Raw genomic sequence first — 130,726 nt, forward strand, 5'->3', positions numbered from 1 at the left:
TCAAATGTTGCCAAACTTAAACTCAATTTAAACAAATTTTAACAATCACAAATAACAATTTAAATGGATCATCTGTTACATAAGTCAGTGTGTCATGACGCACGGACTGGTCAGTTTTATTTATGCGCATTGTAGCCCAAATCGACGTCCAGTGGGCTGTAACAATCCTGGAATTCACATTAAAATTTAGTCTCCCAATCCAACCATGGTCTAAAATGTCATGTTCCAAAAACAAATTGTCCATAATTGACCTATTAGGAACACAATATGTTTGATCTTTTTGTACAGTTAAATGTATGTACTTTTTAAGCCTATTAGAAAGCCATTTTGAAAATATTTTGTTTTCTGTGGTCAATAATGCAACTGGCCTCCAGTTCTTTAACAAAGATAAATCTCCCTTTTCAGGTTGTAGAGATAGAACAGAACTTCGACAAGTCCCAGGCAGATATTTTAAATTTACATTTATGCATTTGGCAGATGCTTTTATCACAAAAAAAAAAATAAAAAATAAAAACTCATAAAGGTCAGTATCAATATGGTCCCAAAATTGCTTGTAGAATTCAGACAGCAAATCGTCAATGCCAGGGGAATGGCCTGAACAGAGCCACCTAACTGCAGTAGTAAGTTCATCAAAGGATCTAGGAGCATCAAGAACAGTCTTTGCTTCAGAGTTCAGCTTGGAGAGATCTCCATAAAGTTGTGCAGCACAATCTGAATCACAACCCCCTGCAGTGTAAAGACTTGAATCAAAATATATTGCATAGACACACATCTCTGTGGGACTAGTCACCCTCCCTTCAGGCAGACGAAGGCAGGCATTTGTTTCTGCTACGCAACTGAATGCTCTTGGTTAAAGAAAAATAAACATTGAGATCTTCTTTGATAACTGGTCTTGAGACTTTTTCAAATGAAGACATTCCTTCTGGAGTCATCTTGAATAAAGCAGTCAGATTTGGCAGGCATACAATTGGCAATGGTTCCCAAGGTACAATGTTTAATACAAAGACAGTTGGGATGAGACCCAAGATGAGACTCTAACTTGTGCCTTCTGCTCAGGAGAGGGGCCTCCAGTGCCATTGTCTGAGATGCCAGCCAGTTGTGATTTCTCGGTGAAGCGGGTACGCAGAGATGTCTCATTTGTTGCTCCATACCGTGGCTTTAATGTCCAACAACAGGTGAGTGAGTAGGTGGCTAAGGCACACCATAGCTTGACTCCGACTATGTTTTGCAAATTGGTCTTGCATGAAGTTGTTCTCAAGGACACCTCCCAATCTCTGACAGGGTGTTTGTTCTGCCACTGATTATAATGGGGGCACCAGTGCAGATGTTTTGCCCTGTGTCTCCACCCCTCCCTACAGTTTCTTGCTTTCCCACTGGCATGGTTATCTCTCTTGGCGCAAGGGCAAATACTGTTCAAATTAAAGGTAAGACACTTGGTCCTTGAGTGAGTTCACTGTAGTTTATTAAAGTCCATCGTCAACCTCTTTTTCCACTTTAGTTGATGGATCATGGCAGCCTCTGCTTCTGACATACTCTAAATGTGGGTTCACTTTGGACACTACTGGTGGTGCACTGGTTGTCACCGCACCGTTCACAGGAAGCTGTTGGGAAATTAAGGTACCCTCACTCAATTGAGAGCCCTCTGTCAACATTCCTGAATTCAGTTGCATCATGTAATATTATGCTTTGTTAAGGCTACATTATGCAAGCCTCATTTCAATTTTCATGTCTTCCTCCAGGATGCTGACAGGCACCTCCCTATACGGTATGGTGATGAGGAATCAACTCTTTCTTATCCTATGACATCACCAACAACTGCTCCTACTATTCCTGCACCTCTTCCCACCACAAATGCTGTTGCCCCTTCAGCCCCAGTTACAGTCCAAAACCCAGTTGGCACCCCTGAATCCCCATATTACCCTTTCCCACATGGAAAACCATGGTGGCATTTTCCACCTTACCATCCAGAACCTGCAACTGCTGCCCCTACAGCCCCAGTACCTGTCCAAGATCCAGTTGGCACCCCTGAATCCCCATATTACCCTTTCCCACATGGAAAACCATGGTGGCATTTTCCACCTTACCATCTAGAACCTGCAACTACTGCCCCAGTAACTGTCCAAGACCCAGTTGGCACCCCTGAATCACCATATTACCCTTTCTCACATGGAAAACCATTGTGGCATTTTCCACCTTACCATCCAGAACCTGCAACTGCTGCCCCTACAGCCCCAGTAACTGTCCAAGACCCAATTGGCACCCCTGAATCACCATTTTACCCTTTCCCACATGGAAAACCATAGTGGCATTTCCCACCTTACCATCCAGAATCTGTGTACATAGGTTTACTTCATTGATCCCTGAGGAGAATCTTGTGTAAACCTAATAAAGCTTCATGAAACTTCATTACGGCATTTGTGTCTTCTGTTGACCTGCAATAGCTGAGCACCACTTGACTTGTTTATTGGTAGTCTTAAAGGGGTCATGTCATGCTTTTTTTTTTTTTTTTTTCTAATGCCAATTTCCCTGATGTCTTCTTAAGTCTTTCTTTAAATGTGATTTTTAAACCCTGTGTCTGGCCCTTGAACTATACTAGGGTTTTTGTCTCTTTCCCTTTAAGACCTCAATGTAAAAATCCACTTATGATTGGCCAGCATTGTACAACTCTCTCAAATGCAGCCATCTGTTTTGAAACCCATTCAGAAGAGCATGAACCAGCTCCACAAACTATTTCAGGGTCTGGGCATCCAATATGAAAGAACAATAGCAGCAAATTCAGTGAAATCCACTGTATCAAACAGTCATCAGCTGAAACGTTCATGAATGAAACTGGTTGCTTGTGGTTTTGCGGTTGGGTCAGAACAGTAGTTTTTAACTGCCCTTAATGTTTAAACTGTTCCTTTTGTTCACAAGCAATCCACGCATGCATATAATCCACTTTAAAACGTGCCACACACATTGTATGATACTGCACAAAGGCGATCAGGTCAGGAACTGTCTGAAGAAACTTCAGATGCCCTTTCCTGATGTTTGGGTGCTTCAACAGAGGCTAAAGAAAAGCTGGTCTTCACACCCACAACATCTTATACTTTCCATGTCTGTTTATCCACAGAACGAGACCTGGTTCTCTCCGCCAGCAGTGGAATGGAGCAGAGCAAGATGCGTTTTAAGATGAACTTGCTCCGCTTTTAAAATGTGCCAGACATTGCCGGAAATGCATCAATGATCAAAGACATCCATCTAGTGCATGTTTACAAAGACCATCAATTAAAAATAGCGCAGATGAGCACAAGAACATGTCCAGGATGCGTTTATACTCAGAACAGCAAGATGCAGAACAGCTGAATGAAACCAAATGGGGTCTCCTTTTTAAAAGTTATAACTTGACACAGTCTTTAAAAAGTGGTGCTAGACACATAGCAATGGTCAAAGAGGTCAGTCTAGTGCATTTATATGCAAAAATACTTAGTCCAGACAGGCACAAGAAGGTGTCCTGTGTAAGTCCCATTTGGTGTGCAGGAATAGCAGGCCAATCTGTCCTACTCCCTTCTCTTCAGCCCTCTGAGCTCCAGTGGGTGGGAAAAGGGTGCAATAATATAAAAGTAGGCATTGATTTTGCCATCGCAGCAGTCATGAATTAATGAGCCACAGTGTGATGTAGAAAATTTGCAGAAGTAGAGAACAAGGCATTTTTGCAGCTTGGTTGAATAAATGCTTTGCTTGCAGTGGGGAGGAAGTTTTGAGTTCTAAAACTTACAGTATGTTTTTAAAGTACAATCAAGGCCATAACCATGTCTTGAACATTGGGTGGGACAAAACATTTAGGAGGGTGGGGGGTCATAGGTTTTGAGGTCACAAATATAATGGTCCAATTTGGTTCTTTAAAATAGTTAATTATTCTGTGACAATCTATTCTAAAGAAAAAAATATTGCAAATGTTGCCAATCTTAAACTCAATATTTTATTTTATTTTTTTTAACAATTTAACAATCACAAATAACAATTTAAATGGATCATCCGTTACATAAGTCAGTGTGTCATGATGCACGGACAGGTCAGTTTTATTTATGCACATTGTAGCCCAAATCGACGTCCAGTGGGCTGTAACAATCCTGAAATTCACATTAAAATTTAGTTTCCCAATCCAACCATGGTCTAAAATGTCACATTCCAAAAACAAATTGTCCATAATTGACTTATTAGGAACACAATATGTTTGATCTTTTTGTACAGTTAAATGTATGTACTTTTAAAGCCTATAAGAAAGCCATTTTGAAAATGTTTTGTTTTCTGTGGTCAATAATGCAACTGGCCTCCAGTTCTTTAACAAAGATAAATCTCCCTTTTTAGGTTGTAGAGATAGAACAGCACTTCGACAAGTCCCAGGCAGATATTTTAAATTTACATTTATGCATTTGGCAGACGCTTACAGGGACAATCCCCCTGGAGCAACCTGGAGTTAAGTGCCTTACTCAAGGACACAATGGTGGTGGCAAAGGTGATCGAACCGACAACCTTCTTCTTAAAAATTCTGTGCGTTAGCCGGCAACCTTCTTCTTACCAGTTCTGTGCTTTAGCCCAGTATGCCACACCAACTCACAGATATTAATTTTTCATATTCATAACAATGAAAAAAAAAATGAAAAAAAAAAAAAACTCATAAAGGTCAATACCAATATGGTCCCAAAAGCGCTTGTAGAATTCAGACAGCAAATCGTCAATGCCAGGGGAATGGCCTGAACAGAGCCATCTAACTGCAGTAGTAAGTTCATCAAAGGATCTAGGAGCATCAAGAACAGTCTTTGCTTCAGAGTTCAGCTTGGAGAGATCTCCATAAAGTTGTGCAGCACAATCTGAATCACAACCCTCTGCAGTGTAAAGACTTGAATCAAAATATACTGCATAGACACACATCTCTGTGGGGCTAGTCACCCTCCCTTCAGGCAGATGAAGGCAGGCATTTGTTTCTGCTGTGCAACTGAATGCTCTTGGTTAAAGAAAAATAGACCTGGAGCATCCATTTCATTGATGGAAACAAAACGAGACTTTACTCAAGTATAACAGCATTGTGCCGCCATAAAACAGAGCACATTAGTGATGCTTGCGTGCGATCGATTACAGCCGTGCGAGGGAACAGGAATAAGTCGCATGCGCATTTTAAATCTTTGCACACGTGACATCTTCTGTGTATGCAATACAAGTTCTTGCACACAAGGTAACGTCTCATTGCGTGAGCAAGATCATTTGCTACCTTTGCTCATGCTAACACCTTTTAGTTTTGGCTGTCGTGGGGAGGGCCCTTGCTGTTTTGGTGGTACCTCAATTATCATTTGCTATTCCCTTTTTTCGGAAGTCAGTTGTGATTTGCTGCCTTTTATTTGGAAGAACCATAGCAAACTCATCTGTTCTTCATGAGAGACATAGTTTCATCAATGGAGCTTCTGCATGTGACTTATTATTACTTTACTTGTTGCTAATTCATCATATAACAGGGCAGATTTAATGTTAGGTAACATATGCAAGTACTCTGTATCCTTCCCAGACACTTTATTTGATCTTGTGCAACCCCGCGTCCACATGTGTGGACGTTGTAATTTGGTTCTGCTATACGCTACCCTCTACATTTCCTTCCCAGCAATGGTCCAGACAATAACTTGCATGGTGTCAATAGTCAGTATAGCTATGAAATGACTCATTTTCCTCATTTTTTGAAATAGTTATTATACATTTTAAAGTTGGCAGCAGTACTTTGTAAAAGATGAAAAAAAAAAGTTAAAACATTTTCTTCAAAACTAGGCAGGGATGAGGACATGTAGCCCCAGAGACAAAGCCAAATTAGTGGGGTTTGGGGGATCTTTTTCCAAAAGATTGAAATATTTTAATGAGATCATCAGTTGTGTGTACTTTAATATGAATATTAAAAGATAAAATCAATTGTAGGTTTTGAAGCTGAATGACAACAGTCCAGTATTTGTGTTTAAATATTTTTAGATACCCAAGGGGCATGAGGCCTTGTGACTAAGGAAAGATACTGTATGGGGGTTGAGGAGTATCCCCAAGAGAAAATTTTGAAAATGTAAAAGTCTGAATGAACCATATTTATATTTTCATTAAAGTGAATATCTACCAACAACAAACAATGTAGATCTCAATAGTGAAGCTTAAAAATACTGTTAGCTAAAATAAAGAAGGCCCATAAATAGTCAGACTATTAAATAATGAAAAGTTTTCATTGCCATGTAGATGATGACATATTTGATTAATTTTCACAAAAATAAGTTTAAAAGTTTATGAAAGGCTCGAAACATGCTGATTAATAAAGCTAATTTTAGACGGGAAACAAACGTTACTGGAAGAACGTTGTCTTCTCACAAAACTGGTTTATCTGAATGGTTGGATTCATTTCAGACACATGAAGTTGAATTCACTTTGCATTTTTCTCATTTTCTGTAATGTGTTTTACAAAAGATGCCAGTATCCATCTATATTGCTGCTCACTGTATTTGTCAGCTACATTCTACTGTTGTTAAAATAACCGCATCTGCAACTCTGCGCACAGTGCCACGTGTCTAGCAACACGCGCGGAGCATGAAAGGGTGTAAACGAAGCTTGTTTTGTAATAGAGAAATATATTCATGGATACAGCGCTGAAAGATCAGTTCTATCCACGCCAGAACGGTTGCACTGTACACAGCTCTGTTTTTTTGTTGCGCTGATCACTTGAAGTGTAGAAATGGTGAGATGGGGCACCCAATGTCATGATGTCTCGCGGTCTGGATGGAACCAAGCCAGGGTCCGGACCCGGGCCGCTAATTGGTGACTGCTGCTCTAGACTGTCATTTAAGTGTTAAACTTCTGGCGTCTCTAGTTTCGTTTGATATGCAGATTTAAAAAATCCATTCATTTTTCGTGCATCAGCACGCTGATAAACATGAAGTCCAAATATGTGGAAAATAATAATAATAATAATTCCTTACATTTATATAGCACTTTTCTAGGCACTCAAAGCACTTTACATAGTATAGGGGGACTCTCCTCAACCACCACCAGTGTGCAGCATCCACCTGGATGATGCAACAGGAGCCATAGTGCACTAGTACGCTCACCACACACCAGCTATTGGTGGAGAGGAGAGAGTAGAATGATACAGCCAATTAATGGATAGGGATTATTAGGAGGCCATGATTGAGGCCAGGACACCAGGGTTACACCCCTACTCTTTACAAGAAGTGTCCTGGGATTTTTAATGACCACAGACAGTCAGGACCTCAGTTTAATGTCTCATCCGAAAGACAGTGTCTTTTTACAGTATTGTGTCCCCATCACTATACTGGGGCATTAGGACCACACAGACCACAGGGTGCTACCTCTTCCAGCAGCAACCTTAGTTTTCCCCAGGAGGTCTCCCATCCAGGTACTGGCCAGGCTCAACCCTGCTTAGCTTAGCTATAGTGGGCAACCAGGCAAGAGCTGCAGGGTGATATGGCTGCTGCACATGGGACCTTATTCCCTCAAAAGTTGAAAAAACATGTTAGTTATTTTTTAATAATTCTCAACATTAACACATCTGTGGGTCATTTAGCTTCATTTTAATATACATTTTATCACTGTACAATACAGTTCTATTCATTAACATTAGTAAATGCATTCCTATATATTTACTGTGCGTTTTCACATTGAGAATAAATGTATACATCCAAAAGCAGACGTTTGTTTTTTTGCATTCAGAGTCTTTATATGGAGTTGGGATGAAAATAAGGTGCACTTCGAACAGTTCTGAGACCAGTGCAGACAGACAGCACACTAGAGGTTAAGTCATTCACTAAATAGGGAGCAAGGGTGCATCCTATAACTTTCTATGCAGCTAAGTGCATTCCCTCCTAAAATCCGACCAAAGATTTAGTTTCAGGCTGCAGATGATGTTTGGACCACTCAACATGTTTGGCAGACATGGGACAATGATAATCAGTACATAGATTCAGAATGCAAAATTTTATTTTAACATGGTTGGCAGTGTTATTTATTCAGCTTTATAGAAAATCAGCTGTAATGTCTATAATGTCTCAAAAACATGAAAAATCAACACTCCTGGAAACATAAACAATTTGATGAAGAAAAAAAAAATCTGACTCTCTATAGCTTTCTATAGGTATTATTAAAAATGTCACAACATATGTGGACATACATTTTTTTAGGAAAATTATTTGCTCTAGAAAAAAACAAATTGCTTGTTTATTAGGTGCTACTAGTTACAAATCAAAAAGGGAAATGGAAAATACACACAGCAGTCACACTCTGGTTTCAGGAGGTTACTAGATAGCTGTTATATATATATATATATATATATATATATATATATATATATATATATATATATACACACACACACACACACACACACACACAGTATATATATACACTGATCAGCCACAACTTTAAAACCACCTGCCTAATACTGTGTAGGTCCCCCTCGTGCCGCCAAAACAGCGCCAGCCTGCATCTCAGAATAGCAGATGAGTAAATTCTAGAGACTGTTGTGTGTGAAAATCCCTGGAGATCAGCAGTTACAGAAATACTAAAATCAGCCTGTCTGGCACCAACAATCATGCCATGGTTGAAATCACTAAGATCACATTTTTCCCCCATTCTGATGGTTGATGTGAACATTAACTGAAGCTCCTGACCCGTATCTGCATGATTTTATACACTGCACTGCTGCCACATGATTGGCTGATTAGCGCTGTTTTGGCGGCACAAGGGGGAACTACACAATATTAGCAGGTAGTTTTATTTTTGAGGCAAGACAAAAAAAAAAAAAAAAAAAAAAAAAGTGATTCCTTTTGACCAAAATTTCGTAATATTTTGTGCATGTTCTACTGCCAAAAAAACTTAGGCTACTGAGGGATCACACTTAAGTCCTCATAAGATGAACCAAACTGAGAACTTTTTCACTTCAGCCACAAACAAACAAATAAATAAAACAGTGAAAATAAAAATGAAATAAAAAAACTGTACCTATACCTGTCCACTGTGTACCTGTTTTTGTACACTTTGTGAGTGTCTCAGCCCACTTTTTATCATTATGTTTTGGAACCCATTCAACTTGAATATTAGGGATGCTCTGATTAGGATTTTAACAGCTGATTGCAATCACCAATCGTCTTTTCATCTGATCGGCCAATGCAGATCATTTAACTTTTTATCAGCAGCTCTGTCAAAACTGGTTATACTCATTTTTTAACCACTCCAAGATCATCATCATATTAGTAAACTATAGTATAGTTTCTGCATGACATAAGTAATTTTTCCAACAATTGTTTACAGACAAATTGTTTAACTTTAAATTGACTATATCAAAATTCCAGTGGGTCAGAAGTTACATACACTAAGTTAACTGTGCCTTTAAGCAGCTTGGAAAATTACAGAAAATGATGTCAAGCCTTTAGGCAATTAGCTTCTGATAGGCTAATTGGCTAACTGTAGTCAATTGGAGGTGTATCTGTGGATGTATTTTAAGGCCTACCTTCAAACTCAGTGCCTCTTTGCTTGACATCATGGGAAAATCAAAAGAAATCAGCCAAGACCTCCTTCATCCTTGGGAACAATTTCAAAATGCCTGAAGTTACTACGTTCATCTGTACAAACAATAGTATGCAAGTAAAAACACCATGGGACCATGCAGCCATCATACCGCTCAGGAAGTAGACGCATTCTGTCCCCTAGAAATAAACGTAGTTTGGTGCGAAAAGTGCAAATCAATCCCAGAACAACAGCAAAGGACCTTGTGAAGATGCTGGAGGAAACAGGTAGACAAGTATCTATATCCATAGCAAAACGAGTCCTATATCGACATAACCTGAAAGGCTGCTCGGCAAGGAAGAAGCCACTGCTCCAAAACTGCCATAAAAAGTCAGACTACAGTTTGCAAGTGCACTTGGGGACAAAGATCTTTCTTTTTGTAGAAATATCCTCTGGTCAGATGAAACAAAAATTGAACTGTTTGGCCATAATGACCATCATTATGTTTGGTGGAAAAAGGGTGAGGCTTGCAAGCCAAAGAACACTATCCCAACCATGAAGTATGGGGGTGGCAGCATCATGTTGTGGGGGTGCTTTGCTGGAGGAGGGACTGGTGCACTTCACAAAATAGATGGCATCATGAGGAAGGAAAATTATGTGGCTATATTGACGCAACATCTTAAGACAGCAGCAAGGAAGTTAAAGCTTGGTCATAAATGGGCCTTCTAAATGGACAATGACTCCAAGCATACCTCCAAAGTTGTGGCAAAATGGCTTAAGGACAACAAAGTTAAGGTATCGGAGTGGCCATCACTAAGCTCTGACCTCAAACCGATTGAAAATTTGTGGGCAGAACTGATATAGGTGTGCGAGCAAGGAGGCCTACAAACCAGTTCTGTCTGGAGGAATGGGCCAAAATTACAGCAACTTATTGTGAGAAGCTTGTGGAAGGCTACCCATAAAGTTTGACCCAAATTAAACAATTTAAAGGCAATGCTACCAAATACTAACAAGGTGTATGTAAACACTGGGAATGTGATGAAAGAAATAAAAGCTGAAATAAATCATTCTCTCTACTGTTATTCTGACATTTCACATTCTTAAAATAAAGTAGTGATCCTAACTGACTTAAGACAGGGAATGTTTTCTATGATTATATGTCAGGAATTGTGAAAAACAAAAAAGAAGAGTTTAAATGTATTTAGCTAAGGTGCATGTAAACTTCTGACTTCAACTCTGTGTAGCTTTCTGCTCAATGTCACTGTTAACTGAATTTCCCTGTTGGTAATATCATAGTTGTTGCCTAGTTTTTGCTGATACTGTAAATTGGTTAAATAATAATCAAATAAACACACACAAAAATATTCATTAACTATTCCCAGAGAGGAAATATGATTCTGCAGTCCCGTGGGACGGCGACCGACATGAGTATGCCGCAAGTGAATGACCCTCATGCTGAGCCAGGAGGGGAACACTCAGAATATATATATATGAGCTATGGTCATATAGTATGAATTAACCCCTTCATGAACCCAGTCGGGAGGGAAGTTTATTTGCAATAAAATTGCCTGTGACTTTTGGGAAATACAACAGCCTGAATGCAGGTGGTTGTGTAAAATGGGAGCCTGCACTTAAAAAGAGGGGCATAAGTATATGTTTAGCCAATGAAATAGCAAGCACTCTAGACAGAGAGGACTTGCTATGAGAGAGACATTACGTCTACGTTGTAAAACCTTGCAAATGTGTTTTGAGAAGACCATCCTGCTGCAAAACATATGTTTTGTAAGGACACACCATTTGTCCATGCCCATGAAGAGGCCACACCTCTAGTTGTGTGTATTTTAACACCAACTGGGCAATTCGCACCCTGCAACTCGTAAGCCAGGGCGATCGCATCAGTAATCCAGTAAGAAAGTATTTGCTAGGACATTCCTTTCGTGCATCCTCTATAGCACACAAAGAGCTGGTCAGACAGTCTGAATTGGCGGGTTTACACAACGCATGTGTGTAGCACTCGCAAAGGGCATAACAAATGCAAGGAATGTTCCACATCCCAATAAAATGGAGGAGGGAAAAAGGCTTGAAGGTGAACCACCTGTGCATTGAAGGGTGTGGTTAGAACCTAAGGCACATAGACTTTTCTGGGTTTGACAGTGGTTTTTGAAAGACCCTGACCAAACCCCAGACATGAATTGTCAACTGATAGTGCTTGCAAATTACCGACCTATTTTTACTGAGGCCAAAGTCAGCAGTAATGCAGTTTTAAGAGAAAGCACACACAATTCAACATAGACCAGAGGCTCGAAGGGAGGCCCCACAAGCACTTTTAGGACCAAAGTTAGGTCCCAAGTCGAGATTGTAGCTGGGCGAGGGGGATTTAGCCACCCTGCCCCCTTGAGGTATTTTATAATTAAATCCTGTTTGCCTATTCAGGTGTGTGATACGTAGATATAATCGCCACATAAACTTGAGCCCTGCGTCCAATCACTCTTGTGTACGAATGTACAAATTTCAGGTATGGGGCAGTTTACTGGGTCTTTGCTGTGTGAAAAGCACCAATTAGTGAAGACATTCCATTTCAGTGCGTAAAGGTGTCTCGTGGATGGTGCTCTAGCCGTTAAAATGGTGTTCATAACCAACTGAGCCAATTCTGTTTCGTTCACTCTGCTCCGTTCAAAGGCCACACATGTAGGCTTTACAGCTCTGACTAGGTATGCCAAATCATGCTTTGTGTTTGAGAGAGAAGGTCTCTCCTCAGCGGTATTTTCCATGGAGGCCCATCCAGTATTTCTACCATCTCCAGAAACCAGGACTGATTGAGCCATTTTGGCGCAATTAACAGTACTGTTTCTATGTCCACTCAGACTTTGCTGATGACAGAAGGAGGAGGCGCACCGGGGGAAATGTATAATTGTATTTTGCCGGCCATACGTGGGCCAGCACATAAGCCACAACTGTTGTGTTGTCCAAACAAATCAGAATGTGGTGATTCACGATGTCGGAATGAAAAGCTGTCAAAGCTAAAAACACAGCCAGTAGCTATAGGCGGTTGACATGCCACGCCCATTTTGCACCTGTCCAGGTGTCGAAAGTTGGGCATCCAACACACAATGCACCCCAACCTGTGTTGGATGCATCTGTGGTCAGCACTTTGCTTATGTAAATTTGACCCATCATAACACCCTGTTGGTAGAGGGCCGACGCTGTCCATGGTGCTAGAGCAGCCAGACAGCGGCAAGTCACTGCGATGCGCCCTAGGCTCCAGGCGTAATGTGGAACATCGCTTGAGCCAGTACTGGAGAGGTCTCATGTGTAACAGACCTAACGGTATGACGGCAGATGCTGCCGCCATAAACCCAGCATTCTCTAAAATGACTTTAGTGGTATTTTTTTTTCCAGTTTGAACTGAGACGGACACCGAAGAATGGTCTGTACGTGCTCGTTCATGAGGTGAATGGCACAATGCTCACGGAGTCAAAATGAACTCCTAAAAATGAGATTTACTGGGTGGGGAAAAGTGTGTTTTTCGCCCAGTTGACATTAGAACAGATTTTCCATATGGCAAAGCAGCAAGTCTCTGTGTTCGCTCAGTAGTGCGTCTGATTGGTCAGTAATAACCGATCACCGAGGTAATTCAAAACATGCACATTGTTCATTTTCAATGTGGCGAGCAGCATTTCATTGAAATTAAGGACTTTAAATTGAAATGCAGTTCCCTTGAACGCGAATCTAAAAAGCCACCTGTAACGCGGTGCAATTGGTACATGAAGTACGCGTCATTCAGATCTATTGACGCAAACCAGTGCTGAGGACCGATGTGCGATGTTTCTGAGTTAACATTTTGAATGAGCGCGTCGCAAGTGCACGATTCAAGCGTCTCAGAACTAGAATGGGCTGAAGCCTGCCGTTCTTCTCCAGAACAAGGAAATAATGGCTGTAAATCCCACTGTGTGTCGCAGTCTGGGGCAGTCTCTATTGTGTTTTTTGCAAGGAGACTGTGAATCTCTGTGCACAACACTGACACATCGTGTGGTCGGACCACAGATTGCAAAGTGCCGGTGAAGCGAGGTGGCTGGCGTACAAATTGAATCGTATGATCGTGCTCGATCATTTTAAACACCCAGTCTGACATGCCCGTGAGGGCTTGCCACGCATTTGAACAGTGGGACAGCAGGCTTATTAATTAATCTGAAACAACCTCTATCGCGTTCTTTGCAAGAAGATTGTGTATTTTGGCTCGTAATAATGTCGCGTCTTTGGACGGAACCATGGAAGACAGAACACAGTTGAAACGGGGCGGCCGACATGCAAATTGTATTATATAACCATGATTGACTGTTTTTTTGTACCCAGTCGAAAATGCCCTTAAGGGCTCACCATGTGTCTGCGTAACAGAGGGCAATTTGGTTTGTTCATTGTATGATATAATGCACTGCTCACCATTGGGAAGTGGTTGTACATAATGTGTGGGCTTTGAAGTGGGAAGAGTTTTTTATTGAAAAAGTGTGAGAGTCTCGTGCATGTGCAACTAGTGCCATACACTTTTTTGCATTCTTTATTGCATGTGACTGAATGTGAGACACGGAAACAACATATTGAACAACATTTTGAACAACAATATTCCTTTCCCAACAAACAGCAGTGGGGAAGAGGGGAACAGCATTGTGTGTCTCCGATCGAGCCATCTTCAGGAATGTCGAGCTTTGCATTCCATTTCATAGGGCTGTACCCATCATGTGCCCACTTGCGCTCACTTGCGCTGAGTGCTTTCATTTGGGCCACGGCTTGCATGGCTTTACCGGCGGCGACATTTGGTGGTGCTGAGGCAGCAGGCAAGGGGGTTTTAGCCGGCCGCTAACCCGAGACCAGAGCGGGAGCGAGCCGGTTGTGATTAAGTACTGCTCTGTTTTGGCATAAATGTCTCATAGCCTGTGAGTGTTGCTAAGTCGTGATGCAGCGCTCAGCAAATCTATCCACAGAGCCACCGAAAAGGCTGGCTGGAGACACTGGAGCATCAAATAAAGCGGATTTTTCTGCATCGTGCATTTCCGTGAGGGTCAGCCAGATGTGACAATACAAAACCACCAGGTTGCCCATTGACTTGCCAGTGGCCTGTGCAGTGACTTTCATGGTTCGCATGCTAAGTCCGTAGTGGTGCAGAGCTCTTTGAATGTCTCTGGATCGTAGCCTTGCTCGTCAGTTTGCTTGAGGAGCTTAGCTTGAAAAACTTGGAGCACCGCCATCGCGTGGAGTGCTGAGCCAGCTTGCCCTGCCACTGAGTATGCTATTCCAGCCAGTGCGGACGTCAGTCGGCACTGCTTGGAAGGATTATCGGGATGTGATTTCCACGCCCTGCTACTCGCCGGGCAGAGATGTGCCGCTACCACCTCTTCCACAGGGGGTTGTTGGGCATAACCTTTGTCTTCCCCATGGTCCACTTTAGTGAGGAGAGTAGAATCACTGTGGGAGCGAGCTGAACAGGATTTTGTCAGTTCATTATGAATTTCCGGGAAGAAAGTGGCAGATCGCTTAACGGCGTCCGGACTGCAAGAACCATTCATCAAGGCGAGATTTTTCAGGTTCCTCTGGAGGACACAAATAGAGGCCGACCTCGACCTCGCTGCCCCGCTGTGCCTCCTCATGTGATCCCTTGGGAGTCACAGAAGAGGCGGCCGGGAGGTTGCAGGAGGCTGAATCTTCCCTCAGAACGAGGGTGATTCGTGAGCGAAGCGTCTTGAGACTCATGCCCTCACAGTGAGGTCAGTCTGTCTCTATGAGAGCTGTTTCTGCGTGGGCGTGGCCCAGACAGTGAATGCATGCTTATCTGACAGTGGCATGTGTCTCTCGCTCAATGAACACTTACGGTACGACATCTTTAAAAAGATGCAAACAAGCGGCTCTTTTAGTTATATATATATATATATATATATATATATATATATATATATATATATTCATGGTAAACAACTACAATACCCATGGTACAGCAGAGAAAGTTCCACCAATCAGAGAACCGTGTCCAATGAAACCCATGAACCGTGGCTTGGAGCAGCCGCACTCCCACGATGCACTGTGAATGACATAATCAAGTTTATCCCTTCACCCTTAAACTACTTTTTATATATTTGTACATATTGGGATATTTTGCAATACACATAAAATATATTGTTTCTGTACTTATAGTCAACAACCTTTAATCAATAGTTTTATATATTCCCATTGTTTTTTACTCAATGACAATTCACAATGATTCATGGGATTGTAGTCCATGCTCTCATGAAACACGATAAGTACACATCCTTGTACCTTTGTCTTTATGTCCGATTTTCAAATACTTTTTTGTCTCAAAACAAAGTTTGTGATGTTGTGATTCACCTCTGAGCTGGTTGGTTTGGTTCATGGCTCAACTCTTTTATGAAGGATTTTATTAAAAGTCTATGGATGAAATGAATGGGGAAAATACTTCCAGAACCCAGATGGCTGAAAAATTGGGCGGTCACTGTTGCGCTCTATAAATAATTAGGCTTTATGTCAATCTGAAGTTAAACTGATAACCCATTTGTGTATTTAAATAGTTGTTATTCATTCATTTTTATAATTCTATTTTATCAATGCATAATTTTATTTTATCTAAATATTGAATATCACTTCTTTTTTTTTTTTATCTACATTTCTTGCCTTTTCATTTTGTTGGATGAGATAATATTAGTTCCACTTTCACTTGTTCCCGCTCGAGTCTGAATGAGGGGAAAACACTCTCTCTCTTGTCAACGAAAGAAAATGGAGGAAAAGTGCATGTTTTTGAATTATACCTCATCTTTTATCCCGCGTTAATATTATGATAGCCTACCTGTGCCCGCGTAGACTGAGATGCTGCTGCCGCAGAGTTTAATAAAAACCACTTCACCCGGAATGCGCCCGTTTCACTGCTTTGCCTAAAAATAACACGCCTATCGTATTTTAATCCCATTCTAGCGCACCTAAGCAAAGAGATCCGAACTCGGAGATCATCTGTTACTCTGAGCACTAGATGGAGTTGTGGAGTTCAGAACGGCTCTGAAAAAAACTGTAATGATGCTCTAACGCAACACAGACAGGATAGATCAGCGCACATAAACTCTGAAGCGAGCAGACTATTTATTTAATTGAATCGCAGCCCTATGCGGTTTAATAATTATACAAGGCCATATCGCGATTTCGATTTTTATTTTGATTAATCAAAATTGTGTTACGTTTTGGAATGGAGCAGACTGAGAGTATGTTAGTTTGACAGAAAATGCTGAGAGCTGTTGTGAAACCAATAAATAATCCAAATATATTTTCTCACCTTCAGGTTCATTGAACCTCATAGTTTAATATTTTTTGTTTGTCATGACGCTCATACAAACTCATTGCATTAAGTGCAATGAAAATTAGGTTTCTCACCTTCTGTGTTTTTTTTTAATCTGAAAAAATAAAATAAAATAAATTAATAATAATAAAAAAAAAAATCTTTGTGTCCACTAAGAAGGCAATAGGCAGGTCTTCAAACTGTATTGTCAACATCAGTTTTATGCTTGGATCGATGGTTAGTTGTTACAGTTGGGCAGCTTTATTGTTTCCCTCCTCATCCTATGCATGGGCCTGTGGCGGTGACAACTATGGGCCCAGGGGTTTTGTCGTCATCGGCCCTGAGGGTAATGGCTCCTATTTGCAAAGTCCCTTGCCCAATGGCCCTTTTCACCACACACATAGCATTCATCTGAGCCATCTTGTCTCCCACAGGGTCCTCGAGCTCGGCCTCGCCCCCAGCTAGTCTCTTGCTGCCGTCCACGGCCTCTACTTCGAGCCATTGACTTGGTTCCAGACTTCTAAAACATATACTGAGCATTCCCTAGTTTCTGCTGTTTTTCAGTGGCTTTCTATTTAGTATTTTATTCGGCGTGCTTGGCATGCTGGAGTTCTACTCCTATAGCCTGCGCTTCCCATCCGATACTGGGCAACTTTACGGCCTTTTACAATTCTGGAAGTAGGCCAAATTAACAAAATTATGTTTCAAGACCCCTGTATTGTCTGCGCCAGCCAGAAGGCACACTCATCGACAACAGTCTTTAGATATGCATGGATTTCGTCTCCAGTCTCACCTTTCAGTTGCTTTGTGTTGGTAATGGCTTTCCAGTCTGTGCGTAAAGGGTAAGCCAGTTTCACCCTCCCACTCATAGTGTCATATTTTATTAGTGCTTTCACGTCTATGTCCATAATTTCTGGTGGTGAATGGAGTGCAGGGGCAGTTGCACAACCATAACTACTGACTTCCTCCTCCTTTTGGAGTGGAGCCAAGGACTCAAGTGCTTCCTCAAATGCTCCTGCTGCTCTGTCCGTAGGTGGGCTTCCTCTTTTGTGTTTTCACAGCAACAAGGGCAAGAGTCTCTTGTTCACCATCTCTTTGTTTCTTCACCCTCTGCTCTGCTTCTCTTTCCCATTTGTTACACAGCATCCAATCGATCCATCTCTGTTTCTTCGGAGGCAGGAAATCCAGTATCTGCCTGTTTGTTTCTAGGGTTAAAACACTGAGAACTGCATGAGTCAAAGTGCACTTTGTAAACTTAGACCATAAGTGAACTTGCATAATCTGTTCTGGACTCAGCTTCCATTTTCTAACCACATCTTTCAAAGGCCCCTGAATCTCAGGGTCTTTGACAGTTTTGTAACAACAGTTCCCCATTTTAGTATAGCAAGTTCATCGCTGCAGAAATAATTACAGCTGTCCAATTTAATGTGCTGGATAAACTTCTGTCGAATATCTCACAAGCATGTAATAGTTTAATATCTTGAGTTGTAAAAACAGATTTTAACCCCAATTCCTTGGTTTTCCTAATTACATAGGGTCTCCAAGTCAATCTAGTAATAAAAAAATATCTGCCCTATCAAATCACCTATGGGATTGCTGAGGTAATAATCACTGGAGCTCAACCTGCTGTATCCTATCCCTAATAATGCTGGGTCAACAAATAATATTTGTTAAACCTGGTCACCCGTACGGACACTTTATGTAAATTAACCTTGTTATTAAGCTCCGGTCCTGCTATATGTCCAACTCCCACCACTATTTTGCTAAGTGATGACTACTAACTGTAGATTGTGCCAGCCAGACATCACTTCAGTCTACAATGATGAACTTCAGAGTACTAACTGCTGCCAAGCCAAACTGTTAGAGATGGGATACTTCACTGGCCACTGCCAGAATATCACTTAGGTTGGACTTGACCAAAATGAACTGCCACAAGCTTCCAGCCAGACTGCGATGCACCTCATTGACCTATGAAGTGAAATTTTGGTCATAGGATAACTACACTATCTTAAAATGGAATACATAGACAATAAATGAATGCCATCTAAGGCCTTCATCAGCAAAATAACAAAGGACAACACATCTACATGCACTTCCGCAGTCAATTCAGGATGGACTTCAAAGATACCTAGTTATCTTACATTTCATTAAAAATCTTTTTTAGTCTAAACACTGGCCACCCACATCAACTCAATTTAATAATTTAAGCCATGACTTGTATTACACATAGATAACTAATAACTGCCCTGGTGAGCCTGGCTTCCCCCAAGGCAATTTTCTCCATAAACTAACATCTTATGAAGTTTTGTGTTCATTGCCACAGTCACCTCTGGCTTGCTCACTGGGGGCCAAACTATAATTTTTAAGGCATGCTTTTTCAATCTCGTAATTCATTTGAACCACACAATGATGACTTTCAGACATAACAGCTTAATTTTCTGTTACAGCATTATTTTCTATAAAGCTGCTTTGAAACTGTGTGTGTTATGGAAAGCACTATTCAAATAAAAATGACCTGAAAATGAAAAGACAGACAATACACTGTATGCGACGAGAATTCTTTTTTTAAACTGCTAACTGAAACTTGCCTGACTGCATTTTAATGTTAAATGACTGCAGATGGTTACCTCAATTACAAAATGTAATCTTGGGTAAAAACCTTAGTCATGTGACAGCTATGAAACTTGAGCCTACAAAACTGAGGCAGCGCACATTAAAAATTACCATGTGCATTGCAACTTTTATTTGCCATATCAGATAAACACAACATTTATAAGTGAAAATGAAAACAATTGTCATTATTTTAAACAATTTCAAAAACAGAATGTTTGTGTCAAAATGTCCTAGACCAAGTTACCAAATTAACTTTGCATTGGAAGTAAAGACTGTATTTGTTTATAATTTCAAAATTTTTACTTTTAATATGGCCAAACAGTAGCTTGAGGTCTTTTTCCACATTTAAAAGTAAAAAAAAAATAAAATAAAAGGAAACCTATCAAAACTCATCTTCTATAAAGTATAACCCAAGAGTCTGAGGAAAAATTCTTCAAGCCAATAGTTCTTAGAAATCCTGTTTGTTTAGCTTCAAATGAATTTCTTGTTGTAAATTAATTTAGCTTTAATTTCAAGTTATCTTCATCCTCTTCATCACTGAGCACTCTTTTATATCTGCGTTTGGCTGGAGCAGCATGAGTCTTGCTGTCTGAATGGACACCACTTTCAGAGTTAATCCTGGATGAAGAGTTTCCATCTGTAATATCTGTGAAAAAAACATATTGTGTAGTGTCAAAAAAATAACACCTTAAAATACTGATTGAAGAATTTTTTGTACTTTACCCTTGTGTATCTCTACTTACATTTGTATTTGCACAAATTCATTACAAAACTATGTTAAGAGTAATTTTGTTTGGGTCATGTAGAGTTTAAGCTTTTTGGTGATTTAAAAAATAAATACATTTAATAACAATGAACAGGTTAAATGATTGGATAAAACAACTATTAATTACCACACATCTTCACAGATTAACTGAATTCCTCATGTGGCCAATTAAAGGTGTGGATTCCAATGCTACAGCAAAACAGATTTTATTTAGAAATTGTAAGAACCATCATCTTGTTCATCTACAGTTTGATATAAATTCAGACCATGGTTTTGAAATAAGTTGCATTCAGAAAGAAAATAAATAAAATGCACCACTCATTTGAATGACGAGAAGCGCAACACTGTGTCGCGGCTAGGACATCGCACAGGTATCAGTCACAGGGCACGTCGATATGGTTCAGGTGTCAGACGGTTCACACTGAAGTTACCAAAGTTTTTCTCCTCTTCAAGAATGAACAATGCTAGAGTCAATAATCTATGTCCTTTGATAATGATTTGGGTCGAATTTAATGGAAAACATGCAAATTGCGCTTCATGGCATGGCAGAAATTTGAGCAGCCTCCGGAGTCGTAGCTGGGAGTCACCGGCAGACTGAGCAGTGGCGGTGTGCATACCTTCATTGAAAACAGTTGTTTTGAATTTTAGAATGAGCTATGTCGTCTGCCAGATGCATCCGGTGTGCGACCCACTTAAACCTGCTAATCATCCTCTCTAACAGATCAAAACAACACTGAAATAACAACTGATCCTAAGGTTTCTTTATTGCTCTTGAAGTGCATTTCAGAAAAGAGCTTTGAATAGTATTTCAATTAATCATACACTAATGAGGAATAAAATAAATCTAATTTACCCAAATGTTTTTAATGTAGTTACACTACTGGAGACAAAAACCTTAAAAAAATGTATGAAGACATTCATTGCAACAGAAAAAAAATGTCTTGAGAAACTCAATTAGCTTTTGTGATGTTGTTCATTACCTCTGTGATCATCATCATCATCATCACTGTCCAATACTCTGCTTCTCTTCTTAGAGCTCTTGCCCTCAATATGATCACTACCAAACAAAATCACATTCAGTGTAAGAAACTCTTTACAAACATGAATAAAGCACCAAAGTGTTCAATCAGTGCCGTCACTAACCTTTGCTCCACAGTATCAGAACTGCCCTCAAAGGATGAAGAACCTTATGAAAAGACACAATCATTCAATCACTTTCATGAGAAATAAATAACTCACAATGGCTATTACAGTAAACCACAAGATCAATTGCAACTGCAAAATAGTAACAAAGGGGGTATTTACATTTGGACACTTAATAAAACTCTCCTCGAAGCAAGGTCATTCAGCTGCTCCATCATGACAAGACTGCTACCTCAAGATAATGCGCATGACATAGTGGATGTAAACGTGCACCGATTCGTATTTCCTTTAGTTGAATTTTTAGAAATGTGCTTAAAAATGTGAAACATTTAGATGAAAACCCAGCTAATGTGTCTCTGTCAAACTGAGCTAATTTTATAGCTAATGCCATTTTTGACGGGATTCAGAGATTTCGTCCGTACTTTCCGCATCCCGGTAATTATAGGGCCCTGCATGTGGTAACCGCAGTAAAAGTAAACTGCGATCGTTGAATTATTGAAAATTGCATCCCAAAGTGAAAAGGCCGCACCACAACACTACCATCTTCATTATAAACCGTCGTCATTAAAGTTTAGAACTTAAATGTTTAAGTGTTTAATGTCATATATAAATACTTAAACTATTTTGTCGGAGCAGAGATAACAGCATGGGCTGGTCATTACCAGCCATGCGTAAGTTACAACTTAGAGTAAATGGGCACGAAGTAAAATGTACACACTGCTAAATATTTTGAACATTGCACCATTAAACTAGGGTGAAACCTAACCTAACGTATAAACTAAATATTTACTGAAGCCTCCGACCTGGAGTAAAGGCTGGAATAAAAACCAAAAACCTGATTGAATGGCAATGAGCTAATTTTTTGCACAACAGACTTCAATTCTTTAGATATATGCGATGTCAACATTTACACTTGTTTACATTTACAAGAGAACGTTGTGTTAAAAATGACTTCTTAGCAGTTCTTCAGAAGGAAACATATCTAAGCGGTGCATTTCCCGGTGTGCGTCGCCCAGTGTCACTGCATGCAAAGTTTCAACACATAAAAAATAAATAGGTTTTAAAATAAATAAATCCTGTCCATTGTATTAAAATGAATTTATTCTTACTAATTTTAGAGAGAGTTTTTATTATTAGAATATTATTATTTAGCATACATATTTAAGTGTAATCTCTAGGCTTTTTATTTTTTACGGATTGTAATTCGGTGGAAATGTAATTTATTATAAATTATATTTACGTGAGACAAAAGAGGTTTCAACGTCAACCGTAACAGAACACTGAAATTCATAGCTTTTCAACACTTAATATAATGCGACTACACATTACTTTATGGAGAGCTTAAGACCTACATGCTAATTATGTAAGGATCTGGTGGTGTAACTAAATTAAGCACTGACTTAGTCTGCAAACTTGCAAGTAGTTACTAAGCCCTTAGTTTGAACATTAAGAGAGACCTTACGCACAGCTGGTGCAACCCTACCCAGATGAGCAGGAGCTTCGTTCGTGACAGTCAACCGTTGTTGTTCCACAATGCGCATTCACCAGCAGTGACAAAACCATACAAATCAGTGTATTTGACAACCATCCCAATCGCTAGCATGTTTTTGTACATGTAAAGCCCGGTTCACTTTGTACTATTTTCGTTATGAGACAAATTTCGGAAATCCTACGGGATTCCTGTTGTCACAGGTCAAAATTGGCTAATTTGAATTGAGGTAGTAAAAAGGATGTAGAATTGCAATTTGAATTTAAGTAGAATTAAATTGGAATGAAATTCCTTTATCAATACATATGTTTTTCAGAGTAACATGAAACATGTTATCACATGCATAATAAACGGGGTATTTCCAGAAACAAAAAAGTTCTGATACATTGAAAGATTTACTTGATTATTTGTTTTTGGGCTTAGCACCTTTCAGGAACGCAAGTAATGCATCTCAATGCAGCTTTTCTATTACAACATACGTAGTCGAACCAACAAACACAACAGCGAGTTGGATTAATGTCTTTATTTCAGTTCAAATTGGCCTAAACAAAATGTTTATATGGTTCAGTCCCACTTAGCCTCTTCCCAGCATGCACTGGGGCATAAATAATATGGTTGCATTGTTTGCCAATTTGAATAGTTTTTACATTGCTGTTGTTGATTTTGTTGTCATGGTGGGTCATTTGTTTTGCAATGTCAGGAAGAGTTTATTTCTCTAATAAAATTATCAATTTACTGATTGTTGACCTTGTCGTATTTTATGTACCAAGTGTTGAGGTCTGTGTGCGCCATTTTAAAATACTTTGTTTTTTTTTCCCCCCTCATAAGTGTTCATGTGATGAGTAAAAATTTGATATTACTGGATTAAGACAGCAAGCACATTGCTCTCTATGAAATACATGTTCATAGAAATGTGCATGAGATGCAAAATGTTTTTTCTACAAGTTAAAATCTTTTTTTTTTTTTTTTTTTACCAATTAGGGACTAAATAGGCATTCTTGGTAAAAATAATAATGAAATTATTTGTCACAAAAGGTGTCTTGGACTAATGAAATTGTGTAGTGTAACTGTTGAATTTCTTTGAATATCAATTCAGTGAATTCCAATTCCTATCATTCCACTTCAACTTCCCGTGGGGCGTGGCCAATTCAATTGAAATTCAAACTCGCAAATGGAAAGGGAGTTCCTTCTGAAATTTGCACAACCCTGATACATATATGCAGCACTGCAAGTATGTCTTTCATGATGACTAATGCTAGGCAGTAAAATGCCTAAGATGTGGTTCATTATTTGATTCTAAATTACTTTGCCGTACGTGTGTGCGCACTGTTTTTTCCTCCTCTGGGCTTGTCGCAGGCAAGATATGTCGGTGCATATCAGGTGCGTTCAGTGTTTAGGCTATATCCACATTAATCTGGATATATTTGAAAACTGCGTTTTTGTTTTCGAAACGCTCTCCATCCACACTGCCATTTTCAAGCGTTTTCCAAAAGAAACGTATGAAAATGCTTAAATCCTCTTATAACGCATGCGAAAAATCACCATTGCATATACGGTCTAAAACGCAATTGTCCTCGTGTTCCGTTGCTGGACATCAATGGCGATTAAACTTCCCGTCACCTTTAAAGGAATACAATGTGAATGTTGTACAAAGTAATATTTATATTTAATAACACTATCAAAGTGAATATCAGGCACAACAGCGCCGCTATAACAAGGGCCGCCATCTTGTGTTGGTTGAATAGATCACATGACTGGGTCACATGACAACAAATACGTCATAGTTTTCAGATATATCCGTATTCCCAGTCCACACTACAACGTGAAGACGCCTTTTCAAATTTATCCACTTGGGAGAGCGTTTTCAAAAAGCTCAGTTTTCATGGACAAAAACGGCGTCTCAGTGAGGACGGAAGGCCAAAATCGCAGAGAAAAAGATGCATTATCAAACGAAAACGTATTAGTGTGGACGTGGCCTAAAATGCCTCTTTCTAAAAATAAATAAATACATTCATACATTAATAATAAAAAAAGTTTTAGATGGTACATAGCAGCTTCTCCTGGTTTCTCTGTCATTACATTTCAGTAATTTGATCACACAAAGAAATTGTTAAAACCTATTAATACAAAATTAATTACAATTTCTAACAAAGAAATATTAAAACAGTACACAGTAATCTAGTAACCACGGGTAAGTGCGTACAGTCAATGTGACATTAATTGCGGCCACTTGCATTTAGAGCACTTGAAGCGCTTTGAATTTAAAGTTGCTCCCTTGTGCAGATTTAGTGAGAGCAGCGATCTCCTGACTGCTTCCAGTTTACACGGTCGTGATTCTTTGATTGTCACAGACTGACCGTGAGTCAGAAGAACAGTTTTGATTGAGGATAATATAATACACACACCACAGGAATACTTCACAAGAAGAAATCGCTGGATTTGCACAAGTTTTGTGAAGTTTGTGAATTAAATCTTTGGAAAAATAAATAAATAAATAAAAATATATTATATTTTTTATAATATATATAATATTAATATAATATATATATTATTTTTTCAAACTAAATACTGTATACCGTATGCATATTTGCAGATGGTATATGAAGTTATATTGCTATCTTAAGACAAGACATTTCAAATTTACAGGGAACGGTTAATTCATGCTGTTTAGCCAGATGGGTACTGGCCCCGAAAGAGAGCCTTGATTCTCCCAGGGTTGTTTTTCTCAATTAACCAACATCTTATGGAAATGTTCCTTGCCGCGGTCGCCTCTGGCTTGCTCACTTGGGGATCTAAAAACAAATATTATTAACTAATTAAAGCACAATCTACAATCAGATATTTATCATTTATGACTAAGCTATTTTTCTGATAAAGCATAATTTCTTTTACAGCTGCTTTGAAAATACATCTGTAGTGAAAAGCGCTACACAAATAAAAATGACTTGACTTGATAGTGGGAGAATGAAATGCGTAAGCATCATGAGCTCATGGCTGTATGCTCAATTATTATTATTTACTGCTTAAGACTTTGTTGCATATAATTGTGGTAACAAGATAAGTCGTTCACAAATCTCAGATTGCTCCTACACATGTAAGCAGGCGATTCTCGGCACCATGGCTTGCGAAAATTTTTCGGCCGTTGCCAACATTTTTTAAAACTACTTTAAATTTAGATTTATTGGTCGACCACTAGTGTAAATTCCCCTTAACTAAACTGTGTGGTGCTCACGGTTTGCATTAGCAGGGGTGTGTTTCCTGTGTCGTGAGAGCAGCAGGGCTCTCAGTGCTTGAGCTCTCAGCTCTTGATTATCTTCATCCTCCAGCATCTCTACAGCTCCACTGTTCTCCTTATCACACTCAGCTGCTGTCTGCTCGACCAGGTCTAGAGACGCTGCTAGAGTCCTCAGCTGAGACACACTGAGACCAGACGGAATCCTCCAGAAAGACTCCTGATGAAGAGAAGATGCATCAGAACACAACTTGACAACACTACAGATCATGCATCTTCAAACTCTTAACTTTGAATTCAGTATAAAAGCTTCTGATAGATAAGAAAATTGATAATATCAGAAAAGTGGCTGAGAATAAGAGGCCCAAACAAACCTGCTCATCTGCTGGTGCTCGGACACCAACTTTGCATAGAAGTTTTTGGAACATCTTGTTTTCCATAGCTTCCTCGTTCTCCTCTGTCAGAGGAACCAGTGCCACAGGATGAGAAACACCTGGAGAAAGATATATTTTAAATTATATTATTAATTAATTAACTGTTTTATTATTATTTTTTGGGATCTACAAGATAATGTAAGTTGTGCTTTCCAGTGCAAAACTCTGTGTGGTTGCCAGGGCATTGTGATTAAGGCAGTCACTATGGATTCTTTTTGTAATCAAGTAATCTGATGATTATTTTGATGATTAATCGAGTAAACTCTGCTTGCATCATGTTTTCAACGTGTAGTCACGTTTGGCCAAGATGCATTTATTAGCATAAATTTTGATTGTACTCTTCATTTGAATGATAAAAACAATACGAACTTGCATATAATATCTAAAGTCAACAGGCACCCAAAGCAGATATGTGTAATATAAAACAAATCCAGCTGACAATCACTGGCTACTCCATCCATTTTATAGCGCATATTTGTGACTTTAATGGCAGGCTCACGTCGAGTTCTGTATGCTTTCACTGACAAAATCACAGAGCTGTGGTTCGTTATTTCTGGGTTCCCACATTGAGTTTTTCCTGTGATACAGACCATAAATTATAAAACAGTAATCAGCGTGTGAACAAGGGTGGTTAACAGATTAATCAGTTAACCGACATTAACAATTTGATCGATTAATGCTACCGGTTAAAAAATACAATGTCACATATGCCAAGTTAAATACACCGGAGGGCACTATTTACCACATAAACCCATTGTGCACTGTGTTCTGCTCAGTCTAAAAGATCGGGAACCATGAAGCATTCAAAGAGTGCCGTGTAGGACCATTTTGTCTGAAGTCAACAATGTCCGATGCAAATTATGTTGTGTAACACTGAAATTTTGTATTAGCACGAGTACAAAGCAGTACCATCTGAACAACATACATCTGCACGCGTTCACTTCTACGAGGATGTGTGTACAACCGCGCATTTCATCTATGTTGCAAGGGAGACGATGTGATGTGTGTAAAACGATCACTAAGGATAAGTTGCCCATTAGTGCGGTGGAAGGCAATGGCTTCCAAGAACTGCTTAAGTACAATGAACCGAATGATCAAATTCCATCTAGGGGAACAATCACTAATCGCACTGAAGCATTTCAAAATTTCAAAATAGAAATCTGAAGAACTTGTAACCAGCACGGCTGGCTACTGCTGTAAGTGTTGCTATAAAAACAGATTACTGGACAACTCTTACTACAGAGAGCTATATAACGGTTAAGTCTTATTATATTGATGAAGAATGGCAGGTAAAATCAGCGGTTCTACTCAGAGCTTGTCTTGCAGACACACTGCTGACAATCTCTCAGATAAACTATTCAATGCAGTAGAGACTTGAGGACTGACTGTAAAAGTGATTGAATGTGTCCATGATAATGCAAAAATTATTGTGTCTGCTAATGTGTCTAGTGCCATCTCTGCTGGTATGCTTGTCCAGCACTTTAACAATAGCAATCCCGCAAGCAAGGCATTGGAGGCCAAACAAGATCAATTGCAGCTGCCCAAGCACCACCTCATTCAATCATGCAAAACTAGATGAAATTCAGTAGGTGACATGTTTTGAGAGACTTTTGGAACAATGGTGGGAAGTCACAGCTGTATTGTCTGATCGAAAAGTAACAAAACAAGATGCAATGACTCTTGAGATCCCAGATGAGTTTTGGCAAATTATGGAAGAAATCGTGCTTATGCTCAATACTCTGAAATGTGCAACAACAGTCATGTCCACTAAAACGGAGGTGTCAATCTCAAATGTCTATCCAATCACATTCTGCCTTCTTCAGAGAAACCTCGTCAGTGCAGAGGATGACAACAGACAAGTGGCAGAGTTTAAAACAAGGTGCGGGAGTCGTTTGCGAAACACATGCAGGTAGGCTGTCTGAATTCTGAACTGTTATGTAAACCCAGAATATGCACTTTATTTGATGGATTGAAGTATATTAGTTACAGCCTAATTTCATTTTGACAGGTTCATTGTGATTACTTGGTGTCCCAACCATCTCTGATAGCCAGCATGCTTGACCCTCGCCACAAACACCTTTGCTTTCTTACTAGGACAAGATGGGCTGCAAGAATGAATCTAGGAGACATTTTAGCTGTGGCAGAGATCAACCCGCCTGCGGTTACTAGTGAGGGCGTCGTTAATATTCTGGGAGAAAACTACACACACTGGGTTGATAATTCAGAGAATGTGACTGACTGCTATTTCAAAAACATTACACCAGAAATGCACACAAATCTCTTTCAGTGGTGGAAAACCAAACGTGCACGATTCCCACATATTGCAACTCTAGCAAGATGCTATTTGTGCATTCCTGGGACCTCCGTGCCTTCGGAACACATATTTTCGGCTGCCGGTCTTACCGTTAACAGGATGTGTACGAGACTGACCCCTGCTCATGTCGATATGTTGATCTTCCTGAACAAGAATAACTAGGATAGCCCAGTGGGATAATTTGAGAGTAGGCAGATTTTATTATGCCACTGTTAAATTGGCTAATGTTGTTATTGCCTCATATTGCCATTTATGCCAAACTTTACTATTTTTTATCAATTGTTAATTTTATGACTACTTTTTCTATATTTACATCTATCATGTAAGCCTGCTTGTCTCAACCAGTAAAGAATTGTTGACAAAACATGTTTAAACATTTGTCACATCTTTTTATGAACGGGTATTATCGGTTAATAATGGTGGTTAATCGGTTAAAAGAATTTGCAAGAAAAGTTATTTACATGGAGGATTGTATTTATATCCAAATGGTAATTATTTGCACAGAACAAAACCCAAACCAAAATTTGCAGAATATGAACTACAACCCCAATTCCAAAAAAGTTGGGACAGTATGCAAAATGCCAATAAAGACAAAAAAGTGATTTGTAAATTCTATTCTCCCTGTGCTATATTGAAAGCACTACAGCAACACATTACTTAATGCTTTGCCTTGTGAATTGATTTTATATATATACACACATACACAGTACTGTGCAAATGTTTTAGGCACTTGTGAAAAATGTTGCATAGTGAGGATGTCTTCAAAAATAATGTCATAAATAGTTTTCATTTATCAATTAACATCATACAAAGTCCAGTAAACATAAAAAAGCTAAATCAATATTTGATGTGGCCACCTTTGCCTTTAAAACAGCCCCAATTCTCCTAGGTACACCTTGACACAGTTTTTCTTGGTTGTTGGCAGATAGGATGTACCAAGCTTCTTGGAGAATTCACCACAGTTCTTCAATCTATTTAGGCTGTCTCAATTGCTTCTGTCTCTTCATGTAATCCCAGACTGACTCGATGTTCAGTGGGGTGCTGTGGGGGTAATGCCATCTCTTGCAGAGCGCCCTGTTCTTCTATTTTAATCTTTTCTATTCACAAAAGTAATGTTTGGGAGTCTAAAATTTATTTTTCCTATGGACACACTAAAGCTGAAGATATAAATAATCATCTTATGACAAATGTTTTTGTGAAACATCTTAAGTGCCTAACTTTTGCACAGTACTGTGTATGTACAGTTGTGCTCAAAAGTTTGCATACCCTGGCAGAAATTGTGAAATTTTGGCATTGATTTTGAAAATATGACTGATCATGCAAAAAAACTATTTTATTTAAGGATAGTGATCATATGAAGCCATTTATCATCACATAGTTGTTTGGCTCCTTTTTAAATCATAATGATAACAGAAATCACCCAAATGGCCCTGATCAAAAGTTTACATACCCTTGAATGTTTGGCCTTGTTACAGACATACAAAGGTTTAAATGGCAATTAAATGTTAATTTTTTAAATTGCAATTAGTGTCTGTGTATAAATAGTTAATGAGTTTGTTAGCTCTCACATGGATGCACTGAGCAGGCTAGATACTGAGCCATGGGGAGCAGAAAAGAACTGTCAAAAGACCTGCGTAACAAGGTAATGGAACTTTATAAAGATGGAAAAGGATATAAAAAGATATCCAAAGCCTTGAAAATGCCAGTCAGTACTGTTCAATCACTTATTAAGAAGTGGAAAATTCAGGGATCTCTTGATACCAAGCCAAGGTCAGGCAGACCAAAAAGATTTCAGCCACAACTGCCAGAAGACTTGTTTGGGATACAAAGAAAAACCCACAGGTAACCTCAGGAGAAATACAGGCTGCTCTGGAAAAGACGGTGTGGTTGTTTCAAGGAGCACAATACGACGATACTTGAACAAAAATGAGCTGCATGGTCGAGTTGCCAGAAAGAAGCCAATGCCACAAAAAAGCCCGGTTACAATATGCTCGACAACACCTTGACATGCCTCACAGCTTCTGGCACGCTGTAATTTAGAGTGACGAGACCAAAATAGAGCTTTATGGTCACAACCATAAGCGCTATGTTTGGAGAGGGGTCAACAAGTATTGTGCTCCTTGAAACAACCACACCGTCTTTTTCCAGAGCAGCCTGTATTTCTCCTGAGGTTACCTGTGGGTTTTTCTTTGTATTCCGAACAATTCTTCTGGCAGTTGTGGCTGAAATCTTTCTTGGTCTACCTGACCTTGTCTTGGTATCAAAAGATCCCTGAATTTTCCACTTCTTAATAAGTGATTGAACAGTACTGACTGGCATTTTCAAGGCTTTGGATATCTTTTTATATCCTTTTCCATCTTTATAAAGTTCCATTACCTTGTTACGCAGGTCTTTTGACAGTTCTTTTCTGTTCCCCATGGCTCAGTATCTAGCCTGCTCAGTGCATCCATGTGAGAGCTAACAAACTCATTGACTACTTATACACACACTAATTGCAATTTAAAAAGCCACAGGTGTGGGAAATTAACCTTTAATTGCCATTTAAACCTGTGTGTGTCACCTTGTGTGTCTGTAACAAGGCCAAACATTCAAGGGTATGTAAACTTTTGATCAGGGCAATTTGGGTGATTTCTGTTATCATTAGGGATGTGCGCTACGACTAATTTGACTGTCGTTTAAACTGAAGTTTTGTAACCGACTAGTCGACTAATCTAAAGAGAAACCAACCTTCAGAAAACAGTAAAAAAAAAAAAAAAAAAAAAAAATTGTATGCGACCCATTTAAAATACTTAATCTATTCCAAATCCAATGCTAAATTCTACTGAAAAGGGGCATTTATCTGTGACGTCCTCGCCTTGAATTATGATTATTGTATGTTAAATATAGAACATGACATGCATTCACTGAATCAACATTAGCGAATATTTAATAGACATATTTATTGAAAACAATTGAATGAATGAATTAATTAATAAGAATGATTAATGGAACACCCCTAAAAGCCTGTTCTAAACGGAAATCACCAAGTAAAAGTTACTTAACATATTAAAACAGTCAGGACGTTGTTGAAAATAATTAACAGGTAGACTAAGCCAAATCTATGAGAGAGAAAAAAAAATGCGCTGAAAAGTTGCGCGTATTTCACGACGTGCAGTCGTGCATTAGCCACTGATCTAATATGACAGCTGTTCGGTAAAGAACGTTAACCAAAAACAGATGTAAAAAAAAAAAAAAAAAAAACAAAAGTAGCTATAGGACAGAAAAAATAGGCCCGTGATGTAGCCTGCAATAAACTTAATGTAATCTAAACATGACGTGCACACAGAATCAAAGATTTTAACACGTTAAGCAGACGGCACCTCATTGAAAATAGCCTTCTTAATCAGCAGATTAAAAAATTGCATACCTAGTCTAAAACAGTTATTTTCTAGGCTACTTAAAAGCATAAATTTTTTGATGAGTAAAATTAACCCGTCGACATGGTCTGGTGAAAGACGGGACTTGACTCACCTGAGGCGTCTATCCTGTGCTTGAAAAAGCCCACTCAGTGGAAAAATAACATATAAGCATGCACAGATTTAAAAAAGACTCAAATGTGAAAACATCCATAGGGACTTTCAAACATTTGGAAAGCCGATTCCCACACCACCAAAGTGATTTCATAACTACTATACTGAGTTTGCTTGTCTAGCGAGAGGACATAAAGCACGCGCAGACTGAGGTGAAATTAAACTCTGTATCTGCTCCAGAAATCCTCTTTTTTTAAAATAATATTTGTATTATTAATTCTATTTAAAATATGTAACATTAATATGACAGTAATTTAAGTGCAGCCTCTGTAAAAATATAAAGCCAAACGTTAATGTGTAAAAATTATTATCAGTTTAATGGGGGGAAATATTAACCGACTAGTAATTCCAGTGTCGACTAGCAGCATCAGAACCGTTTTGCCGACTAGTCGACTAGTCTCGCACATCCCTAGTTATCATTATGATTTAAAAAGGAGCCAAACAACTGTGAGATAATAAATGGCTTCATATGATCACTATCCTTAAATAAAAGACAGTTTTTTTTTGCACGATCAGTCATAATTTCAAAATCATTGCCAAAATTTCACAATTTCTGCCAGGGTATGCAAAGTTGAGCACAACTGTGTGTATGTATATATATATATATATACACACATACATACATACATACATACATACACACACACACACATACACTTGATATTTTTCAGCACATTGACTTTCTGTAGCCTTTCACGACTATCACACAAAGCAAGTTGGCTGTTTCAATTACCTGAGCAGACCACCACATTTAAATTAGATGAGACTCTAGCTACTACCAGCAAAACTACGTCCGGCAGTTGGGAGTAAGACATGACTCACACGGTATTCAAAAACTGTAAAACTAAAGTACTGCCAGTGACATGCTCTACTTTTAGTTTCAACCAGGGTATGGAATTAACCAAAAGGCGAGTACTTTTTGAACAGTGGCAGATAATTTAGCTCATCTTCCAGCCGACCTCATTCACACTTGTATTTAGTGCTGTCCACTTGTGCCTGGATCTCCTGAGATGGATGTTAATACAAAGTCTGAACAGGGCAAGAGTGATATTTGACAAGAGATGCCGTTAATTAGTCACAAAGACCCATGCTTGAAGAACACATCTGCTTATTTTTTTGAAGAACAGATGAAAGAACAATGGCTGGTGCGCGTGTCTGATTCGCTGTTTGTTAAGATGTTCAATGCTGCTCTGCTGCACATGAACGCAGTGCGAACACCTCACAGAATGTGTATATGAAGAGTTTTCTTTCTCCTTTGTCAGTGGCCAGCAAATAGTTTTGTTCTTTATGAGAGCGCAGCAAATTATCTCTGCCTATCTCAGGAGGTTTAAATCACTTTAAACCCAGCAGTTTGCATTTTTTTGTACATGGATTGGGAAAACCATATATTCTGTATATATGAATCAGATAAAGGTGGCTGTAAAAATCAAAGAGGCTGATAAAATAGGGTCAAAAAAAGTTAGTTTTGTACCCTGCTCTAACAAAGGTGCAGAAAATGCCAAAGATCTGCAGTGGAAGCACCGTAGATATAACATGTGAGGATGAGTTAGACTAACTATATTAGGAAAATGCAATTGCAGGATAATACGTCTTTTCATTTTAGCACAGCATATTTTGCACTGCATATAATCTATGACACTTCCTGTGTATTTAAGAACATGGTCTAAAATGTGGGCTATATGAGTTCTATTAAATTAACTTATTACAGTTTCATGTTATGATTATTTTACAACTCTTTTTTTGAATCCAAGAACATGGTGTAGATATTAGTTGTGTTAAGACTCAAGTTGTTTAATACAATAGGCTTTGACTTACATGTTGCATTTACTTTAAAAACAGTTTGATTTTGAGCCAGAATATTTAAAACTAGCACAAAACAATTTAAAAGCAGAATGAAGAAAGGGCCAAATAAAGTAATTTGCTTTATGGTAACAGAATTATTTATTTTGCTTTTCTTATCTTTATGGAACTTTTTGTGTTTTGAATGGTGCAAAATTATTTTTGCCGAAACTGTTATACAGTTTACTATAAACAACTGTTATACTAAATTATGCTCAGGAGAAATTAGGTTAAAAATAAACTTTTATGGGGACACTTATGGCCTCTGTATCGAGACAAATATTGTATCGTTACGTTGTTGGTGATACCCTGCCCTAGTTATCACAAGCAGTCTACCTAGTAAACTAACAGCGCGTTGCATCCGGGGGGTCTGTGAAACCTGGGTGTCATCTTTCAAGTGTGGTTGCATTGCTGAATTACTGCTTTGTTATTTCAGGTAATTTTTTTTCAGTGTCAACAGTCAACTACATTGTTTTTCAAATATAAAGTAGTGCTTCCACTCAAATCAAGTAATCTTGACAGCTCTTATTGCTATGCAGTCGCTAAAGTGTCCTGAGTTATTTTACTGCATTGCTAGGGAGTTCTGGTTAATTGCATACTGGCCCAAGTCAAGAGTCAAAAAGTCTATGGAATTTGTTTAGGGATACTTTACGCAGTAGTTTAATAATTAGTGATTTACTGTATGTTCCAACAAATCATAGATAATAATGATTTTCCCTAGAGCAGTTTTGGAGCTTGTAAAGGATAAATCTTATTTTTGAATGCATCTCTGCTGTGTGTGATGCTCTCATGGTGTTTACTGGATGCCAGTATGTCACAATGATTTTCGATTGTGACAAAAGAACCATTCTTAACAGTTTAATTCAAATGAATGTTATCAATTCACAATTAATGTCAATGGAATATAATTTTACAGTGTGGGGCATAAACATATAACTGCAGAATGTAACATGTAGAGGTATGGCAAGAGGCACTTTAAAAAAAAACAGTGATCGATCGGTATCGCACTCAAATTTCCTGATTGGTGCACCACTACATTTTCTCACCTGTTTTATCATCTGCCAAGTGAAAAGTCCGATCACTTTAAAAAAGTATCAGCACACCTCTCCTCAACAAACTGCATAATATGAGGTATCATTTATGTCATTAGCACAAATGGTGCGGGACGAATTTAAAAGTTAGGGTTAGTGAATTGAACATCTGAATTTAAACCTCTTACACTAAGTATGAGCAATATTAATAGTGACACTTTAATTCCTGATGTTTGAAATGGATGTGCTCACCGTCCTCCTCACGGTCATCAGCTGTTCTATTGAGTGAGTTCTGCAGCCACAGAACAGGTCCAGATAGACCTGTAGAGACACAGTTCATTAATGGTCATCTCAGTCTTTAATCAGAAACAACCTAAAAATCATGCCTGATCTCATACCCTGTTCTCGTAGAGACTGAGCCATGATCCTCAGGTTGTGGTTTCTCTCTGGGTCACCAGCTCCACCTTTGCTCTTCTGTTCTTCTCTAGATAAGCCAGCGTGCTCCTCACTGTCATCATCATCATCCTCATCAGACTCATTGTCCTCTTCCTCATCTCTTTCCATGTCACCATCCTGTGACTTTCTAGTCAGAGCAAAGAACTCATCCTCTGTCTAACATAAAAAAAAGAACAGAGAACTCATTATATGTTGCATTTTATTATCTGCTGAACAAGTTAACATGTTGGTGTTAGGTAGATTCCAGACCAAAAAAAACAAAAACAAAAACCTTGCCACCCGTAAATTCGAGTCACATGTGAGACTCCTAAGTAATGAAGGATTGTGTGTATTTTTAATTGTAAAAGTCAGATGAATTTACATTGCAAATGTGCCTCAGATTCAAATCCATTGCAGCTGTGTTTGTTTAGATGTGACAGATTCATCGAGAATTATCTATTGGTTGGGTTACCCTCAGGAGGTGTCTGTGAGACCCCATTTGCTGAGTTCTTCTCAGGAGCATCATGTGGATGCCACCTGCTGTGTTCCTCTCAGGGGGTCCTGTGAGATATCCTGTATGTTTAGTTAGCACAACTGTTACAGGTATAAAGGTCTGTCACACAGACTCTCCCCTTGGGTTAAGATTCAGAAGAGCTATGCTACACGATCGTCCTTGGTCTGGCTTACTCTTTTTTATGTATTAGAATATGTCTAATACACTGGCAAGCCACCTGATATCTGACCAGCCAAATACAAGATCATCTAATTCTAAGGGATACTTTTTTTGCACCTTTGTTAGGTGTGAAGAAAGTGAGATTTGTTACTATTATAAACAAATAATGCATAGTAGGACTTAAGTTATGGCTCATGAATTTAACACTGGCATAGTATAAAAAAAATGCTAGAATGTCAATTTCAATTGAAACTTTTTGCTTAATGGGAATTGGTGCCAACTTCCTAAAAAACAAAAATACGAAAACAATCATAATTTGATTTATCTCTTCTGAATAAAACAACAACAATGCAGCAAACTAATGGTGACGATATTCCATGTTACAATTGAACCAACAAGTCGGGAGTTGTGGGCTAATGATATAGCGTGGTTCAATTGAAACACCACTCATAAGCATACTTATTTTGTTGTTATTGTGCATTCAAAGCTAGAGTTGTGGCCAGGGCCAACGTAACAGATGAGTTTTTTATGTTGGATAACCACATTTAATCATTTAGCAAACAATTTGAGCCAAAGTGACTTACAAATGAGGAACATAAGCAATTTGTCATAAAAAAAAATAAATACAAAAAAAGTCAGCAATATCTTCAGGATCGAGATATGAGGCCACCAGAGTGGCGTTGCATATTTTGGCCAAATACCTTAAACATTGCTTAGTTTTTCAAAGTTAACAGGCTGTTTGGAACCGAGTCTCTTGAAGACAAAATGCAAGGGGATTAAAAACAGCTGGCAAAAGCTGCAATTCTATCAAATTTGTTTTAATCACTTGACAGTTCCACTGAATAATATGATTACTTATTATCAAGTAGGTAAGACGAGTAAATGCTCTTTGCTTTTACATTTAGGAGATGAACTACAGCTGCGTGAGATCATGTTCTCTGTCATTTTGATGTCCATTGCATATTCAGCCTTTTGAGATCTCTTATTTTTTATTCGTTTTTGATAATTGTGTTCTTGTGCTATGTTGTGTCTTTTTCCCTCTTGAGGACTGATTATGTTCAGCTGATGAACTTTGAACTTCTGTAGCTTGGGTTTGACCTGACATCATTTGGCATTGGGTGCTTTGAGTCCTCTTTTTAGTTGGAATTGAGCTTTTGTTATGAATTTGTTGTGGTTTATCACCATTCACCCAGATGAAATCTGTCTGACAATCAACAGTGTTCATGGTTGCTTTTACCACAGACACATAGGATTTAATCAAATTAAAGAATGGGGATTCTTCAACCACGTTACGTGCTTCTGTGTAGCTCACCCTCTCAGTACATTTCACTCTTTGGATTTATTTATTTAATCCAGACTGGACAGTCTTTTGATGAAGCTGAATGATTGGCTGAGTCTTGTAGAAGCTAATTCATGTTTTTCATCTCCAATTGGAACATTGGCCCACATATCAGCATGCATCAAATTGTCAGCATGAATTTTCTTGGAACACTCCACCAGTATCTGTCCAATCCTTAGCTTTTTCACATCTTTCACTGTGCCTGCTATACCTGAAATGTCTTTCCAAATTGCAAAAGGAGACAGCTTTGTGAGCGGCATGTCAGGTAGTAAAGATTCTAAAAGCTTGAACCTCAGCCAGTTTTCAATTTCTTGGGAGAACACGCAGCCAGTATCTGAATATCATCCAAATTTTGCACTAGCACCCTTTGTTTAGTTTTTAGTTTTTTTGCTAGCCACATTTATATTACTTAGCTTCATCACTCCTGCTCCCCACCCACCTCGGAGTCCAACAAGGGGATGCACAGAGACACAGATATCCTCCAGATAAGCACCAAGGTGATATACTTGCGCAAAGAGAACAACAGCTTCCGTTTACTTAACTGACCCTAAGCCAAGCCCCTCCAGGGCATGTCTTGATTTGGCCCTTCCAACCTCCCGTCTGTGTGAAGTCAGAGCCAAAGCACTGTGTTGGACTTGAGGTAGCTGCAGCAAACCACATTCTTCAAGTACCAGAACCTCTTCCTCCACAGTCGCGGGTTGCAACTTCTGGCAAACAAGTCCCCCATTTGTTGCAGGGGGTGCTGAGGACCTATCTTACCCCGGGTCCCCACGGGGGACCAATACACAATTCACAGATTCACTTGAGCCCCTGCATAAAAGTCACTGCATCTTCTTTTTAGAATTGAAATTTTAGGACCGCCAATGCACTTAAGTACAAATGTAAATGTAATTTGTTAATTTGTGTAAAATTCCAAATTTGTCCTGATCCACAGATCCAATCGAAAGTCTAAATCTCCTACAAACTTTTGGAAATGGGGTGTCACAACCCCCCACACTGCACTTTTTAGTCATTTTCAGCTTGAAGAGCAGCCAATAGGCCAGGACACCAGGCCATCATGCTCCCTGCTCCTGAGATTGCCAAGCAGTGGCCACCACAGTGAAGTGGTCAGCACAGCCCATCCCTTCGCTATACTGCCCGTTCAGCCCCACCACATTTACTTTTACCACACTCCCCTTAGACACTTTATTTCAACCTATTTTCTGTTGATATTTATTAAAATAAAGTGTCTGTCTTCGCTGACGTGAAATGGGGATGGAAAGAATAGTGGAATCGGGGAAAAAAGCTGATTCAAACTCGTGTCGCTCACACTAAAAGGCACATTTATAAATTTACTGCTCAATCATAGAATTTATAAGTTGATAGACACACCATTCCTGCACTCTTGCCAGGAGCGCTACGCCGTCTCTTCTTGTAAAGGTCCTTGCAGTCAGAAACCAGACCCATACTGAGGATCTTGTGTATTATACGAGCTCTTGATCGTTTGGCTGTGGTCCGCTTCAGAATATTCCCCAACACATCTACAGAAAGAACACAGAATCCAAAAATTAAGAATTTCTTTCAATTGTAGTTCACCCAAAAATGAAAATTCAGTCATTGTTTCCTCACCACTGTTTAATTATAACGGCATATTATTTTGTTTTTCTCAACCCAAAGGAAGAACATTTGAAAAAATGTTATGCTCAATGATGTCATACAATGGCAGTTTATGGTGACCACCTCTTCAAGCTTCAAAAGCATGCAAAAGTATTATTCAGAATAGTGTCCGACCGATATTATCGGTCGAAATTAGCCTTTCACCAATATATCAGTATCGGCGTATATATTTTACCGATATGCGCTGATATAAAAACTTTTTTTCAGAACATATAATGCAGAAAACAATGCTTCAGAATTGGTGTCATAGCGTAGTTTGTCCAGCAGGGCACGATCCAACTCCACTGTTTACAGAGCTGACGGTGGCTCTGCAGACAGGGCGGAGTTGAGCAGTGTCTTGGTAAGTTAACTAGTTTGTGAAATACATACTGGAAACTTAAACAATGACCCCATCATTTTCCCTTTCCAATATAACTAAAATAACATTAACCTTGTCCCTGACAACCATGTCACTCATGTCTGTTTGCTTTTAGCCAGCTATAGTTTGTCAGTGCAGTAAGTAATGTAGCAGATTGAAAGGTAAACATCAGAGCATCTTTTTGCAGCTCAACAGACGTCGGTGGTGGATTGTGTCTGATGAGTGTTGATTTCATGCTATGTTGTTACCTTGTTGGTGAGACACAATGCTGGAAAGCAAAATAAACAATGTCCGTCTTTTACTCTCTGTGACAACGAGCTTATAGCTAACTAGCTAATCATGCAGCTACTTTCATTGTTGTCAGCTGAGTGGAAGCTAATGAGTAAACATGTATTCAACAAACTGTTTTGTTCAGGATTCACAGTTTAACACCCCCTTCAACAGAACAATTCCAGTCGTTGCATTTATAAAATATAATATTTAGAAGTCTGGTTTCCCCTGAACATGTATAGCAGAATACGGAGTAACACTGCTGCTTATCTGTTTATCTTGACTCAGCAGTATTAATATAGTCAGCATTTGACTGATACTAAACAGTAATACTGATGTTTATTTAGCTATTTATTTTGTTTTTATTTATTCTTTATTTTAATGGTCAGCATTTGACTGATACTAAACAGTAATACTGATGTTTATTTAGCTAATTATTTTATTTTTATTTATTCTTTATTTTAATGGTCAGCATTTGACTGATACTAAACAGTACTGATGTTTATTTAGCTATTTTATTTTTATTTATTCTTTATTTTAATGGTCAGCATTTGACTGATACTAAACTTACAGTACTGATGTTTATTTAGCCATTTGTTTTATTTTTATTTATTCTTTATTTTATCAGTTTTCATTTCTAGAATTTGTTGACAATGTATAATAATAATAAATGTCAAATATTCTTTGATAAAAATATTTAAGAAAGCAGATTTCTGAGTACCTTTGCATAGTCATATCTGTGCAAAATCGGCGCACACTCCACATAGAAAAGGTCTGTTTTCATTCCAGCTCAAAAATTAACTATATCAGCCACCATATCAGTAATCGGGGAATTTTCTCTCTAAAATCGGTATTGATCTCAAAAATCCCATATCGGTTGGGCTCTAATTCAGAAGTCTAATAAATTATTCCATGAGACTCATGATTGTTCTGAAAGCATATCAGAATCAGCTTTATTGCCAAGTATGCTTATACAAGGAATTTGTCTTGGTGACAGGAGCTTCCAGTGTACAATACAAAAACAGCAGCAAGACATAGATAATAAAAAATAAAAAATTTATACACATACATACATACACACACATACGTAGTGCAATCTAATACAATCTGTTATCTATTATGTACAGTGCAAATACAAATCTGTTATGTATAGTGCAAATGTTTTTTGTTTTTTTTCCCAGAGGAATGAAATAGCAGAAGAGGTTGGATGTGTTGGATAAATATAAAAAAAGACTAAACTGTGTATTGCACATAGTTATTGCTCAATGGGGCAATTTAACTGTTCATGAGATGGATAACTTGAGGGAAAAAACTGTTCCTGTGCCTGACGGTTCTGGTTCTCAGAGCTCTGAAGAGTCGACCAGAAGGCAACAGTTCAAAAAGGTAATGGGCAGGGTGAGTGGGGTCCAGAGTGATTTTTCCAGGCTTTTTCCTCACTCTTGAAGTGTCTAGTTCTTGAAGGGGGGGCAGGGGACAACCAATAATCCTCTCAGCAGTCCGAACTGTCCTTTGTAGTCTTCTGATGTCTGATTTCGTAGCTGAACCAAACCAGACAGTTATTGAAGTGCAGAGGACAGACTCAATGACTGCTCAGTTGAACTGTATCAGCAGCAACTGTGGCAGGTTGAACTTCCTCAACTGGCGAAGGAAGTACAACCTCTGCTGGGCCTTTTTCACAATGGAGTCAGTGTGCGTCTCCCACTGCAGATCCTGTGAGATGGTAGTGCCCAGGAACCTGAATGACTCCACTGCTGCCACAGTGCTGTTTAGAATGGTGAGGGGGGTCAGTGTTGGGGTGTTCCTCCTAAAGTCCACAATCATCTCCACCGTTTTGAGTGTGTTCAGCTCAAGGTTGCTTTGACTGCATCGCCAAGGACCCCTCTGTCAACCTCCCCTCTGTATGCAGACGTGGTGTCGTCTGCAAACTTCAGGAGCTTGACAGAGGGGTCCTTGGCGATGCAGTCATTGGTGTAAAGGGAGAAGAGTAGTGGGGAGAGCACACATCCCTGAGGGGCACCAGTGCTGATTGTACAGATGCTGGAAGTGAGTTTCCCGTCCCACAAGCTGCTGCCTGTCCGTCAGAAAGCTGGTAATCCACTGACAGATAGACATGGGAACAGAGAGTTTGTGTAATTTATTCTGAAGTATAGCTGGGATGATGGTGTTGAAAGCCGAACTGAAGTCCACAAAAAGGATCCTTGCATATGTCCCTGGTCTGTCCAGATGTTGCAGGATATGATGCAATCCCATTTTGACTGCATCATCCACAGACCTGTTTGCTCGATAAGCAAACTGAAGGGGATCTAGAAAGGGTCCAGTGATGTTCTTCAGGTGGGCCAACAACAGTCTCTCAAACGATTTCATGACCACAGACGTCAAGGCAACAGGTCTGTAGTCATTAATTCCTGTGATTTTTGGTTTCTTTCGGACAGGAATAATGATTGAGCGTTTGAAGCAGCATGGGAATTCTCACTGCTCCAGTGATCTATTGAAGATCTGTGTGAAGATGGGGGCCAGCTGGTTAGCACAGGATCGAAGACACGCTGGTGAGACGCCATCTGGGCCTGAAGCTTTCCTCGTCTTTTGTTTCCAAAAGACCCGGCTCACATCATCTTCACAGATCTTAAGTGCAGGTAGAGTAGCAGGAGGGGGGAGGAGGGGGGTTGCAGGAGGTGTTGGTGTTTGTGTGAGGTGAAGGACAGAGTGGGTGTGAGATTGGGCCTTTCAAATCTGCAGTAGAACACATTCAGTTCGTCAGCCAGTTGTTGGTCCACCACAGGGTTGGGGGTAGGAGTCCTGTAATTTGTGATTTGTTTCATGCCACTCCACACTGATGCAGGGTCGATAGCTGAAAACTTGTTTTTCAGCTTCTCAGAGTATCTTCTTTTAGCCACTCTGATTTCCTTGTTCAGTGTGTTCCTGGCCTGATTGAGAAAAAAACTGAAATCTAAATGTATTATTTAGTGAAACTGATGAGACTGCACAAGAGCAACTGTTCACACAGCACCCTTGCGACATGGGCCGTTCAAGTGAAAACCCATTTTATCTAAAAACAGGTCCACCGCAGCAATAGAAACAACAGAACACAACACAGCTGCACACAAACCAGAGAACCAATATGTCTGATGAGTTTGTAGTCTGAGAATAGATGCATTTCTATGCTCAGCCTCATTTGTTTGAAACAGAGTATTCAATCAAACAAAGAGAGAGAGTGGAAGTGGGAATATCGGTCACCTCTTCTCCATTCCGAACTGTTGAGTATTTGTGACAGACCTCCGACTGAAGAGAGCAATACCTCAGTGAAAACTACGGCTGCTAGCAAAACCCGCGACAACAGTGCCACCAGCGGTTATGCATGTGACTTTAACATATCAACTTACATAAAAGACCTAATGAAAACTTGAAATAACTTCCTGAAAATATGTCATTTAACGAGTAAAATAAATTATTTGATCTTTAGTAACTGTGTTGTGGATTATCATGAGGACATATTAATTTTCAGTTTTTTTAGAGACTTCTTGATTTTGCGCTACAGAGCGCATCGTTATGGTAACACTGCATTCATAAGATAGTTGTTTAGCACGCAACGCAAATATTAATATAAGTCATGTAACGATACACAAATTTCACTATATGATACGATGCAAAGCCTCACTATATGATACGGTTTAAAACACAGCGCCTACAAATGTTTCGTTCAAACATATTCAAGGATTCAACATAAATGTCTTTTAAATCAATGACACAGTGTCTGACATTGGAAACAAAAAGTAGAGCTCTATAATAAAGTAACTTAAACAGCACTGCATTAATTTTGTTTGATTGTAATGTGAAAAACTCACATGAACTCACAATTTTCTTGATTTTGTTGAGAAAAATACTCACTGATTCAAAGCAGCTTTATAGAAAATCATGCCTTAATAGCTTAACCTGTTGATGTGCATGCCCCACCCCCCATGTTTTTTTACCCTCTTCTCCCGGTGTCACGTTGCATGTAAACTTTACCGGCATTATTACTGGCTTATGTGCGCAAGTGTTGTACTCATACTTGTTTACATTTCGATGACAAAACCAGAGAATAATAAGTCTCATGTTATCGCAGGTTTCTTCCTCTCATGTACTGTAGCGCCGGGACATGACACCGTTGTTTGGCAAATTCAACAAGCTGTAACACTACAATACTTGCCGTCTGCCATTGATCTTCTCGCCTGTGTACTGTAGATCTATTGTTCTGTTGTCCTGTGAGCATCCAACTCTGCCTCTCCAGGTAGGAGACTGTTACTGCAGTTCTCAATATTGCGCTGCTTGGTTTTAATTATACTATATTGTGTTTATGTATCATACGATACATATGGTATAGTATAGTGGGTGCTGTATTGTACAATACGATATTTTTTACACCCCTAATATAATTATAAATATTATATATATATATATTTATATATATATATAGAGAGAGAGAGAGAGAGAGAGAGAGAGAGAGAGAGAGAGAGAGAGATGAAGTCAGAAATTTACATACACTTTAGCCAAATACATTTAAACTCAGTTTTTCACAAGTCCTGACATTCAACCATAGAAAACATTCCCTGTCTTAGGTCAGTTAGGATCCCTACTTTATTTTAAGAATGTGAAATGGCAGAATAATAGTAGAGAAAATTATTTCAAATTTTTTTTTTTTTATTACATTCCCAATGGGTCAGAACTTTACATACACTTTGTTAGTATTTGGTAGCATTGCCTTTAAATTGGGTCAAACATTTTAGTTAGCCTTCCACAAGCTTCTCACAATCAGTTGCTGAACTGGTGTAACTAAGACAGGTTTGTAGGCCTCCTTGCTCGCACACACTTTTTCAGTTCTGCCCACAAATGTTCTATCAGATTGAGGTCAGAGCATTGTGATGACCACTCCAATACCTTGACTTTGTTGTCTTTAAGCCATTTTGCCACAACTTTGGAGGTACACTTGGGGTAATTTTCCATTTGGAATACCCATTTGCGACCGAGCTTTAAATTCCAGGCTGATGTCTTAAGATGTTGCTTTCAATATATCCATATAATTTTCCTTCCTCATGATGCCATCTATTTTGTGAAGTGCACCAGTCCCTCCTGTAGCAAAACACACCCACATTATGATGCTGCCACCCCCATGCTTCACGGTTGGGATGGTGTTCTTCGGTTTGCAAGCCTCACCCTTTGTCCTCCAACCATAACAATGGTCATTATGGCCAAACAGTTCAATTTTTGTTTCATCTGACCAGAGGACATTTCTCCTAAAAGTAATATCTTTGTCCCTCTGTGCACTTGCAAACTGTAGTCTGTCTTTATGGTGGTTTTGGAACAGAGGCTACTTCCTTGCTGAGCAGCCTTTCAGGTTATGTCAATATAGGTCTCGTTTTACTGTGGATATAGATACTTGTCTACCTGTATTCATCCAGCATCTTCACAAGGTCCTTTGCCTTAGTTCTGGAATCCATTTGCACCAAACTACGTTCATCTCCAGGAGACAGAATGCATCTCCTTCCTGAGCGGTATGATGGCTGCGTGGTCCCATGGTGTTTATACCTGCGTACTATTGTTTGTACAGATGAACTTGGTACCTTCAGGCATTTGGAAATTGCTCCCAAGGATGAACCATACTTGGAGGTCCACAATTTTTTTTTTTCTGAGGTCTTGGCTAATTTCTTTTGATTTTCCCATTATGTCAAGCAAAGAGGCACTGAGTTTGAAAGTAGGCCTTAAAATACATCCACAGGTACACCTCCAATTCAGTACACCTCCTATCAGAAGCTAATTGGCTAATAGCCTAAAGGCTTGACATCATTTTCTGGAATTTTCCAAGCTGCTTAAAGGCACAGTTAATAGTGTATGTAAACTTCTGACCCACTGGAATTGTGCTAGTCAATTAAAAGTGAAAAAATTGTTGGAAAAATTACTTGTGTCATGCACTAATAGATGTCCTAAACGACTTGCCAAAACTATAGTTTGCTATTATTAAATCTGTAGAGTGGTTAAAAAGTGTATGTAAACTTCTGACTTCAACTAATATATATTATATATATATATATATATATATATATATATACACATACATACATACATACACACACACACACACTACATACATACACATCTATGTATATACATATTTATACAGTGTTTCCCCTATTTGCATTTAGTAGCTTGATTATGTTTGATAAAACAATTTCAGTTAACATGTTTTTTGCATCTAGGAGAGAATCATTATGATTTCTGTAAAAGTCCCAGGTAAACAAAAAAAGTCATACTTGGGTCCTGGGCTGAGAAAGTTATGAGAAGGGAGTCTGTGGTACAGTGTAGTGATTAATTAGTGTTGATAGTTGCTATGTGCATGTTCTGTTGTTTATATCTATTTGTCCTTATGATTAACAAAAAGTAATTTTCTACATTTAGGCATTTCATTATTTGACAGTTATTACTACAGCTATCTTCAAGTGTCAAAAGCACCCAGTAAATAATAAACACATTTAAGATAAGGTGAACATGAATAACCCATCTATAATGCTTCAAAGGTCGTTTTAAGCTATTCATCCACCGATGTGCGCAAAAAAGGGTCATCGCACAACAGCACCGCTGCTGGAAAAAAATTCTAGGGGAAACACTGTATGTATGTATGTGTGTGTGTGTGTGTGTGTATATATATATATATATATATATATATATATATATATATATATATATATATATATATATATATATATTTATTATGTATGATGCGATTGAAAATAGGTGATTATAAAAGCGCTTTACCAGGGATCGGCGCTTTCATCTCACGACACTCAGCTCAGATGAAAAAAATCCTCAAAATACTAAGACTGGATAACCTGAATAAACAAGATTTTTCTTTGAACACACTGACAGTGCATTGGTAATATCTTGCAGTGTTTCTTATTTCTCGTCATATTTTTGTCAAGTGAATCTTAACCAGTAAAATTGCTAAAATTATCCTCGTAATCCCATTTTTGTAAACGGAATCAAATAACAACTCAAACATTTTGTGTGTAATTTGTTGATGAGATTAGCACTGCGTTCTGGACGTGTATTCAGTGCGGCTGGAAATATCATAACTCGCAAAAAATTTTAATCTCGCAAAAATAGGATTGAACTGTTTAATTATTGTCCAGCTGTTTAGTGATATTTAGTCATGTTGAATATTACAGTTTATCAATATTAATAAAATCTGGCATCTGAAATATTTTAAGTCCTTGACGTGTACGTCTAAGATTGGCAGTATAGTCCAATAACTAACAGAAATGTAAAATCAATACAAACATTTTTTATTTTATTTTGCAAAATTAAGTAGATTTAACCGGCTAGTGAGATACTGGGATCAATATACTGTTACGAGAAAGATTTTGGACCGGTGCCAGTTCACAGCAGACGGGATTACCCGGTTTGATGCCGAAAATAGAAACCAAGCGATCGACAGAATGTCCTGTCGCTCTTCATGGCTGGATAGGACAAAAACTCTCATTAACATAGAAAATATACACTTTATCCTGTGCATCTGCCATCAGGAAAGGACACAGTGTGACTGTGGCTGCCTTCAGCCTCCTCTATCTATCTCTCTGTTTGATTGAGTACTCCGTTTCAAATAAATAAGGCTGGGAATAGAAATGCATCTCATCTTCGACTACAAACTCTTCAGGCATGTTTACCAAGTTTGGTTCTCTGGTATCTGTACAGCTGTGTTGTGTTCTGTTGTTTCTATCGCTGTGGTGGACCTGCTTGTAGTTAAACAAAACAAGTTTTCGCATTAACGCCCCATTTCACAAGCGGAGGCTGTTTGAACTTGCTCTAGTGCAGTCTCATGAATGAGCAGAGAACAGCAACGCTCAGTCAACAGTTTCAATAATTATACATTCAAGTTTGGTTTGTTTCTTACCAAACCTTACCATATGCTTTCAGAACAACCTCATGGAGATAGTCATTGAGTCTCATGGAATAATTTATTAGACTTCTGAATTATACTTTTGTGTGCTTTTGAAGCGGTGGTCACAACAATTTTTTTCACAATTTCTCCCTTTGTGTTTAGAAAAAGAGAGAAAGTCATACTGGGTTATAACAACAGTGGGGTGAGTAAGCAATGACTGAATTTTAATTTGTGGGTGAACTAAACTTTTAAGTACAGCAACCAAGAGTCAGACAAACACCCTAACTGTTTGTCCCAAGAATTGAAAGATGTGTAGCATATTTTCCAGAAAGTCACACCTGCTCAAAATCGCATTGAAAAAAAAAAAAAAAAAACCCAGATCATTCGCACTGGCAGAGGTTGCATGCGACAGGCATTAGTACCTGTGAGCAGCTGCCCGACTTCCCTTTAGCCTCTCTACAATTCTTTTTGACTGAAGTTTTCATCTGTTTTTGTGTAAGTATGTGTTTTGGGGTGCAGCGTGTTTGACCAGCCGACATCAGTTACGTTTACAATATTTATGCAAGTCACTTCGGACTACAAGTTGCAGGACCTTTCAGATGATGAAAAAATAAACTAAAAAAAAATGTGATTTTTTGTTATAGTAGCAGCATTTTTACTTGACTCGGGGTTGCACACCTTTCGACCAATGAATTTCCATGACTTTTCCATTACGGTTTAGTTTACAACTTCCACAACTTTTGAGTGTTAGGTGGAAAATCCCATGATATTATCAATGGTTCTATGACCATGGGAACCTTGTTGATCAGGATACAATCTTATAAAATATGAATACAAACTAACCATCAGAATGTCTGAACTCCTCAAAGAGCATCTGAAGTTCCTGTTCCTGTTCCTCAGTCCAGAGAACGATCCGAGTGCCTTTTCTGATAACATAACAGACATTAAAAAAAAGGCATGTTGCAAAAAATATGTCCAGTAATGAAATGAGACAAAGACTTAATATCAGTCTCTATTTTCTAATTGATATTACAGTCTACAGTTCATATTATCGATTTAACAGTGCACTCATACCTCTCTTTTTTTAAATCCTTCACACTGTTCACCAAACCCATGGACACCATGTGAGACACGACCTCACGTCTTGTACGACTGTTGCTCAGCAACGGTATCAATGTCTCAACAATATCAGGCACTGAAGAATAAATAATACACAAAGATCTTTATTCAAAACTATAAAAAAAAAAAAATAAAAAAATAAGATGCTGTGAACAAGTGTAGCCTCACCTTCAGAGTCCTTGTGCTCTTCATACAAGCGCTGAAGCTCTTCCTCTTCCTCAGGTGTCCATTTTGCTTTTTTCTTGGCGCCCACACTAAATAAACATGGACACATGAATAAAATTATCATCATTAACTCTGTAATGTTCACTGACCTTAGCTCCGAGTCGATATGAAATGTGTAACAACACTCGTGTGCAGTCAGAGTCTTACCCATCTTTAGTGTACCCCTCCGTCATCTCTCTCACAGCACCCACATTTTTCCAGAACAACAGCTCCACAAATGCTTTGTTGTTTTTAGAAGCGAACACAAAGAACCGATTCAGAACAAACTTTGCAAAAGTAACAAGCTCCTGTCAGGAAAATGAACAAAAGGAGAAATGTGAAGGAGTTAGTAAATATTAACACTTCAAAATAAATAACTGAATAAATTAGTTGTTTAACAGTTCTGGAACCTGCTTTTCTAGACAAAAATAGCAGAAAGTAGTTCATGTTTTTAGTTCATTTAAAATGTGCAGAGCTTTCAGAATCAAAACATCATGGTTCTTGAGGTGCATAAAATTTCAACTACATTACTGAAGTATTCAAGGTGCACTACTACAGAAGAAATAAAGTATAGATAAAAAGTAAAGTTTAAAATCATATACACTCACATGAGGTAAATATTGGACTTGGCTACTGTAAACGGGAGTTGATCAATGACTTGATTTAATTAGTTATTCATTTTGCAAATTCATTTTGGTTTGTTCGTCACACAGTAATTGTATGACTTCCAGTGTTCCCACTCTACTTGACCAATGAAAAATCATTTTGATTTAGACTGATTCACTGACAAATCATTAAAACCGATTTGTGTACCACTTTGACCAATTAACCGAAAAGAACCTATTCAAAGTCAAGGATTCACTCACAAATCTGACATCACTATGGCTTGTGCACAAGTTCTACTCTACGCAAGCTTTAACAAAGAGTAATATTTAAGTAATTAAATATTTAGTTACTATAGAAACTTCCATGTCTTTTAAGATTTTGTTAATTTCCATGACTTCTCCAGGTCTGGAAAAAAACCATTTAAAATTCACTGATATTTACAGGTTTTCCATGACCATGGGAACCCTGGACTTCAGAAGACTTGGAATATAGTGCACAACTGTGCATTGACTACTTTGACTTTGGTTTTATGGTCTGTTTTGTCCTTTTTGGAGCTTGACAGCCCAGAGTAACCATTTACTTTCATTATATTCCCTTAAAAAAAAAAAAAAAAAAAAAAAAAGTTCACGGCAAATATGTCTCAAACTTGCAGTAAATTCGCCACTGATTGTTTTCACATGCAAATGAGCTTTGCGGCAAACTTGCAACAAATTGTCTTGTTGCCAAAGGATTGCTGCAAGTTCACCGCTACTGGTGAAGAGCTGTAAACTTCTGGCAAACATTTGCGGCAAATCTCATTTGCGTGTGAAAATAAAGTGGCAAATTTGCGGCAAGTTTGCAGCTAATTTGCCAGAACTCTAGATTTTCTGTAAGGGTTGTAAAATGCTGTGAAAATTCTTCAAATGTCACCTTTGGTGTTCAACAGAAAAAAAGTGATGTGTTTGGAATGACATTAGGAAGAGTAAATAATGGCATATTTTTTATATTTGGGTGAACGTCTCCTTAAATGGAGTTTATTAAAAGTACTGTAAGCAATACAGTATTTATTTTTTGAATAGTATGCATTATATGTTCCTAATACCAGACATATGCGAGTACAATAGGTGTCGGAAAAAATGACACCCAACTCTGACATCGTCTGTGATTTAAACAATCACAAATTCTCTGCTTGTCAAACTCGTTCAGGTCGACTGACATGTCTTCGAAGGGATGGGCATGTGGTTAAAGTTATCAAAAGCATTGAAATGGCTTACAGCACCTTTAATGTGGAGTATGAATGTGTTGTGTTACCTGATATGTGGCTGCTGCGGGATCTGTCAGGATCTTATTAAATAGACAGAATACAGACAGCTGATACAGTAATGCCTCCATCTTCAGATCCACAGCTATTCTGTGCAGCATGCGTGTGATGCAGTGATTAGTGTGAGCTGAGTTCTGACTGTACGTGCGCAGCAGGATGATGTAAGGACGCACAATGTTTGGGCTGGCAAACCTGTCAATCAAAAATTGGAAATTTTGAATACTGAAACGTTAAACAAAATAAATTCTTTAAACAAATGCTTCTTACAACATAAAATAGTATTATACAACTTTTATATGTCCAAACACAGATAATAGCATGTAGGGGTGTAATGAACTATCTTGCCATGATATCTCGACATACAAATATACAACAATTCGCAATGTGGGTTTGAAAAATAAATCACGATGTAACATATAATTTCTCTAAATTGTAACCAACAAAAAGCTTGAGCAACAGAGGACGTACTCAGCGTAGGCCATTGCATCATGCGATGAATTATTTCTCTAAATAATCATAATGTGTTATGGACGTTACATATTAAATCATTTAGATGTTAACTGAAGAAGCACATTTAATTGTGCAGCATTCATGGATATCATACCGATGTCTCAGGTGTCAATTTATGCAAGTCTTTAAGGGATAGTTCACCCAAAAATGAAAATTCTCTCATCATTTGCTTAACCTCATGCCACCCTGTATGACTTTCTTTTTTCTGCTGAACACAAATTAAGATTTTTAGAATAGTATTTCAGCTCTGTAGGTTCATAAAATGCAAGTGAATGGTGATCAGAACTTCGAAGCTCCAAACATCACATAAAGGCAGCATACCAACAGAGCTGAAATATTCTTCTAAAAATCTTCATTTGTGTTCTGCAGAAGAAAGTCATACACATCTGGGATGGCTTGAGGGTGAATAAATGATGAGAATTTTTTTGGGTGAACTGTTCATTAAAAATGTATTTAAAAAAAAAAAAAAAAATACTATTTTAGATGTAATCAGTGACAATGTGACAGTGTGCAAGAATATTCATCCAACATAATTTTCTGTATTTTCAGTTAAGCAGACCTAACTTCTATTTTGGTGTCACCACTATTTATATTATATAATATTATATTATGCAATGGTAAAATATTTCTGTCCTAATTTCTTCACTTAAAAAGTAATAAATTTCAATCTTAACTTGATTCAGGCATTGTAAAGTATTGTAAGAGTATCAAATCGTAAATTCAGTATTGAAAACACCACCGAATTTTGAGATGAGTGAATCGTTACTCCCCTAATATCAGGTACAGGAAAAGAGCAGGGGAAATGAATCTGCATCAGTACATTATCAGTATTTAAAAGAGCTGGAGGTTAGAAGTTTAGTTAGATGAAGCGTGAACTCTATTGGTGTCAGCTGTGTTGCATTTAAGTGTAAATAATTCTTCTTGTACCTCTTGATGAAGTCGAGGAAGTTGAACTCTGTCTCAGACAGAGCAACAGACTCCAGCTCTTCCTCCTCTTCTAACTCAACTCCATCCTCTTCTTCCACAATAGAATCTATAGGCGCTGACCCTTCACAACACAAAGTCTATAAGACTCCATTCTGCTCCAGGATCAGGTATAGTATAGTGTAGCATTCTCATTAATAGTATGGGATGTAGTGGTATTGTGTTGATAGCACTGATATCAGGCACAGTAGAAGAGTATTGTCAGAGATGGTTTAAGTACAGTAGTGTACTAATGTAGTATTGTGATCTTACTGGGTAGTTTAGAGAACAGTATCTGCTTTAGTAGTTCTAGATCCTCCTCTGGTTCGACCTCCACAGATCCAAATGTGTCTTCTTCAGGCCAAACGGCCCTGATTTAACAACATATCAACAGATAATGAGTACATAACTGTGTCTTCACAATAAAGAAAACACAGTCAGAGCTAAGGATATGGATAATAAATGACTGAAATACATAAATTACTGCTGAACATGATGGTCACTTTTATCAACGCATGACTGTTTAATAATGACAAATGTGATTTTAGTTGGTTGACGAAGCAGAGCAAGTATGCTAAAATGTTTTGGTTAAAAATTTGGCAAGATATGGTTTCCTTTTTAAAATAATGATCACCTCATGCCATTACATTACAACAATGTCAATGATCAAAACAAAATAACTCATATTAAATTAAAGTGAATCCTCATAATGACAAATTATAATGTCTTATGTTTTGCGTTTGCTTTGTTTCGTGCTTTAAATTAGGGCCTGTAATAAAAAATACTGTATGTGAGACACTGAAAAAATAGTAATGTACATAAACCAATAAATAAAATAAAGTGCTGAGTTCTTAAACAGATTCTTAAAAAGTCTTATATAGATTGAAAACTTCCATACAACTACTATTTTACAGAGCAGCAAAAAGTAAACAAATAAGACAAACTCCAGATATAGTGAACAGGTGTGTATGATTTGTTACCGTGCAGCACGCAGTAAACTCAGAGCTTCAGGTGCAGCTCGAGACATCAGGCAGTCCTGAATCCTGATCAGAGCTTCAGTTCTCTGTTTAGTCACCGGAGTATCAGACGCTGCATCAAAAGGCACAGTGCCCTCCCTCAGACTCTCCGATAACTGCAATGAGAAAAAAACATCACACTAGATACAACAAAGAAAACATTTCATCCAGCATATTAGGGATGCACCAAAAGTTAACCAATTAAATTTTTTGGCCATTTTTGGACAAAAAAAGAAACAAAAAGGCCATAAATCTCAGGTGAAAATTTGAACAGAAACCTTTAACATGCAATAACTGAAAAACTGACACTGACAACCATGTGCATTTAATATTAGGAATGTACCGAAATTTCGTCTGCTGAAAATCTGAACGAAAACTGTTACTTTAAAATCAAGAGACACTGACATGAAGAAAATGCAGCGTTTTATGTGAAAAGATGTAAACTGCAGCTTATGTTTAAATATATATTGATGGCAACAAGATGCATAATGCTTATAATTGAGACGCGCATCTGTACAGTATGTGTATGTCCACACGAACGAGCGCAAAAGCACAAAAACACTCGATGGAGTTTATAGAAGCCCACTATGGTGAAATTTAAATTGCAAACTCACATTCTGTTAGTATTTACATTACCTAGTTGCCTATTAAAGTCTACATTCCCAAAAGTAATGAAGCGATCGCTCTTGAATATCAGCACATTAATAAAGAGTGTTTTTCCGTGCGTATCCAGAGGCTGTGAGGCCGTTTAGTTTGACCCACCATCACATATCATATATTGTCGGCCAAGCCGATAATTGGATCCAATATTCATAATTTTTCTAATTATCGGAAACTTTATTTTGTCTGATCTGATCGCTCCATTGCTCTTATGCCACCGCCTCTCTCTGAAAGGTTACTGCTTGTAGTCTGGCTCAATGTCCCACCCACAATATTATCAGACTGGTTATATGTCATATATGTCCATCCGGACCACGAGACATCATGACAATGGTTGCTCCATCTCACAGTTTCAACACTTTAGGTTAGCAGCACGACAAGCCTTGAAAATGCCAGTCAGTACTGTTCAATCACTTATTAAGAAGTGGAAAATTCGGGGATCTCTTGATACCAAGCCAAGGTCAGGTAGACCAAAAAAAGATTTCAGCCACAACTGCCAAACGAATTGTTCGGGATACAAAGAAAAACCCACAGGTAACCTCAGGAGAAATACAGGCTGCTCTGGATAAAGATGGTGTGGTTGTTTCAAGGAGCACAATAAGACGATACTTGAAGCATGATGGTGGCTCACTGATGTTTTGGGGGTGTGTGAGCTCTAAAGGCATGAGGAATCTTGTGAAAATTGATGGCAAGATGAATGCAGCATGTTATCAGAAAATACTGGCAGACAATTTGCATTCTTCTGCACGAAAGCTGCGCATGGGACACTCTTGGACTTTCCAGCACGACAATGAACCTAAGCACAAGGCCAAGTTGACCCTCCAGTGGTTACAGCAGAAAAAGGTGAAGGTTCTGGAGTGGCCATCACAGTCTCCTGACCTTTATATCTTCGAGCCACTCTGGGGAGATCTCAAACGTGCGATTCATGCAAGACGACCAAAGACTTTGCATGACCTGGAGGCATTTTGCCAAGACGAATGGGCAGCTATACCTCCTGCAAGAATTTGGGGCCTCACAGACAACTATTACAAAAGACTGCACGCTGTCATTGATGCTAAAGGGGGCAATACACAGTATTAAGAACTAAGGGTATGCAGACTTTTGAACAGGGGTCATTTCATATTTTTCTTTGTTGCCATGTTTTGTTTTATGATTGTGCCATTCTGTTATAACCTACAGCTGAATATGAAACCCATAAGAAATAAAAGAAATGTGTTTTGCCTGCTCATTCCTGTTTTCTTTAAAAATGGTACATATATTACCAATTCTCCAAGGGTATGCAAACTTTTGAGCACAACTGTGTGTATATATATGTATGTATTTTCAGTTTTCGACCCAGTGTCTCCAGAATGTTCGGTTTTGGCCAAAATATTTCATTTCGGTGCATCACTATTTGATATGTTGGTTGATGTACGGATGGAAAAAAGATGGTGATTACAGATGACACATTCACACATCAAAAAATGCACAACAAACTTGCTCAAGACTATAAAAACATCTTGTGGTCAAACAACATTACCAATTCAAGATTACCAATTCCTAGTTGCCTGCCCAGAGTGGAGTATTTATGTACAAACATTGCAAAAACAGGATTTGTGCAGCTATTCTTTAACTGATGTGTTTATAATATATTTTTATCAAGAGACGTGAGATTTTCGAATGTGTCACCTGAAATCCAGTGGATCTGAGTTCTTCAGAAACGATCTGCCATGTGTTCTCCAGATCTTCAGGAGTGGTCTCTGGATGAGGGGTCTTATGACTGCGTTTCCTTCGTTTTACACGCTTTTTCTAGAGGTTAAAAGACAATTATTTGTTCAGTCATTGCTAGGAAAATGTTTAAACCGTAGTTATAAAACCTAAGTTTTAACATCAGAAAGTATCCCAAAACTAACACCACAAACTTACAGTACATATAAAAAGCTTGAGTTATTCACATACTGACATCTGCCCATCATGCAATGCTCTAGATGCTCAGTGGGGAACAGCATGATTTTAACTGGATAAAGGAGTGAGATTTTTGAAATTCGGAGCGTCATTGCTTTCTCTCGCTCCAAGAACGCGTCATCACGAGCACAACACCTGTTAACGGCCCATAATGCAGCACGAATTGTTCAGCAGCATTAAACCCCATTAGCATAAAGGAAAGATGGAATTTCTGATATTATACTACAGAATGGGATTAAAAAATAATTAATTGCCAGTACTGAGTAGCGGCACTTGGTTATTGGACATCCTACGTGAGTGTTAATTTCACTCTCAGCATTCTGTGTTCACACTCGCTCCCTATTATTGAGTAAAGCTTGCCTTCAACTACATGCTCGTTAGGGCTGTTCAGGTGGCAATATTTTAGGGCCAATCACCGCCGGTGAACAGTGTTATATGGTGGTTGAAGGGCGGAGAGGGAGTACACACCAAATTACGCATTTATTGCGCATCAAACTTTAAAAAGTGCGTCACTGAACACAAAATAAAATATTACTCTTTGTAAAATATCATAAAATAGCCCCCCCACCCCTACCCACCCAAAAGAAACAAAAAACGTTTTGCATCGGTTTTACATTTCTGTCTGTTATTGACATGTACATTTCAAGGATTAAAAAATATTCCAGATGTCAGATTCAGTTAATAGGCCCATTGTTAAAACTCCAATAATCAACATGACTAAATATCACTAAACAGCTGGACAATAATTAAATAGTTCAATTCAAAGCTTTTCAACTGTCAGATGCTTTTACTTGTTTTTGCAAGTTATTATGTTTCCAGTTGCACTGAATACACATCCAGAATGTGATGTTTATCTCGTCAACAAAATAACACACAAAAATGTTTCAGTTGTTATTTGATTCCGTTTACAAATACAGGATTATGAGGATAATTATCAATTTTGCTTCAAACATTGTTGACAAACATATGATGAGTAATAAGCAACACTGCAAGATATAAGCAATGCCCTGACAATGTTTTAGAAGAAAAATCTTGAATAAAACCCGATTCAAATGATCCAGTCTTAGTACTGTGAGGACTTTTTTCGTCTAAGCTGAGTGTCGTGAGGTGAAAGCGCTTATCCCCGGTGAAGCACTTTTATAATCACCTATTTTCATTTTAAACGCATATATACACCGATCAGCCACAACATTAAAACCACCTGCCTATATTGTGTAGGTCCTCCTCCTGCTGCCAAAACAGCGCCAACCCACATCTCACAAAACCATTCTGAGATGCTATTCTTCACACCACAATTGTACAGAGCGGTTATCTGAGTTACCGTAGACTTTATCAGTTCGAACCAGTCTGGCCATTCTCTGTTGACCTCTCTCGTTAACAAGGCATTTCCGTCCACAGAACTGCTGCTGACTGGATGTTTTTTGTTTTTGGCACCATTCTGAGTAAATTCTAGGGACTGTTGTGTGTGAAAATCCCAGGAGTTACAGAAATACTCAAACCAGCCTGTCTGGCACCAACAATCACGCCACGGGATTTTTTCCCCATTCTGATGGTTGATGTGAACATTAACTGAAGCTCCTGACCCGTATCTGCATGATTTTATGCACTGCTGCCACATGATTGGCTGATTAGATAATCACATAGATGATTGTTGGTGCCAGATGTGCTGGTCTGATTATTTCTGTAACTGCTGATCTCCTGGGATTTTCACACACAACAGTCTCTAGACTTTACTCAGAATGGTGCCAAAAACAAAAAACATCCAGTCAGCAGCAGTTCTGTGGACGGAAACACCTTGTTGATGAGAGAGGTCAACAGAGAATGGCCAGACTGGTTTAAACTGACAAAGTCTACAGTATCATCTCAGAATGCTATTCTGAGATGTGGGTTGGTGCTGTTTTAGTGGCAGGAGGGGGACCTACACAATATTAGGCAGGTGGTTTTAATGTTGTGGCTGATCAGTGTATATATGCGTTTAAAATGAAAATAGGTGATTATAAAAGTGCTTCTCCGAGGATCAGTGCTTTCACCTCATGATGAAAAAAATCCTCACAAAACCTATTTTCAAACATGTCTTTTATATATAGCCTATATATGAGCTTAATCACCTTTATCAACAATATTAATATTATAACCGTAAATCTGTGAAACAATGAAGGCAGCAAATGCACAACGGAGCTTGAGTTCCAGATAGAGTGCACGAGCGGGCACGAGACCTTTCTTTCACATTCTTTGATGATGACATGTTATCATGATTAAATTCCTGTGCGTTAGTTGTGAAGGAATTTAGGAATTGTAACTTCATTCGAGGACAAATGGGCGTGTAGTAGATACACCTAGTCGTGGTGTGCCCTAATGCTGGTAGAGTGCCACCCTGGGGCTGTTGTCACGGTGATGCTACCAGCCCTAATGCTCGTGTCTCGGCTCCTGATTCCTACCTCAAATGGCATCTACTGAAAATTAATGATGGCGAAGGCGAGTGGGGAGGCGATTGCCATGACCAAAGTTTGTTGTAAAATCTTAGAAGGCACGTGTCCACAAAACACGATAATATCCGTTCAGATGTGAAAGAAAATCTAAATGTCAAAAGTGTTAACTTATAAATTAAAGAACTCTCAATAATAGAAAGGGCAATAATACATAGACTTAATATTTGTTTGTTATTTTAGTAATTCATTTAATGTTGCAGTCATGTTTCAAAAGTAAGCTAATACATATAATTTAATACAGACTTGGGCTAATGTGTTCCAGCAAAGACATTTTTTTCCCCCATTTAATAAAAGTTCTGCATAGATGTTTGTGCCATTTAAAAGCATACTGAAATAACTTTACAGTGGAGCAGTAGTTAGGTGCAAATTTTGCCATGGAGTGAACACGAGCGGGGTTTCTCTTATCAGGGAGCGCATACAACTACGCAAATGTTTCAAGTTCTAGGAGCTCTGAATAACAAATGCTGATAACAAATGCTGATGCTCAGACATTTGCAGTCACTGTCCCAGACACGTATAAAGAACACTGATGTCATCAAGCGCATAACCTGACATTAACTGTAGGTGCTTTATCTTCTTTTTAGATATCTAGGTGCTCATCCAGTGATTTAGGCATCAGTTCCCACCTGAACCACCAGATTATTTCGTCCCTTACAGAATCTCTCAAGCATCCGGAGAAACAGATGTGTGGACTCCACCAGATCTCTGAGAAAAGAGCGTGGTTGCATCTGCTCGTCAAATTTACGCAACAGAGTCAGAAAAATCTCCCTGAACTCCATCAGATAGAAGATATTACCTGCACAAAAGACAAACAGGAGCACATCCTTATCAAAGAGAAAAAAACAATTGCGGTAAGGTCAAAGGAAATGTTTAAAACATTGAACTAGACAGACTATCGTTTATCAGGGACAGAAAAAAAAAAAGGCACACACTCTTGATGACACTGGCGCTGTGGCGGATGTTTTCATCTTTTGAGCGGTCCATCTCATTCACTGTCAGCAACAGCTCCTGATATGCCTTCAGAGCCAAGTGCATTCTGGTAAAAAATCAAAAACAGATACCTGATCCAAATTAACTGGGATTTACTTCTCTATACTTACATGTATATATAAGCTTATAATAACCAAAAACTCCATCATGACATAAATGTAGAAATTTCAAATTATAGTTCTACATTTCTGCATAAGTAACTGCTAATTCCAAAAGCAATTTAAATAGATTTTGATATGGTTCACTACAAAATTCTCATATGAAAATACTATGGCTGTGTCCGAAAGCTGATAAATGCTGCCTTCGCAGGCAGTACTCATATGAATTATAAAAATGTATATATTTTTTCCCAAAAAAAAAAAAAAAAAACATGCAGTAAAATTATTTTCATTTATTTTTCAACTTGTGACTTTTCTACCTCATACCTGTAAACTCAGGACTGCTGGGCAGAAAGGGGTTTGAACAGTGCGAAAGCAAGCAACACTATAAATCATTATAATATAATTTTAGTGCTTTTTGTATTATTTTATGTAATACATGTATCTATTAAAATGTTATTCTATGCTATTCCATCATTTCCAAAATATAAGAAAAAATAACTTAGCCCCCAGTCATCCCATCCAATCATTATTATTATATTATTATTATCATTGCTTTTTATGTGTGATGGGATGGGCTGACTGGGGCTGTCACTGTTTCCTTGTTATTTTTGTAATATTTTGCGTTCCCTGGATCAGACCCTAATAACACTGCCGGGATCAATCCCAGAACGTGCCTGTGTGAACAAAGGCAGAGCCGACACAGTGAAGGGTGTGTGTCCCAGTGATGACGTCTTTATCACGTGAAGGAGAAAGTTTGAATGCAGAGTAGAGATGGAACGGTTTCATGGTGTACTGCGTTTTAAAAAACATAGGGCTGTCATACCACTGCCATTTTCTCATTCATGGCATGTAGAGTATGAATATAAAGTCTCACATAAATATAAAGTTTTTACTGATTTTTTTCCCCCTTCAAATCCAAGTAAAGGAATTAACGTTTCCATTGTAAATATCTGTACAATTTAGAAACAACTGGCTACATTTACAGCAGTATCACAATCACACTCCTGACGTGATAAAATAAATTTCTTTTTCATTCAGAGTGCAGCACACCGAATGTCGGAGCCTGAACCTTAATCTCCCATATGGTGCGGTTGATATCCGTGATGTAGGAATACTTTGGGTATTTAAAATGTTGATGATGGTTACCCAGATTGTAAATGGTCTCATTCAGGGAACACTCCAAATATGGAGCCAGAATTATCAAAATATATATTATATATATAAAAATTTTACAATACAATTCAGAAATGCACAGCACAATTCACATTCACAAAACCTGATTCATAAATCAAAAACAATTCATAAATACACAAGTGAGAGCACAAATATTTCCCCAGTTGCCCACACAAATACTTCTCAAATAAATTCAGACTTTTTACAAATATACTTCTATGAAGTTCTTGAATTAATTTGTATCAAAACATTTGTGAATGCTGCTACATTTATTTATGGATTGTTGAATCTGCATTTGTAAATTGTCACGTGTGTGGATCGCTTTGGATTTGTGTGTCTAAAGAAGTCCTCTTTAGCCAATCAGATTCAGCTTTTAATCCACTAATCATAACACACCTCGCTGAACTCTGGTGGATATCGCCTCGGGTGCATTTGATCGTGGTTTAGCGTGGGAGTATTCGATTCCCCATTACCATAGTTACTCATTCCAATGTAAAAAAATATCAGATAGATTTGATCGATTATTTTAACAACGAAAAACATGACGAAAAGCTGTTGTGTAGTTTTTTGCACTTCAGACAAAGCCAAAAAAAAAAAAAAAAAAAAAAAGAAAAACAGCTTCCAACCCCAAAAATATAGAAGCCTAAAGAAGACCACTGCGGATGCAGTCGACCATATGCTGAATACATGATTTAGTGTGATTGTGAAACATCCGAGCAGTTTCAAGCCTAAATCCATCATCATATCACAACAGTGGTTTCAGCAGAGCCATGATAATGATGAGTTAACACAAGAGAACAAGATAAGATACCTGAAAAAACTTGACATGATCAGAGTGGATCGCTGCTTATATTGGTTTTCATGCTTTAATGAATCAAACTTCTAGGGAGATATTGTGCTTACTGTTCAGTTTGGCAAATAGTTAAATAAGGTAAAGTTGCTGCAAAATGTTTAGGTACACAGTACTTGGAAAGAATGTATACTCATCTCCATTAGCGCTGTCTTTACTTCCACACAAATGTATTATTAAAAAGAAACAATGATAAAAACTGCTTATGATTGTATGCTTAATTGTTGTTACATTACTACATCTTTCTTGTTAAATAAAAATGTAATCCCCATCATAATTGAATTCACATTCTTTTTGCTTTTTGTTTATAGTTTAATTGTGTGTACTATTTTAATTTTACCAAAGTTTAAGCCTTCTTCCATTGTCTGCTGAGGCTGTAAATAGTAATAGTAAAAAAATAAAGGTCTTCCATTGAAATCGCATCAGCGATCACAGGTTTCACCTCTTAAATATTTGAATCATTTAAAAATATTATTAGTATTTTGACAAAACACTTTAATAATCATGTTAAAAGGTATAAATAAACGTGTTGATGATGTACACAAAGCAGAGGCCTATACCATGAACCCGGATTCGGTGGCTAGCCAGTTAAGTTTTAGTTTAGTTTGCGTCAACCCTGGGTTTTATGTACCATGAAGGTTGGCCGGCTTTTAACGGTGTTCATCGCCATAGTAACTTGCGCTGCACGGCTAACCTGCTCCGTGGCAAGTTTTGTTCTCGGCAACAGATCCCTAACAGATTCTGAACCAATCAGCTGAGTAAAGTGACATCTCTGACGCAATGAAGTCACTCCCCTGTGTCTTTTAAAGCGCACTTTATGGGAAAAATCATTGGTGCCAGATGGGCTGGATTGATTATTTCTGTAACTGCTGATCTCCTGGGATTTTCACGCACATCAGTCTTTAAAATGTACTCAGAATGGTGCCAAAAACAAAAAACATCCAGTGAGTGGCAGTTCTGTGGACGGAAATGCCTTGTTAATGAGAGAGGTCAACAGAGAATGGCCAGACTGGTTCGAACTGACAAAGTCTACGGTAACTCGGATAACTGCTCTGTACAATTGTGGTGTGAAGAACAGCATCTCAGAATGCTATTATAGATGCGGGTTGGGGCTGTTTTGGTGGCACGAGGGGGACCTACACAAAATTAGGCAGGTGGTATTAATGTTTTGGCTTATCGGAGTATATATGCGATTAATTCGAATAATTTCCTAACCACACCATATCAATTTGGTAATAGCGCCACCTATTGTTCAAGAATTATAAGCAATTTAATTTACATTATGTAATTCTGCTTCTGGCTTTTAAACCACCTTGAATACAACATCTCAGGTGATGTTTTTAGGCAGTCATATTTTATTGCAATTCTTCTTGTTGCTGTGCTAGGCCCCGTAATTGCTGCTAGGGCAGTGGTAGCTCAGCGGTTAAGGCTCAGAAGGTCGGGGGTTCAAGCCCCAGCACCGCCAAGATGCCACTGTTGGGCCCTTGAGCAAGGCCCTTGACCCTATCTGCTCCAGGGGCACTGTATCATGGCTGACCCTGCACTCTGACCCCAGCCTAGCTGGGATATGTGAAAAGAAGAATTTCACTGTATATGTGCAACTGTATAATGTGTGATAAATAAAGAAAATTATTATAATTATTAATTATTATATTATAGTTGCGTCAAAATGTCTTTTGTGGTCTGTTTAGAAAACTTCAAATTATTACAGTGAAAAAAGGACAGCATTGTCTAATATACAAATACAGTACACATCCCATTAACAAAGCTCTGAATTATGAACATAGGATCATTAGCCTGGGCGTTACAGTGTCTGGAAGTCAATCTGAAACCAGTATGTTTATGAGATACCTTTATACACAAAATGCTACCTATGAAGTCATTGACTAATTGGGCACTGAGGCAGCATGGTTTAGGGTTCGGACACAGCCTATTTGAAATGTCTGATAGAAATTAAAAAAAAAAAAAAACAGCAGAAAGTCTTTAAATGTTTGTTCAACTGTTAATATGTCAGAGCCACAATTCAGGATAAATGAAAATTACAATATTTATCCAAAGCTAATTCCAAAAGTACAAGTTACTGCACTTGAACAATTACAACATTATCTTTCACAAATAGCATTCACTAGTAGCAAGATTGTAGTCTGACCTGCGAGACCAGGATGTGGCTTCTTTGCGGTCAGTGAGGATCATTTCATAATAGTTGGTGATATTCTTCTCAATGAAATGAAAGGTGCGGATGGACATGGTCTCAGACACCAGATCTGGTCTGAAGTTCTGACCACGGTTGAAAGCCATGAAGAAGGACAAAGCCCACAGATAATATGTCTCATCGTGCTGCTGAGCCCGCTCACGAACCAAACCCTCCTAAACAGACAACACCCCACGTGAGTGAGAAATACTGACAGGGGGGCTCTTTAAAAAAAACAAAAAAAACAAAAGCCTTGCCAATCGGATCTGTATTGGCTGATTGCAGTGTCAACATTTAGATTTCAGTTTCAGTGATGTGGATGTTGTGTTGCTCACCTTCACCAGATACATGAGTCGATTGTAGCAGTTCTCCAGGAAGTCAATGCAGAATTCACGCAGAAAGAGACGCACGTTTAATGAGGAGCGCCGCTGACTCTCGGAATCCTGCGCAATCTGTTTGCGTTTGGGCACACGTCTCACAGCCTTACCCACGTCATGAGAATAATACTTAAACTTAAAGACAAGACACAAAAGCATTAATTATTTGCCATTTTCTTTTAAATGTAAAAAGGAAATTGTTTACATGATAATTTATGTCATTGAATTGCTGTAAAGTGACATACGTTGTGAAGTCCCTGATGAAAAATCACGTCTTTCTCTCCAATGGCCTTCAGTCCTTGAATGACATACGAGCCACGGAAGCGTGAATGTCTTTAAAAGAAAGAGAAGAGAAATTACTGATTTGTTGTTTTAATTGTTCAGTAGGTTTATGATAGGGATCATATTATCTAGAGATCATATCTACATTGCAAAACTACTTTTTTTTAAAAATCAACTAGTGGGTGGTTTGTCTGAATGACTAGTCAGTCTTTAGGAAGCCCTGTATTATCAGGCTGGTTTAGGTTCTTGTCCACCAGACATTGATCAGACGCGTTTGTTTGTGATAAATAGACACCATGGTCCTTCAGTATACTACAAGCCCTTTCGACATTTAATCACGTACAGGATATGAATCATAAATATCTACAATTCAATGTTCACTAGTTAAAAAGCTTATTCTTGATATCAGCAATGGAATTAGTGAACTAGTACTAGTGAAAGAGCCAGTTCTTGAAATCAGTAGTTACATCTGCAAAAGTAAAAACATTCATCCTTGATAGAGATGCACCGATTGTGAAATTCTGGGCCGATACCAATGTTTAAAATAACAATTTGGCCGATTATTTTTGTTGTTATTTAACAACGGGGTGGTGCCCCATCCTTTCGTGCCCTCTTGCTCTGTGTGTGACCAACTCTCTCTCTACTGTGCATCTCATCTCCAGCACCGGCAGCAGGCCTATCCATCAGATGCGCCTCAATTGCTCGTGCGCGTTGTTTAACATCCTCATCAAAGTAGCGGTCCTTATATTTGGGATCCAGTGATGTTGCACTGCAGAAAATGGGATCAGACTCGATTTGATCAAATCGTTTGTTTACAGTCTCTAATAATGCGGTCTTTGTTGTTTTAACACCATGGTCTGTGTCAGCCTCCTTGCTTAAGACGTCTCAGGACTCTCACCGAGGGGATCACGTCAGCAGCCGATGCCTCTGATGAGCTGACTTCTTTTGTCAGTTGTTCAAACGGAGAGAGAAGTGTGATAAAGTTTTCAACTAATCCCCACTGGTGAGCAGTGTGGGTTGCGGGGAGGTCGTAGTCTGCAGTATATGTTGCAAGTGCGTGCTTTTGTTCCAGAAGGCTTTTCATCATGTAGAATGTACTATTCCACCGAGTGGCAACATGAAGCCTTTTTGGTTTCATCCCCAACTGGATCTGCACAGCCTGCAGGCGTGAGTAGGCAAGGGGTGAGTGTTTAAAGAGTCCCACTATCTTTCAGCCTATTGCCACTACATCCAAGATGCTGCGCTGGCTCAGCACACCATCGTGGACAGCTAGCTGCAAGTTGTGTGCCAAGCAGCCAAAACTTGCCAGACCACTATCCGTCATAGCTTTTGCCATATTTCTGGCGTTATCTCTCACAACAGCATGCACTTTGGATTTGTCTATTTTCCATGTTTCAAACATTTTCTCAAATGCCTTTGAGATAGCAGGTGCAGAGTGGGAGCCCGTGAACTCCTGGGAGTGTAACACTGCTTTTATCAAGTTAAAATCTTTGTCAATCCACTGTGCTGTGAGGCTAAGCATATTCACAGGGCTAGCATCCAAACTCCATATATCAGTTGTAAAACTGATGGCAGGGATGTCACTGGCCAGTATCTCATGAATCTGTGTGGCGACAACATTGTAGAATTCGGGGAGACAGACGTCTGTAAAATGACGATGACTAGGCAGTGTGTAGCGGGGCTCCATATACTCCATCAGGCCTCGAAACCCCACGAAAGGTTGGTCATCTAATGCGATAAACTAAATCACCTTTTTAATGATCCCTTTAGCTTTGGCGCTGTCCATGGGGAATTTTTTCCCTTTCTCAAATGCTGTGGTTATCGACCGAGTCTTGCTGGTGGTGGTTTGTGGTTTCTTGGTGTCCAGTTCATCTCTCCATTTTTTGTCGACTTTCAGGTAATCGTTGTACACTTCATGTCAGCTTTTCAAATGGCCGATGAGATTTGATGTGTTAAAATTCTTGTAGTACCTCCTCTTGGAACATCACTGGAACATGTCTTACAAATTACATATCGCTGATCTTTTTCCGAGACAGTAAAATACTCCCACAACATTTTCTTGCACTTATTTGAAAACAAACTACACGTGCTCACGGCACCCGTTGCCCTCTTACGTCATGCCAGAGTCATGTCCAGCCAGTGGCTGTGGGTGGTATTATACTACCACCTGTTGGATCTTCTCTGAATCTGCAGCTGGGTAGGCTAATGTTGTCCAAGTCAACTGCAAATAACAAATACAAATAAACAGATAAACTTTGGCCACTGCCATCGTATGGCAGTCAACAAGGTGAATATCGACCGATACTGATGTTTGGCCGATAAATCGGTGCATCCCTAATTCTTGATATATATATATATATATATATTACACACACACAGTAATGTGCAAAAGAATTTATCTTAAGATAGTTATTTATATCTTCAGCTTTAGTGTGTCAATAGGAAATATAAATGTTAAACTCCCAAACATTACTTTTGCAAATAGAAATGATTAGAATAAAAGAACAAGGAGGCCTGCAACAGATGTCATGGCCCCCACAAAGCATTGTGTCAGTCTGAGATTACATAAAGAGACAAAAGCAACTGAGACAGCCTAAGCAGATAGAAGAACTGTGATGAATTCTCCAAGAAGCTTGGAACATCCTATCTGCCAACAACCAAGAAAAACTGTGTCCAGTTGTACCTAGGAGAATTGGTTTAAAGGCAAAGGTGGTCACACCGAATATTGATTTAGCTTTTTTTTAATCTTTACTGGACTTCAAGTGATAATCGGAAACTATTTATGTCATTATTTTTGAAGACATCCTCACTATGCAACATTTTTCACAAATGCCTAAAACATTTGCACAATACTGATATATATATATATATATAAATGGCATCATTACTCACTGAAATACCTATTCTTGAAATAAAAAATGAAATCAAAATTTTAAATGAGTAAATGCATTGAACTGAAAGCATAACTGGAACAAGTCTAACTTTCTTTTCTTTTTTAATGTATCTCTACAATTCTAATAGGCTTTGAGTGTTTAACCCTTAAGAGGGCAAGACCATAAAGAAACCTCAGAAAATTAATTTATTGCTATTTTCTGACAATTTAGGGTCCAAATAATACAATTTCATATTTTCTTCAAAATATTGCTTGTATTTTAAATTGTACTGTTTGTATCCCCTAGGATACGCTGCCCTTTTAGGGTATGTGTGTGTGTATATTTTATATATATATATATATATATATATATATATATATATATATATATAAAGTTCATATTTCGTTGTTGCTTCTTTCCAGATTTAAACCCATTCCAAAACATTTTTAGAAACATTTTCCAAGTTTCTTGGAAATAGTTCCTTGGTATTACTATATTTTTTGGACATGGTACCATTGTAATACCATGTTTTTAGGACATGTACTGTACATTGGTAATACATAATATGCTTTGAAGTTCCTTGTAATACTATAGTATATGATGATGTTTGTTATTTAATACCACAGTATTTTTCAAGGTGCTATGGTATTACCATCTAGGGATGCACCGATACCACTTTTTCTCTTCCGATCCGATTCCAATATCGGAAATCTCAGTATCGGCCAATAACGATCCCAAGCCGATACCAGTGTTTTTTTTATTTTTATTTTTTTTTGCATAATCAGTTTAGAATATATTTACATTATTGTGTGCAACTAATTGGGAGTACTCTTTAATATGTAAAGAAACACAAACCTCTAACTACACATTATTTCAATATAAATGTATAGCTTATAAAGAAACACTTTATTATTAACTAGTATAATGGATAATGTAGCAGCAAAATTAACAGTAATTCCGGTCTTTAAGTATTCAGTAGAAAAGAAACCAGTGTTTTATTTTTAAAATTGTTAAATTGTTATTAATATTATTATTAATATTATTATTATTATTATTGACTTTTAATTTTAAATACAACAGTAATATTTAAAACGCTTTTATTTTGACATTCTAAACTCTCCAGGAAGTTCAGTATGTGTCTGTTTGTAGGCAAGTTCACAGTAGTTTAATTCGCTTCTTATTCAAATTCTGGTAAAATGCACCTCTGGTGCCGTTCTAAATGCATATTATATTGAGCATCTACATCTGTGATGCTGTGATGCTATTTATATCTTCAGCTTTAGTGTGTCAATAGGAAATATAAATGTTAGACTCCCAAACATTAAGTGTTGTCTATTTGCAAAAGTAATGTTTGGGAGTCTAACATTTATATTTCCTATTGACACACTAAAGCTGAAGATATAAATAGCATCACAGCATCACAGATGTAGATGCTCAATAGTTCTGTTCACTTATAAGTGAACAGAACTATTGAGCATCTACATCTGTGATGCTGTTCTTGAGTAGCACTCAAATACTGCGCACCGCTGAGAAGCCATGAGTGCATCACCAGCCTGTGCGTGAGTTTGTGTCAACAGAGTAGTAGCATTCACTAACACGCTGGCGCTGCGCATACTATATATTTACTTATTAAATACAGCCTTTTGTGATTCACAGAGCTATCGCACATCTTCAAGTGGCTTTTAATAAAATGCACGAGTCTTATGAACTGCTTTAATGGTGTTTTTTAATGGTTCTTTTATGTCATTTTTGGAGCTTGACAGTAACGAACATGACTAACACACAGTATCGGATTTGGATCGGGCTCGTCGGACCACTACCCGATCCGTCAAAAAGCTTCAGTATCGGAGCCGATACCGATCCAGGTATTGGATCAGTGCATCCCTATTACCATCTGATACCATTACTATACCACGGTACTGATCAAGATCAAGAGTGTGGCCGGTGCCCCAGGGCCTCAGACTACCAGGGGCGTCCAAAGCCTCAGGACTGCCAAAGGTAGGTGAACACCAGGGTCTTTGGCTAATAGAGTCCAAGTTGAGCACTACAGTCCCCGGTCCCCAAGTACACCCCAAGTACAGTGTGAGATCATCAGGGACCACAGGACCTTTGACAAATTCAGCACAAGCTGACCACTTTCAGTGAAAACAGTACAAGCTCATTGCCAGGGGCCTGTAATGATACACCATAAAGGTCTGTACTGCTTTGGTGCATTTAGGATAGCTTGGTAAGAAAAGGTAGCAAGAGGGGGTTAGACGATTTGATGTCCGACCTGAGCAAGCTAAATCCCTCTTTGAGAAGTTGCATTTAATGATGTACCAAACTGAATATTCTTGGCCAAAACAGAAATTTCTGGACACACTGGGTCAAAAACCACAACTCGATAATTCTAATCAACTGCTGAAAATGCTCTATTAATAAACTCTATTAATTTTAGAATAAATGATTACAGCAACTTTATTCAATTAGTGTGACTTAAAAACATATAAGCTCCAATAATCTTTAAAACACTGTTAAAATACAATTACATCTGTACAGAAAAAGTGTCGTTATGTTTCAGTGTGATCAATATAATACTGACTTTACACAAATTCTATTTAACACACTATTATGATCAGAGTTCCCAATCTTTTCAAGCCACAATTTTCCAGGACATTTTATGTGCCCAACAAGTGTAATATTTACGCAAAAACACGTGTCCATTTAACTCTAGCTTTTATTTTGTCGTTTCTGTGTGTTTTTGACAGAAGTTTCTCACCTCCAGATAAGCAGTATGCTCCATGGCATAGTGTGATTATTAATCCCCGTAAAGCAGTTATTTAATTAAATAAATACATAGTCTGTATGTGCTATGCACTTCAGAGTGCTCGCTGTCTTTGTCATCTCACACACACACACACAAGCATATACATGATGATCATGATGAGCGGCCGGCTCTACACATTCACTTTGAAGCGGAGAAATGGTCAAATTAAATGTAAAGGCCACTGACGCTTCATATCATGTTGCGCTGCGTTTTGCCAAGGCGGACAAAGCACATAACATCGGAGACACGTTGATTCTGCCGGCAGCCAAAGATATGTGTTCCTTGATGGTAGGAGAGGCAGCGGCTTCTAAGCTTGATTCTATTCCACTCTCTGACAACACAGTGGGTCGGTGCATCTCTGACATGGCACAGGATGTGAAGGAGTAAGTGTTAGACAGCATCAGGCACAGCCCATTTTTTGCACTCCAGATCAACGAATTCACTGATGTGGCCAGCTGCGCACAGCTGTTAACATATGTGAGGTATGTGAAAAACATGGACATTCAAGAAGAGTTTCTATTCAGTAGTCCTTTGTGCACACACACACACACACACACACCACATTGGTACGGCTATGCTTATGAGGAATCTCCATAGACATAATCATTTTTATACTGTACGAACTATATATTCTATCACCTAACTCCACCTCTAAACCTAACCCCCACAAAAAACATTCTGCATTGGGGGTGCCATCGTGTACATTGTGTCACAAGGGAGGCCCACTGTCTTTGACTTTTGAAAACCCCTGCCCTAGTAAGCGCCCTTAAGACTAATTTATACTTCTGCGTTGAATTTACGACGTAGGCTACGCGTAGCTATGGTGGTTACGGTGTAGCCTACGCCATAGCCTGACGTGCACCTCTTCAAAACCTTTACTGCGTGTCTCGTCGCATCGACACAGACCACAACAGCTGTGATTGGTCCACTTTAACCAGAGAAAGTGGACCACCAAGGATGATAACAAGGATGTATGAGGTAGCGTAGCATTTTATCCAAGATTATTTCCAAATACATATCACATTGTATTTGGACTCAGGACCATTAAAGAAATTGTCTCAATCGGGAGCATTTTATTCATAATAATAATACGTTTATTTTATATAGCGCCTTTCTTGAACCCAAGGTCACTTTACATGAGAGCAAATACATGAAATACAGCAAATGGACAGATAACAAATACACTCCCCCCCAAAAAAAAAAAAAACTCCCAAACAAGCAGCCAAGAAATAACACTGAGTGAAGAGATGAGTTTTAGATGTGATTTAAAGGAGAAGAAAGTAGTGAGTTCTCGAATGGGGTTGTGGGAGAGCATTCCAATGTCAAGGAGCAACAGTCATAAATGACCTGCCTCCCATCGGAGACAAACTGAACTTCGGGTTAACAGGAAATTTGCACCAGTAGACCGTAGAGTGCGAGTGGGAATATAAGGGTGAAGCATCTCAGTGATGTACTGAGGAGCAAGTGTGTGAAGTGCCTTAAAAGTTATCAACAATATCTTGTATTGAATGAGATAGGTAATTGGTAGCCAATGGAGCTGTTGCAGAATGGGGGTGATTTGTGCAGACTTTTTACTGGAAGTAAGAACTGTAGCTGCAGAATTTTGGATGTATTGTAGGCGAAGATGTATTTCATGAAGTTAGTAAAGTTTAGAAAAGTTTATGAAGAGATAAGTTTGCTTCACGTTGTAGTAAGTGTTATGGAGGGGCGAATTTATGAGCTTGCCACGCAAGAAAACAGGAAGGGTGCACAATAAACATTGAAAAATTTAATTACTGTAGTTCAATAACTGGAGTCTTTGGATACTTGGAAATTATAAGGTAAAAATTAATTAAAATAAATTACGAGACGTTCAACATCTCTTCATAAATTTCAAGCATTTTAAAATATTTAATGTAGCTTTGTACTCTCAAAGACAACATTTGTGAGGCAAAACGTGCGTGAAAAACACTTTGGTGTGAAGTTGGAGCCGAGGTTGTGCTGACCTCATAGACACAGTGGCCATAGACCTCATAGATGTATTCGGCAGCACTGACACAAGTCACGTGATATCCCCTCAAAGTGTAGAAACATCAGTCACTTTCACACATTTATAGCTCTTCTGCCCTTTTCTCTCCATGATGAACAAGCTAGACTCACATGCTGATGCTCAAGTAAACGAACAACTTGCCCCTCTCATTCAGTCTGTCGGTACAAGTACCAGGTCATTCAGTTTGTTTATGAATGAGAAGTTTCACGAATGCCGCTTCTGTCTTTGCATGCGCCGCTGAAGCAAAGCACGCAATTGGTCGTAGCTGTAACCAATCAAGAGATCTGCCTCGGTTGGACCACGACTGCCAAGCACATGATTGGCTGCTACTGTAATCAATCATGAGGGTGTAAGCGCCCTTAACCGCTGATGTTGTTTCACAATGCATAGCCGCAGCAGTGAAAAAAACTATACAAATGTGTATTTGACTCCTGTTCCGAGTCAGATCTTTACCATGTTTTTGTGCTTGTAACGGAAACCATGCTAGCAACACAGACAAATGGTTATATTAATATTTTCCAGAACAAATCATTATTTTTCCAAGGCATTTAGGTATTTTTCAAATTTTCCATGACTTTTCCATGACTGGAAAAATGCATTGCAAAATTCCAGATTTTCCAGGACACGTAGGTAACCTGATGATGTTCAAAAAATAGAACTCAATGGCTTGAGTTGAGTGATTTCTGTTAATACAAGGACATCTGAACTCTACAACGTATTACATGAGATGTCGTTGTGACGAGGAGGAGGGTGGGCCAATTGGGCTAATCAGCCGAGGAGAGGGATAAGTGCAGCGGAACGCGGCAGTTCGGGAGAGAGCCACATGCAGCTGCCATGTGTGTTTTTGTATTGTGTGTCTTTTTGTTTGCATTAAACATTATTTTGACTGTTCAGCCGGTTCCCGCCGCCTCCTTTCCCACGTCAACCTTGTTACAGGGATATGCTGTCGTGGAGTCCTCGCCACTGCCATCAACACAAAGGAGCAGCCGCTGCCAGGAGTGGAGGAGTTCCCTACTGGCCGCCAAGACGCGGAGGGGCGTTCCATCCGCCAGGGGTCGGAGGACTGGCTCCGGTCCACCCGGGAGGAGCAGATGTCATCCGCCAGAGGGTGGAGGAGTGATTGAGGACCAGGCGACGGTGTGTCTGGGAACCGGCGAGCAAGTTTTTTTTCTCTCTCTACTCTCACTGTCGCTCCGCCTTGCCTTTTCCTTCTCCTCTTTTTTGTTTTTGTTTGCTAAGCTATACATGTTTCCGACAGTCTATTTTCACCTGGCACATCGACTTGTCCACTCACAGCCTCCTCATGAGGCTTTTTTTTCTATTTATATCTATAAACATTCACAGAAATGATCTATAGCTCAGGACATTTAGCAAAAGCAAGTATATTCTTCCCAAAGTTGTATTTTACTACATAAAAACTTAATTTTGTTTGATTGGTTGTGAATAAAATCACCTCTGATTGGTCAATGACAAGCGGCTCCCGATCAAATATTTTTTAGTCGTCCATGGTTACTGCGTACCATGCTTGTTGTTGGCCTGAATTTCTGTGTGCATCTCATCAAACATATAAAACAGGTGCAAGTGCCTCATCAACTGTAAACATGAGCTTTTTTCAAGCAAGATATCACCATCAGCCTGTGTTTACATTATATATGATTAAACCTGGATTATTTCACGTGCATGCTGTTTAATTTTCAAACGAACATTTTCAGTGATTGAAACTTTGGTGCATTCCTGATTCTCTCACCTGGTTCCTCTCTGTATTGCATGGCTGCGTTTTTCTGCCAGCTCTTTCTGTCGCAGTAACTCCAGGTCCAGCATGTCTTTCTGTTTCTCCAGTGCTGAACGCATCTGTCCGGCACTGACCAACAGCTCAGCGGTCTACAAGAGACACAACACCTCATTAGATACACAAGATCAAAAGACTCCCAGAAGCCATGTTTCCATAATACTACATACTGTAGTACTCTTAATGTGTCTTTACACAGCCGAGTTAAACTTTGTTGTCATGGTACAGCATATAATTCATAATTTAGTTTCATATTCATATATATTTGAGCAGCATTAAAAAGTCTGTAAATACACCTAAATGCCACTTCAGCTTCTGTGCCACCTCTGCAGTGCAAAGATGGCTTAAGATCGTTGTTTTATTGGAGTGACTAAAGGCCCAGATATAGATAGTCTCAAGAGCCCATTCACTCGAAAAGCTATCTGAATAGATTTGATTCCCTTTGTAGACCAATTAAACAAACGAAACAATTGCATGACATGTTCTTATAAAATGTCTCTACGTGAAGCATCGTACAGATGTAGGTAAATCTGCACCAGCTCGCAAATAATTCTACACACCGGTATGTTCACGTTGACTGATTTTGACTGACTGAAGAACATAAGCAGAATTAGCTGTCAGCCTCAAGGTAGGTGGAGCTCTAGGTCACACCTACCGATGACGTGGACCAATAACAGTAAGAAGGTGTTTAGCAGCCGGTCAGAAGTATTCCTAAATGTTTGCCCCAGCAAGCTGTTACGAACCACCGAAACCAACTCAAAAACACCTTTTTGGACAGATTTAGTTGTAAATGACATCACACCCGTTTGTTCTTCGATTCTGTATCAAGTACAGGTGCTGGTCATATAATTAGAATATCATCAAAAAGTTGATTTATTTCACTAATTCCATTCAAAAAGTGAAACTTGTATATTATATTCATTCATTACACACTGACTGATATATTTCAAATGTTTATTTCTTTTAATTTTGATGATTATAACTGACAACTAAGGAAAATCCCAAATTCAGTATCTCAGAAAATTAGAATACTGTGAAAAGGTTCAATATTGAAGACACCTGGTGCCACACTCTAATCAGCTAATTAACTCAAAACACCTGCAAAGGCCTTTAAATGGTCTCTCAGTCTAGTTCTGCACGCTACACAATCATGGGGAAGACTGCTGACTTGACAGTTGTCCAAAAGACGACCATTGACACGTTGCACAAGGAGGGCAAGACACAAAAGGTCATTGCAAAAGAGGCTGGCTGTTCACAGAGCTCTGTGTCCAAGCACATTAATAGAGAGGCGAAGGGAAGGAAAAGATGTGGTAGAAAAAAAGTGTACAAGCAATAGGGATAACCGCACCCTGGAGAGGATTGTGAAACAAAACCCATTCAAAAATGTGGGGGAGAACCACTACGCACAGACGTATGCAAGACATGGGTTTCAGCTGTCGCATTCCTTGTGTCAAGCCACTCTTGAACAACAGACAGCGTCTGAAGCGTCTCGCCTGGGCTAAAGACAAAAAGGACTGGACTGCTGCTGAGTGGTCCAAAGTTATGTTCTCTGATGAAAGTAAATTTTGCATTTCCTTTGGAAATCAGGGTCGCAGAGTCTGGAGGAAGAGAGGAGAGGCACACAATCCACGTTGCTTGAGGTCCAGTGTAAAGTTTCCACAGTCAGTGATGGTTTGGGGTGCCATGTCATCTGCTGGTGTTGGTCCACTGTGTTTTCTGAGGTCCAAGGTCAACGCAGCTGTATACCAGGAAGTTTTAGAGCACTTCATGCTTCCTGCTGCTGACCAACTTTATGGAGATGCAGATTCCATTTTCCAACAGGACATGGCACCTGCACACAGTGCCAAAGCAACCAGTATCTGGTTTAAGGACCATGGTATCCCTGTTCTTAATTGGCCAGCAAACTCGCCTGACCTTAACCCCATAGAAAATCTATGGGGTATTGTGAAGAGGAAGATACGATATGCCAGACCCAACAATGCAGAAGAGCTGAAGGCAACTATCAGAGCAACCTGGGCTCTCATAACACCTGAGCAGTGCCACAGACTGATCGACTCCATGCCACGCCGCATTGCTGCAGTAATTCAGGCAAAAGGAGCCCCAACTAAGTATTGAGTGCTGTACATGCTCATACTTTTCATGTTCATACTTTTCAGTTGGCCAAGATTTCTAAAAATCCTTTCTTTGTATTGGTCTTAAGTAATATTCTAATTTTCTGAGATACTGAATTTGGAATTTTCATTAGTTGTCAGTTGTAATCATCAAAATTAAAAGAAATAAACATTTGAAATATATCAGTCTGTGTGTAATGAATGAATATAATATACAAGTTTCACTTTTTGAATGGAATTAGTGAAATAAATAAACTTTTTGATGATATTCTAATTATATGACCAGCACCTGTATATCGAGGCCTTAAGGCTACATCCACACTTATCTGTTTTTGTTTGAAAACTCAGTTACGTTTATTAACGTCATCGGTTCCTAAAGTATAAGGTAATGGAGAGCGTTTTCCAAGTCTCCATTTTCGGTGGATGAAAACGCCATTCCAATGTGGATGAAAGGTGTAAATGAAGCAAACTCAATGCCTTTTTAAACGAAAACGGATTCATGTGGATGTGGCCTAAATGAATAGTTTATTCAAAACTAAATTCTGTTATCTTTAATTCACCCTCATTTCATCCCAAACCTATACAAGAAGAAAGACCAGGCCAAAATTCACCATATAATGTCACTGAATGTGGACGGGGCTGTCAAAAAGATAACAACTGAATAACTTCAATTTCAGTCTGTTGCTCAAACGAAGCTACTGTATGGATTCAGAAGGCTTGGAATACAATGCACAAATCGTACGGACTACTTTTATGTTTTTTTTTGGTTTTTGAGTTTGACAGACCCAGTACAACATTCCCATCAATAAGGAAAAAAGCAGTCATAATAAGCTTCAAAAATTCTCCTTTTCTACAGAAGCGAGAAAGTCATTACTGGTTCATAACAAAATGAATGTAGGTAAAGGACGACAGAACTTTCACTTGATCTCCCAGATGTGTGCTTATAATATTTAATGATAATGAGGTCACCTGATCTCTGAACATGAGTGAGATGATTTCCAGGATGTGGAAGCTCCACTGCTGTTCACTCTGAGCACATGCCAGGAACTTGAGCAAATCATCCAGTCCACTCATGTGAATGGCCCACAGCAGTTTATCATGAACACTAGCATCATCATCCACATGCTGCACAAAAACACAAGACAGAAAATAACACTGAACACTGCCACATTCTCTTTATATACAAGCAGCTCCAGAATGAATGATGCTTTCATTGCATCTATCATGTAAACCTCAATAACAATTCGGCATTTGGCAGATTAATTTACACAAATCAGTTCCAATATGTTTGTTTCAAGGAATCAATTCAAAACAAAAAGTTGGTTTATCTTTCAACCTGCTTTGTAATGCAATACAACAGTAATAATACTGTATACTGTGATAAAATCTTCAGCAATTTTTGTGATATGGTAATATGATATCGGCACATGCCTACTGTGGCTATCAATAAAAACCAACAAAATAAACCATCCACAAAAATATAAATAAATAATACAAATATATGTTGATATAATGTTTAATATTATTCTTAGCAGTATTTAAGAATACATTTGCACGTGATAACTGTAAATCTGATAAGTATGGAACCACTGTGTTTTATATAAGAAACGTTTAAAATTGACATTTATATTTTCGACATAATTCGATATCATTTGTATTTCTATTCTGACTTGCATGTAAATGAATATCTTGGTTATGTGTTGCAGTTTAAAACAGTATATTTCAGTGAGTATGTTAAAGTCTATAAACACTTACCTTTTCCTCATACGGGTCAGCAGGAACATGCAACACATTTCTGACGAGCAGCAAAATTCTCTCGATTAGTAAATTATCTTCTTCGTTTCTTTGCTCCCAGTCCTCACAGAAAAACATCAGGAATTATGAAAAACATCCTCAATCTTATGTACAGTATATATGATGATAGATTTGATTCTCACCAGCTGCAGAAGGCTGTAGAGTGTTTCACTTAGTACTGTAAACACCTTCTCATCAGCAAATGCCTGCAAACACAGCAGATCATTTCAATAACTTTGATCAATAAAAACCAGCTGATGTCTTCAGACTGACTCTCCTTTGTTTTACCTCTTTGTAAGCTTGAAGATATGAAGTCACTTGCAGGAAGTGATGTCGGAAGGCCGGATCATCAGGCACTTTTTCAAAGCAAAGCAGCGCTGGCTGAGTCAAGTTCACCATCAGCCTGAGGATAATTTTACACTGTTACAGCTCTTATTTTACTTGACACGCATGTGCAAATCTACATTTAATCAAATAGTCAGTGGGTTGCCTGAACGACTGTGGACTAGAGGTCGACCTATATATCTGCTTTACCACTTAATCTGACCTACAGATTTCTTCTTGGCAGATCCATCAGGTACGTTCATGGTTTTTATACGGATATTGTTTCTCACCACAAGCGAACCTCTCCAGAGTTCATTTGCAATCGGACCGATTGCTTTGGTGCATATCAGAGTGCAATTGCTGTGTTCATATATCCCTATACGAACCGAACCAAGGGAGAAAACGCATCAGGCTCCGAGACAAATGCTCCAAACGAGCCAGGTGTGCAATTCATGGAGTAAAATACCTTGTGAAAGTGCGAGATTGTGAAAGTGAGAAAGTGTATTTATCCCCTCGGGGATTGCCGTAGAATGTCTACGTCCATGTGCAGCTTTCAGTGAGTAAAGAAACGATGTTCAATAAAAACAGACTGTTGTGTGTCAGCTTTCTGATGTCATTTTTAGTGTAGGGGGGGAAAAAGCAGGAAAAATGCTTGGTGACAGAATCACCATCGATTAGAATTAGCGTTTGTAATATGTAGCTGAGTTAGATGAAAACGTTCAGATCAGCTTGACATCGTCAGTTCTTCAGAAAAAGCTCACTGGTCACTTGACGAGAACACAAGACCCCGCCTCGGCGACAGAACTATTTTTTCTAACAGTTTTGATGTGCTTTTCCATTGCTGGAACCACCGACTCAGCATGGAGTCCCAACAGTCAAGTGACTAACCACCTCCCGCTGAGAGACGCTAATGCACACTTCGTCTCCCTCCACCTGGTCGGTGATTAAGTTAATGAAGCTCACACTTGAAAATCACTGGAAAAATCGGCTAGTGTGGCGCCAGCTTTAATGGGACACGTTGACTAGTCAGTTGTTGGACAACTAGTTGATTAGTCGACCATCGAGACCAATCCATATTCATTCAACAAAACAGTGGATATATTCTTTTGATTTAATAGATAAATCATTACAAATATTAAGTTCAGACCTAATACAGGCATCAAAGAGTGGTTTGTCCTGTGTGTGTTGGGTGATGATGGGTAAGAGGTCATTCTGAAGGATCTGTCCTGCTCCCAGCTGCTGTCTGATGTCTCGCGTGTCATCCTCATGTCTCAGATAACGAATCAGATCCTTCACACTTTCTGAACACATGAATCACAGGACAAACAACAAACAATGCATACTATGAAAAAGACACTCACTGCAGCACACTAAAAACACAAAGCTTTTCCAGAACTTCCTGCAGTAAAGCACATTTTGTTCCATGCATTTTTTAAGGGTATGTAAAGGTGTGAGCGTTACCAAGGCAGTCTGGTTCTTTGTGGTAGGTGTTTCCCTCCAGATAACCGAGTGCACTACAGGTGGCCAATAACTCACAGTTCATCATGAACAAGTCCATACAGCAGTCCTGAGAAATAAGGCTCTAAATCTGCAGAGAAAGTCAATCACACACTGAGTTATTAAAAATTGCATTTATATATATATATATATATATATATATATATATATATATATATATATATATATATATATACACACACACACACACACACATCACAGCACTGTGGAAATTAAATTGTTTGGTCCTGAAGTCTGATTTGACAGCTTTGAATTCTCTACACGGTCTTTCTTCACAACACAAAGAAAACAATGAACTTCAGGCCGCTATCATGGAATCTCAGTCAGACAATTTTCTTTCATGGAAACCCATCAGTCGCAATTCAAGTCACTGTCTATCTATTGACACTTGTCAACAGAGAGGAGCAAGATGTAGTGACAATTCCAGAGGGTCACACATGATTTATCAGCCATCTATGTGAACCTCACATATAAAAAGGAGACACAATATACTCAAACTACCTTTTGGGGCACGGCTCTGCTGCTGACCCAGTGCTTCATCTGTCACCTAGTTTGTTTGCTAGTTTGTCTGTTCCTTTGTTTTATTTAATTTTTTGCCCTCATTTAAATTAAAAATTCAATATGAAAACGAGACGTATTATCTAGTTGGCTGCATATCTAGCAATATTCCTAACAGCAGCTGGTTCTTTTTTTTTTTTTTACGGATTTACACAATTCACATGGGTTATTTTTTATTTGCAGATTAATGCGGAAAAATCACAACCCTGATCAATCTTAGGATTTAAGAATCAATATCAAAATCCTTCCACTGGAAAATCTATATTTTTACTGATTTTCTTTCAAGTAACTTGGAGTACATTATAAATACTATAGTAAATTATGTTAATGATGATTGTTATTTAATACCACCACAGTATATTAAAGGTATAGTTCACCCAAAAATGAAAACTCTCTCATCATTTACTCACCCTCATGGCATCCCAGATGTGCATGACTTTCTTTCTTCTGCAGAACACAAATGAAGATTTTTAAAAGAATATTTCAGCTCTGTAGGTCCATACAACACAAGTGAACGGTGACCAGGACTCAAAAGGTCCCAAAAGGACAAAGGCAGCATATAAGTAATTCATATGACTCCAGTGGTTAAATCCATATTTTCTGAAGCGACATAAGTGTGGGTGAGAAACAGATCAATATTTAAGTACTTTTTTTTTTTTTTACTATAAATCTCCACCTTTGACCAGCCCCAACCAGTAGGTAGCTGAATGTGAAAGTTACTTTCACACCAGAATGTGGAAGGGAAAGTGAAAATGTGGATTTACTGACAAATGGGCTGTACCGCAGTTTAAAGTGTTTTTGGATAGTTCCGCGGACAAAACATTGATAAAATATCTGTCCAAGAACATTCAGTATACAAAGAACTCCAGACAACATGAGTTGTGGAAAATCAGATGTGATCTAGGAGCTTTTTACCTCGCTTTCATTCCCATTAAAAATCAAAGATGGCGCTAGCGTGAATAAGGTCTATTAGTTTCCGCCAAAACGCATAGTTACAATATTAGCCTACTGTAGTAAAACCATGGTTAATTTATTGCGCGGGACCGTGAACCTATTTCAGAATAAATCCCCTCCATGTTCTCTAAGTAAGTGCATAGTTAAATACTGCAATTACATTCGGGCATTTTAAAGTATCACTAAGAGTCCAAAGAGTTTGGGCCACTGTAAACTTCATTCCACTCTAGAGTCTCACGTGCATGTTTTTGCAGATGCTGCCACATTAAACTCTCGAACATACTATAAAACACACTATTATGCAAAGATCTATCAACACACATCAACCCAAGCTTTAACAAACTGTTGATATCAATATGAACAGTCTCTCAGAGTGAGTGTAACATATAAGCTTCATGATGAATAACAATCAATAAAAGTGCATCACGACGCTATGTATTTAATGACTATATTATATCATGATAAATAACAATATTACATACCAGATTTTATCAAATCTTGATATGATCGCCAATATTAATGTCTGTCGCCCCGCTCTCAGAGAGAACTCTACTATGAATCCAACCTCTCGCATAAAACTAATTAATGTATTTAATTACTGTCATTATTAATGACATCAACAAAAAATCATAAGCACGAAAATACATTCCGCGGGCATTGTGCAGCGCGCGCTCTTCAGACGGGAAATGACTTCTTCTTAATTTTCTATGGCGATTGGCATACAACGAAAGGTGCATTACCGCCACCTGCTGGTTGGGAGTGTGGGTCCGAATCACATTACGCCATCCTTAGTACAAATGCACTGTATCGCCCCTGACTGACCTATATTCTTTTATTTAACTCTGTCGCTTTCAGATATAGCATAAAAAATGTAAAACATTCATCCAATGAATTTATTCCTAGAATGCCTGTCAACTCAAAAATTATCTTAATTTTCTTAGGGTTAGAAATCGATATATTTCTTTCATTACTATACCTTGGACAGATCATCGTAACATGCTCTACTGTTTCTTCCTGATTACAAACTTCACATTTCCATGAATCATGTTTCCCTATTCTATACAAAGTACTATTAAATGCTGTATGACCGAATCTAAGTCTATAGATTATTGTTTATTCTCTTCTATTTCGCCCTGTTACTCTACCTTTACCAACATTCCTTTGAATGTTATAAAACCACCTTCCTGTTCGATCCTCCTCCCATTGTTTTTGCCACCTACTCCTCATATGTTGTTTAATTAAACTCTTCATTTCAGTCTTACTATATTTTACATTGATGTTTATATCTCTTTTCTTTGTGGCTTCTTTTGCACTCTCATCTGCCATCTCATTTCCTTTTACCCCTACATGAGCTGGTACCCAACAAAAAGTTACAATTAATCCCATTATCTATTGTTTGAAGTATCTCAATCAAAACATCTGCTCTACTTTAAGTATGACATGTTTTAATGTTATTAATGGTGAACTTGAGTCCGAACATATAAGGGTCCATAACCTACTGTAAAGCCATTAAGACTGCTACCATTTCTCCAGTGTACACTGAAAGATTATCTGAGATTCTTTTATTAATCTGAATATTGAAATCCAGAACCGTGAATGCCACACCTAAATTGTTTCCTATTTTTTCAATGCATCTGAATATATATGGGCATAACTATAATAACAGACCTTTTTCACAGACTGCAATTATTATTTTTTTTTATTATTTATTATTTTATTTTTTTTGTATTATACATTTTTTAAATATTGAGTGTACATTTATAACTTTATGCTTTGTGTTATATTACCCTGGACTTAGTTTAAAAAAATTAATTATCACAGCTGTGAGGGGGTTTCTATTACAGCTGCTGAGAGAGTGACAGTAAATTTGGCATCTTCTCCCATCTGACTTTCTTAATCCACCTCTCTCTATTTTTTTCCTTTTCTGGAAAGTCAAACGTAATAGTGGATTTTTTCTTTTGGTCTTGGAGCAAATGAGTAAGTAAAAATAATATTTGCTGTGATCTTCCATTCACTCACACTCACCACTGTCGAAGTTTACCCTGCAAACGTTTACATCCGCGTTCCAAAACCTGGAGTGTGAAAAAGGTCTATTATCCTGCATGTACTTATATGTTATTTGGGCATTTAGTTTAGACCCCTGATCCTTGTTTTCCTTATCTAACAGTGTCATATCTACAGTAGGGTGTGGTAACAACCATTGAGGAATTATTGGCCATGGAACTGTTGGACTAATGGGAGTCTTATTTATTTCCATTTCTTCTGTTATCTTTTCATTTCCAGCTTTATTTTTCCCAACATTGTTTTATAGTGACACTCGCTGAGTGTTCTTGATTATGACCTTGTATTTTGACCCAGTAATTTAATGACAGTTGTATTCTTCTGAGTTCTAAAGGCATTTTTCCCATTTCAGTCTGTAATGCTGTGATTGGTGTTGATCTAATAGCTCCTGTATATCCTTAATACCTGAAATTGAATTTTGTCTAATTCTTTCAGCATACTATTGGCTGCAGATTGAAACACTATACACCCATAATCCAAAACTGATTGTATTAGTCCAATGTAAATATTTTTCAAGCCGACCTCTCAGCCACCCAATCTTTTCCCACCAAACATCTAATTAAATTCAGTACTTTTTTTTGCACTTATCAATAATCTTCCTAATATGTATTTTAAATGTGAGTTTTTCGTCAAACCATTTCCCCAAAAATTTAAAGCATGAAACACTTTCCACCTCTTGACCATTTAATTTTAAAAAAATACTGTTTTTGTTTTAAATCTAAACCCCCATTGATACGGCAATTTTTCTAATTTTGTAATTGCTTCTTGTATTTTCTTAACAATATATTCTACATTCTTTCCTCATTTCCAAATCGCTCCATCGTCTGTAAAAAGAGAGAACCCTATTCCTTCTTTAATATTTAAAAACACATAATTAATCATAATAGAAAATAATAAAGGACTGATTATACTTCTCTGTGGTGTTCCATTTTCTACAATCAAATTCCTTGAGTAATTCTGCCCAATATTAACTTGAATAGATCTACCAAATAAAAAAACTTTAATCCGTCTAATAATTTTTCCTTTAACTCCTGCTTTTCATAGTTTAATTATCAATCCCTCTTTCCACATCATGTTTACCTCAAAATGCCTTGTTGTTCCAAACCACAAAAAATTCTTCTGTGGGAGGAACTCAAAAGGAGACGTCAGGAATTATGATAGGGACTGACAGCCTCGCTTTCATTTCAGCCTCATTAGCAGCATCTACATTTTACAATGTATTCTCATATTCCACAGAAGAAACTAAATGGTACAGGTTTTAAAAAAACACATGAGGGTGAGTAAATGACAGAATTTTCATTTTTAAGTAAGTCAACCCAAAGACAATGTTACAGTTGATTTATTTATGCATTTCACTTTCATTTCAAGACATGACATTGTAACTTAAAAGAAATCTGACATAATAGAAAAATAAAGAATCTCATATTACACATTTTAAAAGGTGTCTTTTATTGGAGCTGGAACCACTGGGTTTTGGAGCAGGTGAGTCAAGTGCTCAAAGTTGATGGGCAGTACACAGGGGAAACACCTGAAAAAGATGGCAATAACCAATGAGTCAATTATCACTGTCAGAACACGATGCTGTATTTTATGAAAAGAACCTGTAATAGTACATCCTAAAACATTCACACAAAATTGCTATGGTTTGTGCTCCTAAGATCATCTAATATGATTCATGTTTCATAAAGGCACTATCTGTACTACTGATCTTTTGTAGTGTCCAGTAGTGTGTCTGTTTGAATCCGCCATGTAACATTAAGAGTAAAGGTTTTAACGACACATTTCAATCAAGACACTTGATTAAAATAAACTAGCAGACTCATACAGTCAGCCATGTTATCTATAAAGCTAATGATCAGGACACTCTACAAATGGGCAATTTTCAGCTGTCAACATTTAACAAGACACTGCACATGATTATAACAGAGGAAATGATACAAACCTTAAGTCACAGTATTCCTCTGATTGTGTCCGTTTCATTAAAAGTTTGCAGCCTTGGAATTTATCTGTATGTGCTTGATTCCATGCTCATGAGAGCTGTGACTCTGGTCCCGTCCTGATAGTAAAATAAAGCATGATTGGTTAAAGATAAAACATGCTACGATTGGTCCGAGTAATATGGCCGTTATCTAATTGGCTTGAGTAGACGATGGGTGTGAGATTTGTAAATCTCATTCTTTTTATTTGTGAATTCATTTAATTTTTGTGAAACTCCTTACATTTATTTGTGGATCTCCTTCAATTTATTTGTGAACCAACTTTCTATTTGAGAATCATTTTCCATTTGTATGTTAATATGAAACAATTCTATCTCCATAGGAAAGCACTGTTTCCTTTTGCAAAATGAAAGAAGCCTATTTCTGTTTTATTCCAGAAATTCATGCCCGCAAAGAAGATGTGCCTTTTTGGAAAAATCAGTGGGTCTGACGTTTGGTTTTCTTTTGGTGCTTCAAGTAGAACAGAAAGTGTCGCTGTTTTAAGGGATACGTTTTCTGGTCAGATATTAAGTAAAAAAAAAAAACAGATACTCAAGGTCGTTGGATCGTTCTTCTTGAGATAAATCAAGTTAAATTAATCCTCAAATATATATGCCACCAACAATAAAAGAACCAATGGGAGACTTTTTCAAGACGTTGAAGGCAATATCAATCAATTACATTCTAAATTTCCATCTGCTAAAGTAATTTGGGGTGGTGACTTCACAGTTTAAGATGAAAAATGTGATAGAACTAAGCAATGTATGTTTACGATTGAACATTCTAGACATTTGGAGATATAAAACCCCACAATTATTTATGTATACATGGAGCAATGGGAACAAATCTCTGCACTCACATATTTATTTCTGGCTTATTTCAGAAGATATGAAAGATAAAGTTGAATCTGTCATTACAGAACCACCAATTGCAACTGACCACAATGGCATAATAATTAAGATTAATAATTCAAGTAGTCAATTGAGTAGGTTCAACAGAGGTTACTGGAAATTTAATAGCAATTTAATGAACTGTAATGAATTTATAAAAAAAAAAAAAAAAAACTGAGAATATCATTGATAAATACTAGCAACAGGCATCTAGTATGTAGAGGAATTATAGCAATTATTGGGAGCAAATTAAATTTTAAATAAGGAAAACTCTTCTATGGAAAACTCATTTCAAAAAAGAAAAAAGAGAATGAAAACAAGATATTTCAAACAATGATTTACTTAAGTTAACAACTTTACAAAACCAGCTAGATACAATTTATTAAGAGAAAGCTAGAGGCGCCTTTGTTAGGTCAAGGTGGAAATGGATTAAAGCAGGTGAATAAAATACCAAATATTTTTTCACCTTAGAAAAAAGAAATAGAGAAATAGCTTTGGTGAACAAACTAATAATAAACAATGCTCATAATGGGAACCCCAAAGATGCATCTAACTTTGTAGCTCAGAATTATTGTAAATTGTATAGCTCAGTTAACCAATATCCAAATACAGATAACTTCCTTAAGAGTCTGTAAGAAAATATCAATAAGATAACCACAGATTTCCAAAGTTCATGTGATAAAGACAGGGGAGTTGTATACATTTTTTTTGCAATAACCTTGTACCCTTTTTACTTTTAGGAGAACTCCCTGCCTCATTGAAACAAGGAATAATTACACTTATACCAAAACCTAACAAAGATAAGTTATATATTGGGAATTGGAGACCAATCAATTTAATAAACAATGTTGGTAAGATTTACGCACTACTATTTGCAAAAAGATTTAAAAAGGGTTTAGATATAATAATTGTTGAAGAACAATCAGGCTTTATGAAGGGTCGTTACACTGGTAATAAGCCGGATGCGGCAGCTACGTGTGGCTCTCTCTCTCTCCCAAACTGCCGCATCCGGCTGTCCTTATCCCTCTCCTCGGCTGATTAGCCCGATTGGGGGCCGGGCGTGCGTAGTCACGGCCCGGCCCCACCCACTTCCTCGTCACAGTATGATAATGGGATACTCACCATTTGTCAGTTGCTTAATGAACAAGGCCTATTATTATCATATTCAGAATTCCTCAAAAAGTTCAAGATTCCTGCAAAACCAAAAGAGTATGCCATCATCTTTGATGCAATCCCAAGTAAAGTTGTATCACTGTTACGGAATTCTGGATATTCAACTTTTAATGTAGACCAACAACTCAATACATGTAGTGATACAATCTTTGTTGGTGATATCAATGTTGTTAAAGACAAACGCAGTAATACATTTACTGGGAAGGTGTTTAAAAAGAATGATGTGCTGTGTTTAACAGTGTTTTGGTCATCTACATTTGAAAATATTAATTGGAAAAAAGTCTGGACAATAACAAATAAATTCTTTATAAATAATAGTTAAAGAAGTATCTTTTAAAATACGATACAGAATGTACTCCATTATGCAGTTATTTGAATTATTTAATTTGGATATTGAAAGTTTGTGTGAATTTTGTGGAGTTACTAAGAAATCGGTAATGCGGGGCCGGGCCATGAGGGCATATGCCCAGCCCTGAATCGGGCTAATTGGCCGGGAGGAGGATAAAGACAGCCAGAGTCACCAGTTCGAGGGAGCGAGAGAGCCACATGCGGCCGCTGTGTTTGTGTGTGTGTGTGTGTCTATGTCTTTGTGTTTACTTTGATTTAAGTTCATTTATATTATTAAAACTTACGTTGACTGTTCAGCCGGTTCCCGCCTCCTCCTTGCCCACCTTACCCCGTTACATTGGTGTCGAAAGTCCTCACCGCTGCCATCCTGATAGGGTAGCAGCCGCAGCCATCTGCCTGGGGACGGAGCAGTTGCTACTGGCCTCCGAGAGCTGGAGGAACCACTGTCGTCCACTGAGAAATGGGAGAAGCCGTTCCATCCAGCAGGGGTTGGAGGACTCGCTGTCGTTTGCCAGGGAAGGAGTGAGCTGTTGTCTGCCAGAGGTCGGAAGAGTGGCTAAGGACCAGGCTAAGGCGTGTCCGGGGACCGGCGAGCCAGTTTTCTCTCTCGCTCCTCTCTCTCTCTCTCTCTCTCTCTCTCTCTCTCTCTGTTGCTCTGCCTCGCTCTTTCCATCTCCCCTTTCCCTCCCCTCGTCTCTCCCAGGGCTCCAGAAAGACGGGGAAGACCTGCCGTCAGATATGGCCAGAAGGGCAATATCCCCCTCCAGGAAGGGAGGGGAGGGGAGTATGCCATGCCAGGGGTTTCCCTGGCCTGAGTCGTGCGATGGAGGAGTGTGACGAGGAGGAGGGCGGGGCCGGGCCATGAGGACACACGCCCGGCCCTGAATTGGGCTAATTAGCCGGGAGGGGGATAAAGACGAGCCGGAGGCGCCAGTTCGAGGGAGAGAGAGCCACATGCGGCTGCTGTGTGTGTGTGTCTATGTGTTTGTGTTTACGTTGATTTAAACTCATTTATGTTATTAAAACTTACGTTGACTGTTCAGCTGGTTCTAGCCTCCTTCTTGCCCACTTTACCCCGTTACAGAGTATTATTTTCTTTCTCGTACAACTTTTTATCTTACTTGGAAAATATCACATTCATGTCAGAAAATGGGCTAAAGCTAAGCCAAACTTTAAATTTTTTTGAAAGAGGTTAAGCAATATGGCATTTCTTTGGACGGTGTTAGAAATCAAAAAGCAAAAAAGACTCATGAAGCACATCTTCTCTTTAATTTTTTGTAACTTTAATTTTCATCTGTACCCCTGGCATAAAATACATTTTCATTCGCATTGGTTGTGAGTTGTATATGTTTGTATGCATTTTGTATATGTAAAACAATGATGAAAAAAATGACATGAGAAATGGCAGATTTGTGTGTTCATTCTGAAAACATTAGTGGCAGGGCAAGCCATCTATCTTGTAGCTTCAGCCTGAAAGTGCTATGAAATCCCCCTATAGATCAGCACCAATCGTTCACATCTCAGACTGAAAAATGGCTCTTCAAAACGTGTGAAAATTTGTAAAAATGTGGGAGGGAATTGACTGAAATGGGTGGGAAGTGGGAGGACGAGAGGGGGTCAAGAGCTACTTCCAAAATGAGACCACATTAATCAATATATATTTATTCTTACAAAAAGTGTTTAAGGTTTAATACAAGTTAACCTTGACAGCATTTGTCGCATAATGTTGAGATTACCATGGAAAATAAGGCACATACAATAAAAGTAAACAGGTCCAATACACAGAACATTAAATACAAAGTTTCTCAAGCATAATGCATGTTAACATGACCTCAATGTGATAAAATCGCTTACTAACCTTGTCTTTAAAGTTACCCAATGTTATCCAGTTATCCAGTGCTGCCACCATCCAGCAGGGGCCAAGTCATAGCAACAACCTCTCAAATCAAACCTACACTCGAACAAAATCTGGCAAAGAAAAAAGTCTACTTTCCATGATGAAGAACTGCCACCAAGTCTCTCATATAAAATGCTTTATTTTTAATAACCTATTTACAAATAAATGTATTTAATTGTATTATGTCTCTCAAAGCAGTGCTGACATTTTCACTGACAACTAAAATAGTTAAAACATACCTTGTGATTTAAAGCTTTAGAGAATAGATGTTGTTCATGTTATAAATAGTCTACAATATTTGGATTTTCGCCATTGTAAATGATCCACCTGTTAAATCATATAACATTACTTTGAAGTGAATGGCTTGAAATGTTTTTGGGGTATATGTCAAATGCTAAACAACTGCTCTTTAAAAGAAGAATATAGATATGTATTGTACTGGAAGATGACAAAGAATGCATCTATACAGAATAGTACTTCTGGCTTAGAAAAATCTCCATTGGCTTTATATGAAACACAAACATATTTTATATTATGATGAATGTGATGATATATAAATTCCAGGCCTATGGTTTACATGTTGTAGCATACGTGCTAGTTTACAAAGGTAACTCTAGAGGGCAGCTCAGTTTTATACTTTCATTAGAAGTATACTAAAGAACTAAATGATCAAAACTAACTGTTTTTGATTTAAGGGTTTTATATACAGTATTTCATAGTTTTGTCACAATTAATTCGTTTTTTATTTTGTGTTTTTTTATAATATTGCTCCTGCCTTCCTCTTCACTCTATTGGCCTTTATCTAACACTTCCACAGAAATTTATTATGGAAGATGTTCATTTTAAAAGCCACTTGATATGCCCTCTGTACATTCTCACATGTCTCTTTCATTAAATGTAATCCTTTAATCATCTGATTCATAATCATCTGACGACTATGATTGTCTCAGAGGGAGGTGCAGGTGCACTTAATGAGCATCAAAATGTTAAACAGCAATTAACATGCTAAACCGTAATGGGTGACACACTTGATTGCAAATTAGAATTGTTCATAAATATCACATTTAGTAATGAAATAAAATAGGAAACAAAGCAAAGCAACCACACAATTTGCCTTAAACAAGCCATCATTTTACTTTCTTTTTTCTTTCTTTATTTCTTTTTTCCATTTTCAAATTAAGATGAATAGACTAACATGGCAGTGTGTTATACACAATCTGCAATTAAGTAATTGAGACTAAGATCATAACATAAATGTTTGTGTTTAAGCATAGAAACCTTAACAATCTTGTCTCTATGTTCTTACATATCACATCATAAGTCTTCTCATTGCTCAGTCATGTGCACCCTTCTCTGAGAGCAAGATCATTTGTTTTGTGATTGCTCAGAATACTGAAAAAGGGAAAGGCCGATCTTCTATCACTTGTCAGCCATTTCCAGGCAGGGAGAACTGACACAAACTTCATAAACAATGTAGATTGTCATGAAATTTAAAGGAACAGTTCACCCAGAAAATGACGATTCTGACATCATTTACTCACCTTCATGTTGTTCCTAACCAGTATGTTATCTTTCTTCTGTGAACCAGAAAAAGATTTGTTTCGCAGAGTGTCCAAGCTGCTCCAAAAAGGACAAAAAGAACAATAAATGTAGTCAATACGAATTGTGCACTTTGTTCGCTACTTAGTCTTTTAAAGCTATACAACACGTTTTTGTGGGGAACAGACCAGAAATTTAAGTTGCTAATCTTGCCTACCACCCTATCTCTCAAATCTAGACATGTAAAAACGAGTGATGTTTGTTTGTGCATCTTGTCTTCTTCACTGTTAACCCTATGTTGTCTTTACTGCAAAAAAAAAAAAAAAAAATCATGTTCCCTTAATTAAACGACTTCAAATGTTACGTTTCGGGCTCATAACTCAAAGTTCCTAAAATCCACAGATTTAAGATTTTAGGTGTAACTCTACCACTGAGTACAGCTACTGAGTACAAAATTGAGGCTATGGGGAATACCCACAATGTCTTGCATTTAAAATATTTAATGGCGTTTCCTTGGTCAGAGGGAACATACTGTATGGGGGCATTTAAATAGTTGTTATTTCGAATTTATAGAGGTTTTTCGCTCTTTTGTAGTATTATTTATGTTGTTTTCTTGCAAATAGTTGTTTTGTGTGATGTCACTGTTAGGGTAATCTGTGTCCCCTTTAGTCAAGTTGGACCCTGTTAACAACACTATTTTCTCCTTGTGCATGTGCAACTGAAGTACAGTCATATATGTATTTCTCTGGAGAAATAAGTTTATTTAATGACTGACACAGAATCAGTTATAATCTTAAATTTTTAAGCTGTGTTATTATATATCCTTAATTTGAGTCCATTCAATTAAAGTTTTTAAATTAAAACAACATTTAAAAAGCAAATCTGAGTTAAGTATACATGCATCTAGTTACTTTAACTTAAATAGTCAAGTTAATTCTATATGAACACCAATTTATCTGAACTTAATTACACAAGTTTTGGAGACGCCATTACTCAATTCAACAATTACACTTTTCTCAACTTTCTGGACACAGACTCTCAAGTTGCTGGACACTGCCACATACTGTATAGTAGCCTGAGGTCACTGTCACTCATGTCACCGGATGTTGCCAGCTCTCACTGAAAACAAATTAGATCAAGTTGCTTTGTCACTGGAAGTCCCTGCAAGTGTGCAAGGGGCTTCAGGGTTTTCAGTGTATGGTGCCCCATGCACTGACTTTGTATCATGATTTGAACAGTTGGAAGGCAACATTTTTAGTGAATATGACTTTTCAGTCTCTTCAGACTTTACAGAATATAGACATTTCAGTTGATCCTCACACAAAGCTATCGCATGGCTTCAGAAGACTTGGAATATCACACATACGGGCTACTATTGTGGTACTCTTTTGGCCTTTATGGCACTTAGCAGTCCCAGTCGCCATCCAGTTTTGTTGTATGGGAAAAACAAATTGGACAATCTGCTTAAAATCACCTTTTACGTTCCACAAGAAAAAAAAAATCATACAGGTTTGCATTAGCAGGGTAAGGGCCTGGGCCACACTAGGACTGGCCTAACGGATCTTAAGCCACGAATGTTTTATCATCTTGTAAGTATGTCAGAAGTGCTTCTGTATTGAGTTGATACTAAAACATATAATATTTTAATATTTTAAAAATATATTTGAATCTCTCTCTTTCTCTCTCTCTCTCTCTCTCTCTCTCTCTCTCTCTCTCTATCTCTCTCTCTCTCTATATATATAATTAATAATACCAGTCTTTCTACAGTAGGATAACACTAATTAGTTTTAGAGACTCATTACAGTACACACGCATTGTGTTGTGTTGTTGGTAGCTCCAGCACTCATGCATATGTGCATGCAGGCAAGATGAACACTCGTAATCTTTGGCAAATCTAGCAAATATTTGTTTCTCACAAGAACATATTTTAGCCTGTTTACAGCCTGTTATCCTCTATACTAACTTTCAGCACCCTACAAATTAATGATATAAAACTGTCAACTATACACAATGTGCGTCAAACTACAGAAAGCTGAAACAGACAATGTAGTTTACATTTACTACATTACCATATATACAGTGCATTCATAAAGTATTCAGACCCCTTAATTTTTTTCTCACATTTTGTTATGTTGCAGCCTTATGGTAAAATGCTTTAAAGTATTTTATTTTTTTCACATCAATCTACACTCCATACCCCATAGTGACAAAGCAAAAACCAGATTTTTGATAACTTTGCGAATTTATTAAAAATAAAAAAATTTAATATCACATTGACATAAGTATTCAGACCCTTTGCTATGACACTTGAAATTTAGCTCACGTGCTATAAATATATTTGTTAGTATAATATTTACATATTTAGTGTTAAAAGCATGCAATTTCTGATCTTCCAGCATATCTGAAGCTGAGACAAAAGTATGAGGGACCTTTTAGTTTTAGTTTCAGTAATATTTAAAGATAACATTTACTTTAAACTTTTCTTATAAAGTGTATTATATTCCAATATTTAATCAAAGGATGGCCACATACACTATATTGCCAAAAGTATTCGCTCATCTGCCTTTAGACGCATATGAACTTAAGTGACATCCCATTCTTAATCCATAGGGTTTAATGTGACATCGGCCCACCCTTTGCAGCTATAACAGCTTCAACTCTTCTGGGAAGGCTTTCCACAAGGTTTAGGAGTGTGTTTATGGGAATTTTTGACCATTCTTCCAGAAGCGCATTTGTGAGGTCAGACACTGATGTTGGACAAGAAGGCCTGGCTCGCAGTCTTCGCTCTAATTCATCCCAAAGGTGCTCTATCGGGTTGAGGTCAGGACTCTGTGCAGGCCAGTCAAGTTCTTCCACACCAAACTCGCTCATCCATGTCTTTATGGACCTTGCTTTGTGCACTGGTGCGCAGTCATGTTGGAACAGGAAGGGGCCATCCCCAAACTGTTCCCACAAAGTTGGGAGCATGGAATTGTCCAAAATCTCTTGGTATGCTGAAGCATTCAGGGTTCCTTTCACTGGAACTAAGGGGCCAAGCCCAGCTCCTGAAAAACAACCCCACACCATAATCCCCCCTCCACCAAACTTCACAGTTGGCACAATGCAGTCAGACAAGTACCATTCTCCTGGCAACCGCCAAACCCAGACTCGTCCATCAGATTGCCATATGGAGAAGCGTGATTCATCACTCCAGAGAACGCGTCTCCACTGCTCTAGAGTCCAGTGGTGGCGTGCTTTACACCACTGCATCCGACGCTTTGCATTGCACTTGGTGATGTATGGCTTGGATGCAGCTGCTCGGCCATGGAAACCCATTCCATGAAGCTATCTACACATTGTTCTTGAGCCAATCTGAAGGCCACATGAACTTTGGAGGTCTGTAGCGATTGACTCTGCAGAAAGTTGGCGACCTCTGCGCACTATGCGCCTCAGCATCCGCTGACCCCGCTCTGTCATTTTACGTGGTCTACCACTTCGTGGCTGAGTTGCTGTCATTCCCAATCGCTTCCACTTTGTTATAATACCACTGACAGTTGACTGTGGAATATTTAGTAGCGAGGAAATTTCACGACTGGACTTGTTGCACAGGTGGCATCCTATCACAGTACCACGCTGGAGTTCACTGAGCTCCTGAGAGCGGCCCATTCTTTCACAAATGTTTGTAGAAGCAGTCTGCATGCCTAGGTGCTTCATTTTATACACCTGTGGCCATGGAAGTGATTGGAACACCTGAATTCAATTATTTGGATGGGTGAGCGAATACTTTTGGCAATATAGTGTATGTATCCAGAGGTCTGGGCAAAGCCTGAATATCCAATTACTCTGACCCACCCCTGGGTGAGGGTGATGATGAAATGTTATGTTTTGGGTGAGCTATTCTTTTAAAACTTAAAACTTATTATTTACATGGTTATTTTTGTAGTTAAATTAAGACATTGAGAATTACTGGTATTACATTTTCAACAAAGTTTACTGATAGTAAAGAGGGGGAATAACATAAACCATTTATATTTAAATTAAAAATCCATTATGTTATAAAATAAGACAAACCAGCACTCAGTGGATCAAACACATTTTTACATTGCTTGTGAGTAAAATTTTCCTATGAAATTCATCATTAGGCTATGCAAACACACCTTTCAACCATATGGGTGCATCCACAGGCCACTTCAACAGAACATGCCATAAAAACAGTGTAAAGTTTAGCTTCTGCGTGGAGTTTAAGGAGTCTTATTTTATAAAAATAAATAAATAATAATAAAAAACACCTCCGTGGGCTCATAAACCAGGGTGGACCTGTCCAATGCCGTCCCTAATCTTCCTGACAGCCTCATCTCTTAAGCCCACTCTGTAATGGAGTCTTTGTGGGAGGTGTGAATTTTCTTTGAGATGTTTATCACCCTCACAGAGCTCATAGAAGTATCATAAAGATAACAAAGCATAGCATAAAGAAGCTCATAACCCTTCTGTGTTCTTGACAAGAAACATGTTTCCTTGTAATTTCCTGTGAGAGTTTTAAAGTTTGTCACAAAAAGATTTCCTCTTTGTGGTAGCCAGAGTTTATGGCTCCATTGCAGCTGGCTTTCACTCTTCAGGAATCTCTCATTATCCAGGATGACCAGGCTCTAATTTTTAAATCTCAAACATAAAATCACATTGTTTTTACTTCAACCCAGAAGAAAACAAAGTTATACTCTCAGCTCCTTCAGAAATATAAATAAATCAAGTGTGACTTGAAGTGTGACGCAGAGGGAATGAGTCATTTGTGCTTTTTTCAGAGAGTGGGCAATATACTCTTTCCTATTACTAATCAATTTGCAATCTCCAAGATCGACTATTTTGATATACCTCTCCTAAGAGACATTACAAGAGCAAGCCAGTCAATTACATCATAAGTCTTTATTGTGTAGGGCCCTTGTGCCACCAAAACAGCGCCAACCCGCATCCCAGAATTGGCGCTGTTTTGGCGGCACGAGGGGGACCTACACAATATTAGGCAGGTGGTTTTAATGTTGTGGCTGATCGGTGTATTTTAAAACAATTTGAATGTCTTAGAATTTATGAGTAGACGTTATAATCTGCTGTTGACTTTGATTAATAAAAAATTAAATATTCTATTCATAACACCATAAAGAACTGTATACCTTAAAGATAAACATACTGTTATTTTTGACTGTGTGTTTCTTGCTTGACCATTAGATAAGCATGGTCCTTGTTACAAAAGCTAAGAGTAAGTCCAGCACTTGCATATGAATTCTGCACTGATCGACTTTTTTGGTTGTTTTTCAACCCTATCATGATATGAAGGTACACAGGACACACATTTTGATGTTGCTGTCAAAGCAAATGGCCTTTGGCAGACTTACTATTGTCTACTGACAACACCACATTCAAAAACTTTGTAAAACACCAACAAATCATTGCTTGTGATTTCAATATCTGTCGATTTGGTTTGACATGGGTCAAAACAATGAGTCTCACCTACAAATAAACAGACATCTTTTCTTTTACTGATAACAGTTTTACTGTTTGTGTTGATTAGTTGTTTGTGTAGTCAAAATTCTTTTGATCAGCTCTTACGTACAATTGCAATCAAAATTATTCAACCCCCCTGATCAGCAATACATTCTGGTGATTTGAATTAAAACACATCAACTAAAACCTCAGTAAACAGTCAAAGTAAAGTTTTTAATACACATTTGGGTGATTTTGAGAACAAAGAGTTCAGCCCACAAATGTCATGTCAAAAATATTCAACCCCCAAAGTCAATCATTTGTGGAGCATCCTTTATCCTTAATAACAGCAAATAAATGTTTCAGGTAAGTGTTCTCAGGCTTCGGACACCTCTCTATTAGAATTTTTACACATTTCTCATGAGCAAAAGCTTCTAGCTCATTGACATTCTTTGGTTTCTGTGCTGCCACTGCTTCCTTGAAATCCCAACTAAGGTTTGCAATGGGATTTTAATGATGGACAGAAAGGGCCATTTAAGGACATTCCTCGACCAGATTTTGGTCTTGCTGGAAAGTCCAGTGATCACCGAGCTTCAATTTACACACTGAAGGCATCACATTTTTCATGCTAAAATGGCCTGATACCTGAAAGAATCCATGGTGTCAGTCACATAGTCAGGATAGCCGTTTCCTGCAGCCGCAAAACACCCCCATAACAGGACTGACCTACCTCCATTCTTGACTGTGGGGATGGTGTCGTTTTTGTCATCACCTTGTCATCTTACTCCAGATGTACTGCTGACCCATGGGTCTAAAACTCATTTTCACTTTAGTGTCATACATCTATTAAACCTTCTTCCAGGACTCCACAGGTCTTTCCTAATTACTTCTTGAATATTCAAGTCAACATTTCCCTTGGTGAAGTTTTGCTTTCTTCCACACCCCAAGAAGGTTGCTGTTGTACCATATTTAAAAAATTTATGAATGGTGCTGCCAACTTTGTCTATTGGAAATTGAAGTGCCTTGGAAATGTACTTTTAGCCATGACCTTTCTTGTGTAATGAAATAATCTCCTCTATTAGCTTTTTAGACAGCTTATTTTTAATTGCATTTTTTGCAGAGAAGTACATTTTTGCTTACGACACTAAACTTAAATTTTAAAACTTAAATAAGTGCCATTGCAGATTAATGGCTTAATTTTGTTTTAAAGCAATTACTTGTGTAGCCTTACATATTTAAGACACAGCTACATGCAATAGGGGTTGAATAATTATGACATGGCTGTATTTTTAAAAAATCCTGCTATTTACAAATATTAGGTTATATATTCACACTATGACTGTGTCACTCAACAGATATTGATGTAATGTTTAAAAATCCTGGGTCATCAGAAAAGCTTACCTTTATAAATCCTACTGTCTTGGGGGGGTTGAATAATTTCGATTGCAACTGTATATATCTCCATCTACACCAAGTTCTTTTAACTAGAGACCTTAGATATTGTTGTAATATTCACATATTACATGCACAGCAGCAAAGGCACACAGGAAACCAACTTATTTTTGACTTACATTTTACATTTCCTTGCCAGCTGTGTTAATTAGCTGTATTATTAACATCTCGCTCTCCTAATGTGACAGATTAATATGACACACTTGCATGTTATGCAGCATTTACATTTAGATTTATGCATTTGACAGACGCTTTTATCCAAAGCGAATTACAGTGCACTTATTACAGGGACAGTCCCCCCTAGATCAACCTGGAGTTAAGTGCCTTGCTCACGGACACAATGGTGGTGGCTGTAGGAGTCAAACCGGCAACCTTCTGCTACTCGTTCTGTGCTTTAGCCTACTATGCCACCACCACTCTACACTGCAGCAAATAAGAAATTGCCATTAACTATTTCCAAAATGGTCAAAAAAGACAGCCCGTTTTTATGTGACAGTATCATTTACTCATAGGTGAGATTAACTTTAACCTGAATCCATTGAGGTAGCTGCTAAAAACACTGAAAGCCGGAACAGACTGTACACCTCAAGACTGCTTTGCTGCGAAAAAAGGAAAAATATGTGATATTACTGTAAATACAATGGCCACAAAATCCACAAAAGTATCCTGATAGCACAAATGGAGTTGAAAACCTTTTAGATGCACTTTGAAGATGATTAAAGCCATGTTCACTGACAAACTTAATATATAGCAAGCTTTTATAAACATAAAGACATTCCTTGAAGAGTAATGTGTTAAACAGGCCAGGCTTTCATATGTTAATTTTTATTCTGTTTTTAATTTGCTTTATTTGTCTGGTTATGGTGTCTTCCTAAGAACTGCATAGATAAAACGTGTCTGTCCCACTCTAGATTAGGTGTCTTTAACAATGTGTTAACATAACACTATACTGTATACTGTAAAATACAATGTATTTATTGTGTTACTACATGTTGTTCTGCAATATTCACACAAGATTCACATTTGCAGCTGCTGAGGTTGAGGTAAAGGTCTGCATTCCCGCAGAACTCCCGCAGGGCCCGATTAGATTTCTTGTGGCGCAAGTTGAAGGCGGGAGTGGATGGTACTTCCATGAGATGTGGGCTGTCAGAGAATAGCCTAAAAAATCCGATGTGGTTATCTTTTTTTATTGTATTAATTAATTTATGCAAATAAATAATAAGAATTTAATTTTGCTACTAATTTATTTATGATAAGAATAAACAGAAAATGTAACGTAAAAATGTGCACACAGCACGTGTATCAAACGATCCAATATTTAGAGCAGGCTATGCAGGTAATCAGCGTGGCTTTAAAAGAATGGCAGAGCAAAGCGTGAACACACTGTGTCATCAAATGATGTGAAACTCGGACTAGGAAGTAGAAAATGGTCTATTTAGCATTAAGAATAATAGCAATAACAGAACAATTAAATGTTCTTTGTATACAAGTGTTGTCTATTTGTATGTTTTTTTTCCCTATGAGGAAAACAAACGTGGGGTTGTGGGAACAGGAGTGGTCGCGAAGAAAATCACTGCGGGCAGAGAGTGGGCGAACATGGAAATTCACCGGGAGCATTCGGGAACGGGATAGAAACTTGCGGGAGTGGGCGAGTGTGTGATGGAAAAAAAACAGTCCTGCGCAGACCTCTAGGTTGAAGTATGGGTAGGTTTAGGAGTAGTTGAAGGAGTAGGGTTAGGGCTAGGGGTTAGTGTAAGGACTGGTGTAGGCTTAGGTTTAGGGTTGGGGTAAGGTCAATAGTGTAACTAAATACAGGCACTTTAAATGTAAGTACAATGCAACAACACATATGTACATAATAAGTACATCAGTAGTTAAATACATCTAATATAAAGTGGGTCCAATGTGTCCTTTAAGTAAGAGACAAATTGGTTGCACTTTATTTGATAGTATGTGTACTTTCAGTATACTTACAGTGTACTTACCCAAGAAAGTACTGAGTAATATTGGGTCACTTCATGTACTTAATATGGGTTAAGGTTAGGGTTGGGGGTTAGGTTTAGGGTTAGTACCTAGTAATTACTGTAGTTGTTGTAATTATATAGTACGGAAATGTAGAACAGTACTGTAAAATAAAGTGCTACCGACAAATTTTCACTGCAGTTAACAGACTGAACACTACAGTAATCTGGTACAATTTATGTGTGTCTAATAGTAAAAGAATGACTAAATAGAATAATAAAATCTGATAGTGTTTGTTTATACACAACAATGACTCTTTCTTTTTTTATTCCAGAAAAAAAACAAACAAACAAAAAAAACATTTCAAATAAATTGTGCATGATACATGCAAGGATACCAGAAAGGATGTGATGTAACTGCCTGCAAATTATTATTTAGCAAACGCCACTCACAGGAATTACACTGTGACACATTACAAGAAGTTAATCCAAATAGAAAAATTCTCCCACCAATAAAACGAATGAATCATACAACTTTATTACAACTCAAATAACACACATTTCATATGGAAGAATTATTATAAGTGCTTGAACAAAAACAGGATCTTCAAGTATTTTTAATTCCCTTTGGAATGCCTTGACCCACTGACTTCTATTTCAAGTGCATTACTGTAAATGCAATTTTGTCACAGATGCATCATGTCACAGATGCTGTCAATAAAGCTTAAATTGTATCGAACGCAGGAAATCTTAATCTAATATATATTTGTAAACAATAACTACTGACCTCTCTGACCTTTCACCCTTTTCCTCAGAACTCTCAGGAAGAAAACCTACAAGGTCAGTTAGTGTGAGGAAACAAAGGGCTTTCTAGGCTTCTGTTATTCTTGTCAAGTCCTGTTGTTTAGCTGGCTTCAGAAAACATTGTCTGCTGAGACCAAATGCTCTGCCAAGTATTTCTACTTGTAGAAAGCTCTGTTCTTGAGATAATTATATTTGTGTTAATATGGGGAATGGTTTTAGTTTATTAGTGGTTTGTACACTATCACAGTGGTATGCATAACTATTGCTCATAATAGTTTGAACATATAATAATGCTGTTAACCTAAGTATTAAAATTTGACGCGTAACTCGTCATGCACCACTTGCGGTTTAGACATGAATAACACTGCAAATCATGCTGCTTGATGAGGAGAGGTGTGCTATTTCTTTTCAAAGCAATCACAGTTTAGTTTTTTCTGGCCAACGATATTAAGGGGAAAGTTCAAAAAATCCCACAGACTTACTGTTCGTTGATGTTCGCTTTTTTGACTTGGAACAGTAAGTAACCACCTAGCAACAACTCAGAGCACCCTAGTAACTATCAAGCAACACCCTAGCAACCCTGTTCATGGTCATTATTTTTTATTTTACTGTTTTATTATTGTAATTTTTTTCACACAGATGAAATTGCTGGTTAGACTTGTGGTACAGTTAGGGTTTGTTTCTATTTCTCAAAGTTTCAGAAAAAGTTGACACCAACAGCTTTGGCTCTTGGCCAAGATATGATGGATCGTGTCATTTAAATGTGTCCCATCACAGATCTAATTTTAAAAGTGCTTTCTGGCCTTAACTGGGCTCAGCTAAAAATAAAGCATATTGTTTTTTGGAAAAGGTTCTCAAAAACGCAAAAGAAAAAAGACACTTAAGGCAATGTCAGCATTACATAAACTCAGCTCCACAACTTCTCTCTAAATGTATAAATGTATCGATTTTCCAAAGACTGTATGAAAGGTGTATTCATAACATTATCCATCTCTGTAAATGTCCCTCCGAAACAGCTTGTGCCCAGACAGACGGTAAATCAAATAGGCCTACACACAAAATCTCTTCCCTCAGAGGCCAGCCAGTGGGAAATTATAAGATACTGACACATCAAATGGAAATGTACAACATGATGTTGCTCAAATACAAGGATGTGAGATAAAACTAGAGGTAGGTGATTGACCATCCAGTCATTCTAGAGTGCCCTCATTAGAGTGTGTGATCGAAATAGAACAATATTCAGCTTTGATGCAAATAAAGCAGCAAGCGTTGTGTAAACTGAATGCCTCATTCATATCTGCAAAGTGACCATTAAGTCACAATAGAATTGCTCTCTGCTTCCATGCTTCTATGCATTATTTGATGCAAAACATCTTCAGAACACTAACTGGTACAGACGTTCTCGTTTCGTTACTTTGGTGCAAATGTTTTGCTTTCTTCAGACAGACGATACATACTTCAAAGGACTCATAGTCAAACGTAAACCTCTCAAACCTGTGTTCTCTGTCTGATCGCTTGGAACATTAAAGCGTGAAACTCAGAGTCTTGCTTGTCACGCTGTGCTGTTGACACGAAGCCTGTAGTTGATGAAGCGGAAATGATCTACTGCACACCAGAGACACAGAGTTGAAAGCAATCATTTTCCCAAAGTCATTAGATGTCAGATATACATTCAGTCCTGCTCGTTACGCATACATTGATTTGATGTAAACAATGCAGTGTCACGCTATACAACGCTGGACAGTGTAATTTTTGTAGGTTAATAAATTGCTTTCCTGTCCCCAGAGAACAGACACTGCCTGAATTTTAGGTGTTTGTTGTGGTCTTCAGCTTTCAATTGAAAATCATAAGTGTCAAGATCATAAATTGTGATGAAAAGTCTAGAAAGCAGTTCTGTTAACAATTATTAATAGGGATGTTAATTATTAAAAAAAGTATTTGCTAATTAATTAATTACAAAATAATCCCATATATCAATATTTGATGAGAAAAGCCCTAAATGAAGAAAACAATTCAAGGACATTGCTTTATTGTGGCAGACAAGTAAAGCCAAGTATAGACATTACAAAAGTGGCTTCAGAAGTCAATATATTGTGTGTTGTATTTCCATACCACTGAACATAAGACTATCACTGGCCTACAGTCCACAGTAATCCATTTTGGAATCAAGTTTGTCAGAGGAAGACTTAGGGGCCGTTCACACGAGACAGGTTCTTGCATCCATCTGCACTATTTTTAATTGTTGTTCTAGCTGCATATATGTCAGATAGATGTATTGGGCTATTTTGTCTTGTTTTGCTGTTTCCCCCAGAAATCTTGGTGTAGAGTTTGACAATCAGTTAAACTTCACGGACCATGTTGCAAAGATAGCTCAATCATGCGGATTTGCACTTTACGACATTAGGAAGATCAGACCTTTCCTATCTGAGCATGCCACACACTAACTTCTTGTCCATGCTCTTGTCATATCTAGACTGGACTACTGAAATGCTCTTCTGGCAGGACTTCCTGCATGTGCAGTCAAACCACTGCATATGATCCAGAACATGGCGGCACGTTTGGTTTTCAATGAGCCCAAGAGAGCACATGTCACACCTCTTTTCATTGAACTGCAGTGGCTGCCAGTGGTTGCTCGCGTCAAGTTCAAGACGCCCCCCTCTCTACACTCACAAGCCCCCCCCCCCAACTCCCTTAAAATTAGAATATACTACTTACACGAAACACTAAAAATTGACAATAAATTAACAAAAAATTAACAATAAATTGCCAAGAAATAATTATTAAAATTAACAATAAATAACTATCCCAAAAACAAAACAAAAAATATTTTGCTTTGCGGGGCCCCCTGGTTATACCGCCTATAGCTAGAAACTGCTGTGCCCTCCAGAAGCACTTTATCCAATCATACTAATGCACTAACTGTATTCCTCATCACTTTGGATAAAAGCATCTGCTAAATGAATAAATGTAAATGTTTTTATCAGTGTCTCCCACCATGAGCGCTGCATTTTTAAGACACTGTATCAAGAACGTGTCCTGTTTGAATGATTCCTTCCCTAATCTGTGCTTTCTGCTCAGTGTTGCGGGTCAGGAGGCATTAATTGTTTTAGTGTTAGTTATAGTATATATATATATTTAAAATAATTAATTGTACTAAATGTAACCTGTTTATTGACAACCCTTCTAATTTGATCAGATCATAAGCAAACATGCATTATTACTCTACGATGGAATTGTATTGTATGATTCCCCCCCCCCACTAAAATAGTCAATGTGAATAAATAGGTCCAAATTTTGTCTGGGATGTTTTAGAGAGTAATGGTATTGGAGAGACGTGCTGTCCAGCACAAGCATAGAGAATTCTGGGCACGCAACCTACTGGACCTCTTGTGCAGCTTACAAATGGATGAACTGGCAAGACATTCTGTCAGGGCCATTCTTTCAAAGAGCTGTCAAAGCCCATTGATGTGATGCACTGAAACCCAATAGGTTGAGTACTGTCTCACCTCAGTCTGCTGTGCAAGTAAGGAGCATATGTTTGTCTGCTCTTGAAGAGTAAACAATAGGCCTATGTCTGCTTTCAACTTTACTGCCAGTTACATTATTCTTTGCAATGCTTAGTGTCTATACAACATTAGATAATATCCGTTCCAGAGAGTGATGTGAAATTATGCTTTATATACTTTAACTAAAATGAAAAGGTTTGCTTCTGCATGGCACAGACAGTAGTTGCTGGTGACTCTCGAAGTATGTCTAAAATGGTATTTTATCCTTCATCGATACAGGCACAGAGGAATGATGTAACAAAAGAGAGGTTATTACAGAATAATCTTATAAATAGTGATAAACATTTTTCAATGGAATAATACAATGTAATCCTTGTATTCTTCAGCAAACTAAAGAAATGCGTTAAAATATGCTTTGGATCAATGACAAATAAAGAAGTCAGAGATGATGAAAAGGAAAAAGTATTTTATCTAAATGTGGCAAAAAAAATCTAAATGTATCAAGTTCTTAAAAATGTAATCGTTGTGTTTGTATTGATTTCATACATTAAAAAAAAAAAAGTACAAAAAATGTTATAGAGTTTAAAAAAAACATTTTGGTCACCTTCAAGTAAAAAATAATAAAATATTTGACACGTGAGTAATCATAAGCAATATTTTCAAATCATTATTTTCAAAAAAGTTTTCAAAAACAACTTTCTAGGTCATATCATGAATTTTCAAATCATGAATATCATTACGATTTCTCAAGGGTTTACCATTTGACATTCGGCAACCTGAGATAAACTTAAAATGTAATTAAAGTATCAAATTACCTGACATTTAAGAGACTTACTGACCTTGACACACAGTCATCATGGTCTAAAGGGGCCTTCTCAGTGACATAATTTCCTGTAATATGGGTTTCTAGTCTTGTCATGTGATAAGTTGATAAGTGTGATGATATTGACCCAATTATAATATTCTTGTACCATGCTTTTGGTAAACAATGTATGTGTTATTCTCAAAATATGCAGTTAAATGCAAACACACATAGTGACAATACAATATTTGCATTGGCCTATATTATATACGCACATTGTTCTGTTCCGCAATGAAGTAACTGGAAAATCTAACATTATATAAATGTCATGCAAATCTTTGTGTCATTGTGAATAGGAAGCACTATAAATAATAATAAATGTTGTCATGTTTTTCAATGGGATTTGGTGCATTCTCTGGGGGATTGAATCTACAGGAAGTCCTCACAGCTGCTATTTCATTTCATGGAATATTCCTCTGATGTGAAGCCAGGAAGAACAAGAAATTGACTATTACTGTCAATGACCTACAAAGCTAATATTCTGCACTTGTTCAGTATTAACTGATGGTATAAAATCTATACAAAATCAACCTTCACTAAATCACTGAATGAGTGTTGCATGTGATATGTCTGCACAGGACACCACAATGCACTCCAAAGGATAAAAAAATACAAGCTGTGAATTGAATATCACAAACATTTGAAAACATGAAAATACTGTAATTGTTTTCTAACAGGTTTGCTACTAATCAATGCAGATATGCAGCATACAAACGTTCCATTCTGTATGGTAATTGTTTTTATGCCAACACTTAAATCAACATCCAGTTCACAGATTTATATTTTCAGAATTAGAAGCAAATGTGTCATAGAGTAACAAGCATGACATTTTAAGAATTGTTCATATTTTACCTCTCAAAATAAACAGGACTTAATCATTGTCAGTCAAAAATTGAGTGCTGACTTACTGTAGTTGTTTAACATGATGACTGTTTTGTTACTGTCTATTACTGTGAGTCCAAATTGAAGAAACATGTTATACAAAAAAATACTAATGCATATGAAAATACATTATGAATAATCTATGAAGGAGCAAACAAGTTCTTAAACACATAATAATCTATTATTAAGTGGCAAAGTATCACCATTGCTTGCTGCTTATATTTCAAGGCAGCTCAAAAATAAAATTATGAAGCATGACTTGTTGAAAACTGTTTGACTGATTATGTTCTAAATAATAAGATTGGCACTGATGTTCTCAAGGGAATCATGCTTAATTGAGAGAGAAATAAAGCCATTATACCTGAAATCAAAATTGGCCTGTCTTTACCATCTTCTATGTTTATTAGTTTTCCATGAACAATACACAGGATCAAAGAGGGGGCAGTGTACTGTTTTGTTTCATATACTTCTTCTCTCCTTGGAACGAAGTTAATCAAAATAATAGATTCGTGAATGGAAGGCATCTCCTCTCATTCCCATCTAACTGGCTCTGCTGTCTCAGGGGAGATACAACATAAAATAGCAAAACATTTTCTCCCCTCCCTTGTACCTTTAGCCTGATTTGAATAATAATGAAAATATACAAAGACTAGGAATTAACCCTTCAGAACCATTTTGAATGCCAGATGCTTACTTGTGCAGAAAAAACAAAAAACAAAAAAACAGTATTGTTGATGCAGTTTAGTCATCGTTTTATTGTAATAGCCCTGGGCCAATAAGGCTTCCTGTGTCTCTTATAAGATAATACCCAAGTTCACAACACAGTGTTTGATTTATTGAAGCTGAAATATTAAGAAATAAACTCTAAATAAAAAATCATAAACAAGTTTTCTGATTTTATTTAATGAAAATAACAGATTGCCCAATAGATCCCATTTTAACATTTAATAACAAGATATTCCATTCTGGTGAAGTAACTTAGAGACTGCTATTCTTTCATTTTAAAGATGGCTTATAACGGTGGTTCTCAACTAGTTTTGCTTAAGGACATTGGAGACATCATGTGGGACCCAAGACAGTACATGTTGGTACCAAACTTGTTCATCATGATAATATCAAAACCTTAGTTTATTGTACCAAACATCAAAAGTAAACAAAAATGTCCATTAAAATTAAACGCTGAAGTGTATTAGTATTACGTGTATTAATATGAATGGTCTAGGCCCAACAATATGTCATTGACTAAATAGGAAAATGGAAAAAAATTTAAATGCATAAAAAGTGATTCACAGTCTTTATAACCTAAGTTCTTGGCTTGTAAATAGCCAATAATTCAGAGCACAAAACACATTGTGGTTGGCACAAACCATGTTTATTCTCATTGAAAGTTAACCTGTAATTAATAGTCTTGTTCACTGTTTCGGGGATGAGGGCATGTCATGCAACCTGTCCATGCTGGTATCTGCCCAATTTACCAAGTTCCAGATGAATGTGCAAAAAAAAAAAAAAAAAAAAAAAGTTTGATTGGACACACAGCATTTGATGTTAACAACAATAGATATGGGATCTGTTTTGTCCTTCCTTTTAAAATACTTTTTATTTTGCTATCCTAACTATGCACAATTAGATAGTTACATTCAATGGTGGAAATGGGCAAGATTCATTGGTGGACCCTAGCTGGGGTATAAGTGGCATTAGATGTTTTGGATGGCTAGCTCTCAGTTTAGTGCTCTGAAAATCAGTAATCATTAAATCATTGTAAAGAAACATCACCAGTAAGAACAGACAAATCTTACTCTGAATTTGGCGACAGCAGGTCGAAAGGTTTAATTCTAATTACTGACCCCAGTGGACGAAGTGGGAAGTGTGTTTGAATGTATGGGCATGTGTTAGCTCCAGTTTCCGTGTGAAATGTCTACAGAGGGGTGCCAAAAGTGAGTTTTAAAACGAATTGTTTTTAGCTGTCAATGATGTAATACAGTGAAGAGGAATGCCTATTTTATTAACTCTACCCCCAAACCCAATGTTAAACCTAACCATGAGTGGCATAAAAATGTAATCTTAAAGGGGGAAATGAAACCTCTGAATGCTGCTCATCATATCCGAACCCAATTACTCCCCTTTTTCAATAAGGTACGCAAACCCAGGTCTATGACTCTGCTGACTCAACGTGTATACAGTCCTGCCACAGGAGAAGGTAAACATACTTGAACTGATGCAAAAATGTCTGATGGAAGATGCCGCTTGTCAGTAACCCGGCAGAAAGGGGTCAGCGTTAGAATACTGGAACATTCAGTGGCAACATGTCGACTAATCATGTGATCATGTTGGTCTGAACCGGAACTGCGACGTCCCCCCTATAAATTCACTCCCTGGACTTATAAACAAACTATATACTGACTTATAAACAATTACCTTTTTTCGTTGTATCATTCATTAATATAACAGATGTATCTGACTTTGCTGTTTGAGGCAGACAGAGTTGGGTTCAGTCTCTTCATAAATGGAAAGATAAATCAGTCCTCCATTATTGGCTTCTTCTGATCTCAGATTGATAACACACTACATGGATAGAAATGTCACTTTTGATAGGTCTGGCTCATAGTACCACTGAGCATGTTTGTTATGATACACAGTATCCCATTGGACAGATGATTGGTTGAGCTTGGTTTCTCTCCACCAATTCTCCATCGGGAGGTGAATGTTATCGCCTCATGCAGGAGAATGTCTGTGATGTATTGGCTTAGTTGCTAGACTACTGAGCTGTATCATTAATGACAGCAGTCCTATTACATAAAACAATGTTTACTGCTTAGACAAGGAACTAAAATAATGTTGGCTCACTAAGGCTCAGCATACTTTGTTTTTTGTTTTTTTTATAAGGTGCACATATAGGAGTAAACTACAAACAAAATCTGTTTTCTTTTAGATATGATTTGTTTAGTATTTAGTCTAACACTACCCAAAGTGATGATGTGGTTTGCATGTTAATTTGATGCATCTATTTTCTGATGATTTTGGCAACATTTTGCATCACATCTCTCATGAAGCTGAAGTGTTAATAAAGGCTGGCTATGTAAGGAGTGTAGCACCATATGGTACGAGCTTGTTCCAAAGATTTCATCTCTGCCTAACTTTGTTTTGAGGCCAAACAATTCATGCTTGTAAACAGCCGCTCTTGGTATCTATCATATCATACTTAACCTTTTATAATAGGAGAAAAATAATAATAATAATAATTTTTATTTTTATTTATATAGTGTCTTTAAAGGACCCAAGGACACTTTACAAATATAGGCAAAAACAGAAATTCACACATAAAGTAATTTCAAGCATGACAACAGATTTCAGTTTCGGGGATCAGTCAGTTGAAAACATAGTGTAAATAAATTAGTTTTTAATTGGGTCTTAAAGATCTGGAGCAATGTAGTTTCACAGAGGTTTTGGGGCAGTATATTCCAGAGTTTAGGTGCAGCAATGCTGTAAGCCCTACCACCAACGTTAGACAGTCTAAATTTAGGTATGACAACCAAGTTTCCAGCACTGGATCTAAGAGTGCAGATGGGAACATAAGGATGGGTTAATTCTGTCAAATATGAAGGTGCTAATCCATGAAAGGCTTTAAAGACTAAGACAAGAATTTTGAACTGTATGCAATAGTTAATAAGGAGCAGGGGCGGGGCCAGAAGGGTGGCACGGGTTGGCAGAAATTAGCTTTGCCACCCCACTTGCCACCCCAACTCGGACCCCGCTCGTGTCCTGGAGACAGTGTGCAACGGTTTAGCCAGTCCGTGTCACGCATTGTCCATAACACCGTTCCACCCATGTCTGGGAGGACACAGCGTTCCGACTCAGTAGACAAATCATCCCAAATCACAAGGATTATGGGATGGCAAACAGTATTAAAGGCTGCGCTAAGGTGAGGAGACTGAGTGCACCAGAGTCAGATGAGAGGAGGAGGCCATTTTCTACCCTTAAGACGGCCGTCTCTGTACTGTGAAGGTGGAGGAAACCCGACTGAAAGGTTCATAAAGGTTGTATTTTTCCAAATGAGACTGTAAATGAGCAGTGACCACCTTCTCCAATATCTTAGCCAGAAAAGGCAGAAAAGGCCTAAAGTTACTCAAAACTGTGTGATCAAGACCTGGTTTCTTGAGTACTGGAGTGACAGCAGCAATGATTACTCTACACGGTACATAACCAGTAACATGAGATCTGTTAATCATGTGGGTGATAGGTGAAATAATAGCAGACAAGGAGTTTTTAAGGAGATGTGTTGGTAACGGATCAAGTTGGCAGGAGGAGGAGTTTGATTTACCAAAAAACTCTGCGACGAAGGATGTACTGGTAGATGAAAAGGCCATGAGGGGGTGGACCGAGGATGCAGGAGAAAATTCTGAGGGAGGGAAAGCCTCATAGATGGTGTCAATATTATCTAGGAAAAAGGTTTGAAATGATTCACACAAGTCTATTGAGCAAGTAAGAGTAGCAGGTGGAGGTTTGATTAGTTTATTAATAGTAGAAAAAAGTGTTCTGGGTTTACACTTGGATTTACTAATGACAGAGGATAGGTAAGTAGAGCGTGCAGTGTTAAGAGCTGATTGTATTTTAACATATGATCCAAAAAGGTGGTAACATGAACATAAAGGTATGTCTTCTTGTACAGTTGTTCAAGATGCCTGCCCTTAGCTTTCATTAATCGAAGTTTGAGGGTGAACCATGGAGAGCAACGAGTGGAAGGAACGAGCCTACTCTTAACCTGGGCGAATGCATCCAGTGCAGTAGAGATGGCCTCATTATAAATTGAGAGAATTTCATCAGGACAGGACAGGTTGACAGAGGATGGTAGAGAGGAGGCAGAGATAGCAGCAGAGAAATTGGAAGTGTTTATGGATTTTAGGTTACGATAAGATACTGTATTTTAGTTTTCATTTTAGACTTCAAACTAAAATTAATGAGCTTATGATCAGAGATGCCAACTTCAAAACCCTGCAACCAAATATTGTCAACACCAGAAGTACAGACTAGATCAAGTGTATGGGAATGCGAGTGAGTTGAAAAATCAACGTGTTCTATTATATTCAAATATTTAAGAACAGCCATGAAATCCTTAGCAAGAGTACAATCTATGTCAACATGAATGTTAAAGTCACCATGTATAATTAATTATATTTTTGTGTAGGGCACAGGCAAGAGTGAGTAGTTCTGTGAGGTCAGAGAGAAAACTTGCATGATGTTTAAGGGGCCTATAAATCAGCAGTATGAGAAGTGGATCTGGACCAGCAATTTTAAATGACATATATCCAAAGCTTGTAACATCATGGAAGTCAATACGAGTGGTCTTATAATTATGATTAATTACAGCAGCCAGGCCACCACCCCTGCCAGTGAGACGGGATTTTGACAAATGACAGTATCCAGGGGGAGTCAGAAGGTTTAGTTCCATAAAGTCATTCGGTGTTTGCCAGGTTTCAGTGAGAAATCATATATCCAGTTTTCTATCAGTGATTATGTCACTGAGTAATGTATTTTTCCAGCCAAGGAAAAGGTGTTCAAAAGTGCAAAGTTGTTTCTTTGTGGCACACTAGTATGCACACTACGTTGTGGGTAAGACACATCTTTGGCTAGAGGTGTGATAATGCGAGTAGTAATGTCACGGCGAGGACTAACTTCCATACGATGGCAACGCCTCGGCCCATTAGACCAGATCATGGCAATCAAAGATGGAGAGGGGCAGTCACGTATCCACCAGCACCTAGGAGACCAATAGATATAACGGGGTGAGCGAGCAATTTCGAGAGTCTTACACACATTATAAGTTGTTGAATCCAACCGGGAATGACAGTTCAGATGGTGCAACTGGGATGGGGTGTAGTAAGGTTCCATTTTGACAGAGATGACCAGAATGAGCTCATATACAAACAGGGCCACTAGTCTTACGGTCAGAGGTTTGTTATTGGCGGAGAACATCACCTTACTCGAGCCAAGATGAATGGCACTCACAGAGTTTTATAAACAAGCCACGCCACACCACGTTAGCCAGGCCCGGATAGACACAACAGACAAACCCACACAAAGCACAGCTCAATGAGAAAGTGGAGGCTCACTCACCGGTAGTGCCAAGTGGTATGGAGCATACTGTTGGACAGACGGGCAGAGGGCTCACGGGAGACTGTGAAGTGAGGCAGTTGGACGTCTCGGACAGCAGGCAATGCATGTACAAATTTTATACAAGTTTATGAAGGACAGGTGAAGAGTAGTCCCAAAAATAGATTGTGTTGGTGATTGTTATATCCAAACGAGAAACAGTAAGTGATGATGACAATACAGGTAAATCCAAAATGTCAAAGTGAGCGAAAAACACAGAGTCAATGAGATGCGACAGCAGGTTGAGCACAGCGTACTCTCGATGATAGTAGATCCGCGTTGATGATTGAAGATTCAAACAGTGAATAATAAACACGACAGTAATCCAAGCGTTCATGAAACAAAAAACAGCGAGGAAAACACAAACAAACAACATCAACATCGATGAGAAGCGGCAGCCAAGTTGCGCACAGCGTACTCTTACTGGAAACCCATCAGAAAATCAGTCTGAACTCTGTCCAAAGAGTAAAATATGCTGTTTATATACTGTAAATTAAAATGAGTTTTGATGGTACATTGAAGATCACTATATAAAAGATTGCAACATAAAAATAAACAAAGAATGTTTTAATAGAAAGCAATGTAAATTATATCTCCATTGCCACAAAGTTTTGGATCAGAGAGCAAATGGACCTTTTCCACCATCACTGAAGTTTTACAAAACGCAGCTTGCAACTTATTGCAAACAAACTTCACATTGGTATTGGTATTGGTCTAAGTTTCAATGACTCGACATGAAAGATGTTCATTTCTCCACTCTCATAAATATTAAGATAGGCCAGGAGCACAGCCTGGTAGGGAATCTGGAATGGTTCAGAGGCAACATCAGGCTTTACAAAACTATAAACAACATTGGAGAATGGTGGATCCTTGGTCTCAGAATTTTAACATGACATTCTTTCAACATGATGGGATGAATCAATTATGTGAAGTGAGTTTTGCACAATGTGTGAAGACTTTCACAAACTTCCAGGTCTTAAATATCCCATCAGTCCTTCGCATCTCATGATGAAGTGTTTTTAGTAACATAGAATGTCTTCTTTGACTTGGGACTATGCATTTAAAAGTAAGAAACATGAAAATAATCCAACTCACTCTTTTCACTCAGCATTCAAAGAATACTGTTCTGATGAAAACAGTGTGAAGGCTTGTACACACTTACAGTATGACCTTATCAAAGAAATTCTTTGCAGATTTTTTAAGATCAGATACACCAAATCAAGTTTGTGAACAAACTGATACAACATCTAGATAATTAGTCTGAAAAATGCCAGAACAACTGTTGTAATGACTAACAGGATCAATGCAAGGGTTTAGAGTGAATTTGGATAAGTCTGAAATAAAAGTTTGAAACATGACAGGTCTGATGTGCAGCAAAAACATGAGCATTTTCCAGAAAATGATGCAGAGTAGAAAAGTGTCTATGAGAGAAAGCAACAAAGTGACTCACCAACAGCTGAAAAATAGACAATAAGCACCAATGTGTCCATCTTTTTTTGACGACATGAAGAGCTACATTACCTGACCATGTTCTACGTGTCACATCTCTCATCGAGTGTGATCTCTCTTGAGTATGTGAGGGCCATTAGCTGTATTCTGTGTGGAGAAAAACAAAAAAAGACAAACAAGACATCTCCACATCATCACTTAACAGGTCACAGGGTTGATGCTCTACTGGGTGATATGGTTTACACCATCAGCGCATTAACATGTCAGATTCAGAAAAGAGACTGATAGGAAAAATGAGCATCAAACAGCTTAAGTACTGAATAACAGAATGATGCATATGGATCTAAACAGTGCGAATAATACAGTGACCTTCAGGGGGTCTACTTTTTAAAAGGAATTTCTATAGATAGAACTGAAATTAATTTTGACTTGTCAATCCTTTCATTAAAAAAGAAAAGCAAAAATCTGGGTTACAGTACGGCACTTACAATGGAAGTGAATAGGGCCAATCCATAAACATTAAAATGTTCACTGTTTCAAAAGTATAGCCACAAGACAATATTTGTGCTAACATGGTTTTAGTGTGATAATATCGCTTACTAACCTTTTCTGTGAAAAGTTATATCCAATTTCAAAACCTTTTCTGTGAAAAGTTATATCCAATTTCAAAATGTAACGTAATGCTGATACATCCGTAAAAAATCCATTGTGGTTGACTCACTGTAATCTCGATTTGTATTTTTTTGTATTTTTTTTAAAGAAAAGGAGGGACAAGTCAAACTATTTGTGGTAATTAACATTATGCCACAAATGTTGTCGATTGAGCTGAACTTGTATTGAACACAAAATATTCCTTTAATTGTCCTGAACTGTTTTAACAAAATTATGCATTTGATACAATGTACTAATTGTGTACATGTTCTGCAAAACTCTTGCAAGGTATGTATTTGCTTCAATAATTGGCACATAATTTGTCCTGCACCGTTTGCCGCACACACAAGAATGAGCTTAATGAGGAGAGCTGTGCCATGACTTTTACAAGCGATCAGGCATATGATGTTAAACGGGCGAAAAAATGCACTTATCATTGACAAGGAAGCAGAGAGCCCATATCTCTAGAACAGAAAATCCTAAAGACACAGGGGTGGCCTCTTTTCACTTGGGGGATTAAGGCAAGTTTGGTGACACCCACCCAAAACACCCTGGCAATGTCCTAGCAACCACACAGAATATCAAATTGTGGCATCAGAACATCATAAGCCGCTTTTCCACCACCAAACAGTTCTCGTCACAAATCTGCACCGTTCCTTGCCGATCCGGGCCAGTTGGCACAGTTACGTTTTCTTTGTCCACAGTGGTGCAGTGAAATCAGGAGAGTGTACATAACAGATTTGTCTTTTGGTGATGGCGTGAGAGGTAAAAATTGGAACGAGTGCGCTATTGAGGATGATCACATGTTCCGGATTTTTGGACTGCTTTTTCCCTTGGTTTTACTCTGCTAATACACAGAAAATACAGGCCCATGTCGCAAAAAGGTAAGCAAAGAGAAAAAGGCGAGAGGTTTATTTGCTGAGGGCATGTGTCTGTCACCGGACACGAACATGCAGAAAGGTAAAAGTTCCTAAACTAGCTAAAAAGTATATTTATTGACAAAATATTATATAAGTATTATACAATTATATTATTTAGATTTAAGGAGTTTTAATGAGCTGTATAGAAAAATAAATGTAGGTTACAATACTAGTTATACCATCATTATAAAATCTTAAAGATACACACTATACACTATTTTTGATTAACTTTTATTAACTTCACCAAAATATTAGTGAACTTGGCAAGCTAGAAACAACTTAAAGTGCTATAAGTTACCTTGGCAACATTGGATGGGCTATTTTGACCCAGGACAGTGTCCTGGGGCCCTTTGTTGGCTCATGAGGCCCTTGAAGCCCCTCCGGGGCCCTGTCTTATCTTGGCTCTAGAATATTGTATAGACATTGGGGCAGGGGCAGAGCCAGAGGGGTGTCTGGGGTGATCCCTTGACATCTGATTGGCCACCCCGGGTGCCACCCCAAAATGTAATTCGCTACTGGCAATTTGATGCTGATTGACATCTCATTTCACCTCTTGTTGAAAGAAGCATTTATTTTGATATTCGGCAGCACATTAGTGATGGGAAGATTGGATCATTTTACTGACTTGGATCTTTGAGTCTTGTTCAGCAAAATGAATGAATCTTTTTTCAAGTAATTTCATTCATCATATGACAGTCACATAGGCTCTTCAGAAAACAGAATCGATTAGTTCACCTCCCAGGAGGTCTTCGGGTAGGAGTCTTTCGTTCATTTAACACGTGACAGCCTCATAAGTGCTCATAGGCTCTGTATAGGAAACAGAATTGATTAGTTCACCTCCCGAGTCGGCCTTTGGATTTCGGATCTGTGTCTTCGTCCATTTGACATGTGACCTCCAGGCTCAGCACTCATTCACAAGTGACAACTAATGGTCTTTTTTCATAATTTTTTTCTTAACAGCTCACAGTGTTGCAGTTGTTTGTATCGTGATCAGTACATGTCAATATAGCAATAAATTACTTTTTAAAATCATAACAATTGTCATGATGAATTATTTTCATGCATTTAATGCAGGAAGTGTCGACACAGTATTTTATCCCAAGTGTAAAATTAGTTAATAAATAATGAATGCTTGATTTGTGTCTATTCACAACAAGTATATAAATTAATAAATAAATAAATATACAACAAGGGGATGCATCATAAATGAAAAATAAATTACTGTTTATTTAAAATCAACTCAATAAACAAGTTAATAATATGGGGTTTCCTTATAGCTCTTGCAGTCTATGATATTTTCTGACGAGAAGATAAAAGTCATACAAAGTTTAAAACATTACTCTTTATTACCAGATTCAATGGGATGGGAAAAAAACATAATGACAGAAATATTCACAAAATTATGAATTGCAAGATATAAAGAAGCTAAAATTAGTGACCAGAAACACTTTGTGTGACTGTAAGGGCAAAAATAAAGCATCACAAACTGCTTGTTCGGAGCATTAAGAAGTATTAGGTAACTTCTGTTTGCAATGCAGAGACTTTGCGGCTGTCAGTGAACGACTTGTACCCGAAGACCGACTCGGGAGGTGAACTAATCAGTTCTGTTTCCTGTACAGAGCTGTCGCCCTGCCAAATGAACGAAACACTAGCACGGATTTGGCACATGCGTGACTGCGACAAAATGAACGAATCACTCTCTGAGACTACTCGTTCTTCCGAGTCATATAAAAGATTAATTAAAAATGAACTAATCGTTCCTGAATGACCCATCATTACAGCGCATTTTTCAAATCGAGGACGAGGGAGAGAGAATATTAACGTTGGTTGCGAGATACAGAAGAATAATAAGAACATACAGAAGGAGAGAATATTTCCACAGCTCCACGAGCTATTTTTGCGATTGGTGAAAACATCATATTTGAAGTAAGTTTTATAAGGTTTAGCATTGGGTTTAGGTTTCCTGAACAACTTTTATAAAAGTTGAGTCGCTGTGTAATTTAACGTTAGACCTTTAGCTCCATTAACAGACAGTTAATCAGATAAGAGAGATCGGTTCCCAATTTAGCCTAACATACATTATGTTTACATCTGTGTAAAAAAAAAAGAGAAAAAAAGATTTAGATTATTTAGACCAAACTAATTGTTGGTAATTTCACAAATAAAAAAATAATTTTTATCATGTCACGTTTTAAATATTTTGTTTCTACTGCAGCCAGCCGTTAAATGAATAGTTGAATAACACCATTTCCGCACCCTCAAGTAGAAGCATGAATGAAATTTCAGAGCTGCAGAGAAGATAATTTGCGAATAACAACTTAAATTTTGTTTTATTCTTCACACAAAGCCATCACATTTCTTCAGAAGAACTGGAAAATAGAGCACAAGTCATATGACGATGTTTATTATGATGCACAGTTTCCCATTTGACCGTTGATTGATTGAACTTGATTGGTTTTCTCCAGCACTACTCCATCGGGAAGCGAATATTAACTTATTGCCTCATGCAGGAGAATGTCTCTGATTTACTTTTGTCCTTTTTGGAACTTGACAGCCCCTGTTCATTGTACGCATTGTGAACGTTCTTCAAAATGTCTCCTTTTGTGCTGCATGGAAGAAAAAAAGTCATACAGGTTTGGAATGAGGTAAAGGTGAATAAATTATGACAACATTTAGATTTTTGGTCAAAAAACAGTATAATTCTAATAAGACTTTCACAACACCTAATCAGATATCTATATTTCTGAATTATTAGAGTGCTCATATCATTTTTCTTCTTGTCAGCCCCATTGAATTTATATTGAAATTAATACAAATGTTAAAAATTCTTGTGTCTCTCAGCATTCACCTGGGATCACAGAGGTTAATGCATTCTGTGGGAGCTCTGACCTTGGAATAAACCAGCCAAAGGAAATATGGCCATGGAAGAGGTCTCAGCCAAAGGTAAACAGCCATAAGCTGTCTTTATTAAACACAGAGGCTACTCATAGTCTTATATTTCATCTCTAGGCCTGACAGGAGGATGTGAGATAACTGGCAACCCTAGCGGGTTAATCCATGCCGACACTGAAACAAAAAGATCCCTGCTGTGGTGTATTTAGTGTATGGGACATTTGCCCCATGCCTCCAGCAGATTTATCTACATATTTATGAAATTTTCCCCCCCAAATTAATATGTTTTCCAATACGAGATTTGCCAACTGTACAGTGCATCATTATGTACAGTACAAAATGTCCATTAACACTGCAATAGTCATTTTCATAATCAGTATTTTTGTTTTGTTTTCCAGTATAAATAGCTAAATATCCTTAAAACAAGATACATTTACTTTATCTAAGCAATATGATGTTAGATAATAAGATTGTTTTATACACAGTGTATAGAATGTACAGCATATATAAGAACTTTATACTTATACTGGGCAGGGCCTCCTTTTGCACTCAAAACAGCCTCTATTCTTCGTGCTACGGATTCCACAAGATGTTGGAAATTCTGGTCCATGTTGACATGATTGCATCACACAATTTCTGCAGATTTGTCGGCTGCACATTCATGCTGTTAATCTCCCATTCTACCATATCCCAAAGGTGTTCTAATGGATTCAGATCCTGCGACTGGGAAGGCCACTGAAGAACAGTGAACTCATTGCCATCTTCATGAAACCAGTTTGAAATGAATTTTTCTTTGTGCTCATGCTAGACGTAGCCATTGTGGCCATGAGGGGATGCACATGGTCAGCAACAATACTCAAATAGGCTGTGGCATTCAAGCGATTCCCCACACCATTACACCACTGCCACCAGCCTGGACTGTTGATACAAGGCAGGTTGGGTCCATAGACTCATGCTGTTTGTGCCAAATTCTGACCTTACCATCTGTGTGCCTCAGAAGAAATCAAAATTCATCAGACCAGACTACATTTTTCCAGTCTTCAACTGTGCAGTTTTGGTGAGCCTGTGCTTACTGCAGCCTCAGCTTTCTGGTCTTGGCTGACAGAAGAGGAACCCGATGTGGTTTTCTGCTGTTGTAGCCCATCTGCCTCAAGTTTTGGTGTGTTGTGCATTCTGAGATGCTATTTTGCATGCTACAATTGTACAGGGAGATTATTTAAGTTACCGTAGCCTTTCTGTCAGCTCGAACCAGTCTGGACAATCTCCCTTGACCTCTCACATCAACAAGGCGATTCCTTCTGCAGAATTGCCACTCACTGGATGTTTTTTGTTTTTGACACCATTCTGAGTAAACTCTAGAGACTGTTGTGTGTGAAAATCCCAGGAGATCAGCAGTTACAGAAATACTCGAACAAGCCTGTCTGGCACCAATAATCATACCACAGCCGAAATCACTGAGATCACATTTTTCCCCATTCTGATGGTTGATGTGAACATTCATTGAAGTTCCTGACCCCTATCTGCATGATTTTATGCACTGCACTGCTGCCACACAATTGGCTGATTAGATAATCGCATGAATAAGTAGGTGTACAGGTGTTCCTAATAAAATGCTCAGTGAGTGTATATAGTTAAGTTAAATTAGTTTAACTTAATTAAAGGCCGAGAAGCCATCACTTAATTGAAGGTTAAGATCAAGTGGGGTAGTGGTAGCTCAGTGGTTAAGGCTCTGCATTACTGATCAGAAGGTCAGGAGTTCAAGCCCCAGTACTGCCATGATGCCACTGTTGGGCCCTTGAGCAAGGCCCTTGACCCTATCTGCTCCAGGGGTGCTGTATCATGGCTGACCCTGCACTCTGACCCCAGCCTAGCTGGGATATGTGGGGGAAAAAAAAAAAAAAAGAATTTCACTGTATATGTGTGATAAATAAATGAAATTATATTAAAAAAAATTAAATTAAGGCTTCTTGTTTTTTTTTTGTTGTTTTTTTTAAAGCATTATTCTATCAATATTAGCTAGGTTTAAACTTAAAACAAGAAAACAAATGTGTCAATGGGGAATGAAAAATAAACTTAATAAAGTCTTAATAAATTTTCATTTTGCATCTTATGTAAATTTTATCTTGTTTTAAAGATGTGTAGATATTTTTACTGAAAAAAAGAGACAAAAATATTGATTAAGAAAATAGCTTTTTGCACTGAAGGTTGGTATCAGCACTTTATGGAGCTACATGCAATAAAAAAACAAAAAAACAAAACATTAGATCAGAGGAGAATTTGTATCACCAGAATGCAATAAAAACAAAATACAGTTTTTAAATGATAATGTTATTTATTGAAACAAAAAAGTTATCCAATGCCAACTGGGTCTGTGTGAAAAAGTATTTGCCCCCATAGTTACCAAATCCCCAAATCTGTGAAACTGCATTCATAATGGAGTTCAGCTGGACTAGACACACCCAGGCCTGATAACTGCCAGCGCTGTTCAATAAAATCAACACCTAAATAGAACTTTTTCAGCAGCATGAAGTTGGCTAAAAGGTCTCACCCAGTAGCACACTATGCCAAGGTCAAAAGACATCCCAGAAATGATGAGGAAAAATGTGATTGAAATACATCAGTCTGGGAACAGTTACAATGCTATTTCAAAGGCTCTGGGACTCCAAAGAACCACAGTGAGAACCATGTTCTCCAAATGAAGAAAACTTGGCACAGTAGTGAACCTTCCCAGAAGTGGCCGGCCTTCCAAAATTCCTCCAAGAGCACAGCGACGACTCATCCAGGAAGTCATAAAAAAGCCAAGGACAACATCCAAGGAACTGCAGGCCTCTCTTGCATCAATAAAGGTCACTGTTCATGACACCGTTGTCAGAAAGACACTGGCCAAAAATAGCATTCATGAAAGAGTGGCGAGGTGAAAACCACTGCTAACCCAGAAGAATATTAAGGCTCGTCTGAATTTTGCCAAAACACACCTTTATGATCCTCAAAGTTTTTGGGAGAATGTTCTGGGGACTGATGAGTCAAAAGTGGAACTGTTTGGAAGACAGGAAATCCCGTTATATCTGGCGTAAAGTAAACACAGAATTCCACAAAAAGAACATCATACAAGCATGGTGGTAGTTGTGTGATGGTGTGGGGATGCTTTTCTGCTTCAGGGCCAGGGTGACTTGCAATAATTGAGGGAAACATGAATTCTGCTCTCTACCAGAAAATCCTAAAGGAGAACATCCTTTCATCAGTCCGTGTGTTGAAGCTCAAGCACAACTGGATTATGCAGCAAGACAATGATCCAAAGCATAGGAGTAAGTCCACCTCTGAATGGCTCAAAATAAGCTAAATTCAAGTTTTGGAGTGACCTAGTAAAAGTCCTGACTTGAATATGATTGAGTTGCTGTGGCAGGACCTTAAGTAGGCAGTTCGTGTTTGAAAAGCAATGTGGCTGAACTAAAGCAGTTCTGCAAAGAAGAGTGGGCCCAAATTTCACCACAGTGTTGCAAAAAACTGATCTCCAGTTATTGGAAGTAATTTTGACTATTCCCTCAATTTGTAAAAACAATTGTGTGAACAACAGTATTGCACTTACAATGGAAGTGCTGTTGATAGTGCATCAAGTCGACATTTTATGTCTGTAAAGTTTTGTATTGCTGAGTGAAACAGAATAGAAAATGTAGGGCGAAATTAACTGGATACAATTTATTGGAGTTGATTGGATAATGAAAAGTTGTCTATTTGACCAGTATTTGGAGGGAAGCAGATGAAAAATAAAAGGGCTTTATGATGTCAGCCGGCGGGGAAAGTCATTTTAGCAGTGTGTAATTTTTCAATGTTTAAATAATTTATCTTATCCCAGCCAGACTGATCTCACAGTAACTTCTTAAACAGTAGGTTAACCTTTCTTGATCTAAACTCTGTTTGTGCTTTCTGAAATTCAAAGCACTGCCACCAGTGGCTGAAGCGGGAAGTGTTTTTGAACGCAAGTGTGAGCTCAAGTTTCCAGGTGAAATCCCCACAGAGAGCTGCCAAAAGAGAGTTGTAAAGTGAGTTGTTTTAGCTGTAAATGTGAAGAGGAATGCATCATTTTTAAACTCTACCCTCAAACCCTAAACCTAACTGTCAGTGGTGTAAAAATGTTATCTTAGAGCAGAAATGGAACCTCCCAATAACGCTTGTTAATGAATACGCAAACACGATTAATTCCTGGTTTAAACATGGGACAAGGACCCTGTTCTCCCACTTTGGCAACACAACGCATATCGGCCACGACACAGGAGAAGGTAAACACATATGAATTGATGCATAAATGTCTGATGGAAGACACTGCTTGTCAGTATTAGCAGACTTTCCATGTTGTCTCATCTTAATTTGCAGAGACCATTGTTAGCCTTTAAGAGTTGATTTCCTTGAAAACTGTAGACTCTGCATCTCTGTGGTGCTATAAAATTATTACTTGGATTGTTTGAGCGATCCAGCCAGTCTGACACAGCAACATTGACAACATTAAAACAGTGGTGTTAGTTTGGGGTGAGACTATCTCTTTGTTCAATCAATGGCAGATGGAGTATCCAAAAAAACTGTTTGAAAATTTTTTTTTTCATCACTAAAGTTGTAGACAGCTAGCTTCTCCGCTGGTATGTGATGTCAATAAACAATGGTATGACTCAAGCATGTCTAACATACTTTCTGGTAAATCTAAGGATCTCCAAGGTGTTCTGACTTTGTTCAAAGTCTGAAATCCTGACCACCTAGAAGCTTATGCAACAACACAGTACATCCAGACATAAACGTGAAACAGTGTGTGTCATCTTCCAAGTACTGCTTTAGTAAAGCTTTTATGGTAGTAAATCCATCTGGAATGTATGAGGTCACACTAATTATCTTTGGTTTATTTATTTAATACAGTGTCTTTGGCCACGGGTTTCGATATTTGTTTTGGTAGTCCACAGGGCCAGTTTGCTCAACAGCAGTGTGGGATGCTGAACTTATTCTGACTGACAGGAAGCTGTGGCTTACTCATACATTCAGAGAGATTAGCAGGTTTGACTTTTCTAAATTTTACTTCCCTAAAAGTGATTCACACAAATTGTCTTGTTGAATCCAAGTGTTTTATACACTGTCCACTGATAACAGCTATCTCTGTAAAAATGCCCTGGCATCAAATTTCAGTAGCATTAAATTTAGGTCTTTTTTAGACCACCTACACACTTGAGTTTTCACTGTGCTAGAGAATGCTGCGAATCAATTCAGCTCAAATGGATGGTGCAATTTAAACACAAGGACAAGGAAAAAAAGAGTTTGTGTAAGTGACATGACCAACTTTTTTGCTGCAGTGTACCTTGACCAATGACATTTTAATCCATATCTTTAGAACCTCTCTTGACCAATGAAAATTTCAGACATGTTGGTCCAGTTGTGCTTACAGAAATCCAATTTGCTGTATTCCCTCTTGATTTTAAACTAACACTGCACTTTCCACAAATCTTAAGCGTTCCTATCCATCAAATGCTCCATCGGAGCTTTCTCCAGTGTGCCCTCATTCTGACAGAAGAACTGTAGTGGTTTGAAGAGCTGTTGACTTGGAAAAGCTGCTTAAGTCCCATTCAAAAACATATTTGTTATGCTGTAGGTCAGTGGTTCTCAACCTTTTTTTGATGAATGCCCCCCTACTTCATTTTCTTATTTTAGGCTATTTTTTTGTAGGATTTACGCATTTCTATTTCATCTGAAAAAAAAAATAAAAATAATAAGGTATTTTGCATTAGCCCTTATGAAAATATAAATGTATTTATTTAATAATTTTTATAGTTTTAACAGTGGTATTTGTAACAAGGCCATAGTAAGCACATGGAAGCATGGATCTTCTTCACTATCGTGATAGATGTAGCATGATTTCTATAAAACAAATTATGGCAATTTTTTTAATTAAAACAGCAGGCCTACTCTAAACACATGTAAAAACAATAAATAGAAAAAATAAACATTAAGAAGTTGTAACAAAAATGTATTATATTCCCTCACTCCCCTAATATAGCATATGACAAATTTAATAGAGCTGAAGTAGTGATATGATAATATGTATTATGAATATATTTCAGCCTAAAGTACAGTTAGTGTTACTATATAGTGAATTCAAGGGTGGTCATGTAGAATTCTGTGCCGAATTCATATGGTTTCCGTGTCTCACGCCGTGTTTCTCACTGGTTCTCGCAGCACTGCAATGATCAGAGGTGCGCGTTTAAGAGCTCAAGACCGGTCTGCGAGTAAAAACGCACCTGCTTTGCACTCGTGCTGCTCTGTCCATTGAGCCGTATCCACCTACAGAGCCATACAGGTGCATTAGTGGAGGTTGTGACTTCACCTGTCTATTTGACACTGCTCAACCAGATACTTCAAATGTGTTGCTAGACTTCAGAATCTGATGAACCGTGGTACAAATGCATACCAGCCCGTATAATGGAGTCTAGTTAAACATTTTAATGCAAACAGGAACTTGATGATAGATTTGATTAACATGATTGATAAATGCACCCCATTTGTAACCTAATGCCCCCCTCTCTACTTATTTGCTCTCAGCGCCCCCTGGCATCCTTTGAATGCCCACTGGTTGAGAACCCCTGCTGTAGGTATTTTCCACACACAGACAAATATATAAACAGTTAACTCTTAGCTCTTAGCTTTTTTTTTTTTTTTTTCAAAGACCTGGAAATAGTAGATCTGACAGTAGTACATCCTGAAATAAGAAGCCTTTGTTACATTAATACCTTCACATTCAATGAAAAGTGAGCACAGACAGTATATAACTGAAACCCATTAGGAACAATATAATCTGAACATTTCAGGAACAAAAGCTCAAATTGAACACCATTTATCATCTATCGAAATAGCACATATGACATTTGCCCGCTCTAATAAGAAGCTGAATAATGTCAGACAAGCAGAGAGTCGATATCTGGTCTCCTCCACATGTTCTGTTGTCTCTTTTTCCATCATCCCTCAATGTGATCAAACCAAAGCCCCCCTGACATTATAGTGGGGATAATTGTGAGCCCATCCTTTGCCTTTTTGCTGCTGATCACTGTGTGAATCACAGCATTTTGTCGGGTGAATGTATTTCATGAGACCTCATTTGCTGTCTTCCTGCCCAGGAGAGTGGTAAAATTAATCTATATCCCTCTTCTCCCTCTTATTTTTCACACCTTCCCCACAATTACAATTTTCGCTTGAGAAAGGAACCAATCAGTGCAATGCATAAGATCCTTTCTGATGAGATCCATAAAGCTGTTGATCCACTTTGATTTACAATGTCCAAAGCATTTGATAATACCAAAGATTTTACACTGTAAGAAATGCATAACTTTTTATCCAGCATACTTTTTTTCAGATACTAAAATATGTTAATTAATTTGAATGTACTTAGAAACCCAAACAGCTAACCACTATTCACTCACATAATTTATGCTGTTGTTATTGTTTCATGGTGTAGAGTTTTGGGATGTTAAAAAAAAATGGTTCAACCAAAAATTAATATTCTCTCATCATTTTCTCACCCTCATGCCATTCCAGATGCGTACGACTTTTGTTCTTCTGCAGAACACAAATGAAGATTTTTAGAAGAATATCCCAGCTCTGTTTGTCCTCACAATGAAAGTGAATGATGGCTAGAATCCAGTCGGTTTTGGGTGATTTTTCTCAGCAAATCATTTTTTACAGTGCAGTGGCATAAAAAGCAGCCCACCTGACATGGTCAACTAAATGGTGAGAAAATATCAGCAACAAGCCAGTAGTTCACTGTTCTCCAGTGCATCATATTAGTTTTTTTTTTTTGTTATAGGCACACATAATGAGTAGCGAGAAAACATCCTGTTATATGATGTGTGTCTGCTGTTTGTCTAATTACAAGCCACCTGCTGATGGCAACCCAGCTTAGGAACCTAACCAATGACTGCTCAAAGGGGAATGTGGCTCAACACATCTTTTTCTCAATAGATTCAGAAGCACGCACCACACTGTCTGTCTGTGAGAGAGGCTTTTGAGATGTATTGAAAAACCACTATATGGGCAGAAGATCCTGCCATCTGTGAAAGCACTTTGCTCATACAATCAATTCTGTTAAACATTCATGAAATCTTTGGCAGCGTATTCTGGTCATAAACATCACTCTGGGTTTCTTTTTTTTTTTTTTTTTTTTTCAGTTGGAGAACTGATGGAGAGAAAGTAAATGCATGAGGAATGACTGGTGTTTTCATGCCCTTTATACAGAACACACATAAGCAGGAACTTAATGCCATCTACATTTTCTGTACTCTGAACTGATCCAGACATTCTTTTCCAACTGCACAGGGAACAATGATCATTTTTCTCAGTCTAACATTTTGGCTTAAATGAGTTCACATCTGAGCAGCTGTAAAATTTTGACACAAATGTAAATTTGACAGTAAAAAATACGGTGACCATGTTTCAGGCATTATGGAACGTTGTGTTGGTGTCTGTACTGTATATTTTACAGTTCAATACTGTATACATGATTAAATTATATAATGTCAATATACCAACATACTGGAACTTTGAAATTCAGTTTTGTACTTTTAAAAGGTACTGTTAACCACCATAGTGTGACGACTCAAATTTCATCAAGATTGGCCCTCCCAGGAGCAATGGCCAATAAATGTGTATAGACAGTGCACAGTGTCACTCACACAAACACAATACACCACATACAACATTAAAATAATGCAATTAACATGAACTAAACAACATAAAATGTAACAAAAAACATCCAAATGAAACATACATTTTTCAAAATGTGATGGGTGATGCAGGGATTTCTGAGAACATCTAATTATTGTTTTTCACTGTAATCTTAACAATAGTTTATCATAAAAGTACACATATTGTCTTGTTATACATAATATAAATACTCATTGTTAATTATATAGTAAATCATACTACATTCTAAAAGATATGTATATGTATATATATTACAATATTTTACCTTAAAAAACTTTTAAATAAAATAGAAATGTTCACAGTATATGGTAATTACCAGTTAACCATTTAATAGTTTTTTACTTTAGCATTTTTTACATTCTTTTTCCATTACAACTATAAACATTTATTTCTACTGTAGGTACTGTATGATTTTGAGAAAGTGTCTTAAAGTATTAGACAATGTAAACCTAGCCTATTGTGTAGCCTATTAGTGAGGTGCCCTTCATTTGGCATTAAAAAGGGATTAAAACATTAAACTCATTTGCATCTTGCTTTCCAGAAATTATGATATGGGAATACAAGCCACAATGGGAATACAGCTTTCATAAGAACATTTCCATATTTTAGGTTGACATTTCTCCATGCAGAATCACAATTATATATCACTATAATGTAACTGTATCGCTATATATAATAACTTTAATTTATCAAAATAATTTCACTCAGTAACTGATATAAAAACTGCAGAGTAGCCAAAGTTACTGTGTCATCTATAAAGAGTCCATTTAAAATCCTGATAACTTAATTATTTCTTTTAAATAATGGAGAAGCAATTATGCAACCGCCATATGAAATGGAAATACTGTGGCTACTGTGATACTTCCCCATATATGCATTCATGCAATATGTTGGAATTCAAATATATGTCATATATAAACTATTTTTGTTCAAGCTGGCATTTTTGAAAAACATTTATTGCATTTTCTAAAAGAAAATTTGATTTAATAACTTAAAAATGTCAAGTGGTGTAACCATCAAATAAAAGGTATTAAAATACTTTCCTTGCACCTGAATCACTTGGGTGTACACTCAATCATGACAAATAAATAAAAATACACATCTTTTAAGGTTAAAGTAAGGTAAGTTATGGTAAGGTGAGTTTTCTTAGGGTTACGGAAATGCCTTGTTGATGAGATGGGTCAACAGAGAATGGCCAGACTGGTTCAAACTGACAAAGTCTACGGTAACTCAGATAACCGCTCTGTACATTTGTAGTGAGAAGAATAACATCTTAGAATGCTATTCTGAGATGTGGGTTGGTGCTGTTTTGGCAGCACGAGGGGGACCTACAGTACACAAAATTAGGTAGGAGTTTTAATGTTGTGGCTGATTGGTGTATCTACATATACTGTATGTATGTATGTATGTGTATATATATATAAGACTTTAAACTCATAAATTGAAAACATGTTCATTATAGTAGTATACAGTATATTCATCAAGTGTGTTTAAGCAATTGTTTGTGCATGCATAGAAGCATTAGAATCTACCACAATTCATAACCTTAGTAGCTAATACAATTAAAAGGATAGTTCAGCCAAAAATGAAAAAAACTCTGATAATTTATTCACCTTCATGCCATCCTATAGAAGTGTATGGCTAAGTTCGGAATTGCATACCCATACTTTTCATACTACTTGTGCAATATCGGTCTATGGCAGAAATAGTAAGAGAAGTACGATAATATGCAATTCCGAACTCAGCCTATGACTTTTTTCTTCTGCAATCTCCACCTTTGACTAGCCAGTAGCTGGCGATATGCACAAAGAATGCGAATCACTAAATAACAAAAGAAGATGAATGTGGAAGTGAAAGTGGAGATTTATATTTTAAAAATAACTTAAGTATTTATCTGTTTCTCACCCACACCTATCATATCGCTTCTGAAGACATGGATTTAACCACTGGAGTTTTGTGAATTTCTTTTATGCTGCCTTTATGTCCTTTTTGGACCTTCAAAATTCTGGCCACCATTTACTTGCATTGAATGGACACACAGAGCTGAGATATTTTTCTAAAAATCTTAATTTGTTTTCTGCAGAAGAAAGCCATACACATCTGGGATGGCATGAGGGCCAGTAAATGATGAGAGTTTATTTTTATTTATTTGTTTTGGCTGACCTATCCCTTTAATTGTTAGGCCTATAGGGGCGTAGATTAGGGGGGATCAAAACAAGCAAGTACAACACACCCCCAATGTTCAAGACAAATCTAGGCCCTTGGGCCTACTCAATTTATAGATTCATATAGCCTATCTAAAAACTGATGAGACAGCTTCAACCTCAACATTTGTTGACATTTTTATACAAATGAAATCATGAAAACTTCAAAAGAGAACCATCTCTGCAGCGCAAGGGGATGTGTGTGCAGTATTAACCCCAAAAACATTCATGAACGCACAATTATAATATTCACCAAAGATTTACGCCATCTGGGCATCTTTCGCAATCAATTTTCAATGTACTAGGATTAGAGATACTATTTGTGATCTCGCGTATAATTTAGGACCATTTTGGAGTGTGCCTATATAAATCCAAATAACTGAGTAACAGACTGCAACTTACTAAGTTGATCATGTGGTGTTACGCACGTCTGCTGCGCTCTCTTGCCTTGCCTTGGTGATAAGAGCATCTGATTGACGAGACTATTGCATCGGACGCTGGCTTCAGTTAAGGTGAACGTCAAACCTCACAGCATCGACTGACATTTGTCTGGACTTAATTTTGATCCATCAGTAGGCTGTCATGATTGACTCGTGCACAGGTGTTGAGTCACTCTGTCCTGCTGAACTGTGACCGAATCTAATGCGCTGAGTATGTGTGCTCGCAAAGAGTCTTTTAGTGACTCATTTTGGTTCATTTTGGAACTGGACTACCAGACACCCGGGACGTGATGATGATGATGATGATTATGCCGCGGATGCATTCAGAGATTCAGATCCTCACAACTTCTTTATTCATAATGCGCAATGTAACTTTATCAGCGAGATGTAACCCAGAATAAACGGCCAGCTTTGAATGAATGCTCCGTCTTTTTCAAACGAGGAACTCGAGGATCAAACAAACACATTTTTAAACCTGAGGATTCTTCTTTTATCCTGTTCAACAGACACTCTCGTACTCCTCGCAAGGATGCCCGATGTCCTTGCTCTTTACATTGGCATGGAGGTGCTCATTGCCCTTACTTCTGTTATTGGGAATGTGATGGTGGTCTGGGCTGTGAGAATTAACCGATCTTTACGGGACACGACCATTTACTTCATCGTCAGTCTGGCGCTGGCGGACATTGCGATCGGAGCACTTGTTATCCCTCTGGCTATAACCATAAGCATCGGATTGAAAACTCATTTTTACAGCTGTCTGCTTGTGGCATGTACTGTACTGGTACTAACTCAAAGTTCAATACTTGCTCTCCTGGCTATTGCTATTGATCGTTATCTGAGAGTCAAGATACCAATGAGGTAACATCAAGATGCCAGTTTGTATTATTTACTTTATTCATTTCACGATGGCATTTTTTCTTTTCTTTCCTTCATTTTATATTCTCAGTTCTGTTTTGACTCTGAGAATATGAAATGCCTGTATTAATGTGTGTGTGTGTGTTTTTTTTTTTTTTTTTTTTAAGTTGAGTAGATAAGGTTATA

At 38.0% G+C, this 130,726-nt stretch overlaps 3 protein-coding genes across 3 annotated transcripts in view; 2 read left to right on the forward strand and 1 right to left on the reverse strand.

The window, feature by feature from the left end:
- LOC127427782 (uncharacterized) overlaps window positions 1-2,400 on the forward strand; it is a 9,271-nt gene extending 6,871 nt beyond the window's left edge. The window contains exons 4-5 of the mRNA XM_051675558.1: window positions 1,499-1,617; window positions 1,740-2,400. Coding sequence (XP_051531518.1) covers window positions 1,499-1,617; window positions 1,740-2,303 — 683 coding nt within the window. The 3' untranslated portion in view covers window positions 2,304-2,400. The remainder of the gene's footprint in view (window positions 1-1,498; window positions 1,618-1,739) is intronic.
- A 17,162-nt stretch (window positions 2,401-19,562) lies between these two features.
- Window positions 19,563-82,141, reverse strand: timeless (timeless circadian clock). The gene is made up of 31 exons (XM_051676438.1): window positions 81,933-82,141; window positions 80,907-80,943; window positions 79,882-80,008; window positions 79,568-79,721; window positions 78,385-78,499; window positions 78,240-78,302; window positions 78,058-78,159; window positions 77,272-77,427; window positions 74,150-74,283; window positions 64,658-64,745; window positions 64,371-64,547; window positions 63,994-64,211; window positions 59,663-59,766; window positions 59,357-59,526; window positions 55,966-56,085; window positions 53,602-53,753; window positions 52,895-52,992; window positions 52,586-52,706; window positions 51,139-51,340; window positions 49,411-49,550; window positions 49,207-49,292; window positions 48,994-49,114; window positions 48,763-48,845; window positions 39,098-39,246; window positions 35,678-35,891; window positions 35,532-35,600; window positions 26,467-26,585; window positions 26,093-26,312; window positions 21,372-21,414; window positions 21,209-21,285; window positions 19,563-20,108 (listed from the first exon to the last, which is right to left on the reverse strand). Exons 3-31 carry the CDS (start codon window positions 79,976-79,978, stop codon window positions 19,957-19,959), a joined length of 3,744 nt encoding a protein of 1,247 aa, XP_051532398.1. The 5' UTR covers window positions 79,979-80,008; window positions 80,907-80,943; window positions 81,933-82,141; the 3' UTR covers window positions 19,563-19,956.
- A 47,312-nt stretch (window positions 82,142-129,453) lies between these two features.
- The window catches only part of LOC127428239 (adenosine receptor A1-like), a 6,440-nt gene continuing 5,167 nt past the window's right edge, over window positions 129,454-130,726 (forward strand). The window contains exon 1 of the mRNA XM_051676449.1: window positions 129,454-130,543. Within this exon, the coding sequence (XP_051532409.1) occupies window positions 130,101-130,543 (443 nt within the window). The 5' untranslated portion in view covers window positions 129,454-130,100. The remainder of the gene's footprint in view (window positions 130,544-130,726) is intronic.

This window comes from Myxocyprinus asiaticus, chromosome 37 (genome assembly GCF_019703515.2).
Source record: "Myxocyprinus asiaticus isolate MX2 ecotype Aquarium Trade chromosome 37, UBuf_Myxa_2, whole genome shotgun sequence".
Taxonomy (NCBI): Eukaryota; Metazoa; Chordata; class Actinopteri; order Cypriniformes; family Catostomidae; genus Myxocyprinus; species Myxocyprinus asiaticus.

Excerpts from the sequence above, each read along its gene's own strand:
- timeless (XM_051676438.1), bottom strand. The coding sequence starts at position 79,978 with ATGGACTTGTTCATGATGAACTGTGAGTTATTGGCCACCTGTAGTGCA. Across the intron at positions 77,428-78,057 it reads CTGACCCGTATGAGGAAAAG|CATGTGGATGATGATGCTAG; the intron begins GTAAGTGTTTAT and ends GTTTTTGTGCAG. Across the intron at positions 64,746-74,149 it reads GCAATACAGAGAGGAACCAG|ACATTCACGCTTCCGTGGCT; the intron begins GTGAGAGAATCA and ends TTTCTTTTAAAG.